The 105,332-nt window shown below is 34.5% G+C and overlaps 4 protein-coding genes and 11 pseudogenes across 4 annotated transcripts; 6 read left to right on the top strand and 9 right to left on the bottom strand.

The window, feature by feature from the left end:
* Positions 1-14,796: 14,796 nt before the first annotated feature.
* Positions 14,797-17,233, top strand: LOC120178015 (protein NUCLEAR FUSION DEFECTIVE 4-like). Its single transcript, XM_039183989.1, has 3 exons — positions 14,797-15,191; positions 15,387-16,201; positions 16,662-17,233. Exons 1-3 carry the CDS (start codon positions 14,862-14,864, stop codon positions 17,140-17,142), a joined length of 1,626 nt encoding a protein of 541 aa, XP_039039920.1. The 5' UTR covers positions 14,797-14,861; the 3' UTR covers positions 17,143-17,233.
* Positions 17,234-17,995: 762 nt separating this feature from the next.
* Positions 17,996-19,761, bottom strand: LOC120178017 (annotated as a pseudogene).
* A 3,534-nt stretch (positions 19,762-23,295) lies between these two features.
* LOC120178018 lies at positions 23,296-24,516 on the top strand (annotated as a pseudogene).
* Positions 24,517-33,570: 9,054 nt separating this feature from the next.
* LOC120177966 lies at positions 33,571-36,090 on the top strand (annotated as a pseudogene).
* Positions 36,091-37,328: 1,238 nt separating this feature from the next.
* On the bottom strand, positions 37,329-38,370 carry LOC120177891 (PI-PLC X-box domain-containing protein DDB_G0293730-like). The gene has a single exon (XM_039183876.1). It carries the CDS (start codon positions 38,301-38,303, stop codon positions 37,344-37,346), a length of 960 nt encoding a protein of 319 aa, XP_039039807.1. The 5' UTR covers positions 38,304-38,370; the 3' UTR covers positions 37,329-37,343.
* Positions 38,371-39,496: 1,126 nt separating this feature from the next.
* Positions 39,497-41,379, bottom strand: LOC120177929 (annotated as a pseudogene).
* Positions 41,380-48,641: 7,262 nt separating this feature from the next.
* LOC120177930 lies at positions 48,642-51,718 on the top strand (annotated as a pseudogene).
* Positions 51,719-53,746: 2,028 nt separating this feature from the next.
* Positions 53,747-56,376, top strand: LOC120177933 (annotated as a pseudogene).
* Positions 56,377-56,622: 246 nt separating this feature from the next.
* Positions 56,623-58,534, bottom strand: LOC120177934 (annotated as a pseudogene).
* Positions 58,535-58,894: 360 nt separating this feature from the next.
* Positions 58,895-61,274, bottom strand: LOC120177932 (annotated as a pseudogene).
* Positions 61,275-64,660: 3,386 nt separating this feature from the next.
* LOC120178040 lies at positions 64,661-65,413 on the bottom strand (annotated as a pseudogene).
* Positions 65,414-73,319: 7,906 nt separating this feature from the next.
* Positions 73,320-73,748, top strand: LOC120177914 (indole-3-acetic acid-induced protein ARG7-like). Its single transcript, XM_039183901.1, has one exon. It carries the CDS (start codon positions 73,364-73,366, stop codon positions 73,664-73,666), a length of 303 nt encoding a protein of 100 aa, XP_039039832.1. The 5' UTR covers positions 73,320-73,363; the 3' UTR covers positions 73,667-73,748.
* Positions 73,749-78,975: 5,227 nt separating this feature from the next.
* LOC120178039 lies at positions 78,976-82,217 on the bottom strand (annotated as a pseudogene).
* A 14,018-nt stretch (positions 82,218-96,235) lies between these two features.
* On the bottom strand, positions 96,236-99,270 carry LOC120178037 (annotated as a pseudogene).
* Positions 99,271-102,737: 3,467 nt separating this feature from the next.
* Positions 102,738-103,090, bottom strand: LOC120177913 (auxin-induced protein 15A-like). Its single transcript, XM_039183900.1, has one exon. The coding sequence runs from the start codon at positions 103,051-103,053 to the stop codon at positions 102,751-102,753; it is 303 nt and encodes a 100-aa protein (XP_039039831.1). The 5' UTR covers positions 103,054-103,090; the 3' UTR covers positions 102,738-102,750.
* Between the last annotated feature and the right edge of the window lie 2,242 nt (positions 103,091-105,332).

Genomic DNA, 105,332 nt, shown 5'->3' with positions numbered 1-105,332 from the left:
TATAATTCACTTTCACTCATTTGATGGAAAGTTGAAGCCATGATGGGTTCCAATTCCCTTGAAAAATTTGAACCAAACATGGGAAAGTGGTGTAATTGGATACCAAATATCTTTAAAATACCTCTTTAAACCACACTCTTATTTACACAAGTTAATATATGTCATCTTAGTTCGAAAATACTTATAGTTACAACCCTCTATTTTTTTAGCGTTTGACAAACAATTTTTTGAAGAGTTTTAAGCTTATTTGAGCATAAATTGTTGGTTGATAATTAAATCTTCTATTTTCGGTGTTTGGTAAACAGCTTTTTGAAAGGGCTTTGTTGAGTTAATCGAATGACGAAATTGGCCAAGAGGGGGGTGAATTGGCAATAAAAAATTTGTGGAAGCTTTTGCAGAAAATTGAAAGTAATTGCACAGCGATTTACAGTGGTTCGACTTTCTCAAACAAAGTCTACGTCCACTACCTTAGCTATCCACACTAAGGATTTTCCAACAAATTCACTAATTTGTTATTTCTTTTGAGGCCAAAGAGATAACCTTACAATTCCCTCAAGAGTATACCCCAACTCTTGAGAACACTCTTTTCTCAAAGAGAAGATTACAAATTTGCAAACTTACAAGAAAACCTCACAAGGTAAGATGTTTGCACAATTCTAGAACAAAGAAAAGAACACTCAAAGATGAATACAATTGAGCACAAAAAGTGTTCTTGAAAGCAAAATGAATATTGAATGAAAATAGGCTTGAAATGCTCAAACTTGAGGTTTGATGCTTTCTCTTTGATTCTCTCTTGATTCTAGTTGCTTGATGTTTCTTGTTACTGATCAATGGCTTCTAAGCTTGCTTAAATACACCTTGGATCACTTCTGAACGTTGGGGATGATTAGAGAAGATATTATAGCCGTTTTAGTGTGAAAACATTTAATAAAACAGCTTGGAGCGTGGGGGGAATCGGTTCATCCTCATAGGGAATCGGTTCCCTAAGTGTAAAATTCAAATATTTCGACCGTTGAACAGGGGGGAATCGGTACCCCCTAGGGGGGAATCGGTTCCCTCCGAGCATACTGGAATTCTCGGAACAAAAATGTTTAGGGGGGATTCGGTTTCTCCTATGGGGGAATCGGTTCCCTCCGAGCATTCTGGAAATCTCGGAGCCAAACCATTCAGGGGGAATCGGTTCCACCTATGGGGGGGAATCGGTTCCCTCTGAGCAATCTGTAATTTTTGGCTTTTGAATTGGTTCGAAATACTTTGTAAAATTATTTTAAAATTGTTTTATGATTAAAACTTAATTTTACACTTAAGTAAGGATTAAAAATGATTTTTGAAATATTTGGAGTAATGTTTTGATATTCGAATAGTTATATCGAATATACTTAGAAAATCATTAGGAAAATCTTAAAATCCATTTAACTTAATTTGTTATATCGAAATATTAAAATGTTTCAACAATCTCCCCCTTTTTGATATAACAAAACATTTTAGTAATTTTAAGATTTTTGAAATCAAGTTTTGAAATTACTCCCCCTTACTTTAACACTTCTTCAATTTATCATGTAAAATATTTAACACATATTCTTCTCCCCTTTTTGTTAAATCAAAAAGACATTGTAAAACAAGGTTTTGAAATTATTTAGCCAATTGATTTATTAATTATAAGCTTAAGCTGCTAAGATCACAATCAAAAGAGAGGTTAGCCATTAGTTTAATAAATCAATATTCATAAATAATGTGATATGGCAAAATTGGTCATATTGCTAATGATGATGTAAATGATGCAAAAACGAATAAAACACACCAAACATATAAGTTCACACTATCCATAAATCCAAAATCCAACAATCCACAAAATCAAACAATTCAAAATGTTGAAACAATATTCATTTTGTTCAAAGTTTTTAAAGCTAAACATAAAATCAAGCATCCGGATCGGTAGGAGGAAAACGGGCTCGCATAGCAGCCATTTCATGAGTTAGTTCATTGATACGAGCGTTGGTTGATTCATTGTTTGCACGCATCTCCCGAAGAATCTCTAATTGTTGAGCTCCCATTGTGGATAAATGAGACTCTATAGAGGAAAAGCGCGAGTCCATGGTAGCGTATCGGAAATCGAATGTCTCCATAAAGGATTGAAAATATGGAGGCATTTGATGCGTTTGTTGTGCTTGCTCCTCGGGCTGCTCTTCGGGCTGATCAGGCTCATCTTCGGCTTCATCGATATCTTGCATTAATTGCTCAAGCTCGGGATCTTCGTCAGCTTCGGGTGGAGCTTGTGAAGAACTAGCTCTCGGAGTAGAAGATCGAACCCATTCACCAGTTTCTTTGTTCTTTACCCATCCCGCTCTCGTTAAGGAAAGAAGATTTATTTGTTTCTTAATAGGAAAAACGGCATCTAGACCGACTCTAAGCCCAGCTTTGGAAAACAGATTACTCAAAAAGTAACCGTAAACTAGAGATGAACAAAGTTTCTTGTTAGGAACAAGATTTACGGTTTCAACAATTTCAGCAAAAATAATCTGAGGTAGGTTAATTTTAATACGGTTTTCGAAACAATGTAACCACCAAAGATCCAAAGCTCTAAGAGTAGAATAACGACCTCCGGATGGTCGAAACCACCAAGAAATCATTAGATGAAGAAAACGCTCATGTAGGTCTAAGACACTCGCACTATCTCTTCTTTTATAACGAGAACCTAAAATTTATTTTTCATTCGAAATACCATCATTATCTAATCCAAATGTATTGGCTATATATGTCGGGTCAATATATAAGAATTGTCCTAGGAGGTAGGAACGAATTCCTATGGTTTCAGTTTCATCTTGATTTTTAATACAAACGGCATTAGAGTAGAATATACGAACAAGTTGATGGTAAACGATGGGTTCAAGATCAAATAGTTTATCAAATTTCCATTCTTGTAAAATGGGAAGATATTTAAAATCGATAGCTATCATAGCTTGATGAGAAGGAATACGTTATTCCCAGATTTTGTAAGAATCGAAATATTGATAATACCAATATCGGTGATTTCTAGACCCATGATGATTAAAACACGAATTTTGAATAGTCAAGTTAGGATCAGTGGGATTGGGATTAGGAATAGGATTTTGAGGAATAGAAGGAGGATTTGGTTGACGACTAGAACGACTAGATGAAGACCTAGGACGTTTAGGATTTGACATGGTGAAGGAAATCGGAATAGATAGAATAACCTGCAATTTTAAAACAGATGTATGCAATTCAATTAATCCCAAAACTCAAATGAGTCCTCAATATTTCAAGATTCTCTAAATCAATCCTAATGGGCAAAGTTTTTGAAAAACTTTTGAAAAATATGGTTTTGAGAAACAATATATGTATAGTTTTTCATAACAACAACATAATTTAATCAAAACACAATAATTTGAAAAATAACATTTTTTTTATTTCGAAAATTTAAAAAATTTTGAAAAATTCTTGTGTTTTTGATGAAATTAGTTGTAACATCTAGTTTCTAATCCCTAAATAAGCAATACCCGATCACTATTTCAACCTAGAACTAATTACAACTAATCCTATGTTCAAAAATAATGAAATAGAGAGTTTAGAAAAATTACCTTGAAAGATGAAGATTGAGGGGATTTAGATGTTGTTTGCACGACTTTAATGATTTCAACAGGTTTAGAATATGATATTTGAAGTAAATTCCGATTAATATCGTCGATTTGAGACAAAAATGGAGATTTGAGGGTGTAGGAGGTGAAAAACGGCGGAAGAGAGGGAGAGAAGAGGGTTTTGGGATTTTGGGGGTGTTCTGCCCGATTTTAACAGAACCCCATGGGGGTATCGATTCCCCTGTGGGGGGAATCGATTCCTCTTCAAAGGGGGAATCGGTTCCCTCAGGGGGGGATCGATTCCCTCTGCACCAAAATGCTAAAATCCGATTTTTTTAAGCACAAAATGCTAAATTAATCTTTTCTAGTGGTATTGGCAACTCATATATCAAACATTAATTATGTTCAAACAATTAAATTAATCTTTAATTGATTTTTGAACATAAAATTAATTTTCACTAAGAATCACAAACTCCCCCTAACTAATAGCAAGAATGCAATCAAAAATTATTATTATAAGCATTTTTCAAGATTTATTAAAAGTGCTAAAATTATTTTAAACACTAAGTGAAGATAGGTTGGTCAAACCTAATTCTCTCCTAAGTGTCCAAAATCTTTCCTTGTCTAAGGGTTTTGTAAAGATATCCGCTAATTGGTGCAAAGTATCAACAAATTCTAGAACTACATCTTCCTTAGTGACATGGTCTCTAATGAAGTGATGTCTTATTTCAATGTGTTTAGTTCTAGAGTGTTGGATGGGATTTTTAGTGAGACAAATAGCACTAGTATTGTCACACTTGATAGGAATGGTACCTACTTCAATTCCATAATCAAAAAGTTGTTGTTTCATCCATAAAACTTGTGCACAGCAACTACCAGCTGAAATGTATTCGGCTTCAGTGGTAGATAATGCAACACAATTTTGTTTCTTTGAAAACCAAGAAATCAGCATATTTCCAAGGAATTGGCAAGTACCGGAGGTGCTTTTCCTATCTAATTTGCATCCTCCATAATCCGCATCAGAAAAAGCATGCAAGCTAAAGCTAGAGTCTCTAGGATACCAAAGTCCTAAACTAGGAGTGTCCTTAAGGTATCTAAAGATTCTCTTAACAGCTAGTAAATGTGATTCCTTAGGACATGATTGAAATCTAGCACATAAGCAAACACTAAACATAATGTCCGGTCTACTTGCAGTTAGATAAAGCAAAGAGCCAATCATTGACCTATATAATTTAACATCTACACATTTACCTCCTTCATCTAAGTCAAGCTTTGTTGAAGAGCTCATTGGAGTGTTATGAGGTTTCCCATTTTACAGTCCAAACTTCTTGAGCATATCTTTGACGTACTTAGCTTGATTGATGAAGATACCATCTTTTCTTTGCTTGATTTGGAGCCCCAAGAAATATGAGAGCTCCCCCATCATGCTCATCTCAAACTCACTTTGCATTAGCTTAGAAAATTCTTGACAAAGAACATCATTAGTAGAACCAAATATTATATCATCAACATAAATTTGAACTACTAATAAATCTTTACCTTTTCTCTTTAAAAATAATGTAGTGTCAACCTTTCCTTTTAAAAAACCTTTTTCAATTAAAAAATTTGACAATCTTTCATACCAAGCTCTAGGAGCTTGTTTTAAACCATAAAGATCTTTTGTCAATTTTAAAACATGATCCGGAAAATTTGAATCTTCAAAACCTGGAGGTTGTTCCACGTACACTTCTTCTTTTATAAAACCATTTAAAAATGCACTTTTAACATCCATTTGATATAATTTAAATTCATTGAAACATGCAAATGCCAATAACATTCTAATTGCTTCCATCCTAGCTATGGGAGCGTATGTTTCATCGTAGTCTATGCCCTCTTCTTGAGTATACCCTTGAGCAACAAGTCTAGCCTTGTTTCTCACTATATTACCACTTTCATCAAGTTTATTTCTAAAAACTCATCTAGTACCTACAGTAGATTTATTACTAGGCCTTTCAACTAATGTCCATACTTTACTTCTCTCAAATTGATTTAATTCTTCTTGCATAGCCATAATCCAATGTTCATCTTTAATGCTTCTTTGATGTTCTTAGGCTCTATGCATGAAATAAATGCAACATAATTACAGATATTTCTAAGAGAAGATCGAGTAGTACCCCTTTTGATGGATCACCTATAATTTCACCATCCTTGACATAGTTGTACTCTCTTGGAAAAGATACTTCCCTTTCTTCAATGGTTGGATTCTCGAGGGGATCATGAGTTTCCTCATCTTTTGTTTCTTCCTTTGATGATGATTCTCCAACGTCATTTCTAACGTCATTGCTTTACAATACCTACATCATCATTAACAGAAGAATCCTTCCTCGGAAGGGGATTATCATCTAAAACAACATGTATAGACTCTTCTACAACTAAAGTTCTTTTATTAAATACACGATAAGCTTTAGAATTTAAGGAATAACCCAGAAAAATTCCTTCATCACTTTTAGCATCAAATTTACCAAGATTTTCTTTACCGTTGTTTAAAACAAAACATTTACATCCAAAAGGATGAAAATAGCTAATGTTAGGCTTTTATTTTGAGAATTTCATATGGAGTTTTCTTTAAAATTGGCCTAATCATTACTCGATTCACAACATAACAAGCGGTATTTGTGGCTTCCGCCCAAAATATTTTGGCAAATTATTTTCACAAAGCATGGTTCTAGCCATTTCTTCTAAAGTTCGATTTTCCTCTCAACAACTCCATTTTGTTGAGGGGTTCTAGGTGCTGAAAAATTGTGGCTAATACCATTAGAATTACAAAACTCAATAAATCCAAGATTTTCAAATTCAGTTCCATGATCACTTCTAACACTAGTGATAGAGTAACCTTTTTCATTTTGGATTATTTTGAAATGTGATGAAATTTTCTAATGCTTCATCTTTAGTACTTAAGAATAGAACCCAAGTGTATCTAGAATAGTCATCTACCAAGACAAATGCATATTGTTTTCCTCCCAAGCTAGTAGTTCTAGTTGGCCCAAAAAGATCTAAATGGATCAATTGTAATACTCTACTAGTTGATACATCATTAATAGATTTAAAAGAAACTCGTTTTTGTTTTCCTTTAGCACAAGCATCACAGATTTTATCATTATCAAATTTAAGCTTAGGCAACCCTCTTACTAAGTCTCCTTGAATTAGCCATTGCAAAACACTCATACTAGCATGACCTAGTCTCCTATGCCATAACCAACTATCATGCTCATCCTTAGCAACTAGGCATAAATTAGTCATATCAATAGAATCTAAATGCACCATGTAAATGTTTCCTATTCTATGACCAATAAGCATAATCCGATTAGATGCAATGTCAATAACTTTACAACAATTAATTTCAAATAAGACATTGAATCCTTTATCGCATAATTGACTAATACTCAATAGATTATGCTTTAATCCATTCACATATAAAACATTTTTAATTTGTATGGAAGAGGTATTACCTATTGTACCAATACCTTCAATGTGACCTTTTGAATTATCACCAAAAGTCACTTCTCCTCCATTTTTGACGTTAAGCTCTATGAACCGGCTTTTGTCTCCGGTCATGTGTCTTGAGCATCCACTATCAAGGTACCATGAATTTGAATTTGTTTCCGTGCCTTGTAGCAATGCTCATTTCCCTACAAACATAGATTAATTTTTGATTTTTGGTACCCAATTCTTTTGGGTCCATATTCATTAGTTTCCAAAATCCTAGTTCCCTTAGGTATCCATTGTGTAGGATATCTTTATCTTTAGTAGTAATGAGTCCTTTAGGAACCCATATACTTCTAAAGATTTTACCATTTAAGGTTCGTTGAGGATATCTATGATTGTAGTTTCTAAAATCTTTTCTAACAAAGTTGGATTTTGAATTTTCTCCTTTTTCAAAACGTTTAGTTCCAACTTTATCAAAAGAAGTTTTAAGATCATCAATTTTCTTTTGATGATCATCATTGACCTTTGAAAGTAAATTTTGCAAATCTAAATTTTTCTTTTCAAACTCTTCTAGTTTGATTTGCAAATCTTTGATTTACTTTCAAGATCATTGTGGTTTTGGATATGAGTTATTTTCATTTTTCAACTTTGAAACATCATTTTTATATTTTAAAAATAATTTCTCATAATCCGAAGCCAACCCATTATATTCCTCTAATAGCTCATCATAAGATAAATCATCAAAATCAGATGAGTTAGAGGTTACCTTAGAATCTTCCCCAAATGCCATTAAGCACAAGTTTGCTACTTCTTGTTCTTCTTCATCGGAACATTCTTCATCGCTCCATGTAGCCACATGAGCCTTGTGCTTATTCTTTGATTGACCCTTCTTCTTCAATTGTGGGCAATCATATTTGACATGCCCTGGCTTTTTGCATTTATAGCAAATGATCGGGTCCTTCTCTTTTGGTTCATCTTTGAGGCCTTCATTTCGTTTGAATTTTCTTCCTCGGTAAAGTCTCATCATTTTTCTGAACCGTTTGGCAAATAATGCCATTTCCTCGTCATCATCATCATCATTAGAATCACTCTCATCTTTTGTGGATTTGAGAGCAACTCCAATGTTTTTCTTCTTCTCCTTCTCCTTTGGTGTCTCTTCAACTTTATCAAGGTCCACCTCATCTTCAAGCATCATCTCATGAGTGAGGAGTGAACCGATAAGTTCTTCAAGAGTTAAGGACGATAGGTCCTTAGACTCGATGATTGTCGTCTTTGATTGCCATGATTTTGAGAGGGAGTAGACTAACTTCCTCACAAGCTTTTCATTTGAGATGATCTCTCCATATGATTTGAGACCATTGACAATCGTTGAAAATCTATCCGTCATAGCTTTGATGTCTTTATTTGGTTTCATCCTGAAATTTTCATAGCTATGCGTTATAATACTAATTTTTGATTTCTTTACCTCATCGGTACCTTCATGTGTGACTTGAAGCTTGTCCCATATTTCTTTGGCGGTTGTACACGATGAAACTCTTCCGTATTCATCTGGTCCAAGAGCACAAAAAATAATATGGATGGCTTTGGAGTTGAGCTGGAACATTTTTGTATCTCCTTCACTCCACAACCTTGGATGAGTGATAGGCTTAATGTATCCTTCTTCTACGGCATTCCATGCTCCCATGTCACTTGCTTGAATGAAGTACATCATTCTATTCTTCCAATAGGCGTAGTTAGCTCCATTGAAGAAAGGAGGCTTGTTGACGGGCATCGAATCGAGACCGGAGTCGAAGTTTGAAGCGGAGGCCATTGATGACTTTAATAATCGATATAACTCTTCCCGAATCGACTCAAGAGGTGATAAAACCTTCAAATGAGTTAGGCTCTGATACCAATTGTTGAGTTAATCGAATGACGAAATTGGCCAAGAGGGGGGTGAATTGGCAATAAAAAATTTGTGGAAGCTTTTGCAGAAAATTGAAAGTAATTGCACAGCGATTTACAGTGGTTCGACTTTCTCAAACAAAGTCTACGTCCACTACCTTAGCTATCCACACTAAGGATTTTCCAACAAATTCACTAATTTGTTCTTTCTTTTGAGGCCAAAGAGATAACCTTACAATTCCCTCAAGAGTATACCCCAACTCTTGAGAACACTCTTTTCTCAAAGAGAAGATTACAAATTTGCAAACTTACAAGAAAACCTCACAAGGTAAGATGTTTGCACAATTCTAGAACAAAGAAAAGAACACTCAAAGATGAATACAATTGAGCACAAAAAGTGTTCTTGAAAGCAAAATGAATATTGAATGAAAATAGGCTTGAAATGCTCAAACTTGAGGTTTGATGCTTTCTCTTTGATTCTCTCTTGATTCTAGTTGCTTGATGTTTCTTGTTACTGATCAATGGCTTCTAAGCTTGCTTAAATACACCTTGGATCACTTCTGAACGTTGGGGATGATTAGAGAAGATATTATATCCGTTTTAGTGTGAAAACATTTAATAAAACAGCTTGGAGCGTGGGGGGAATCGGTTCATCCTCATAGGGAATCGGTTCCCTAAGTGTAAAATTCAAATATTTCGACTGTTGAACAGGGGGGAATCGGTACCCCTGGGGGGGAATCGATTCCCTCCGAGCATACTGGAATTCTCGGAACAAAAATGTTTAGGGGGGAATCGGTTCCTCCTATGGGGGAATCGGTTCCCTCCGAGCATTCTGGAAATCTCGGAGCCAAACCATTCAGAGGGGAATCGGTTCCTCCTATGGGGGGGAATCGGTTCCCTCTGAGCAATCTGTAATTTTTGGCTTTTGAATTGGTTCGAAATACTTTGTAAAATTATTTTAAAATTGTTTTATGATTAAAACTTAATTTTACACTTAAGTAAGGATTAAAAATGATTTTTGAAATATTTGGAGTAATGTTTTGATATTCGAATAGTTATATCGAATATACTTAGAAAATCATTAGGAAAATCTTAAAATCCATTTAACTTAATTTGTTATATCGAAATATTAAAATGTTTCAACAGGCTTATTGTGCAAAATAAGCTGAAAATAAAAACACTAGAAAATCCAACGATTTGGAATAGCTGATTGCAAAACAAGATGTTAAATGACATATTTGACCTTATTTTTTTCCCCATAATTACATCCTTACCATAAAACCTAATATAATGAAATAGCCTTCATCATAATATATTTAAGCTGAGATTTTATTTTCTTATTCTATTTTTTGGTTGTATATTCTCAAATGCATTTTAGTTAAGAAAATGTAACAAAACATGAAAGTAAAAAAAATGTAGTGTTGATATTTTATACAAAGTTAATAGTATGTATCAATCTCACAAGGTTAATATTTGTAAATATTAAATTTAAAAAATATTCACTAATTTTCTTAAGGAATTTTTAATTCTCTGTCAAAAGCATTTTATCCGAATAATTTTACCCCAATAATGACTAAAGTATTATAAAACATATATGTACTTAACAACTAAATGTATCATACATTTATTTGTCATTTTACCCATATCAGCTATCAGCTAAATTTTACCAATCACTTCTATATAAACATATAATCAAATCAGCTAATCAAATCGGTTGGTCAAACCAACTACTGAAATCAGCTATCAGCTATCATCTGTTTGTCAAACACTCCCAATAACAATATATCTTGAACACTTTATATGATTAATTTTGCTCTTGTTGAGAGTTGAACTCAACAAGAGCAAAAGACCTAAATTTATTAATTAATTATTACAAACAATGATGGATTTAGCCAGACAATAGCCTCTTGAAAATTTTAAATTATCATATATTTTAGATTTTTTATATATTTTCTGTTGAAAATATATTTCCGCCTCCTAGAATTTTATAAGTTCATGTTTGTCCCCCGAAAATTTACAAGTTCATGTTTGTCAACATAAAATCATGCGTCCGTCCGTGATTACAAGTACAAATTTATCATAAAAAAGAGAAAAGAGCACATGTTGGAGAGATCAAAATGAAAGAGTAAGAAAGTAAGAGGGAGATAAACATGATTTACACAGCTATAATTAGTCTACTAATAAGCTTTATGCTTAATCACATCCATCCCCATCTCGGTGGGGTCGGTTGCATGAACTTCATAGTGGATGCCATCAAGCACTCTCCTCAGCCCATCTTTTGATGTTGCGTACAGCATTTTTGCCCTTACTCTCGATGCAGTTGGGGACCTAAATAAATAAATACCCATCATTTTTATTATATTTAATTTAAGGGTAAATTATGCATTCAATATCTAAACTATCAGTTTTGATATATTTTAGTACCTTAACTTTCAATTATTTCAAAACCATACCTAAACTATCAAAGTTTTGGAATTGTTGCTCTTTCTTGAGGACCCAGATTCGAGCATCGAGACGTTCAATGTTAAGATGTTGAAAGTTATCTTTGAACAAATAATGTCTTATACTTACCCCAAATAAATAAATAAATAAATATGGATTGAATGGGATTGTTGAGAACTATCACCCTTAGAAATTTAAATTCTAGTGTAAATTATTTGGTTAATTACCTTCCTAGTAAATGCAGGTTCCAAATTGGCCTTTCTGACCTAGGTAAGCCATGGCATCGGCTACACTGTTAGCTTCCCTATGAATATGGGATAGGTTAACTTTCCGGTGACGCAGGATTAAGCTTCGAATTCCTCGGAAAAGCGTCGGTTCGTGCGATGTTTGGTCCTAATTCTGCACGTCGACCGCCTCCTTGTCGTCGACTTCAACTTTAGTGTCTTTAAAGCCATGATTCCATGCAATGGTCAGACCGTCCAGCAGCGCCCAAAGCTCAGCGCGGTCCTCGGTCGATCCTGCATCACAATCGGAATACGACTTTTGGTTTCAATAAACCAATAACTTAAAAGTTAGAGTCCAAGTATGTGTGGGCAGAAACCAAAGCAGCAGGGCAAATTTAATTTATAAGAATGTGTGGGGAACACCAAGCAAATGGAGCGGTTGGGTACAAAGCTTTAAACTGCATGATGCTGAGAAATCTGCATCACATGCTGTAGTAATAGTTGCACCCCCACCCATGTGATGTGGCCATGCCTCCCTTCCTTTTAGCATTACTAATTACTTCCAACCGTAAAATACACCTTAGGCTTATTTATTTATGTAGGTTCCATAGTAAATGAATTATTATTTTTAAATATATAACGACTCGAATTTTAGCTAGAAACTATGTTGAATCTATGTTATAATTCTACTCATCAAATATTATTTTCATATAAATACAAGGTAAGTCACAAATTTTAAAATAACTTGTCGCGAATAAGGATTTGAAGCGTCTTTAGGCGTGCCAACTGTTTGTGTAGTTGTCGTCTTCATCATTAAGCCATTTCAATCACGTTTTTGAATCTATATATGATTGTTTGGACCCGAGCCTTAAGGCCACTCGCTCTGCTGTACATTTTCTCTGGTGACCCACACGTAAGAAAAATAATAATAATATGACTAACCACGTGATAACATCCATATGGTCCCAAAAATTGCCGGCTACCTACTGTTTTTATATTAAGACAAGCTACCTACTACTGTCATATTAAGACATTATGTGTTATATTATCATATGGTACAAATGTATGTGTAACCCTTACCAGAACGTTAAGATCGAATTTTGAAGATTACAATAATCTGAATTAACAGAAATCATGAAATTTTTAGAGTATAGCATGCATCGTCAGAATACCAGTGTAAATCCGAAAACATAAATAAGAATTCATAAAATATAACATAATTCGATATTAAAGTTCAAAATAAGTAAAAATATAATATCCCAAACCCCAATATAAATATATATAATGGAAAATGGAAAAAGAAATATAATATACTTTGAAAGCTTCCCTACAATGTCTAGATAAATAAATTTCGCTACTAGTCGATCCTCTAAGTACTAGTCAAAATCTAAGTACTAGTCATAATCAAATTAATAATTGAGTGATCTAGGATGTATTTTACCCTAAAAAGTGCTTCAATGGTTTTTATATTAAGGTTTTTTTTAATAGTCTGAAATAATTAGAGGTGCGTGAAACTCGACTTGAAAAACTGATTTTTTTTACTTGATTTGACTCGAGAAAACTCGACTCGAATTAACTTCGAGTTGTAATTTCATAAACTCGACCCGAAAATTTTTTTAAGTTCAAATCGAGTTGTAAAATTCAGCTCAAATAACTTGAATAGTAACTCAATTTTTTAGTAATTAGTATATTAGTTTTCAAACTTGAGTCGAGTTCCTCAACGTTGTATGATAAATATATATCACATATGAAAAGAATATGAATAAATGTATATTTGTTGTATTTAGTTAACAAAAAACTTTTTAAATTTGAAAAAAAAAATCAAAATATCATACATATTTACAATTAAATTTAAACATAAAATTAAAAATTTGACTCCAAAAGAAAAACTTCAAGTCAACTTTGAGTTATAAAATATGAATAGTTAATTCAAATAACTTAAATTTTTTTAGCTCGACTCGATTGAACTCTCACGCCCTAAAGAGTAAATGCAAGATAACATATGCTTATAATTTTTCTTAACTATTGACGACACCTATACATCTTACAGATATAATTACTTAAATCGAGAATTTCAAAATTGAACAACATTTCATTTAGGGTGTCATATATCAATAGAAAAGTACATGTGCTTATAAGTCTTAAAAGTGACCCTATCTTTAACAGTGCACCTATCATATATTCTTATCATTTCATCACACATTTGTTTTCTTCTTCTCCATACATTTCTCCAATCTTATCTAATCCCTTTACGTTACTTATTTTAGAAGGTTTAATATAACATTATTTATTGTATCACGGTTTAATTTTCATTTTATTCTTTATACAATCTTTTTCAATTAGTTTTTATATTATTATTTTTAATATTTTATTATTCTAATGATATTTTTATGTAGAACAAACACATTAAGTTTAAAAGATTATATTTAAAAATTATATTTGCATTTAAAAGAATTCATACACAAACAATATAAGATTTAAAAATATCATGATCAAACTTGTGGATTTTAACATGATAAAGTCAGCACAATAGTCAAAGACAATAGTTATTTTCTTTAACACTCGGGATCCAATGTCTAATAATGTCTTTGATTGTCGCATTAATACGAGTTTAATTAAGTTTAATACATATTTTTTATAATTCAAAATCAACAAGTTTTGAACATGATATTCTCACACTTCATATTGTTAATGCATGGTTTTTTTTCAAGTGTTTAAACGTATAATTTTAAACATGAACTTATCACTCGTTATACATATGCTTCATCGTCCAATTGATTCGTGTTTATAGAGTAATTGGTTTTAGTGGTAAACAACTTGATATCGTTTAAGTAATATATCGAGTTCGAGTCATTATATACAAAAAAATCTTTACCGAGGATTCACGTACTAAAACTAGATTTGCAGACAGATTAGTCAAGGCGTTTGGAATCCAGGGAGGGGGGGAAAACAGTACGGTAAGAAAACTGGACCCATCCGAAAGCATTCCCCGACTCGTCAATACAAAGATCGCAATTTGGCAACTTGCAACGAAGCAAAAAACAACTGGGACAATAAATGTCGACATTGTTGAGCCGATGCAGTTATTCAACATTGTTATCACTTTAAATACCCATCCACGGCCTCAAATTCAACACCTAAACCGCTGCAGATTAGTTATAAATTCCCCAAATTTCCACAATCAAGCCCACCGTTCAAATTCTTCTCAACATCCTTTTTCTTTTTAGCAAAGCTTTAAGCTAAATTGTTAATGGGGTATCGTGAAGCTTACACTTTGAGTGCCTGGAAATGGCTAGGCTTTGTTTCTGCAGTATGGGTCCAAGCCATTGCAGGCAATAACTATACATTTTCCAACTACTCCGGGGCTATCAAGACGATTATGAACCTTACTCAACTCCAGCTCAACAATTTGTCTGTGGCTAAAGACGTCGGTAAAGCTTTTGGTCTCATTTCCGGCCTCGCCTCCGATCGTTTGCCCACCTCCGTAATTCTCCTTATTGGCTCCATTGAAGGGTTGGTCGGCTACGGTACTCAATGGCTAGTCGTCAGCCGGAAAATTCAACCACTTCCTTATTGGCAGGTAGAAGAACTGTTCTGTGGAGCATTTTATCGAATACTTATGTTGCTACTCTGTGCCGGTTTATTTGATTAAAAAATTCGTTGTTTCACTATTGGGATCCGATTCCCTACAAAATGGGTCCTCTTCACTTTTAGAAATCTACTTGATTTTCCGCATAAGTTTTATTTTTTGTTTTTTGGAATTCGGTTTCTACAGATGTGCATTTTCATGTGCATGGGTGGCAACAGCACGACATGGATGAACACGGCGGTTTTAGTGACTTGCATGCGCAACTTCCGCCGCAACCGTGGCCCTGTTTCCGGCATCTTGAAAGGGTACGTCGGCCTCAGCACCGCCATTTTCACAGACCTCAGCGCCGCCCTTTTCGACAAAGATCCCTCCAAAATCCTCGTCCTGCTCGCCTTCGTCCCTTTCGCCGTTTGCCTCACCGCCGTCTTCTTCCTCCGTGAAATCCCGCAATCCGCTCACGTCGCCACGGAAAACGAAGAAAATCGCTATTTTACGATATTCAACGTAGTCGCCGTCGTGATTGCCGTTTATCTTTTAACGTACGACCTCATCGGCTCGACCAATCAAGTTTTACCACTCGTTTTTGCCATCGTTCTTCTTATCTTACTAGCTAGTCCGTTGGCTGTTCCGGTTTATTCTTTTATAAAGAGTTGGCGCTCGGTCGGGTTCGAACCCGACATGGAGCAACAAGAACCGTTGCTGGAACAAGAAGCTACCACAACGACGTCGGCGGTTGAGGAAGTGATGACGGCGGTGGAAAAGATCAGGCCGGTCATCGGAGAAGAACACACGGTAGTCGAGATGATGCAAACGTGGGACTTTTGGCTTCTTTTCGTGTCGTTTTTGTGTGGTGTGGGGACCGGTATGGCGGTGATAAACAACATGGCGCAGATCGGTCTGGCCCTCGGCCACGCCGATGTTTCGATTTTCGTGTCGTTCATCAGTATCTGGGGTTTCTTCGGTCGGATCATTTCGGGTTCGGTTTCGGAATATTTTCTCAAGTCAGCTCCATTTCTTTACCTTCTTCTACATAATCCAATTTTTTTCATATTTACGCCATTTCTCATTGATTTTTTTTAAATACAGTGAAAGATTTTTATGTATTTAATGGTTAAATTCAAATTTTAGGCTTTAATCGAGTTAAATTTAATTTTTTTGAGTTTTTACTAGCTTCAATTTATAAATTAAAATTCGAGCTTAAAATTTTTAGATTTGCAGGTTTTGAAGTCGAATTCTATTTCATAATTTTTAAATCGAACTTAATCATACTCGAATTCGACTCGATTTGTTTACATCCTTACCGTACAATTTTGTAAGGTTATCTCTACCTAGAAATTTAGAAATTTACTCGAAGTAAAATTTTGTGTCAGTCCTTTATTTTTGATATGGTTGTTCGAGTTTAACATGCATTTTTTAAAGGCCAGCCTGAGCTTTGAGCTTTGAGCTTTGAACTACCTGCAGGAGAGCTGGAACACCTAGGCATGTTTGGAACGCAGCATCTCAGATCCTGATGGCCGTTGGGTTCCTTCTAATGGCATTGGCAATGCCCGGTTCCCTTTACATCGGTTCGATCGTTGTCGGTATCTGTTACGGAGTCCGTCTAGCCGTGTCGGTCCCTATCGCCTCGGAACTATTCGGTCTCAAATATTTCGGTTTGCTCTACAATATCTTAATCCTCAACCTCCCCATTGGTTCTTTCCTCTTCTCTGGCCTGCTCGCCGGTTACCTATACGACGCACAGGCGACTCCAATACCAGGAGGTGGTAACACCTGTGTGGGAGCACATTGTTATAGGCTGGTGTTCATCGTAATGGCTATAGCCTCGGTTATTGGATTCGGTCTGGACGTTTTGCTGGCAATAAGAACCAAGAATGTTTACACCAAGATATTCACCAGCCAGAAATCGAAGAAATCGTCGACGACATCGAATGGCCGACGGTGAACAACGCAGCAAAAGAGTAAGTTGCAAGATTGCTGAGCTTTTATCTTATCAGCAACCTTATTCAATTATACGATATGTTTTGGATATATATTGCCGGCAACATAATTCACCGTTGGACATCGGAAAAATCCTCAACGGCGTCTTACGGTTGTTCTCCATTTTATACGGCGATTGGTGATTCTGGAAGAACATTGGATGAATTGTTTTTGTTTGAATTGTTAGGACGTTCTTCCAATTCTCCAACCGGAAGGCATCCCTTTGTTGTATTTTCTTAGCTGATAGCATCTCTTCTGTTTGTCAGTTTGTATGTTATGCAAAGCCTTGAGCTTTTACCGTTGGATAAATACATATAAAAATGTATTTAATTTTATTAAATAAATTCAATTATCAAATAATATTATTTTATAATATTAAATAAGATCACATTTTTTTTTGTTTGTCATCCCGGTTTAAGGCTTCACCTCTATTAATTCGTATCGATTCACGTCGCACATTTAGTCTTAATGGATGAGTCTCTTAGTATGAATATTTTGTATATACAAAAACTTGAACTCAAAACCTTATTTAAACGATATCAATCTGCTTACCACTTAAACCAACCTCTGTTAGTTAAAGGTGCCATTTAGGCATTTAGTCACATTCTCTTTAGTATTTCAACCGGCCCTTTTAAATATATTATTTTACCACTATTGAGTATTGATTCCTTTTTTCCGAACAAAGCGCACCGCCAATGCCATAGCAAAAGCTGAGCGGGTGCATGCCGAGAAGGAAAGAAAAGTTCAATTTTAGGGAACACAACACCCTCTAGTGTTATATTATACATTGAAACCCTAAGGGGCATAATACAAGTAGAAATTGATGTCATGAAGCCAAAAGACAGACAGCAGTTAATAGTGTCTTTAGTGCAAGTTGTAGAATACAAGGAGCTGCTGTTGCTGCTGAATCTCCCATCGCCAACCCAGTTAACCATGACCCATCTGTCAACATTGTCTCACCAGACCCTCCTGGTTCCGTGCTCGAACCCGAACCGGAGTATCCATTTCCGGAGTATGTGTAACTCGAACTCAAATATCCCGTACCCGAATATTCGTAACCGTTATCGGAGTAAGTTATCGGAGGTTCTGATCCCGATCCTTGTGATGTTGACCCTGTCACTGGGGGAGTTCCGGTAACTGGTGTAGATTTTTGACTGCAACATGATATCAGTAACCCATTTGTTAAATGCTATTGCTGTAAATATACAATCTTATGTTAGATTCACCTATAGATAATTAAATAAGGGTAAATTATACGTTAAATAAATTATACATTTAATATCTAAACTATCAATTTTCGTCATTTTAGTATCTAAACTTTTAATTTTTTTAAAATTATACATAAAATTTAGTTTTTATTTTATTTTAATATCACTGTTTAAAGTTTAACATTAAATTTAAAAAAAATTAAAAGTTTAAGTACTAAATAGGACCAAAATTAATAGTTTAGGAACTAAATGTATTAAGTTTTTAACAGTAAGATACTAAAATGAAACAAAAACTAAATGATAAGTATGATTTTAAAAAAAATAAAAGTTTAGATATTAAAACAGATCAAAACTAATAAGAGTTAAATTTTTAACGGTGTGGTACTAAAATGAAAAAAAAATACTAAAACAAAACAAAATCGATAATTTAAGTAATAAATTTATACTTTACAAACTAAATAAATGAATATCTATTATATTACTTTTAAATGAAAGCAACAATAATTTTACATTGAGCGAAATGATAGTGAATTACTACCTGGGAGAAGAGGGACAAAACGTCACCGTATAGTCAGCTCCGGTACAGGTGAAAGTGCTCGTAGCATCATCGTACGCGTAGCTGTAAGATCTGGGACAAGCGGCCTTAAACATCTCGGAATAAACCGATGGCTTGCACGTGGCGGGTGTGCTTTACGCGCCGCTACAACAATATTCCAGCCTTCCAAACGCCTCGCACGCGCTCTTGCAAGATTCGCCGTCGCCGACGCGGAGTTCCGACGGGCATTGCCGGTTCAAGTTGGTCGTACATCCGGTAGTAGAACAAAGACCCGACCCGCCGCTTCCTTCGACGATCATCGGCATGTTGTAGCCGTCAACGAGACTGACGTCGTAAAAATCCTGCCCTCCCGTCCCGAGAGTGAGCTCAGCCAGAGTTACGGGCGGAGCAGCGCCAAGTCCGTCGCATTCTACCCGACCCGACCCGCAATCGCCTGTCGAGCAGTTCCCGGAACCGGATCCATCGAATTTACAGCCCGTTCGACCCCAGAAACGACCCGACCAACCCGTCGGGGCTTGAAACGAACGGGACGAGTCTTTGGGAAGCTCGAATCCGGTGCTGTCGAGCCCAGGACTCCCTGCATTTGCTAAAATCCCAGGCCAAACAGTGTAATCACACCGGTTGACAAACGTGAAAGAAGCACCATAAACACCTGATAAAAAACACAAAAAATAATGGATTTTCTAAAATCTGTAAATGTGAGAGAAACCCAGAACAGAATGAACTAGACTTCAACCTTTCGGGGTCACGACCAAGACAATGAGAGCTATGGAGCTAATAATATGAAGATCCATGAGGCTTACAGTGCTTATTTTTTGACCTTTCTCGGTTATGTAGCTGAAGCTTAAAAGATATAAAAATGGAGCTGTGTGAGAACGTGAAGTGTTAGTGTTTTGGGGTTCTTTTTTTTGGAAAAATTAATATGAGGTCCTTATTTGACCCTTTTAAGACATTGGAAAATTGTATTTGTTTCCCTACAATTGTTTAACTTTTACATTAATATATACTTCTAAATTATCATAAGGTTGAAAACCATATGACTAAAGGCAGAGTAACCAAATTAATTGCTAATCCCTAAAACTATTTTTTTGTTGCTATGTGGTTAAAGGCTTTATCTTAACTAATTCGAATCAATTCGCGCCGTATACCTGATTTTGGTGGGTGAATCTCCCAGAAGAGATTTTTTGTATACATAAGGACTCGATCTTGAGACCTTACTTAAACGATATCAAGTTACTTACCACTTGAACCAATTCCTGTTGGTTAATCCCTAAAACTAAGGGTTGTTAATACTTCCGGTTTCCTATTGTCGACAGTTTCATCTGGTAAGAACAAGAGAGTGAAAAAGGGGGTATAAAGTGAACTTTTCAAAGAACATATGAGACGCAGGTAAAATTTGAAGGGACCGATTATGGATTTTCCGGACACATGGGGTCGATTACTCCTTCACGCATGTGATGATACAGTTTAATACTTGTGCTTGAATTGATTGGATGGACTTTAATTGAACAAGATGGTGCTTGAAAATCCAACAAGAATATCTCATCCATATCTAAATTATAGCTTAATATAAATAAACAAATATTTAGTACTTTTAAAAATAAATAAACAATTATAAATATGATACTATTAAACAAATAGAAATCAAACATGAGTATCTTCAAAAAAAAAAATAATAATAAATAAACACGAACATAATTTTTTTTATTGAAACTCGGTTCATTTACACCCGTATATACTATGATTTAATTCATCAATTTTTGCATGATTTCTTTTTAATTATCTCATGTATTATTATCTAGGATAAATTATGTATTTAGTACCTAAACTATCAGTTTTAGTCCGTTTTAATATCTAAGCTTTTAATTTTTTCAAAATCATACCTAACACTTAGTTTTTGCTTTATTTTAGTAACCCAATGTTAAAAACTTAACGCATTTAGTACCAAATTATCAATTTTGGTCTGTTTTAGTGCCTAAACTTTCGATATTTTTTCAAAACTTAATGTTAAATTTTGAACAATGGTACTAAAATGAAACAAAAACTAAACTTTATGTATAATTTTAAAAAATTTAAAAGTTTAAGTATTAAAACAGACCAAAATTGATAATTTATATACCAAACACGTAATTTACTCTATTATCTATCTGGGTTTAAGTTCAAACCTGAGAACGAAGCATTGGATGAGTCAAAATGCATGCCTCCATTGTATTACATCACACTATGTAATTTTAACATCTCAGTATAAAGGCATCATTATTGATAAACTACTAATACGAGAATGTCTTCTAAAAATACTAAAATCGACCTAATTTACTCGTATCGATCTAATGTCCCTCGAACAAAAAAGAATCTACATTTATTTTGTCGGATTAAACATATTGTAGATTAACTTTAGTATCACAGTAGCTTCGTTTGGAAATACTTCTCAAAACGAGATTTTTCAATGAGCTTTTCGAATACAAAAACATCATTTTTCTTGATTTTTAGTTTGAGTCGATAATAACTTTTCAAATGTGAATTTTTGGTTGAAAATGAGGTGTTTGCGCTTTCTTTTACGCTTCAAATGGATTTTTGAGTTAAAAAACACTTATATAAGCATTCACAAACAGTATTTAAGAATTACAAAACTAAAAAACATATCACCTATCACCCTTTGGTTTCCTCATGTAATCTCCAATACTAAAATTAGCTATAACGTATTTGCAGTGCCCTGATACCCATCACATATACAAACAAATTCACATCTTTTGACATGACCTCATACATGTTTACGTGACATGTCAGTGTTGGATTAAAATCCATAATTATGAGCACATATTTATAATATATATTGTTATCATAAATATGACATAAATTAAGTGATCAATTATGTTATATAGTCATAAGGTATTAGAAGTGTTATGGAAATAAAAGTGTAGATATTATTAAAGTTGTATTTATAATTCTACGAGGGACAGAGTTATAAGTACAGACTATAACTGATTCTTAAATCAACTATATAAAGTGGTTATGGTCCACAATAAATAAATAATCCTGTATTTACTTTTATCCCTGTCAGATAGTTTATACTTAAAGGAACTCTATCTTCTTAGAAGATCATAATCAAAAAAAAGATTCAATGATTTCAACCTATCAATTAACTTAGGTATGCTTCGGCATCTAGTATTTTTTATTATTAATGATTTAGCATGATTAGATCTTAGTTTGATTAATTATCATTTATAGTTTGGTTCTAACAAGTGGTATCCACTTAGTTTATCAACTTATTGGTAGTCATTGTGACACTACGTCTAGAAACTCTTGATTAAGATCCTGAGAATGGATGAAACCCTCTTGCCTCCATTCACCTTTCTTTTGCCTCTAAATGGAGACAGAAGATCTTAATGTCAATCAACAATCGTTCTTTCACTCGCTCAACTCTTCATCTAACAAAAGATGAATCACTTATAAATATCGTGATTTATTTGTTTCTATCAACAAATTTGAAGAATATATAACAACCCCATACGATCACTTAGATTAAATAAGAGCACAATGAAAAAGCCTATGATATATTATTTTACAGGGGAACTATTTCCTTCCAAAGATACATGATATAACGAATATAAACAATTTTCATCATTTCCAAAAGGAAAATAAAAGGGTAAATTATACGGTTCCTTACTCAACTTTACTCTCTCTCATATTTTACTCACACAATTTTCGATTTTTTCTATTTTACTTACTGAACTTTGCAGATTGCATTATTTTTCTTACTCCACCGTTAAGTGTATAACGTCGTTATGACGCGTCTTATAAGACGGGGTTTTAAATCATTAAAAACATGGGTTAGAAAATACGTCAGAAAAAATATAACTAAAATAATAAAACAAATTAGGGTAAATAAAATTACCCAAATCACGATTTACCCTTAGGCCTCGTTTGGTTAACGGATTAAAACATTTATGGGAGAAATCTTTTTTTCCCGTTTAACTTACCCACGTTTGGATGGTTATTATTCCCAAGTGAGGGTAAACATTGAATACCAAGAGTAATTTTTTTCCCTGTTTTACTGGGAATGTTAGTCCCGTAGCTTCCTTAGGTATTTGAACATTCCTGGTCCCCGTTGTCTAAAATACCCTTCTCCCCTCTCGGTTCTGGCCAAAGCTTCTTCGATTTCCCTCTTTTAGCTTCAGCGTTCTGTTGTTATTAATATATCAGGCTTTGTTCTTACAATTTGATTGTGGTTTTGTTCTATTATGCTCAGGATTCTATCTATTCAAAATTTTCTTTATTTCATTTGGCTCGGAAGTTATTAGCTGTATTTGGATCAATATGAAGAAAATGGAATTATTTGATACTCTTTTTTGGTTTTATTTATGGTTGCAGTTTCACCAGTACCAAGTTGTTGGAAGGGCTCACCCAACGGAGAGCGATGAACATCCCAAGATTTACAGGATGAAGCTTTGGGCCACCAATGAGGTTCGAGCCAAATCCAAGTTCTGGTTAATGATTATTTTCATGGACATATGTGTTTTTTATTTGATTTGGTATCCCATTTGAATGAAGCTTTGAAGTTTTCTGACTTTTGGGTGTTGTTGAATATATTCATCAAGTACTTCCTGAGGAAGCTGAAGAAGGCTAAGAAGAGCAACAGTCAAGTCCTCACCATCAATGAGGTATATTTTCCTTTTATAATTCACTATGTATTAATTGATTTATTGTTGGGATGTTGTGTTGAAAATTGAAATTTCATTAGGTAAATTACCCTTTTCATTTCGATTAATGTTCGAAACTATTTGCTGGAATTGCTGATGTTTAGCTCGTGTTTGCGCAATTTACTATGTAATTTTTGTTTGATAGGAGGGAACTTGTATAGCAAAGAAACATATGATCTTCAAGGTTTTCATGCCAAATTTATTTACACTTTAAAAAGTTCATACATCTTTTTTTGGTCGATTGAGATTTCTTTGAATGATTTATTTGGTCACTTAACTTTTGGGAGCTTCATATGTAAGATCGAATTTAAAAAAACAGTCATCAAAATCAGTTTGAAACTTTTTATAACTAGATGCTTGCAACTAGTTCTCAATATTTTACTTTGTTGTGATCTCCTAGCTTTGTACTGTGGAAACTTCATCAGAAAAAGAGAAGTTATTGTTAATGCTTGACACACAAGGGAACATGATTTCATATTCATTCTTTGATTTTCACTTGCAATGCCTGATATTTAAGTTAAATTCCTCTGCAGATTTTTTAGAAGAACCCGACCAAGATCAAGAACTACGGTATCTGGCTCCGCTATCAAAGCTGTATCGGTTATCACAATATGTACAAGGGATACCGCGACACTACTTTGAATGGAGTTGTCAAACAGATGTACACCAAGATGGCTTCTCGTCACAGGGTCAGGTTCCCCTGCATCCAGATTATCAAGATCGTAACCATCCCGGCTAAGCTATGCAAAAGAGACAACAGCAAACAGTTCCACAACTCAAAAATCAAGTTCCCATTGGTGGTCAAGAAGGTGAGGCCACCTACCAGGAAGCTAAAGACAACCTACAAGGCATCAAGGCCCAACTTGTTTATGTAGTGGAGTAAAGGTAATTGTAGTTCTACGATTTTTCTTAGTGAAGGTCTTATTGGTTTGTTGACCAGTTATTGTTTTCGTTTGAGAAGCCTATGCTATCAAGAATATTGATCTTTGATCTTTGGGTTTCAATATCTTGTTTTGTTTAGTTATAACAGCTAGTTTGCTATGTGATTGTCGTTTTCTTTCCTTGGAATCACCTCCGAATGACTATCAATCAAACTTTTAGATAACATGGAGCAAATCTTCGATAACATCTTCTTTTTATAAGAAATGCTGGTTGAATTAAAATAGTTACTACTAGGACTTCGCAAAAAGATTTAATGTCATTATCTAGTTGAGGAATTGTCGAAAAGATGTTTTACTACATAGGTTTAACCATAATATTTAACAAAGATTTTGTAAGGTTGAGGGATTAACTTTCAGTGTTTGGGAAGTCGAGGGATGAAATTCACAACTTAGCTATAAGTTGAGGGATGAAATTCACAACTAAGCCATAAGCAAGAGGGATTAATCATCTTGTTGTTAAAGATTAAAAACAACTCATATTTATTTCTATGCAACGATTGAGTGTCCCATTTAAACCACCTTGAATTTATTTTTTTATAATTTGAATTTAATATTATGAATTAAAAATATTAAAATAACCACAAAAGGATTTTAGTAGAATTATAAACATTGAGGTATGAGTGTTTAAGTATATACATATGTTTGAGTTATTTTTTTAATAATATGATGTGATTATCATGTAATATTTATTTAAAATCTTTTTTAGTTATTGATAATGTGCATGCACTTCAAAGACGTATTTAGAATTTCACTTGTTAAAAAATATAGAATAAGGACAATTTGGTAAAATATACATTCCAGTAATCTTTTATTCCTTCAACCAAACACTGTAATCTTACATTCCTATCAAACCAACCAAACACAATAATGTAACATTCCCAGTAATCCTATTCTCTGGTAATCTTTTATTCCCACTGGTAATCTTACGTTCCGTGAGCTAAATGCACCCCTATTTCTCAAAAGCACGAGAGATTGTTTCTCAAAATTTCTCCTAAATCTGAGTTAGGGTTTTAACAAATTAAGGTATTTAGGGTTATATAGGTTTAGGGTTATAGGTTTTAGGCTTTTTGTGTACTTTTGAAATCAATCGAGGGGTTCTGAGATCAAATGAAGGCGTGTATGGGTTTGATAGCAGAATCATGGGGAGTTCTGTTTTGCGTTCGAAGGGTATGCGAAGCATGTCATACGGTGAGTTTTCTAAATCCTACTTACATGTTTCGATTGCAATTGGCATTATGGGTTTTTCAAACTGCTATAAAATTAGGGTTTATTGTTATTCCATTTAGGGTTATTCTTAAATTTTGTGTTAAAATGAAATGTATGGTTGATTGTATAGGTCTCGAGTTTAGTTTTCTGTTACTTCATTTATGGGTATGGCAAGCTTTGTTGTTATTGTTGCAACTGTTTTAGTTAATACTGAAGAAATGTATGTACATTGATTTGTTTGATTGTATGAGAAACATAGAAAGTGTAATGAATAAAGTTAATAAGACAATACACATAAAGTTAAGGAACACCACATTATTGTGACAATTATTTTAATGCCTTTTTGTTGGGACCACAAGCGCATATATTGTTTAATGATTTCATATTAAAAACTATTTGTGAGGACCATATGCATTATGTTTGATATTGTCTGTTGGGTCTCAATAGAATTAGATATAAGGAATAGCATATAAAATATAAACTTTGAAAACATGTGCATGTATTATTGGTTTACACATGTTCTTTTTAGTTTATAGGTGCATCCTCAGAATACTGCACAGTGGTGGTTCACCATGGTGGATATATTGTAAATCATCCCACAATAGCATATACTAGTAAAAAAGTTAACTTTTTTATATGTGTGAAGTTGACTGTATGTCAATGCTAGATTTACATGACATGGTTAAAGAGTTAGGATATGTTGGGTAACATGTCATTTATTGGCAACGACCAGGGGTATGTTAACTGTGAATGCACTAAAAATTGATAGTGATGTTAGGAGACCACTAAGGGAGACCAATGCAACAGGTTCAACTCAAAACCAGCAAGGCAGCTGAGGCTCAATTAACGTAGTAAAATGGATGATGCATTCTCATTATAATCATGTCACCCAACCCCCACCCTAACCTCAACTTCAACCTCAAACACAAGTTGCTACAAGCATACATGCACCAACAAACAGAAAACCCAAACTCATAGTAAGTCTTGCCAAATTAGTTTTCTCATATGTATGAAAAAAATTAACATGTATGACTTTTTCTCACTTGTAGATTAAGAGACCAATAAGCTCCAATCCTGAAGATCCTATCCATCAAAATCAAGGGAGTCAAAACATACACGGAAGCCACAATACACAGAGCTCAGTCATCATAGTGAAGTGAATGATGCCTTCATAGCAAAGCTCTAACACTGCCCACCAACCTCCAATACAAGATCCTACTTCAAAGAGACTTAGGAGGAAATGAAGATCAACAATGGATATTGACTACTGTTGTGACAATCATATTTTGTGAATTGTATATTATGTTGTAATTTTTTTTGGAATATCTGGGAAATGCCTTGCCACTGATGAATATGCATTTTCAGTCAAACTTAGGGTTGCTCACTTTTTGAGATGGTTGTAGATGATGATGTTTGAACATATGTATGAAAATATGAGCAATTTTAATCAATATAAGCATAACTTTATAAATATTTGTTCTTTTCATATGATTTCAATGTATAAACAACTACCTTAACATTTTATTCATAATAGTTAATATCCTTAACAAAATATCAATGGATTAACAAATACAATTGACAAAATCTTTAACATTTTATAAGTTATCCTTCAAAAATCCAAAAACCAAAGTATCATCTTCTCCTTCAACACCAAAATCAACTTCAAATTATACCCACTTCACTACTAGAATCATCTTCAATCTTCAATACCCATATTCAATCTTCATCCACATAAAATGTAGGTTAGCAAAATAGAAGAGATCAAAGTAACAACCCAAATAATTTTCTCATTTCTTCTTTTCTTTTAAATCATTATGATACTTCTGAGAAGATCACCCACAACAATCTTCGCACGAGGATTCATCGCTGGCTCGTACCATTGAAAAAATTGCAAGATTTTCGCCACATATTGTCGTAATTATTACAGTCGAAAAATTGTCTTCTAGGGTTGTTGTCCGACCATGTTGTCTTCAACATCGTTGGAATTTCACACTTGCAAATTGGAACAGAATTTGAGGCAGACATTTCTTCTATCTCCTTGCTCAGCCTATTTTCCTTCATTTCCCTCTTTCCTCTCTTTTCCCTTTTCAGTGTGAATGTTTATGGTTAGGGATATCAAGTTTGTGTTTAAATAAATGAAAAAAATAACGCAATCTAATGTTATAAGATGTTCCACATAGGGATGAGCATGGGTCGGGTTTTTGGTCCACCCGACCCGACTCGAGAACAAGAGAACCTCCACTCGAGACCTGATCCGACCCGACCAGACCAAAATAAGAGTTTACCCGACCCGACCCCGACCCGATATATAACTTAGAAACCCAACGCGACCCGATCTGACCCGAAATAATAATAAAATATTATTTTTATTCAATAAAAACAGTGACTGAATTGAAAAAAAATTATATATAGAGTGGTATTATTTTAATTATTCCTAAATATATAAGGTAAAATTATATATATTTTCGGGTTGGGTATTTTTCACCCTAAACCCGAACCCAACACGACTCTGAATTTTTTTTAAAGAAAACCCAACCCGATCGGGTCGAAACTCGTCAGGTTCGGGTCCCATGCTCATCCCAATTCCACATCATCGAGGTGTTTATTATGAAACTATTCCATGTCATCGAGCTGAAAATTTTAAACTATTCCACGTCATAACGACGTTATACGTGTAATGGTGGAGTGAGGAAAATAATGCAATCTGCAAAGTTCAATAAGTAAAATAGAAAAATTGAAAGTTAGATGAGCAAAATAAGAGATAGAGTAAAGTTGAGTGCGAAACCGTGTAATTTACCCAAAAAAAAACAATTCTAAACAATAATTGTATGTGAATTATTGATCATCATAGTTTGACCATATTTTTGTAATTAAAGTTTTTGTCAATCTCATTTTCTGAATCACTTCTCATGTTGGCATTATTAATGGTATTTTGTCTTTGTGTTCACAATTAGGATGACATGAAATTAACATCTTTTTGAAGATACATCTTTTCTTTCTAAAGAAGAAACAAACACAATTATCACTCTAGAATCAAATGCTTTTATCTTTTGTCTAATGTCTAAATTACTAAGGTTGATACTTTGATTTGAATCCAATAGGTTTTTACTATGATAATATTTTATATGAAAAAATCGGCTCGGGTCGAGTTTTGTAAAGAGTGATCAAGTTGAGTTTGGGTTTAGAATAAAAATACATCTGATCCGACCCAATTCAAGATAATAATATAAATTTTTTCCTATATATTTATGGATAATTACTATAATATCAAACCTCTCAATATTTTAAATTAGTTTCATACTATACGAATAGAAACAAGAATTTTAAATATACATTTGTGTAGACTTAAGTCTAGATTTTATCTTAAAATTCAGGTTGAGTTTTGAGTTGGATATGACCTTCCTAAGCTCGAATAGAATTGAATTCAGATGAGGAGAATATGTATATACTTCTCAATTTAGATTAAATTAACAGTAAATTTGATAAAACCCAACTCGTTACCATCCCTAATCTAAACTCTGATGACTTCATATATATATATATATATATATATATACACCCGTAACACACAATTTAACACAGCTTGGCTTGCTGAGTCTCATCAACATAGGCCACAATTAATAATTGAATGCCTATTTCAATTTAGCTCCAATGAATATCGGAACACATGTTCATATTTTCCTTATAAATAAATGGATAAACATATTAAACTTGATTATTATGTTAATGAACTTAGTAGAACAAGCCAACAACGATTTGATACAAGGATGGATCGAGTGGCGGGTGGGATAGTTGTCCTGAAATTTAATAAGTTCAAGTTTATTCCTAATATCAAATTTTGTGTCCGTCCCAGATTGATCGATAACCACTTGTGCATGAAATAAAGGTAACGGTCAAAGTCAAAGAGACAATGTTTCCAGAAGGAATGTTCCTGTTCCCAACACCACCCTCCCATGAATATGTTGCACTGCACAGTCTGCACCAAAACATTTTAGAAAAACGAATCTTTCTTTTAAAGGTTCTGTAAAACTCATGCTTTTGCTTAATCATATCAAACACAACAGCACAAGCTTGATGTTTTTTTTTACTGATTTGTAGAAAGACAAACTCATTATGTTCTGGTTTTTTACCAGCATGGGTTCAGTAATTCCTCTGGGTAAGTTGTTTGGATCAGAAAACAAGAGGGAATGTGGGTGATTGTAGTGTGGGGAGATATCCCTCTTACACCTTCGATTTTTTTTCTTTTATTAATTTGGGATAAATATCAGGAAATATTTATTCGAAGATAACTCTCAACTATTTAACATTAAACGCTCACACCTCTGATATTTCTGACGCTCGAACTCGAGATTTAAATGAATAATAACAATCCATTTACTATCGAAATCGTTTGGTTCGTGGGACACCTTCAAGTTTGATGTATTATCTAGTTATACATGTAATGGCAATTGACACACTTTGTTATTCTTAGGGTAAATTATTCTTTTCCTTCACCCAATTTTGATTGTATTCTTCTTTTGGTCATTCAAAATTAAATATTTTCAATTTCAACTATTATTGAATTGCTCTTGTTTGACTCGCTCGAGCGTTAAATAAAATCAACAGGGTGACATGGACTATTTTATTTTCATTTATAATATTCCCAATAAAAAGAATATTTTAGGGTTTCATCTTCATTTCATGTTGTCAATGAAACTGTCATTCTGTAACATTTTTTCTGTCCACTTTAGATATCGACGAATTTGTATCATCATCCCTCACTATTTTATCATTTATATTTTCTCGAAGTCTATTTAAAATTTGTGAAACTCAACCTAAAATTCAGAGGAAAACCACACCAATCTAAAATCTCCATCGTCCAATTAACGTGAAGTCTTGATATATTGTTTGCCTTCTCTTTTTCTGTCTTTGCACCGTTGAGATTTAGAAGAGAATACTTCGACACTAGAAATTTAAAGGGAATTCAAAAAATATGTTTAAACTTGGGGAATGAAGATTTCAAGGGTACTTTCACATAACAGAAAGAACATTTTGGGGGCTTTTAGGGTATTTTTCACATAATAGAAAGAACATTTTGGGGCTTTTCATAAAAGTTTTAAATATGTGTTGTCATAACGCCATTAAATAATAACGCTAAAATGACCAAAATATAAACAGTTTAAAACTTTATTAATAGATAAAGTTGAGTGACAAAAATGAGAACACAAACAAATTTAATGATGAAAACCGTAATTTACTCTTAGTAGACACTTATATATATTTTTCATATAAGTGGGCGGGGAAATGTTACAAGTATTCGGTGTGTACCTTGAAATTTAATTTTTTTTTTGGTTAATTACATATTTTACTGATGGTGTCTATCTTAAAATTTTTCGTGTCGATCCTGAAATATGAGTTTTATTCGATTAGTTACTTATTTTACGGACGGTGCCTATTCTAAAATTTTACTTGTGATAAATTTTATGCCGTCAACAATGTGTATCCACCCTAAAAAATACTTCTAGATCTATCATTGCATATGAAGATTGGTCATGTGATAAAATCATAAATTAAAAGGTTCATTATGCTTCATGTTGTTGTTTCACAGCTAACGGACCACGCCCCTTTGGCTGCAATCATGCGGTCTTCTTTGTTATTATATTTCCCTTCACTCCTTCCTCCACGTTCCACCCTCAAAATATCTCCGAATTTAACACCAAACATATTTTAAACACAATGATTAAATTTTAAGGATTAATATAGAATTTAAGTATACTTTTGGGACGTCTACGTAATTAACCATTTTCTTCATATCAATTGCCCTTTTCGAGATCTATTCAAACCTGTGGCCCCATGATATATGATTTAAAGAAATTATGGTATTAAGCACTTAGAATTGTCCGTCTAGCTTAGTTGGTAGAGCTCAAAGCTCTTAATCTTGTGGTCGTGGGAATCGAGTCTCATTGAGAACAATTCATAACGGAGGTCTTCCACGGAAGCTGCTCTCAACCTGACGTTGAGGGCAGCCTACTACCCTACTTTCCCCTTACCCCATTACATATGGGAATAGGGTCAGCTTATGGTATTAAGCATTTACTCGTGAAATTTTATGAGATATAAATATAAATTTGTCATATTATTTGATGTAGGGTCAATGAATTTTAGATTTATATTTTATTATTACACTTCAAATTGATTCAATTTTAGTACTAATTTTTAGTTTCGAATTCAAGTATTTTGTCATTAAACCGTTAGCAGTGGAACAGGGACGGAGCCACCACCCCCACCCAAATTTTTTTACCATTAAAAATTATAGGGATAATTATCTATTTAGACTTTTAAATTTTGATTTCTTTTGATTTTGTCCCCTTGAACTAAAATATTGGCTCCATCCCTGCAATCGAATGACATGATAATTTGATGCTGATGGGGGTGCTAACGTGTGTCGATGTGTATGCTAGAAAATATTTTTTTTATTTTATTTCATCATATTTTTCATTAAAGTTAGAGTTTTTTTATCCCATTTTTAGTCACCATAGGAAATTATTATTTTCCATTGTCTTTTACTATCATACACCTTTAAGCTCGTCTCATTATCTCATGTCACTTTATCGGTTTAGAATTTCTCAAAGTCTATTTAAAATTCGTGAAATTAAACACACAAAAATCTATTAGGTTTGGATTTGGTGTTTTCTTAGATTTAAGGAGTTTGAAGTGTTTATTTGAAAATCCAAGCGATGATAAGCATTCTTTCAAGAAACTAACAAGTACCTCGAAACTAGTTTCGTTAGACGACCTTTGAAGGGGATCAAAGGATTAGTTTAGAACGTCGAACCTTTAAATAAATTTTCGTCAATTTTGAGTTACTTTTACGATAAACCAATGAGTAAACTAAGAATAGTTTGGTTTCATTCTTGCTGCGAATTGCGACCGGTGATAGTCAACGATTGGCAAACAATGATGGCCGAAATAGTTGACAATTTTATACAGGGACCAAATTGATATACAAACTAGAGATATTGCCTAAAACTAAAACATTTCAAAATTTAGTAACAAAATCAATACATAAACTAAAATTTATGGGGGAAGAAACAGTCATAATATTATGTTGTTAACAACTCTTTGTTCTAATTGAATTCAAGATTAGAATTTAATGTTAAGATTTAAACATTTTAAAATTTAATGACAAAATCAATACACAATTTAATGATAACTCAATGTTCATAGTTTACGCATTCAATACTTAAACTATCAGTTTTGGTCCATTTTAGTGCTTAATCAATTTTTTAAAATCATACCTAACGATTAGTTTTTATTTTATTTTATTACCCGACGTTAAAAAGTTAACGCGTTTAATATCCAAACTATCAATTTTGATCCGTTTTAATATTCAAACTTTCATTTTTTTTTCAAAACTTAATGTTTAAATACTAAAATGGATCAAAATTACAAGCGCTTAATTTACCCTAATTTAATTAAGGTTTAGATTAGGCTGAGAGACAAATGTAATAATAAGCTTCGTTGCTCTGGAAGCGAGGAGACCCGCTCGTGCAGACAAGCCACTCACGCTCTCTCTGAATCAATTAATTTGATGTTTAGGGTTCATAAACTGAACTTGATCAACTAAATTACAAATTTTTTTAATCACTTCAAGCCCCCCTGAGACCAAGAAATGTCGTCAAAGAAGAAGAAAAACCTCAATTTAACCTCTAAAAAAGTGAATTCTTCACATTTCCCAAAACCCCATAAGACCCCACAAATGCTTCATTTGTTGTATATATATACCCTCCATAACCGTGCTTCATTTTCACCATTGAAACACCACTACACAGTTTATAGTTTCTACCATGGGAAGTGAAAAGGTAGGGGAGACCGTGATTGTTGGGAGTTACGTTGAGATGAAACCAGAAGGGAAGTCTAATGGCATGAAGAGCAAATTCTCTAAGCTCTTCTGGCATGGCGGTTCGGTGTATGACGCCTGGTTCAGCTGTGCTTCTAATCAGGTGTTCTTTTCACATCTACTCCTTTCTTTTCTTGTTTCAGTTCTGATATAGATTCTACTAGAAAAATGCGATAAATCAGAAACTTTGAGCGATATTTTCTATAGGTAAAGGTGGATATTCGAACGATGAATTTAACGGATTCAGTAATTTCTTGTTGCAGGTGGCTCAAGTGTTGCTTACATTGCCCTACTCGTTTTCTCAGCTCGGAATGCTTTCCGGGATTCTCCTTCAGCTCTTCTATGGATTGTTGGCAGCTGGACGGCTTATATCATCAGCATACTCTATGTGGAATATAGAACAAGGAAGAGAGAGAGAAAGTTGATTTCAGAAACCATGTCATTCAGGTATATTCAGAAAAACAAAAATCAAATCTTGGTTGGTTTGATCTTAAGTTTCAACCTTTCTTGTCAGTGGTTTGAGGTGCTGGATGGTCTCCTTGGGAAGCACTGGAGAAACGTGGGTTTAGCATTTAACTGCACTTTCCTCCTCTTTGGATCCGTCATTCAACTCATAGCTTGTGCAAGGTATGAACTCGGCTCTGTGTAGATTTTTGGAATAGTATTGAAGCATGCAAAGCCGACAATGAAATTCCCCTTGTTTTGTTGCAGCAATATTTATTACATAATGACAATCTGGACAAGAGGACATGGACTTACATCTTTGGGGCATGTTGTGCCACCACTGTCTTTATTCCTTCATTTCACAATTACAGAGTCTGGTCTTTCTTGGCCTCCTGATGACCACTTACACTGCTTGGTATCTCACCGTTGCCTCACTCCTCCATGGCCAGGTAACAACAAAAAGAGACTCATTTTCTCCGGTCAAATCCACGCCAAGTTCCTTAATTTATGGGGTTAAAATGTATTATAGATTGAAGGGGTTCGACATTCTGGTCCGACCAAGCTGGTTCTGTATTTCACTGGGGCCACAAAATTCTCTATACATTTGGGGGACATGCTGTCACTGTGTAAGACAACATTTATGTGTCGTTTACGTTATCTACAAATCTGCAATTCAATATTATATTGTGTTGATGCATATGAACACATTTCTGAAAAGGACCAGAGCTTGGCCCTTTCTAAACATGATCTGATCATTGGTGACCAATCAATGGGGTTGAAGGATGTTTTTTAAGGATGAAAACCCAGAATTAATCAGCTTAGGACAGAGCTTTTTACAGGCTTTAATCTAGGCTTTAATTGGTATTCAATGATGAATTATGCAGAGAGATTATGCATGCGATGTGGAAGCCACAGAAGTTTAAAGCTATATACATGATGGCCACAGTTTATGTGACGACATTGACACTTCCTTCGGCGGCGGCCGTTTATTGGGCTTTCGGAGACATGCTTCTCGATCACTCAAACGCTTTCTCGCTTCTCCCGAGATCTCCCTTCAGAGACATGGCTGTCATTTTAATGCTCATCCACCAGGCATGCTATGAATCCCTTCTATGATGTCTCATCGCCCTGATCGGTCTGTCGGACCGTGTCGTGGTCGGGCGGGTTGAATCGGTTCACTGCTTTATATGTTGATGTGTTCGTTTTTGTGATGTGTTGCAGTTTATAACGTTTGGATTTGCATGCACTCCACTGTACTTTGTATGGGAGAAAGCAATTGGGATGCATGAGTGCAAGAGCTTATGCAAGAGAGCTGCGGCGAGGTTGCCGGTGGTGATTCCGATTTGGTTTTTGGCTATCATTTTCCCGTTCTTCGGACCGATCAACTCCACTGTCGGATCCCTCCTCGTTAGCTTCACTGTCTACATCATCCCTGCACTTGCCCACATTTTCACCTTTAGATCAGCCGCTGCCCGCGAGGTACTAAAACATCCCATGTCGATCACGTTTGAGTCTTGTTGAATGAAAAAAAAAACAGTACTAATGTGTACCCTTGTGATTTCGAGTTAATGGTACCTGGTTCCCTATGTACTCTAACATTGATGTCTGATGAACGGCTGTGATGCAGAATGCGGTGGACCAACCGCCCAAGTACTTCGGAAGATGGGTGGGGACTTTCACGATAAACGCTTTCATCGTGGTGTGGGTCCTGATCGTCGGATTCGGATTCGGTGGATGGGCGAGCATGATCAATTTCATAGACCAGATCGACACGTTCGGGTTCTTCACAAAGTGTTACCAATGTCCAGCACCAGCACCAGCATGGCAGCGTCTTCACCACCACCGTCTCGCGGCCTCAATGCCACACCGCCTGCTCCTCTACACCACCACCCATTCAACCACACTCGTCACCCCTGATTTACGCCACGGCCGGATCGAATACATCGTTTGTCACGGTTGCACCTTTGTTTAATCTCTGTTACTTTAGGAGTGCCACAGGAGACTAAATTAGTTGGCTAGTAAAATTAAATTGTTGTAAACACACAATGCCATCCAATTTGAGTATTTCCCAAATTTAGCTTAAAGAGTTTGTAATGCATTTCCCAAGATAGCAAAAAAATTAATTTAAGGACCAATTTTAAATAAAAGTTGTAGTGTAAGGATCTCTTAGTAATTAAATCGATTAAAAAATTAGGGTAAATTATGTATTTGGTAACTCGCTGTTCTGTTTCGATTAATCAACTAACATTTATTTATTTATTTATTTTTAAACAAATATTAGTATGTACTTCCCTCATATTATTAAAAAAATATTTATTTTTTAAATCATACTTAACGTTTAAATTTGTAGAATTAGGCCTATTTTTTAGAATCGGTATCTTTGAATTTTGCATCAATTGGACACATTTCAAGCCCTCCTCCAAAGTTTAAAAATCAGTCCAATCGAATTAAAAAAATTGAATTAATCGAATATTTGTATTCTTATTATTTAAAATTTATTTTTTCTTTAAAATTGAATTAAGTTTAAAAATTTGAGTCAAGATAAAATTAAATATATTTATAAGAATTAAATTATAAAAATTAAACTAAAATTTTATTGGTAATCTAAATATATTTTATATTTTATTCACACTATCTCAAATTAAGATTTTATTTATTTATGATCTTTGTCGAGTTTATTAAATGATTTAAAGAATTTCCTAAAATGTACGAAATACCAAGTTTCCGATTGAAAAATTCTACAACGTTTGACGAGTAATATGAACATTTAGTTTATAAAAATTTAAATTTTTAAAATAATCAACGTATAATTATAAATTAGTTAAAAGTTTAAAGATAAATTATTTAAAATAAATATTAATTATATTTTTATAATATTTTTAAATAATAAAAATATTTTTATAAATATTTAATAACATAAATATTTTTAAATATATTTAAAATTAAAAAAAATTCTCTGAATATTTTTAAAAAAAGAATTCTCTTTCAGTTGATAAAATTTATTAGATGTTCAATTGATCATTTACATTTAGAAAGATTATTTAAAATAATACTGATGATGTCTCTTTCAATTTTGGATAAAATTTATACTTAGTACTTAAAGTATCAGATTTGATCTATTTTGATACCTAAACTTTTAATCTATAACTTTTTGTTTGGAGATGTGAGAATAGATTGTAAAATTCCATGGACGAAGAGAGTAGTTTGCAAGAAGAAGATATCATCAAATTCATCATAAACATAACCCTTCAACCCTGGCGTGTGTGAGGCCGACGCAGGCATCGACGAAATCTGCGTCGATGAAATCCGTGGAGAAAACCTGCAACCGATCGGCGCAACCCTTCGCAAAGCACTGAGTAATGAACATCCTAGCATATCCATGTATCCGTGTGGTCACCGGTCTGACGCATACCACGGGGTTATCCGGCTGCGGCGTCACCGTGTTCTCCACCCTGTAAAAGAATTTCCTCGATGTCACCGGCTGTTGCTCGCTCAAGTGCTTCAGGTTGCTGTCGAACTTGGTCGACGGCAAGTCCGTGTCGATCCAGTTGTCTTTGAGATGAGTGGCGTTCCAGAACGCCGACCCCGGGTCCGGACGAGGGGCCTTTCGTGGTTTCCACACACAGATGATCCTCTTCGGCAATAATTCGGCTATCGTTTTCTCGAACACGTGATCGTCCTGGTGAATCAAGAACTCGCCGAGGTTTTCCTGTAAGTACCGTTCGAAATCCGGCGGATCCTGGTGGCCGAACTCGGTCCTGATCTCGAGGATAATGATCTCAGACTCGGTCTCGGACAAGAACTTCTTGATGTCGTTGATGACGACATCGACGTTGTACGTTGTCAGGATCCCATGGCAGACCAGACGGTTCTCGTTGACACGAATGTCCAGCACCCTGTTCCCCATAACAAGCTGTTCGTAGATGGATAAGGATTGACATTGAGCGAATGGCCGTGTGATGAACGGGATCCCGATCTTGTTGGTGGCGGAATCGTGAGTTCCCGGCCATACAATCTTGTTTACGTGAACTTTTTCAGGTCCAAGACCGGCCATCCATTTCTTCCGATTGGCCGGACAATACTCGCTTCCGGGGAACGTCTCGCCGGAACTAGCGTGAAGCTCGCAAAGGGTCTTCTTCTCCGTCTTGATTGCCTTTCTCCTTTGCACCTGTTTAGACAACATAGACCCCATTTTATTTTATCAAACAAACAAAGTAGAATAAGAAGGAAGAAGAAGAAGAAGAAGGAAGCTTCTTCTTCTTCTGTTTCGACCTGTGAATTAAAAAGGGTTCCTTTATGGGGTCGAATATATAGCATTATAACGTCTCAGTAATGCTTTATGCTCTACGTGACAGAATCAAACTTGGCCTAGTGGGATTTGCTTTGATTTTGATTGAATTACCGGATTTGGTTTTCTTATTTTACTTTAATCGATTACATCCCTACGATTCTTACAAGTGTCTGGTTCTCCAACATTGTATACAATTTTGGTTGTGTTTTGGACTTTTATGATAAATCCATGAGTTAAATTCGGGTTCTGTTGGACAAAAAAAGTACACTTGGCAACACAAAATTCCGATTCCTTCTGTCCAATAATTATTTGGAAAGGGCGGTTTTAAGAAAATGAATGTAATTGAGGGACTGAAACCACAATTAAACCTTGTTAATGGTTTGATATTTACACAAAATGCTTGCTAAGCTTAAGCTTTAGCAATTCAGTATCTTGTTGAGTTCTCAAATATATAAGGTTTTCAAGTTATGGCATCTAATTTAGAATTTAGTTATATTACAAAGTTTTAATTTGAGCTATTTATTTTTTAAAATTTAACACATTATTCGTTCCGAAAGATTTGACTTGAAATAATAAAATATAATTTGTCAAATTCGGGTAACTCAAAATTTATTCACTCGATTCGACCAAACGATCATCCCTAATCCTACAATGATAAGAAACCAATTCAGCTTGTTTGATACAATGTCAGGGAATGTGAGCAAGAAATGACCCAAAAAAAAACAGATACATACAAAGATCTAAAAGGCAGAATGGAAGAGCTTGATCCAGTTAGTCTCGGCATTTCATAAAGATTTAACTTTGCCTGAACATACTTGGTTGATCAGAGCTCATCCTGAAATAGAATTGGGTAAACTATGGACACATCAAACGAAATCAGTTGTGTGCGTGCTATAATGGAGCATGAAGAAAGATGATTACACATCAAAAATCACCAATTTTTATTCAATGAACACTTGGATGAAAAAATTGCCTACAAGGAAGCATGAAAAATCCATCATTTTGAACGAAAACTCAGATTATAAATGAAATTTGGAAGATTCAACTCCACGGAATCGACTTGCCTTGAGAAGAAAAAATGGTACAACACTAGATGCAGGCCTCCAACAGAATAACTCAGCAAAGATGGAACTAGCTAACTTCTACTTTCAAACTCGTCCAACGAGACAGCTTCATCCATCTGACCGGCTAACTGATCCAGGGTCGAGTATATTGCTCCTTTCAAAGGGTGCAAGCTATCTGATACGGTGAAAGAATGTACTTTACTTTCATGTTCTATCCAGCTAAGAGCTACCTCTTTCTGGACTTGTCTCTTATTCATAAGGTGTCTCACTTTCTCGACCGATTCCCACTTCCTTAGCGCACTGTATATACTTGAAAGCAATACATATGCTGCAGAAGACTGAGGCTGTAACTCAATAAGTTGTTCGGCTGCTTTTCGCCCCAGTTCTATATTCCCATGGATTCTAGAAACACCAAGTAATGCGTTCCAAACATGGCAATCAGGCTTACAAGGCATCTTCTCTAGATGGTTCATCAATAAGTCAAAACGACCGGCTCGACCCAAGAGATCAATCAAGCATGCATAATGCTGTTGATCTGGAATTATGCCATGGTCAGAAAACATGGATTCAAAAAACCTAAGTCCTTCCTCAACAAGACCAGAGTGGCTACATGCATTGACAATGACAACAAAAGTGGTCCTATCTGGCTTCATCCCTTGTTTTATCATGTCACCAAACATTCTAATTGCCTCTTCACCTTGTCCGTGCTGTGCCAACGCGGAAATCATTGTGTTCCACAATACGGGATCCTGCTTGTCACTTGTAAGATAAAAAATATGTTTGCCAACTTTAAGATTGCCGCATTTTGAATACATGTCGATGAGGGAACTGATGACTATCATGTTTGGCCTGAAACTAGTTCGTATCAAACAGGCGTGTATTTGTTTACCATGTGTAAGCGAAGCTACACTAGCACAAGCGCAAAGGCAACTACTAAAGGTAAACTGATCAGGTCTAACTCGAGATACCATCATCCTTGTAAACAATTCAAGTGCCTCATTCCCCATATCATTTCGAACATAACCCGAGATCAAAGCTGTCCAAGAAACCGGGTTTTTCTCAGGCATTCGATCAAACAAATCATTAGCTGATTCCATATCTCCCCATTGAGCATACCCCGACACCAAACTAGTCCAAGCAAGAACATCTCTCACTTTCATCTCATCGAACACCTTCTTAGCCTCCCCTAACATCCCACATTTCACATAACCATCAACGAGAGAGCTCGAAATCACCAAATTTGACAAAAAACCAGCAACAAAAACCTGGCCATGAACCTGCCTGGTAAGTTGCAATTCCCTCGACTTAACACAAACAGTCAAAACACCAGCAAAACTGAATTCATTGTATCCGATACACAAATTCCTCAACTCCTTATAAAATCTCAGCGCCTCCTCAAATGCCCGCCTTTTGCATAAGCAATAACCATCGTGTTCCACGAAACGACGTCTCTCGTGCATTTGATCGAACAACTGCCTAGCAGGCTTTATCATGCCCAATTTAGCATACCCGGATAGCATATTGTTAAAAGAATATAAATTTCTAGTACCCATTTTATCGAACACTTTGCGAGCACCAATATAATCGCCGCAACTAGAATACATATAGATAAAATGATTGGATAAAAAGTGCCGGGCTTTCTGAGTCCGGTTAGTTTCAAATGAAGGTGTAGGAATTTGCCTTCTCTGAGACTTGGTTTCCGCGCATTTTCGCAAGAGAGAAGCAAGAGTTTTCAAAGGTAAGCGAACGCCCTTTCTTGTTAAGAGCTCGAGATAAAAGATTGCTTGAGACAGGTGGGCTCTTGAAGTGATATTGAGAAAGGGTTTCACAAGACAAGGGTTCTTTTTGAAGAAGCGGCCACTGCGATTAGAACGAAGTGGGGGAGAAAGTGAGGGCATTTGAAAAGGGGGAAAATGGGTCTTTCGTTCTTCATGTCAGCTTTAGCTCCGACGACCCATTGCATTGCCGGCTGCGGTGAGTGGCTTTGGTTGCTAGTTTGATGGGCCATATTTGAGGGGTCTGGGTCCATTTCGAGATCCTGTTTCTTAGCAAGAAAAGATATTGTCTAACCAAACCCAAATTTATATAAGGGTTGCTGGTTTGATGGGCCATATTTCGAGACCCTGTTTCTTAGCGAGAAAAGATATTGTCGGGTTTTTTTCTCAATAGAGCAAACGGTTTTATTAATTAATCCAATAGTGTAATAGAAGTTTATTTTGAGATCTACGGTATTATTATAGTATTAAAAACTCGTTACATCGAGGTGATGAATTTTCTTAAATAATATTTTTTTATTCAAACTCGTAATGTTAACGTGACGAGTTTCAATAAATATATTTTTTAATTAAATTTTATCACCTCGAAGAAATTTAAAAAAATATTTTTATTAAAATTTATCACATCGATGTTACAAGTTTTAAATCACTATAATAAATATCGTAGATCTCAAAATAAATTTTTATATATCCTGTTAAACTAATTAATAAAATTGTTTGTCCTATTGGAAAAAAACCCCGATATTGTCTAACCAAACCCAAATTCATCTAACGGTTAACTGAAGTTCATTTTAAATTTTTGGAAGGTTTAAATATGATTTTATTATGGTTTAAACTTATGATTATTAAATTTTTATAGTGTATTTACTGATAGGTATGTGATTAAAATTTGACGGATTTTGATTCGATTCATTTTTATAAGAACGATTTTTTTTAAAAAGGTTTGTGTTTAGATTTTTTTTGAAGATAAGATCGAACTAATTTCGAGTTTAGCAAAAATATTTGATTCAACTCATAATAGTATAATTATTTTTATATATTTAAAAAATATATAATATATCTTTTTTATTTGTAAAATTAGATCCATATTTTACCTAAAATTTAAAATTTATATATATTTATATCGAGTCAAATTAAATATAAAATTTTAATTAAAAAATAAATTTTAATTAATTAATCTGACATTAGTGATTGATGGATTTTTTTTTTATCTTTTAAATTATTGTGTTTAAATATTTCATTAAAAGTATGAGTTTATTGTGAAATGTTTGAGAATAAATTTTTACCGATACATATCCTTGAGCCAGGCGGAAAAATCTTGTTCTGCCGCCGACCGATATTTCCCGAACTGGATTCGAAGCCAATTTCTCCCCCAAAATGTTCATGGAGCTGCTACCATTGTACATCCCATCAATGAAGCAAAAGCTTATGGCCATCACCAGGCCAACTCAGCCTTTCCTGTCGAGTCGTAAACTTCCTGTGCTCGCCGAGCAGCTTCGATTTAGGGCCTGGGGTCTCGGTCAACGGAACATTCGCCATTAACAAGGCTCCGTGGCGGGTTGGAGACATTTTGTGTCGGCGGATTGAGCCACCTTGATGTCGCTTGGGTTTTGGCCGCTGATTATGTCGTGGAAATAGAATTGGAGTTTGGTTTTTGTCTATTGTAGGAATTTAAATATTTACAAAGTGGTAATGGTGTCTTTCGAGACCATTATTAAATGATTACAAATATAACGAATGATATTACGGTGATTGTGAGTATCGTAATCATTTAATAATGATCCCAAAAGACACCATTACCACTGTATAAGAGACACTATCACAATCACAAATCGCTATTTACATTCTTTGTTGTTGCCCTAGTCACCTAATTCTTTGCTATGGTCAATTGGTCATCCACAGTGCTAAAAAACTATAATATTAAACACGTAAATCTTTAATTGATTCAAATATATTTTTTAAAACACTTCGGCCAACACTTTCTAAAATAATATTAAATTAAGTTTTAATCTTTTTCTATGCATTTGTGAATTGAATTTGAATAGTGTTGATGAAACAAAATAATCTCAACTCTTAATGATTTATTTATTTTTAATTTGAACAAATAATTATTGTTGATGATGAAACAACCGTCAAATGATAGCACGAATCAACTTATCTCAGTGGTTAAAAGAACCATGATTATTCTTAAAGGTCACGAGTTCAAACCCTCAGTGGTTAAAAGAATCATTGTTATTCTTAAAGGTCACATGTTCAAACATTAATGACTACAGCAGGGTGATTGAGTGTTTATTATCAAATAAGTGAGAGTATTTATAACAAATACTACTTTGAATCACCGTAACTTAATAAAAAAACATCAAATGATCAATCAATAGTCTTTTACGAAAGAGAACATAGTCACAACGAAAAAGATGGATGTGTATAGAGATTATGGAGGCCAATGTCCCCTTTTATGTAATTATTGTTTGATATTTATAGTGTTTCGAGTTGGTGGTGTGATATTTATTTGTAGATCAATAGATTAAAATGATCTAATTATCAAATCTTAGATTTTATTCTGACAAATTGTATATACATGTTGGGGATCTAATTCGAAGACCTATGTCCATGAGATATAGACTCCTTAAAAGCTTCACTAAGCGAAGAGATTAGCCTGAAAACCTGATCGATGGAGTAATAACAATTCTCGAAAATCATTTATGAAGACGTAACATATAGCAATTTAAGGGTCATCCAAAATTTGATCCACATTTGAAGCTGGAAGGTGTTTTTTTTGATCAATTTACAATGTGTTGCAGCTCATGAACCATTACCAGCATTTCAGTGCATTTTACAAACAAGTGGATGGAGGAGGCAATGTGAGGGCTAAAAACAACAGGGCCGGGCGGAGGAGCCTAATGTTATAACTAGGAATGGTAAATGGGTTGACGGGTGCGGATGCTCCTTTTATCTTTATATTTACCTTAATATATTTGTACATATTATCCACCCACGACCCACGAAAGATAAAATTTTTAAATCTACATACACCCATACATATGCATTCTCAAATTTATCTCTACACCTACTATCCAATTAGATACTCGCCACCCATCATGTACCTGTATGTATCCACCTAAACTCGTCAATTTGAGATAGAACAAACGACAGTTTTTAATTCTAAAAATATTTTTACCCTAATATTTGATTAAATTACAAGTCATGTCTAATAAAATATTAAAATTTATAGAATTATGTCTAAAATTATACCTAAATTTAATGCGGGTGAGTAGAATCTTAAACTCATTACCTACCTAATACTCACGACGGGTATAACTTTTTATATATGCACCCATTCACTACCTATTAAACCTATACCCACCCTCATCTCAATTAGTGAGAATACGGTCAGGGACGGACATATGATTTTATATTAGGGTGACGAACCTAAACTTAAGAGAGATAAACTGGAGGCGAACTAAAATTCTAGGGGGAAAATAGATATTTAATAAGATATACATAAATTTTTTTTTAAAATATATGATAATTTTAAAAATTTAAGAAATAATTACACCTACTCACCCTTCGATCCATCCCGACTAAAATCGATTTTCATGAAATTGTACCCGTTTATTATATGTAGTTATGAAGACGAACATGCTGTCGCCTCTTGCAATGGCGCTCGTCTAAAGAGAGGAAACCAACAAAGGGTCACCGAATCACCAGGCTCCGTTGGATTTGCTGACCGTACACGTGGAATCATAAAAAAAATAAAACAAACAAGCAAACTTTCCCTGCAAATAAAGCTGACAGATCCATTACAAAACGCTTAGGTGGCATTTAGTTCACTGAAATATTTATGAGGGAATTAGAATCTGTGAATGAATTAGAATCTGTAAGAATTGGAATCCGTAAGAATTGGAATCCAATTTCATATTCTCTTTGGTTGGCAGGAAATGAAATTGGAATCCAATTCCATATTCTGTTTGGTTCGCAGACATGTTAGATGAATTTGATTTCAGTAATGTAAAATGACAGAATTGCCCTTCTTATTTTTTTACTTTATTTTAATTTATTTTACAACTTACATATAGTAATATATTATAAAAAATTATAAAAAATATTAAATTTTCATTTTATTGATTGATTATTCATTTCAATAAATTATAAAAATCAAGCTAATAAACATTATAAGTTAAAATCATCGCAATCAAAATATGTTAATAAGTTACCAAAAGATAGAGCAATATTTTGATACATTCCAATCAGAATATGTTAATTAGTTACCAAAAAATATACCAAAAACTATTTTTATTTAATATATGAATTAGAAACTCGACCCGACACGACTCAAAATAATAAAAAAATATTTTTATTCAATAAAAACATTGACTTAATTGAAAAAAAATTATATATAGAGGGGTATTATTGTAATTATTCCTAAATATATAAGGTAAAATTATATATTTTTACGGGTCGGTCCAGTTTTTTTCACCCTAAACCCAAACCCGACCCGACCTGACCCGAATATCACACTTAAAAAAACTCGACCCGAATATCACACTTAAAAACCCGACTCGAACAAAATAAAGTTTCATCCGACCCGACCCGAATATATGAATTAGAAATCTGACCCGACCCAAAATAATAAAAAATTATTTTTATTTAATAAAAACAGTGACTTAATCCGACCCGACCCGAATTATATATATTTTCGGATCGGTCTGATTTTTTTACCATAAACCCGACCCGACCCGAATACCACACTTAAAAAAACGACCCGACTCGACTCGAATATCACACTTAAAAAAATCCGACCCGAATATATGAATTAGAAATCCAACCCGACCCGAAATAATAAAAAAATATTTTTTATTTAATAAAAACAGTGACTTAATCTGACCCGACCTGAATTATATATATTTTCGGGTCGGTCCAATTTTTTTCACCCTAAACCCGAACCCAACCAAACTCAAATATCACACTTAAAAAAACCCGTTTCGACCCGACCAAAATAAAGTTTCACCGACCCGACCCGACCTGAATATATGAATTAGAAACTCGACACAACCCGAAATAATATAAAAAAAATATTTTTATTCAATATATGAATAAGTTACTAAATGATTGATGAGGATAATATGGTCAAATTTCAATTCCCTCCAACAAGGGAATTGAATTCCATCAGAGATTCCAATTCCATTAAAAAATTTGAACCAAATATGAGAAAGTGATGATATTAGATTCTAATTCCAACTAATTCCAAATGATTACATCTAACTAAACACCACCTTAGTCTTGAGTCTTCTTAGCTGTCCACTAATTCACGCAACCATCGTCCACGTCACTGCGGCATTCTTTCTGGACCCCAGTCGCCTTTTCTGCTCCGTACATCTAATCACGCCCGCCATATCCACACCATTCAATACTTAATATCATATCATTTTCGATTTAAAAATTAAAAGTATAAATAATTTCTAAATATAATGATAAAAATTATTATTCTCGCATAACTATTGAGATAATAGTAAGTACGTAAATATTAATAATATAATTTTTTATATTTAAATGATATTATAAAATTTTAAGAAAGACATAACATAAAATTAAAAAAAATAAAGATATTAATATCGTATCAAATGTAACATCAAAATTAATGTAGGGTGACTACCATAATAATATTATTATTTTTTAAATTAAATTTGAATATCCTAGAATTTCAATATCAACTTGCAATCATTGTTATACCTTAAATAAATATTAAATACAAACAACCTAAATTATTATTAAATTCAATAAATGGGAATTAAGTTGCACTTGTTCCAATTTGATTTAATCACGCTATTAAAAGAAAACATGGTGAAGTGATTGTTTGGGCAATCGAATTACTTGTAACTGGAAATAAAATATCATTTTCAACCTCACCTACTATTAGGGATGGCAATGGGTCGGGTTAGGTCGAGTTTTTGGGCCACCCGATCCGATCAGAGAAGAAAGAGTCTTTCACCTGTGACCCGACCCGACCTGATAAAAGTAAGGTTTCACCCGATCCGATCCGACCCGAATATATGACTTAAAAATCTGACCCGACCTGAAATAATAAAAAAATATATTTTTATTCAATAAAAACAGTGACTTAATTGAAAAAAAATTATATATAAAGGGGTATTATTATAATTATTCCTAAATATATATGATAAAATTATATATATTTTTCGGGTCGGGTCAAATTTTTTTCACCATAAATCCGACCCGACCCGAACAGTGTATTTAAAAAAAACCGATCCAACCCAGTCAAAACCTGATTTTTTTATTTATAAAAAACCGATCCGATCGAGTCGAAACCTTCAGGTTTGGGTTGAGTTGCCATCCCTACCTACCATAACCGGATGCATGCATAATTCATACATGTGCTTGTTTTCAGGCCCTTCGGCTTCTTTTTCCACTTACCCAGCTGCCGGTCACCCTAAGCCAATTCCGTAAACAAGGTTTACCGGTTAAGCCGGTTGAGCTACTAGCCTCATCAAGTGGGATATTTCCCTATTTTTTAAAATTAAAATATACAATACTTTATACTCTCTAGTAGTATATATTTCCATTTGTCACTCTCCAAGCCGAGCTTGTTTTTCTTTTTTTTTGCCCTATAGTTTGCTGAATTCTTGAAACCGTAGGAAGCTTGTGTTCTGAGCAGCTTCCGTTAAAAGGTTAGTTTTCGTTTTTTTTTTTTTTAATATAATTTTGCGATGAAATATTGACATATCTGAGTCATGCAGAACTTTTTTATGATCTTAAAAGCTTATTATTCCGGCCTTTCGTTAATCCTAATGTGTAGTGAGATATGGATTTTTTATAGATTTTTTGTTAGTTGTTGCGCAGAATGATGTGTTTGATATATACTCTAATTTTCTGTTTCTACGAGAAATTTTCTGACGTTGTTAGTTTTTATCTCTTAATCTAATTGTTAGGTAATGAGCTGCAATTTTGACATGCAATCAAGTGTTTAAGATTTGAATCCTGTTTTACTTCGAATTGTAGGCTGTTTAGAAGATTTTAATCAGTCTTCGCCTATTCGGTTACTTCAATTTGGGTTTAGAATTTAAAATATATTCTCCGCTTGCATTAATCTTGAATGTGTATAAGTAATAAGATTTGAATTTTGAGATTTTCTGTCTGTTTGTTGTTGCAGAAATGATATATGTGATATATGAGCGGATATTCTGTTAACATCAAGGAAATTTCTGTCATTGTTAGTGATCTCTTAATCATTGTTGGTTAATGAGCTGCTTCCGTTAATTTTGAGCTGCAATTTAACATCAATTTAGTGTTTGATGACCTGAATCATGTTTTACTTTGAATTATAGGTCATTGAAGATTTGAATCGGAATTCAGTTAATTCAGTTTGTCTTTATCATTTAGAATATATAGTCTCAGAAATGTCGACACTGGATGTTGATGTGAATCATAATAAAATATAAAAACGGAGGATATACTGTGCCCATTGGTTGAATATGAAGCATGTGATTTTTCGAAGTTTTTAGAGAAGCCTAGACTTTTGAATATAGACAGACAGAGATCACTTGATGAAAGGTCGCTCAGTGAATTATCGATTGGGATGTCTCCGCGACATTATACTAAAGGTGTTGATATTAATTCATCCCGCTTTTTTGAGCAACTGGATTCTATTTGTTCGCCGGTGGGTAGGTCAGGTTTTAGCACACCAAGGTCACAAACTGGTTTTGACCCGCATCCAATGGTTGCCAACGCTTGGGAAGCCTTGAGAAGGTCATTGGTGTATTTTCGTGGTCAACCTGTTGGAACTATTGCAGCATTGGATAATACTGAGGAAAACCTCAACTATGATCAGGTGAGAACCCTGTTTTCTGGCAACTCCATCTCAGTTAAGAGTAATATTAAGTTGATTAGTCTGTATCCCATATGTTCTCTCCGCCAGAAGGCTTGATAAATGATAGTTACATTTACAGTGGTGATGAAATGTGAAAATCTTTAGTCCTTGAGCTGAGTTTATTGTCTATTTTTCATCTTTTGCTGTTCTATGGCTCTTTTTTTTTAGCAAAGAGCTACCAAGTAGTGCGTAATTAAAAAGTAAAAGATACTATTAGTATATTTTTCACTACCAGACTGTTTCTTTTGCTCATACTAGAGTTAAAATGCGCCTCTTGGAGGTGACCTTTATTATTGACTGCTAGGTGCTAGTTGTTGAGGTATTTTAGTTTTTCCTGTTTGTATGATTTGGAATAAACTTTTACTGTTACTGTAATATTGTTTTAATATTTGAATTTATCCAGTTCCTTTTATCCCTTTCCTTGCATTCAATGTCGCCATAATAATATATTGTGTTTTCCTTTTTAGATTTATGTGATGATTTTACCCATTTAATTTGTGTTTCTTTATTAAGCCTTCTATTTCTAGAACCTCATATGAGATTGACTTTGCGAATCTCCAATGAATCCTCTGGCTTATAACGAGTTTGTAAATTTGATTGCTTATTTTTCCGCAAAGGTCTTTGTGAGAGACTTTGTCCCCAGTGCATTGGCTTTCTTGATGAACGGGGAACCAGAAATAGTAAGGAATTTCATTTTGAAGACCCTTCGCCTTCAATCATGGGAGAAAAGATCGATAGGTTTCAGTTGGGAGAAGGAGTAATGCCAGCTAGTTTCAAAGTGCTGCATGACCCAGTTAGGAACAGTGAGACGTTAATTGCAGATTTTGGGGAGAGTGCAATAGGAAGAGTTGCTCCTGTTGATTCTGGATTTTGGTGGATTATTTTGCTTCGAGCATACACAAAGTCTACCGGAGACGCTTCATTGGCCGAGTTGCCTGAATGCCAGAAGGGCATGCGCCTAATTCTGAGCTTATGCCTGTCAGAGGGATTCGACACATTTCCAACCCTTCTCTGTGCTGATGGTTGCTGCATGATTGATCGTAGAATGGTGAGTTTTCACAGCATATATTCAGTTACACATAGAACCAGCATCAACAGGGTTTGTCTAATTCTATTACTGAGTATAATTTACTTGCTCGACATTCCTTTCTTATATCTTCTTGCAATTATATAACGAACATTAAAGAAATCTAGTCGAGATTACTGGCAATGGCCTCGGACTAGTGGTACTGGAGCCTTAAAAAAGTAGCAGCCGTAAGATACCAAAACTCCTTTGGCACAAATTTTTTCTTAGATAAATTATATTTGACTTTTGTTTTTTCTTGTTATAGTTTACTCAATTACAGTTTACTATATGGTTGAGGCCGATAACATCTTCTAGGGATTATACCGGCTTTTTCTCCAAAAAGTACATTAGATCGTGAATTTATCATGGATAAATTAGTTTCCTAACTGTTTTGAAATTTTACCTTTCAATTTTGCTTGGCTGAGCTTTAATACTTGTCATCCTTTCTACAGGGTGTATATGGCTATCCTATTGAAATCCAAGCACTTTTTTCATGGCTTTAAGGTGTGCTTGCTTCTACTCAAGCAAGATGATGAAGGAAAGGAGTTCATAGAACGTATAGTTAAACGCCTGCATGCCTTAAGCTATCACATGAGAAGTTATTTTTGGCTAGACTTGAAGCAGCTCAATGATATATCGCTATAAGACAGAAGAGTATTCCCACACCGCGGTCAACAAGTTTAATGTAATGCCCGACTCTCTTCCCGAGTGGGTTTTCGATTTCATGCCGCTTCGTGGTGGCTACTTCATCGGTAATGTAAGCCCTGCGAGAATGGATTTCCGATGGTTCTGCTTGGGTAATTGCATTGCGATTCTATCATCGTTGGCTACTCCCGAACAATCGACTGCAATTATGGATCTTATAGAATCACGCTGGGAAGAGTTGGTAGGAGAAATGCCACTAAAAGTTTGTCATCCAGCTATGGAAACTCACGAATGGCGTATTATAACGGGAGACCCCCAAAAACCCCGATGGAGTTATCACAATGGAGGATCATGGCCGGGTACGTTCTCGAGTTATCGACCTTCCTCCTATCACCTTCTGAAGGGTTTTCACGACACTACAACTTAGGCAGTCGGAGTTATTACTGAAGTTGACATTTCTAGTTATTGAGATTTTTCTTCCCTTTGAAATTCATTTTGCTTCCTGCATTGTGTCCAGTGCTACTATGGCTGCTAACGGCTGCGTGCGTGAAGACCGGACGCCCCCAAATCGCGAGGCGTGCCATCGAAATAGCCGAAGCCAGGTTGCTGAAAGACCACTGGCCAGAGTATTACGACGGAAAGCTGGGCCGATACATCGGTAAGCAATCACGAAAGCTCAAACCTGGTCCGTCGCGGTTATTTGGTGGCAAAGATGATGTTGGAGGACCCTTCTCACTTAGGTATGATAGCAATCGAGGAAGACAAACAAATGAAGCCCCTCTTGAGAAGATCAAATTCATGGACTTTATAATTTTCTAGCTTTGACCTACTGACGTGTTTAAGTAGAAGGAAAAAGGTAGAAACGAAATAATGAAGTTGAAGAACACCTCGGTATGTTTCATCATTGTAGAATGCTTTTGTTTGATTTGCACAGTTCTTCCCTTTTTATTATTATTATTATGCCGACACAATTGTTCGAATTCATATCAATAAATTTAGAATAAATTAAAGTTATATTTACGTTTTTCAATTTAGATCACCTTTAATTTTTATTTAATTAAGATATGATTACTGATTTAGAATAATTGAATTTATATTTAATTATATCATCTTTAGAAGGAAAAAAGTTTACTACATAGTCACTTATTTTTGTGTTTTGTTCACTTATTTTAAAAATATAAGATATGATCAATTTGTTTCTATTTAATTAAGATATGGTTAATTTTGTTTTTATTTAATTAAGTTGTGGTCACCCCAGAGTTAACTGTCGTTAACAACAGTTAAATATTGTGATATAATCATACATTTGGTCAATGTTAATTACATATCCTCTCAATTTAGTCATGCTTTTAATAAATTAAAATAAATTTAATCATCCAATCGAATAATGCCACATGTCATGTCACGTAGGGTTGTTGAAAAATACCCGACTCGTTAACCCCCCGACCCAGTTAAAAGATATCAAGTATTTATAATAAAAAATACCCGATTTCCCCCGCTATTTTTTCGATTTCTAGGCCAGGCATGAGTCACAAAATGTTGGTTAATTGGGTACCCGCTGACCTGGTACCCAATTTATGATATATTTTTATTTTATATTAAATTTTTATTCATAATTCTCAAATTATTTCACTATAACATTATGAAATTCTAATTTCTTAAATTTTAGCATCATATTATTCTAAATTCTTAATTTCTTAAATTATTCCACATTAACGTTTTACATTTTTTTAAAATATTTATTTTAACTTCAAACATTTGAAATTTACATTTATTTATTTATTTTAATTTTTAATAAAATTTATTTTAATTATGTAATTTGAATTTTTAAAATTTATGTGGATATATATTATAGAATTTAAATTTTAAATTTTTCTTTAAATTTTTTTAAAAATAATATAATTTAAAGAAAAAAATAAAAAATTATGAACCGGGTACCCGTGACCCGAATTATATATAAATATATATTAATTTAAAATATTTTATTTTTATTTTCATTTAAAAATATATAATTTATTTTAATTATTAAAAGTATGACTAAATTGAGAGAATATATAAATAATAGGGACCAAATGTATGATATCAAATATTTAACTGCTATTAACGACAGTTAACTTGGGGTGACCACATCTTTATTAAATAAACATAAAAGTGATCATATCTTATGTTTTTTTGAAATCAGTGACAAAAAAGAACAAAACATAAAGATAAGTGATCATCTGTGTAGTTAACCCTAATAAAAAATTCTATATTTTACATTTTTTTTATAAAATGTATTATTTTATCTGAAATACTTTCATTCACCAACGACGTTAGTATTAAAAGTAATTAATATGTTGTTAATGAAAATTATAATTCCACAATAGTCAATTGATGAAACAATCATGAGATAAAAATTCGTACGATAATCACCCATCAAAATCATGTGTGCGATGTAAGTTGGTCTGTATTAATTAAAACGGCACCTTAAAATCGGAAGGACAATAAAAAATAATCATTGATTTTACCAACAGGGACCAGTTCAAGTGATAAATAACTTGATATTATTTAAGCAACGTCTCGAGTTTGAATCATTATGTATGCATAAAATATTTGTTAATAAATTTACCCACTAAAATTAGAAATACCACTCGAGTCGATTCACAATAAAGGAAAAATCAAAGGGTCTAAAGCAATGGATAGAATAACAAATAAAGAATAAGGAAATTAATCCACTAAGCGTAGTTTTAAATTTAGATACTAATTTTATATTCCTTAAAAAGAGAGGGGAGGAAATGAAACCCAAAACCAAATAAAGGATTTTCCTTAATTAAACACAAACTATAAAATCAAATCCCAGAGCACATAGGATTTCCATTAATGTAATACCCAATTTTCCCACACTTTCTCTTTCTTTCCCGGGAAAAAAGAACAAACAAGGCGACATGAGGGCAGAGAAGCTGATCCACGCCGTTACCATGTGGTGAGGCGACAACCGCCCAAGGTGAAGGCTTTGATGGCGATGGTATCGGGGGTGGCGGCGCTCATGTTCCTCCGGTTCATCGTACACGACCACGACAATCTCTTTGTCGCCGCCGAGTCCGTCCACTCCCTCGGAATTTCCGTCCTCATCTTTAAACTCACGAAAGAGAAGACTTGTGCTGGTAATCCCCTCAAAATAACAAGAAAGCTTTGATTTTCCTCGTTTGATAATCAGATTTTGATTTTGCAGATTTCTTGTTTGATTGCTTTGTGCCGATCGGTGTTGGGATTTTGCTTCATCGCCGTTTCTAGAATTTCTGGATTGCTTTTTTTCTCTTGTTTTGTGACTTGAATTCAATTCTTGATATATAAAGTCCAGTTCTTCTATCTATCGTTTTGGGAGCGTTGCTCAAATTTGATTGATTTTGTTGGCGATTTTTATAGTTAACTTTGATGTCATATATATGTATGTTTGAATGCATGCATGTATATATATATCAAATACTATGATGCTCAAACTCTTCAGTATCATTGAAATTGAAAAATGGATCATATCTATGTCGAATACATACCGGTATCAAACAGGCCCGAGTCTGATTAACATAGATTAATTGTCCTTCCTGTGGTATCCTATCAAATTACACTGAAGGATCGCATTTTTATGCAAAGGGAAGCCCTTTATTGATTGTCTGCCATGATGATTTTATGAGTTGGTCTATTTTTATGTCTATACTTTGCTAATTCCTTTGCACTAGCCTTTTTTGTTTGCGTAATCAGTTTGATAGAGTTTCCTCTGTTTTTTTTGCAAACTATAGTACTTCTTGGCTAATATATGAGATGTGCAATATGTATTTTAATCTTTGTCATGTGATTAATTTACTTGATGATACATTCTTGATTATTTTCTTATATTTTAACTGAAGTGTAGAGATTCTTTATCCGGAAAATACCGGACTTGTTTTGGAAATGATTTTGAATGTTGTCAGGACTATCACTGAAATCCCAAGAACTAACAGCTATATTTTTAGCTGTTAGGCTGTACTGTAGCTTTGTCATGGAATATGATATACACACCGTGCTCGATTTAGCCACATTGGCTACGACCTTGTGGGTTATTTACATGATCCGTTTCAAACTGAAGTCCAGCTACATGGAAGACAAGGACAACTTTGCCATTTACTATGTTGTATGTCTCGATCGGTCATATTAACTTCTTTCTTTTCTTTATTTACTTTTTCATGTGCTCTTTGAATTATTGCTACACATCTATCTATCTTATGCTGTTTGTTTCATATAACCAATTGACCGCGCACAATTAAAGGTGTTTCCGTTTGTGTTGTTACATGTGGACTCATGTCAACTGCATGATTACCAACTTTGTTGGTAAAATGGATTATGGTTTTGAACACTTTCTAGAAGTCATATCCAGGAATTTGGATGCAGGTTATCCCTTGTGCAGTACTAGCTCTGTTTATTCATCCATCAACTTCTCATAATCTTATGAACCGGATTTTCTGGGCGTTCTGTGTATATCTGGAAGCTGTTTCAGTTTTACCTCAGTTGCAAGTGATGCAAAATACTAAGGTATGAATTACTTAAGTAATGGATACAGTTACCAGTTTTTATATACGAGTTCCTACGAAATTCATCTTGTTTGCTTGCAGATTGTTGAGCCTTTCACTGCTCATTATGTATTTGCACTGGTGTTGCAAGGTTCCTCAGCTGTGCTCACTGGGTTCTCCAGGTTAGAGATCTTTCAATGAGAAGTCGAACGTGATTGGTTTTGGTTAATTTTTATTCATGTTTAGCAATGCTGAAATTGAAACCCACTTTGATTATGCTTTTGTTCAATTTATCGACTTTGGAAATAATAGACAGCTTGAGCATACACTAAGAATGGTGCTGAAGTTCGAACTAAATGTTATTTTGCCTGTCAGCTTATTGCTTCTGCATGTCAATCAATGTCAGGTTGATAAGCTTACATAAGCTATGTTACTCGGACTCTGGTGTGAGTTTCGGATACGGTTATGCATCTGACACGAGTGAAACATAGAACATAAGTATTCTTGTGTAGGGGTGTAACCTTTGTACGATACCAGTGGTTGTGGGAGCTGATATTTTGATTTATTATAGCGGTGTTTGATCGCATTACGATACTAATTCATTCTCTGCCCACTTCCAACAGGTTTTAGACAGTCGAGGACACTTGCTGGTGGCCCTAGGTTACGGTTTGTGGCCTTCAATGGTTCTTATATCCGAAATCGTTCAAACTTTCATTTTAGCAGACTTCTGTTACTATTACATCAAGAGGTCTATTACAAACTTTGTAGTATGTGGTACAAGCTAAACATATCATTAATGTTCACTTATACCTTCGTTTGTGTTTGCAGTGTATTCGGAGGGCAGCTTGTTCTCCGTCTTCCCTCCGGAGTGGTATAAGTGAATATGCCGATTCCTGGTTGTCGATGAGCTTGCTGACAAAAGTATAACTGGGTTACAAAAGCGTGACGAGTTGTCCTTGTTTAAGTTCTTGTTTTTCGCTCTCGACACAGTTCTTTCGACTTGACATGAGGATTGTATATTTGAGGAGGCTGAAACTTTTTTTTATGTTATTTATATGTAAAAGATTTGATAGATGCATTAACATTTTGCCAAATGCATAAATTATTAGAATAAGCTGATACAGATTCAGACCACTGATGTTATACTTAAAAGCATTTTACCTCAGGGATTAAATTGTAAAAATTTAAATTTTTTTATGTGAACAAAATTGTAAAAATTTATTAATGGATTAACTATAATTGTTGTTGTCTTGATCTCAAATAACTCATTTCATCTCTATTGTTTGCATCTCCCGTGTGTAAGAATTGCAGGTTTTATTGTCGCATAAATTTCAGAATGAAACAAGTGATAACATAACAAAATCAAAGTTCAGACAGACGCTTTCCGCCGATGAAATTGATGATCCGATCGACGGCTTCATCGAGGGCAGCAGTCACTGCAGCCAAATTCTGCAAGAATTCCTCTGCAGTTGGTTTATCACCGTCTACTATATCCGTCACCGCTTTAACGGATATTACAGGTACTTTCAAAGATCAGCCACATAGGCTACAGCTGCTCCCTGCAACAAAAGAATAGGGAATTTATGGCAGTAAATTTCAAAGTTTCAAGGTACGACAAGTCTCGTTCGAGTAGCATGTGTAGTTACCTCCATGTCTTTGACCATAGCATCAATCGCCGTGATCGATGCTTCATCCTGAGGGGTCATATCCAAAGAATCGCCCGTGGATAATTTTCCAGACTGGCAAAGAGAATGGAGGTGCAAACATTTATATGCTCAACGATGCATCAAAGTTATCGAACAATGATAAACGAGTCTTAACCGAACGATAAGAAATGTAGATTGAAAGAGATGAGAATGGATTTTAGAAGTTCAATGTTAGCAGAAAACACAGAACTTCAAAACATGGTCAACAAACCAATTCTACTGCCAGACAGAGTAAAACAAGCAAAATAATTTACCTTCAACTTAAGTTTTCAAGAGATTCGGTGTTGGGAAGGTCTGCCGCGAACCAACACCGTATAAATCGAAAACCTATAGAAGAAACAAAAATTAGTTCCAATATATCACTAAAGATTACATACAAGAGCTGGAAATAAATTTCTAAGCAACGCACAGACTAGGTTCAAGGTTCACAATGATATTAACAGTTTTTTACGAACATAAATTGTGATCGACGCATCCTCGCCCTTCACGAAATGAGAAGTGATTGAAGACCAAGGGCCAATATTACTCACCGGGATTGGTATTCTTCTATCATGGAATGCAACATGATACGAGAAAAATATCACCAATCCCTGCTCGCTTTGCCTGGAAGAATCCAAGAGTAGATACACAAAATGTTTAGCATAAAGTTATAAAAGATTAGTATAAGCGGCGTGTAAACCTAATAGAAATATAGCCAAGAATCATTGCAATACGTCCTTTTTTTTTCCTTAATTCTAAAGAAGGATCAAAATACCAGTGGTTGGAATTACCTTAAGCCACCAGCAGTGCCTGCATTTATGATCAGATCAGGCTGCAATGCCTGGATGGATGCATAGGTCACGAGAGAGGCAGAAACAGTGCAGATACTATCAACCCCTGCAAAGAACCAATCAGACAATTTAACAAATCGGAACAGTGAATGGAAGAAGCTTCCTGTTGTCGACATCTCCACTACCAACATGTAACATGCCTCGCGTAACTGACTCGGGTGCTTATCAATACAGTATAGGACTTAAACAGAGCTCCTAAGTTTCTACAAGAACACTATAACTTGCAGCTAACTAAGGTCTAAAAGTGTCTAGATCACTACTAAACGAAGATTAACACGAGCAGATCGATGAAAGATCGTAGTTACCCAACGTCAAATCTTTCCCTGGCCAAACTAGATGTATCATAATGTGCTTGTATGTACCATGATAATGGACCCAAGGGACCCCTTCTGGAAACCTGCAACGTTGCCAATGGGCATAAACAAAAAGAAAACCAAATAAGCAAACACACTGAAATATTGATGATTAAAATCAACCCAATATCAAATTCATCGACTTCAAGGAATTAAACCTTTTAAGACACAAACTTCAACCAAAAATCAATGGGAATAGCAAATGGGAAAAAAGGAACGCACGGAGAGTGAGGGTTCTCAACCACTCAAACCTATTCACCACTGGCAAAGCTTCTGTTTGCATAGCTGTTTTAAACAAACACAATAAGCATGAATCTGGGAAAGTAAAGAGAGATGGAAAGTGGGTATTTTTACCGATGACGAAAAGGATGGATGAAATCGGGTGTCTTTCGACTTTAGCAACCGTGGGAACCGCCGGAGCAGCCGATCCCCGCCGTGAAGAGCCATTGTTGTTGCTTTGAAACTTTATCTATCTTGCTGTAGCCTTTGCAGCTGCCGCTGTTTTACTTTATCTATCAACCTGGGATTTTAGTCGACGATGCAACGCCATTGAATTTTTTTTCAAAAGTTGGTCGAATAGGTCCGCAAGTGTTTTCTTAAGAGTAAAATACACAAATAGTTATTAAATTATGAGTAATTTTTTTTAAGCCAACTATTAAAGTTTAAAAAATAATATATTAATCATTAATGTTATCGATTTGCTCTACAATTTACAATCGTTATCCCATTCACGGAAGACTGATGTACTGTTTGGACGGCTGAGTTTGCACAGTTTAACACCCTTAACCCTTATCCAATTCATGCTCAGGTATTTTAGTTTCATTCGTGATTAGGAGGTACCTTCATTGGTGTTTACAGATGTCGAGGAAGCAATAAAGAAGAGGGGGGGAAGAAAGGGATGGCCTTTGGTTAAGAAGTGAAGCGAAAGTACAAGAGATATCTATACAAAGTGTGATCATCATGGACAACTTGAAGGGGGTTGTCCCTCCTTATTTTGTCACCCCTGATATCTATACAAGATATCTTTGATATGCAACTACGATGTCGGCTGCAGCAGCGTCGATGACGATGCAAGGGGCTCGTGGACAACGGAATTCGAAGAAATCGAGATGGGATCGCCCTAACTGCAGCATGACGCTCCCCAGTATCTCTGCCAATAGTTTATTGAACTCATCTTCTTTAACCATCTTCCCATCGTTTGCGTTTATCATGTCAAAAGCATCAGCAACAACCTTGTCAATCTGGAAAAATTTCGACACTCTGGTTTGAGTGGAATGAAATAGGCTTATAGTTGCAGTTTGCAAGTTTGTCTAATACATATGTAGCTGCATTACCTGTTTGACTGCACCGGTTGGAGGTAAACCGGCCGATGGAGCCACTACGTCTAGCACCGGACGTAAAAATCCTTTGATACTTTACCATTGCGATCTTTCGGGACGCTTTCTAAGGCTATATTAAGCGCCTGAAATTGCAAAAAATGCATTCCTTAAGTCCAACATACAGGTATAGGGCGAGCAGACAAGAAGAGCATATATACCTTGTCTAGTTCAAACTTGTTGGATAGTAGTCTCTTAATGCCGCTTCCGTCGAAGGTGTTTTCGCTATGGGCGACGATTACCGGTTGCTCCTTGAGATTCCGAGCCACACTCTCCGCAACTGTCTTGAATTCTTCAAGGAACGTTTCTGAGAGACACGTTTCTGTTGATCATTGCCATCCCATGAATGCAAAGCCGGTTCTATTATGTTGCTGTTAACCTACGCAAGCAAACACAAGCCAGAACAGAGTGGGAAACTAATTTACTCAACACCAGATGCCGAAGATCGAAATATAAATCCATCCGGAAGTAAATTACCCAAGAATCCGAACAAGGCGGCACTCCGTGGTCGACCGTAAGTTTCTCCAGAGCCTTAACAATGCAATCCCGCAGCGATACCGAATCATCCGACGCAATCTGTTGAAATAGGGGCACCATCTCGGCTTCATACTCGGACCGTCGACGAACTCCGACAGGTCTTCGCCGTCGATGCGGAGGATCACGATAGGGTCACGCTTCAAACCCGCGCCATACCTAGTAAAATATCCGAATGAACCTGTTTGAACTTTGTCTTGCTCACTTTTCCTTGCTTCCCTTGGGTGAATTCATTCAAAACCTGAAAAGAAACATGTCTGAAAGTCAGCCTTTACCCCCAATGAACCTATCCAATACCGAACACATACAAGAACAGCTTGTGCTTGTGCACGTATGGTTTTTTATCCCAAGTGTGTAATGGAGAAAATGATGACAAATTATGCCAGACCCTGGGCTGGACCTGGTCCCGAGCTCACCTAATCAACTGACCCTCAAAAATAACTATGGAACAACTTGACTTTCGTCACTTGAATCGTTTTGTGACTTTTGTGCACAGCAAAGTTCAAAAACGACAGCTAAAGTCCCACAACATTCGTCACTAGATTCCCTCCTTTGTATGAAGATAACGAAACAATTAAAGCATAAAGTCCGCCCCATAACGACGACTGTATTGAAAAACCATGGCTAGAAATGGGTGGCAAGAGAGACAGACCTCGGAGTATATATGGTCAGATTCAGGAGAAGAACTCTGAGCGGCAAGCCGAGAGCAGCGCCGATATCAGCGACGGCAGGCTGTGACCATCGCTGTCCTTCTCGAGTTCCTTCAACTTATGATCCCGAAGCTGGTGAACACCTCCTCCTCCTCAACAACTCCATTATGTTCGAACCATCTGGAACCTGTCCGCTTTTCTTCTTTACTAGGGACCCTGTTCTCGATGTGCTCGTCTCCATTCAATTAATTTGGCCTTTTTGGATCAAAAGCCCCGTGGTTTCCTTGTGAGTCTTGTGATGTAGAAGGTGACTGAGTTAACAAGGGAGCCCACCTTTGGTTCTTTGTGTGAGTTCCGTGAGTGAACACGAGTTAAAAGTGATGAGAAAGGTTTTGGCTTTGGCCTTTGAAGGGTGAGTTGGCCTTTGAAAGGGTGAGTTTGGCCTTTGATTGTTTTTATGCGTTTAAGTGTATGTCTTTGCGTTAGGGCAGTTTTATACGACACAGGATCAAGGGGCTTTGGTTTGTTTCGTGTCCGATAATGTCTCTTTCTTTTTGTTTAATGAAAGTGAAGATGAAAGATAAATCTTAATTTAAGTAGTAAATAATTTGATAATATTTAAGTAAGATTTTGAATTTGAATATTTGTATGTAAAAAATCTCAGTTAATACTTACCCACAAAAAACATACGACGTAAGTCGATATGGATTATCAAAAAAACCTTAAAATCAAAAAATAAAAATAAAGATGACGGATTGCATGTTCGGTTTCATTTCATGGAAACAACTCCTTAGCTTACTATATGACTCGTACTTTTACTAAATGATTTGTGCCATAGACAATGGTACATCTTATAAATAATTGCTCTCGAATTTAAGATTTTAAAAGACAATACTCTCTTTAACCACTAAAATTACTTGATGAATTTCTCTATCAATGAATTTTAAAATTAAGGGTAAATTATAAATTTATTATTCAGTTTTTTTATTTTATTTTATAGAAATCCTTCTAATCAGAATTTAATAAATATTATAAGTATACGTAAACGTAAATGAAATTATAATTAGGATATTTCCTATAATTATTGACACAAAAACTAATTACATATATCACACAAGGATCAAATAAGTAAAATATTAAAAAATCTAACCAAAACTCCAACAAAATAAAGATACAACAAATGACTACATCGGTAAACAAACCACAAAAAGAGTATGAAGCTGTTGAAGGCCATCGAAAAATCTCAAATCAGAGCCAAGTGAGGTGAAAAACTATTCACGAACGTAAACGTGTATCCAAATCAATTTGAGGGTTCAAAGCAGGGAATATCATCATGATAACAAATAAGTGTAATCTTGATCAGCCGTGGCGATGTCAAATCCAACCCTAAGAAAAAATACAACGACAAAAAGCCGTAAGCTACCAAAAGACAGAGAAAAAACATATCACAAAGACAGAGATAACATGTCACAAAGATATATTTCTTATTAAAAAAGAAAAAAAAGATAACTGACGGGCGTCATTAGCATCAAAATCAATGCCGCCGATGGTTAAACAAAATAAAGAAAAAAATTAGATTATCAATAAAATTAACAGAAACTGTATATGAAAAAAAGAATGAGAGAGTATAAGGAAGAAAGCGACTATAGATAAAAACTTACTTTTATTTAATTTTAAAGTTTACAAATTTTTAATATATTCATTGAATTTTTATTTACTCTTATTTAGGTAATCTCAAGTTTTCAATTTTATAAATATATCTAATCTCAAATTTCTTTAATTTCTCTTTGATAAAACATCTTCTTTTGAGTTTTAATGCCGAAGAGGAAGTGAACTTTAATTCCACGCTGATTAGATGATGAATATTATAGATCAAATCGTTAGGAGTTTCATAAGTTTTAATTTTAAAATTGAGTTTTGTAATTTTAAAGTGACGTAGGTAAAATCTAAACAATACATGGATACGAGACAACGACATGAGTTCATTTATATATTGAGTGGTCGAATAAAACGTCGAAAAATGATAATTTTAACATTAACATGACAAATATGAAACTGTACAACTCACATTTATACGGATAAAATTGTATAACTTTCATCTATATCAGCATAAGTAACTTTTATGTTACTTTTTTAATTATAATTTAACATTCGAATTATTAGAACAGAAAATGGAATCTAGAATTTACCCTAAAATTAAAGCCAAACATAACCCAAGCAGAGCAAAAGGGGAAGGTGGCCTCAATATTTATGGACAGGGCACGTGGGACGGTAGGTAGGTGGGAGATTACATAACATAATCATTAACCGGCGACCAAACGGTCCACACCGCACATACCTCACATTTTCGGCTTCAGAGTTCTGCCGGCCCTAACTAAGGCGGTGACGCGTGCACTTGTGGGCTCTTCGATGATGCAAACCTTTGACTGTTTCTGGTCGCCGTCAATGCTACGTGGCAACAATCTGGTGGAAGTCGTTCATGCATTTTATCTTTAGGTATAATGCAAACGGAACAAACATTGATGATAGAGTACGAAAAATTCGTCATTTAACATTTTAAAAGTATTATATATTTTAAATTATATATATATTCAATAAAAATTATTTCACCTCTTAAAATTTTAATTCACTCTATTTAAAATTTTCTAACATAAAACAAACTATATGTCAAGCGTAGGTTTTTCTTGTGATCACACATTTGTCCACTACGTGCAGTGAATAAGGGTAGAGGTGGTCATGAATAGAGTAGTTGATCCATTTTTTAATTTATTCAAAATTGATTTGGATAGAATATATTTTTGGGTAAATTAAATTTCATCATTGAATTTTACTCTCTCTTATTTTGATCACCCTATCATTAAATAGTTAATGACGTTAAAAATGGTCATTTTAAAAAATAAAATTTTCACCAAAACAACGTATTTTTACATCTAATATAGCCCAATTTAACGCCGTTAACTATGTAATGGTCGAGTGACCAAAAAGAAAAAAATGAAAAGATTTAAAATAAAAAGAGTGAAATAGAAGAGAGTAAAATTCAATTACCATTTTATAATATACCCTATACTTTTATTGATCACTTGAATTGAATTTAGAAAGTAAAATTCATATTTACTCTTTTTAAATTTAGTCGAGACTTACGTTTATGTCTATATATAGATTTTTATGCAGTAATTTATTTACAGGGATTATTTCCTAGTACAGACGCGCATATGAAGACTGTTCAACTGCATTATTTATTTATTTATATATGAATTGTATTTTATCTTTATTTTAATTTTTTTACTGCTAGAGGTCTTACATGGAACTACTCTCAACCTGACGTGGGGACAGTCTACCTAGGCTTTTGTTGTTTTGTTGTTTCAAATGAGAGAGAAAAGAAAAAAACTATTTATTTTTGGTCGGTAGTAATGTAATCAATGTCATGCAGCCTGTACAAGCTTTTCTACCCAATAATTTAACACCAACAAAAAGGAGAAGCTAACTATTTTTATGGGTTTAGTTGTTTCGAAATCCTCAAATGCGACGACGTTAGTAATTCCGGTTCCCTCGTAAGATGCTTGAAGTTGCTGGGAGTTGGCATTAGCGAGAGATGGTGTTGAATATGTGGGAAAATTGTGTTGAGAAGCATTTGTTGTCGATTGCTCCTTGGACAGAGACAAGATGGAAGAAACCGGAAGATGATGTTGTTCCAGCCGCTGCTTTGTTTCGGTAAGATCAGATGCCTTACTTGAACCAACCATTTCTGCTCTTCTCAGATTCTCTTGTTCATACCTCAATTTGCAGATAACTCATCAATGTCTGATAGCTAGCGCGCTCGCACACACACACATATATGTATATACACCTGATCAGATAGGCACCGATGGTTCTGGAGAAGAAACTCCCTGCAACATCTGGTGAAACCTTGTGTCGCCATACTTTACCGCCTTATGCCATAAAGAAACCAAACCTCCCTTGCTTTCACCTTCAACTCGAACAAGCTTTGATCGATTTCGGTCTCGTGTTTCGCGACATATGGCCGGAGTCCTTCCCTGAGACGGTGACGAATCGACAGCTTCAGAAACAGGTTCGATTATCTAGAAGATAATACGCAATTATCAAAGCTTATCTTCCATTTAGGGTACCAAAGATAACAACGAATGCCAGTTTCACTTCGCTGTACAATGGCAACCTTCATCAAAATAAGATGGTACCTAACGTCATATACGTCAATGCATCAAATATTATAGACGATACGTAAAAGGACATGATCATACCATGAGATGAAACATCTCCATTTTTCAAACTGTTAGGATAGCAACCAAGACCCTATACATAAAATAATTATGAGATCAGTGAAAAATGATGAACAGAACTGCAGAATTTGAATTGATTTATACCAGTACTGGCACCAGAACCTAAGTCGATGAATTTTCTGGGTTATTGTTGTTTTCCACTGCCTTGAAGCATTCATACGCAGGATTAGCATAACCAAAAGCCAGTCTAAGAAACACACATAAAGCATTAGATAGACAATGGGATACATGCATGCATGGTGGCAAAAGAGACGACTACCGTTTACACTTTACGTACGGCAGAGTTCTTGAAAGATATGATCCCATCTTCTTCTTTGATCTTTTCTGGGTAAGAAAGACGATCAAATTGAGGAACAATGTGGGTAAGAAGATTAAAGTTACTATTAGGGACGTGAAAGGAACCGTTCATGCAAGTGGTCTTTTGTGGCGTCCCACGAAGCGACACTTGAAGGGTATACGGTTTAAACTCTTTCAAGGGTGGTAGTCCTTAGAGGCCCCCAACTAATTGTCCATAGATTAGGGATGGACAAATGAGTTTTCATTCAAAATTTGTATTTAGATAGGGTCAATTTTTTTAGGATAAGGTCTGATTAGGTTTAGAATGAAAAATATGAGACTCGATCCGAAAATAATAATATATTTAGAGATAATGATATATTTCTTTTTTATATATGGTTTTTTTCTTTTAGTGAGATCTTCATATTATCTAATAAAAATGACTTTTTTACATATATTTGTATCAGGTTAAATGTGAGTGTAGGTACGAGTTTTTATCTTAGAAAACAATGTCAGTTTCGGGTGGAGTGAAGCTTCCTTAAATTTAGGCCGAGTGACAATGGAAGTGTATTATATTTAGATCCAATTCAGTGACCAGATCTTATCTACGATAATCTCTATAAGATTAAATCAACCATATGAATTTAGGGTTAAATTATTTGAGTTTAGATTATTTAAAAGTTTTAGTTTATTTGAATTTGACAGTCGAATTTTGATTATTTATTCGATCATATTAGAATTAAATCATTTTAAGTATATATGATTCAGAAACTAATTTCAATTATCATTAGACAACGTCTACTCTAATCCACCTTTAGATTTCTTACATTTTACAAGGGAACAAAAGAATAGTATCACATTTTCAGCAGCCATGCAACCGAGAAGTGAGATCGACGAAAACATCTTCGTCACATGGAATCGTAAGACCGCCCATCGGATGGTTGAACCCGAACTCTTCCTCGTCCCGATCGAGCAAGTCCAGGAAACAAGAGTTGTTCAAGTACGAAATCGGAACGACGAATCTCGTCTTCCGGAGTTTCCCGACATAACCGCGATGTGGCCTTTGGGCACATCAGTATGGTGCCTGGACTGCAACTTGAAAACTTGCTTGGCATGAAGAATGACAGAGTGCAAATGGATACCCATATTCGAACCCGAATCGAATGGAGAAGAAAACCGAGTTGATCTAAAGGGGTATTGTTAATTTTGGTGGTTGATGAAGGTGCCTTGTAGTTGGAGGGCTTATTTATAGGCAGTTCAAAGACTCGCATGGGATTTGCCCTATTGGATACACAATCTCCTTCTCTTTTAAGGTGGTCAATTTGCAGCATGTTCATGTGATGAGGTGTTTTTGAATGAAAATAAAAATCAATGTTCATGTGAGTCCCCCGTTGCTATCTCCGTAATCTCATCAAATACGTCATGGAAGGTTGGCTAGCATTATATGATTAATGGTCTAATTATGTTATCAATACATGACTCGTAAATTTATATTGAATCAGATCATATCAGATTGAGGATGAATTTTTACTCCAAAGTTGGATCGGGTAAAACTTCCCTAAATCTTGATCAAATCAGGTGTCATGTAGAGGTATTATATTCGAATTGAATTTGAATTAATAAGAAATTCAACTTTACCCTACTCGTGACCATCCATAAAATCATGATATATGTATGATTGGAGTAGGTATTGGGCCAACTCTAAGGGGGAGCACCTTGAGCAACCGCTTGGGGCTCCAAATTTTTTTATTTTTAGTTAGGGCTCCTAATTATTATAATTTCATAAAATTTTAGTTTTTGATCCTCTTTTTCCATTTATGTTATTAATTCATCTAATTTTGAATTAAAATTAACCATTTTTTATATTTTAATTAGATTCCTAATTTTATAATTTCATAAAACGTTTAGTTTTTGACCCTCTTTTTCCATTTCTCTTATTTATTCATTCAATCTTAAATTAAATTTAATCACTTTTTTCAAATATTACTCATAAATTTATTAAATATTCTTAAATTTTAGTCTTCTTCATTCCCAATCTAACAATAAATAATACACAATTCTTTTAATTTGTTTATTTATTATTCAAAGTCAAACTATATATCATAAATGCATTCATTTTTTTATATTTATTCTCTTTTAGTTGTATTTAAGGTGTTTTCTTAATAAAATAAAATAATATTTTTTTACAAAATTTAATCATTTTCTATGATTTATTTATGTATATTGAATTAATTGTTCGAAGTAATGAAATATACTTTCATTTTATAAAATCATAATGTATTTAAGGTATTGGAAGCTTGTGCATGCCATGATACATGGTCTGATTCGAAGCTTGTGCAATCATTTAGCACGGGACTAGAGTTTTGACTAATTAATTTATGCAGATTCAGATGTTTTTTCTGTTATTTGTGCGTTTGAGTAAGCTTTCACTACGTCCTTGTAATACCCCAAAATTTCAGTAAATGACCAAAGATAAATTTTAAAAGTTTGGTAACCAAAGTATAAATTTGAAAAAGTTTATGGATATAAAGGTAATTTTTAAAAATTTATATATTTTGGTCCCGTAGATGAAAAGTTCTCCTTATAAGAAGTATTTTCATATCGCTCATATTTTTAATCCGAAATTTGTATAAAAGTGTATTAAAAGATAAAATTTGATATAATATTCAGATAATCCGATCAAATCGGAAGCTTATAAAAATTTGAAGGAATGTAGTTTTGGGTTAGAAATATTATTTTTATATTTTTAATCAGAGGAATTTGACGTGGACCTGTGAAATTTAGAGGAATTTTCATATTAAAGTAAGAAAGTTGAATTTCCATATTTTTTATATTTTTTCCATTTTTGAGCTATTTTAATTAGATTTTAGATTAAAGTGTGAAATAGTCTTTCGTCCAATTAATTAGTAGTAAAAGTATAAACTTAATTAATTTACACACATAACAACTGCGCTGACATGTTGTCCTTTGATAGTCGTTTGATTAAGTTATTTTTGAAGTATGTTGTTCGTCTTCTCGAAATAATATTTTTTACCGTTCAGGTTTTTGAACAAACATTCAAAATTCCTTGAATACAAAAAAGCCCTCAACCCTAAAAATGATGGATTTTTTGTTTAATTTTGTCAATTTTAAGTGGGTTTTATGAAAATCAATCATAAGACAATATAGGGAATAAAATATGAACATTTTGATATTGATCTTATTGTGAAGACAACCAATGATGGGCGACGATTCACTAACAGCGGCAACCGAAAATGTATAATGCTTAAAAGTGATCCATTTAAAAGTTTAGTGACAAAATTGATACACCATTAAAGTTTAAAGTCTAAAACAATATCATTTTGGACATCAATAATCGCATTAAAGGTATAATTGGACATCAATAAAACGATGTCGTTTTATTCATATTGTCTCGTCGTTTAGATTTTAACGAATTAATTATATAATTGAAGCTAAAATCAAAGTTCAATACTATAATTGAAGCAGTTCAATGTTCAATGGTATAAAGGACAATGAAATAAATGATACATCATCTAAAATTCATAGTATAAGATATATAGTTTACCATAAATATTGAAATGTACAACCTTTTAGATAAATAAAAAGTAAAAAGGTATTAGAGGTTCCTATATTTAAAAAAAAAATAATATGACTCTCGTATTATTTTTTTTCTTTTAATGCGACATTTCAACTCAGAAAATAAATCTAATGTGACCCTTTGACAAATATTTTTTGTCGTTAATCGTTATGATGCCCACGTGGTAGTTTATGGTACTGAAGAGGTGGTCTACAATGTTGAACGTGACAATCCACTGTGGTTGATAACGTAGCAGATAACAAGTCAGATTGGCTAAATTAGTAACTCAAACATGGCAAATAGACCGTCACGTCAGTACTGTGGACAATCATGTCAGCACTGTGAACAATCATGTCAGCACCGTGAACTATCACATCAACACTGTAGCAATCAAAAGACGAAAAATATTGGTTAAAAGGTCACATTGAATTTATTTTCTGAGTTGAAGAATAACATTAAGATAAAAAAAATAATACGAAAGCCACGTTAATTTTTTTAAGTACAATAACCTTGATGCCTTTTTTTCCTAAATAAAAGTACGAGAGAGTGATAAGCCATTTACGACAAACAGTATATAACATCAGAACATGTAGAATTGTCAATGTTCTTAGTATCAAAGAGCTGACGGACAGCTAATAACCTTCATTCACAAAGCTGGAATCCTTGTACGAGTTACCCATCAGATATGAATGTTTTTCATTTCCTTTAACCGAATCAATCCACAAAGGATTCAACTTCGGATAAAACAGCTGTTTTTTTCCTTACAAGAAACAGTCTCAGTGGCCCTTATATGGACCGGAGCCGGAGAATTCTTGTTCCAGACAACGAGCTTCCTTGTCCGAAAGAAGTCGGTTCTCGTTCAATGTATGGATGGTAGGGCAATTAGGCCAGTTTGAACAAAATCATGTGCGAATCCCCCAAATTTTGTATTGCAAATTCAAGAGTACGACGGTGATGTAACCTGTGACGGATGCAAGATTTTATCTTAGGAGACGAACTTGAACTTATAAAATTTTAGGGGTTGAAAACAGATTTTTTACTGATAAAGTAAAAAAATATAAAATACATAATAATTTTAAATTTTTAAAGAAACGACTGACCCTCTTATCCCGTCCCATCTAGATCCATCAATGGATGTAACCTTAGATAAACCGTTTCGTAGGAAAAAAAGACAAAAAATTACTGTCAAAGTCCTTACATGCCATTTTGTAACCATAATTTTCTTCCTTCTCTTGTCTCTTTGAGAACTCTAATAGTCTAATTACTATGTGGTCAGCACATCTTTTTGTAAACAATTTAGCTTATATGAACTTTTCTATTTTTTTAGTTGTCCTTAGGTTTTGTCTTGATTAATCTGAACCGACCTGGCGCACATCTAATTTTAGTGGGTGAGTCTCCCAACGGAGATTTTTTGTATACACAATGACTTGAACCTGAGACCTTATTTAAGCGATATCAATATGCTTACCACTTGAACCAACCCTGTGGGTGAACTTTTCATTTTTTATGTATTCATGTATGAGATGTGTCTTTATAAGAACGATTCATCTAATTCGATTTATTTCATTCATAATATCAAGATTCGAGCCATCAACCATATATATTATTTAATGAATATTATACATGATTTAATTAAATCAACTAAAAATTACTGACCTTTTATTTAAATGTTCATCTGTACACTTATATTCTATCAAACGTGAGAAATGAACAGTCAAATTAGGCATTGATGAGTTTTCATGAATGAATCATTGCCTCATTTTGGCATCTTTTTAGGGGCGGCGCAAGGAGAAACCCAAAATGGTAAATTTATCGTTCAATCCTCATTGTAAACTTTGAACTAATATAATGGGAAATTTTCTGTTTGCCCCCTAAAGATTTTCATTTCAATTTTATCCGTCCAAAAGTTTTGCTGTTTGGTAAAAAAAATAGCTTTTGAAGGTCAGTCAACAATGGAGAAACAAAGTCTACAGTCGCCAAGGCAAGGCACAGAAGAATATATAAACATATATTGAATTGAAGAGGAAACGACGCGTTTTCACTATTTATAAAATGGGAAATTCTGTATTTAAGTGTTTCTGCAATAAATTCTTTCCCAACTGTCCCAAAAATATCGATGCAATCTAGTTAAGAATAGGGATAACAACGGGTAGAGTTAGGTCGGATTTTTTGTCAATTCGATTCGATTTTAAAAATATATACCCTCCACCCGAATATGACCCGATCTGAAAAATATATATCCTTCACCCGACTCGAGCTGTTCTAAAAAATATATATCCCACCCGAATCTAATCCAAGCCAAACTTTTAGAGTATAAATCCAATTCGATCCGATCATGTATAAAATAAAGACTTAATTAGAAAAAATAGATAGAGTGAGAATTATAGCAATTATCCATAAATTTATTTGAATAGATTACACTATTACCCCCAAGTCGGAAAGACATTTTTATAATAAAGATCCATCTTTGGAAAACAGTATAATGTCAAAACTCATCTTTAATATTTGATTTAATATTTAATTTAACTCCTTTTATTTTTTAAAGTATTTTAACCTTTAACATTTTATTTTGAATTAAAATAACTCCTAACAAGATGAAAATTGATAGTTAAATAACGATTAATGTTTATCGCAAACAATGTGAAATACGGTACATCAACACTTTAAATACATAATATTGTTATATTATCATTTTAAACACATAATAGTATAACATTATCATTTACTATAATAATGTAACGACAACAATATTTTGACTGGCCGTGACATAAAATGTGAATGATTATGCTTCCACGACTCCACCTTCATGCATGCAATTTAATTAATTAGTTGACATGTCTGAAAGATTGTATTAAAAAGAGAATAATCAGATTCAGACCAGGAAGGACTATCAGACACTCATACATTAATCCTTGCGATGTGTTTATTTTAGTTTTTTTTTCTTTTCGATTTCAAAGTTTTGACTTGATTAATCTGGATCGATCTACGTCGCATACCTAGTTTTGATGAGTGAGTCTCTCAACAATGATTTTCTGTATACACAATGACTCGAACTCGAGATCTTAATTAAGTAATATCAAGCTGATTATCACTTGATCAACTTATTGATCTGTTTATTTTAGTTTTAATATATAGTACTAAACTAACTTATTTGTCAACGATGCGTGCAGTCTAAAATGGATAATGTAATGAAGCCGAATAAGAAAATTATATAAATTGCAATGTTAGAAGATTTGATCTGAGAAACTGATTAATGACGTGTTTATTCAAAGTTGACCAAATCATCTTGGCTCTAAAACCGGCACTTTCGGACAAGCTATGGGACAAAGGGAAGGGGTCTTAGACATTGCAATAACACTCGAATAAACATGTTGGATGGTTGGTACAAACTACAAAAGATGAGCTGAATGATGTATTTGAGCACCATAAAGTCATTACTTAAAGATTTAGGTCAAGAAACAAGACAAAATCCCACAAGTTGCACACTTTTTCTTAGCTCCTAAGTAGGGTCATGTAATGGCAGAGGATGTCTTCCAAAAGACAAAGCAAAACCATGTGAGATTTAATCAATTTGCTTCTTGTACATGTTATTAAACATTGATCGATTAAATTCTTGCACTATACCGAGACAATGGCAATAGAAATTAAGGATGAAAATGGGTCGGGTTTGATCGGATTTTTGACCAATCTAACTTGAGAAATGTATCCCTTTCATTTAAAATCCGACCTGACCTTAATTAGGAAAAACTCCATATGGTCGAAAACTTGAATTCTCTCTCTCTCTCTATATATATATATATATATATATATTCTTATTTTTATTTGGTAAAATGAGGATCTAATTAAAAATATAGAGATATATTATTGTAATATCTCTAAATATATATAAAGAATAATTATATTTTATCTCGAATCGGATCATATATTTTCGCCTTAAATCTGGACCCGATCCAGCCTGATCGTATCCTATAAAAAAATCTTGACTCAAACCTGTAATTTAGAAAAAATTGACCCTTCAGTGATCGGTCGAAACCTATCACCTGTCACATGTCATGCCCAAGTTTCATGCACATCCCTAATAGAAACGATCACAAAACAAAAGAAGAGATACAAATTTTATAAAAATAACCCTAAACAAAAAAGAAAATCAGAGACAAATGAGGATAAATTTCATCGATGTTGAAAATAAGAATACGTTTAGTTATGTGCGATTTTTTTATTCAATAAGTGAGTTATATCATAAATTTTTCGGATCGGATCAAATAAAATTCAGATTACAAAACTTTTACAACATAGTGATTTGTGTATATATATGTGTGTGGTTAGGACTTGTCATTTCAAACCCACTATAGCTTTCTATCATTGAAGCCAACCTTTAAATTTCCTCCATTTCATACTCAAAGATGGGCATCGGATTAGTTCATGCAAAGCAAAAGCTCCAACAAACCCTATCGGCGAGAATCGGGGACGCATCGGCGACGACACCGAATGTCCCGAAAGGCCATGTCGCTGTTTACGTCGGAGAAGGCAACAAGAAAAGATTCACGATCCCGATATCTTTCTTGAACAATCCTCTGTTCCGGGACCTATTGGATCGAGCCGAGGAAGAGTTCGGGTTCAACCATCCGATGGGAGGCCTCACCATTCCATGTAGCGAAGTGTATTTCATCAGAATTACTGCAATCTTAAACACTTCAAATAGATGAAGCAGTAGTAGGAGCAGCAAAACCACAACAACCTATGAAGCAGTGTCTTGTTCTCTGGCTCAGACAAATCCAATCCCATTTAATCAACTGTAATTTTTTGTACATTAAACGGTTTGCAAAAACATGTCCCATATCATTGAAGCCGTTGGTGCAGATTCACAGAGTACTAAATGCGGTTGCGGATACAGTCAATTAGTCATAAGGCTACGGTATCACGATTACAGATACTACAGATGTTATGATATGTTTAAAAGAAAACAATTATGATTTTAAATTACGAATGTAATGTTACGATGACGTTAAAAATCATTATGATATAATTGTCGGTCGTAATTTAATATTGGGTAAAGTACACAAATTGTCACTCGGTTATAGGATACTGCTTTTTTAAGTCCGTCGATTATTAAAAAAAATATAAATTGATCCTTTGACTATATAATATTGTTTTATTAAGTCCCTCGACTATTAAAAGTTACAAAATTATCACTCGACTATTAAAAGTTACAAAAGTTAGCAATTTAATGTTAAATCCATAATACCATCATTTTTTAAATATAAAAGGATGATTTTAGAACATATTAAATAGTCGAGTGATCATTTTGTAACTTTTAATAGTTGAGGGACTCAACAAAGCAACACTCTATAGTCGAATGACTATTTTATAACTTTTAATAGTCGAATGACTTATTAAAGCTATATCCTATAGTAAGAGGACCATTTGTGTACTTTACTCTTTAATATTGTAGTACAAAATATAGATGATTTTCTCTATATTCATGGAAATTATGATGCAAAAGCAAAACACGTGTTTTGTTTAATAGTAACGACGCGGGAGGAGTGAATTATTGTAAGATTTTTAGGTTATATATGGTTTTACCCTAGTTTGGAGAAGTCTATGAAAGTCCATTTTTATTGCAAACTTTTTAGGATAATTACGTTAAACGTCCCCAAAGTATAACTTAAATTCTAAAATAGTACCAAACTTCAAATAGTTTTTTGCTCAAATCCTCAAAGTATTATATCTAACAAGAGACCATGGCATGGTAAAATTATTATTAAGTCCCTCCAAAATAAGTTAAAGCATGATAAAGTTGCATTTTGCTACCTTATATAATAAAATTATGGTGTAATCTTTCTAAAACTTGTAAAGTTATAAGCTAATACGTGATAAAGTTGAATTTCACATCTCATAAAATGGTAAATTACGTATTTAGTACTTAAACTATCATTTTTGAAATGTTTTAGTACCTAAACTTTAATTTTTTCCAAAAAATTCCTAAAGTTTAGTTTTTGTTTCATTTTAGTACCCCCATTCAAAATTTAACGTTAAATTTTGAATTTTTTTGAAAGTTTAGGTATTAAAATAGACCAAAACTGATAGTTTAGGTACTAAACGCGTTAAGTTTTTAACGGTGTGGTACTAAAATGAAACAAAAACTAAACGTTAGGTATGATTTTGAAAAATATTAAAAGTTTAGGTACTAAAACCGACAAAATCTAATAGTTTAAGTACTAATTGCATAGTTTACCCTATAAAAATTGTAATTTAATTTTATGTTCTGTAAATTTTATCATATTTGCCCATGAATCTAACGTGAAACATATTTAAATCCCGCTGGGATCCAAGGGTCTTTACGCCAAAATTTTGTAAAACTCCTATTAGGGACCCTTTAGAAATGATAAAATTATAAGTTAATAAAATAGTAAAAATTTCATTTTGGCCCCAAGAAAATCATGATTCAATTATGACCCCTAACTTCTTTTTTGACTTCACCTTGGCCTCTCAAATGCCAATGATATCATTTTTTAACGATTCGGATTTAATTACAAAAATAGTCCCTTGAATATAAGATATTGCTTTATTAAGTCCTTTGACTATTAAAAATTAAAAATTAATCCTTCAACTATAGAAGGTTGCTTTGTTAAGTCCCTCAACTATTAAAAGTTATGAAATGATCACTGACTATTCATTATGTTCCAAACTCATTCTTTTTCGTTAAAAAAATTTACAATTTTTTAAGTTGGACGTTAACATGATGACTAGGATATGATAGTCATTTGAGATACTAGGATCGAGTTTTATCGTATCACAGTCAACAAATTAACATTCAGCTCAGAATATTGTTCATTTTTAGTGAAAAATGACAAGTTTGGAACATATTTCATAGTCGGGTGACTATTTTGTAACTTTTAATAGTAAAGGGACTCAATAAAACAACATTCTATAGTCAGAGGACTATTTTATAACTTTTAATAGTCGGAGGACTTAATAAAATAATATACTATAGTCGAGGGACAATGTGTGTATTGTACCCTATATTTTAATATAATTTACGTCAGATTCAAACAAGTATTTAACACCCAATTTAACGTTAAACTAATAGAAAACTTAGTGGATATTAGTTTGAATAGTACTCCATTAATACAATTTGAAGTTTAAAGCCTAATTTTGAATAAAGTCATAAATTTGAAATATGTGATACAATTAATCCATGGGAAATTACCAAAATTTGGATAAACATGGTGTTTCCTTTACGAGTAACAGTTTCATTTTGGCCCTGGTGGGGACCGGACAATTTGAAGTACGATGATGGACAGTGACGGTTTTGTCTTGTAAGTGAGTAAAGGTTGGCCATTTAGAACCCACAGTTAATCATCCACGTGGCAACATATGGGATACTAGAAAAAGACCACTCCTAAGTTAACAATCATTTTCTGTAATAATTTGCTTCATCATCGTGGTCTTCACCAACACACAATCAAATTTGTAGTAACAACTGTTGAAAGGAAATTAGTTGCAGAGAGGAAATGATTAAAACTAGAGGGACTAAATTCCAAGCTAACCCAAACTAGAGGGAGTAAAAACACAATTAGACCAAAACGATCAAGTAGATTTACATTTACTGCTTTTGCAATAATATCCTCTTTGATGTCTGTCCCTAGTGTTGGAAAAACATCTATATAGTTGGTGACTTAGAGTTATCAAGAGATGTCCCTGCAATATTAGTATAATGGACCAACACCGAGGACCTTGAAGAATGAAGACCCTTCACTAAAATTCACCATTCAAATGCACCCAAAGCTTTGATTCGAATCAATGAATCAATTTGATTGCAGAAGTTTGAAACTTTTCGGTTTATCTAAGCTCGAATCACGGAACTCGTCGTCGGTAATCTCGACTCCTAACGAAGCGAAAATGACTACACGGCGAAGAACTATTGCGGAAGTTAAGCGAATCTTAAAAAGTCTACGAGAAATGTGCATTGAAGATGAGACCTAGAGACATTGCAAGCTGGCAATGACCAAGCCTAGTTTGGTACGTAGGGGAAACGACTCTGCTAAGCTTTTAAGGCTAAGTTCAATGCTTCAAGTACATGATGAAAACGAATCATCAATGTTAACTTGAGCCCTGTGATGTCTTTGATGTCGAAAGTGCATCGTAATTCAAAACAAAGGCGTCGAAAAATACGTATTTCGTACACGATTTCGCAACTTCTACATTGCACTTTTTCGAGTTTATTTGTAAAGGTCGGGCAGAATGCTTCGTATCAGACAAAACAGAACCACGTGGAACTTTAACTATGCTGCACAACTATATATAGGTTTAGGTACCAAAGGTGTCATTTTAACACTATTTTGATTGCAGTCTAAGTCTAATACGTGTATACAATCAGTGGGGTTAGCTCGGACCAAGAAAATGCTCTGCGGATGCCTTTTGTCGAGAATTTGGGATCCGTCTGAGACGAAGATTGTTGCGAAAGGCCACATTGCAGTATACGTAGGGGAAACCAGCAAGAGGAGGTTCATGATTCCTATTGCTTACTTGAACCATCCTCTATTCAAAGGCCTGTTGAATATGGCCGAGGAAGAATTCGGATTCGACCATCCGATGGGCGGTCTCACGATTCCGTGCAGCGAAGAGTATTTCATCGGTATTTCGAAAATGTTGAAATTTTCATAGACGGTGACCATAGGTCATGTAACTGTGCTATGTTGTTTTAGCACACTTGCAGATACTGCCCCATGCTGAAATATTCATTGGCTATCTGTAAATAAACACTTCTAGGTAAAATTGTGCTAATTAACCCTTTGCTGACAACAAAACATGTTACTTAGCACAATAAAGAATACATACATACATGCATGTGGTGTTTCAATATTTTCAAGTAACAGAACAAAGAGGGAGACAGATTACATATATCGTTTTTTGTCTCTTTGCAATTTGCATGCATGAAGACATCGACATGTACTTCTGATTTTTCCAGTAGGATATTGTAATATCATCGAAACTTGTGCCTAAAGGGGACCCGCAAAGCTACTAATTTTAGTATATCAGCCCACTGGTTTTCCAGTTCATCTCTGATGTTTTCTTCGTCGCATGGTATTCCTACGGTAGAGTGTTGTTTTGTTGATACCTTTGACTATTAAAAGTTACAAATGATCATCCGATTATTCATTATGTTCTAAACTCGTCTTTTTTTTATTAAAAATTGAAGGTATTCTGAGCTGAACATTAACATGTTGACTGTGATATGATAAAATATGATCACAGAATCTCATATGACTATCATATCTAGTTATCATGTTAACATCCATCTTAGACAACCGACAATGTTTTTTAATGAAAAAAGATGAGTTTGGAATATAATGAATAGTCAGATGACCATTTTATAGCTTTTAATAATTGAAGGACTTAACAAAGTAACATTTTATAGTTGAAGGACTATTTTATAACTTTTAATGATCGAGAGACTTAATAGTATCCTATAGTCGAGAGACCATTTGTGTACTTTACCCAATTAAAAATTAATAGATTGATTCTTATTTGATTAGTGTGATTGTTATTATAAAATTTAAGAAGACATGAGTTTTAAGCACATTTAACTTTATAATATTTTTTTTATTAAAATATCATTTTATTTGAACATATAATGTATTGTATTTATCTTAGATTATAAAAAAATTATAATATTTTTATTAAAATATTTTTTAAAACAATGATAATTGAATTTTACTAACAAAATAAATGAAATAATCAGAATTACAACGCATCTAAGTATAAAAAGAAGAACAAGGACAATAAACACAAAAAAAACTTATAACAAAACATTAAACTCAAAGATGCAAAGAAAAAGGAAACTTTCATTTGAGAATAAAGACCAACATCAAAAGAATCTAATAACCTTCATAAAAACTCATTGTCTCTGTCGAAGGAAACACTTTATGAAGTGAAGAAGGAGTGGTGAGCGAATCAAACTATATTGTAGACAACTTTTTACACAATTATTATTCTACCGGCAAACAACCTTTTATCGTAGAGGAGATCTAACAATAATGGACCATCGATAAACCAATCAGAAAAGAAATGTAGTGAGAGTCTTTGAGTGAGAATCAAAATGACCGTAAAAGTATGCGTAAACGAACTAAGTCGTAAGGATCGTGCCACGAGAACAGAAAAAATGTGCCACAAAGTTAAAAAAACATAAATCACCGGTAAAAAAACTAATAATCACCGATAATCGACATCCAACGTTATGATTGATGTTGTTGTCGACTAAACAAAAATCTAATAGAAAGAGAAAGACAACATAAAATATTATAAGATATTATATACTACGTGACGTTATTTCTGATTAATGCAATTACGTTTTTTCCCCCAAGTAAAACATGCACTTGACCATTTGGTCCGTTAGCAGTGCATTTTCCAAGATATTATATACTCCGTGACGTTATTTCTGATTAATGCAATTACGTTTTCCTTTTGAAAATATCAATTATTTAATTGATTTGTTGAGTAATTAAACTTTTTCTTGAATAGATTGGGGTGATTATAAGATAATATCTGTTCAAAATCATTTTTAATCATTGATAATATACACCTTGCAGATTCAGTTCCATCAGTTACTTGTTCCTCAAGGTACGTTGACTTTACACTTTCTTTGATGTCACTCAACATCTCCTCATCAAGCATTCGATCAATCTCAGCCCGAAAGGTGTCTAATCTGTTGCTGGATTTGAGATGAATTACAGTAAGGCTAACACTTTCATCTCGAGAAATTCGTTTAGCTAAGGCTAGAGCCTCTCTATCATCTTGTCCCCCCATGAGGATCACAGCAATGTTGTAGGACGAGGAGTTATGTGATGATGATGATTTATCTGTGAAATTGAAGCTATTAAGATTGTGGCGTACGTCGACAAGGATACCTACCGAGCAAGGTGCCATTTCAAGGATGTGGAAATTCAGATTTCTGATGGTTTGATCTTCAGATTCGGTGCTCCCGTCGATGCACCACCGGTGAAACGGAAGTAGTATAAACGATGTTAGTCGGTCCATGGCGAGCTTACATATATCCTCGTACATAGAATTCGGTGGTGAGACTGCAGTGAAAACTTTCACCGATACAGCCTCCAAATAATTTCGCTGGAACTCACTGAAAGCGACGATTGCGTTCTCAGAGTACGAACAGTTCGACTTGGTTTTCGGTAGCGCGTCATGAGCAATGAAAATTGGTGTGGCTCGTCCACGGAGCTTGAGTAGGTGTAGAACATCCAGAGCAATAAAGCTGTCTCTGGTTAGACAGCAGGCATGCAGTAGGCTGATAATAGAGTTAACATTGTCCGGTACGTGAATGCAACTGATCATCCGCAGCTCCTGGTTGAGTTTGGTATTCATGATGGTCCTTTTCTGAAAGCATAAATACTTCCTAGATGGATCATAAAGCCTTTTCACAAGTATTGGCACAATGCTTGACACTAGAATGATCATAATCGTCAAGTAACAAAAACATTTCATCCGACATAATCTGCGATTGTTCAAAGAGAGAACAAAAACAATATAGCGTTAGGCATATTTTTTAGACCTATGTTGCTGATGTAAAACCCATTTTGTTGATGTAGTATTTTCGTATATGCTAAATAGTTGGCATAATATGTGTCACGTAATCAATTTAGCACAAGTAAAACTGTTAAATCAGCAACATATATTAATCGTTAGTGAATTAAAAATATTCATCCAACATGAGTTATTTTGTCCAAAAATTGAAACGTGATCATAAGCATATAAAGAAGAAGACACATACTGTCATGTCTTTCATGTTGCTGTAGGAAGCAATCTCAACGATGCCTTTGGATATCATGATAAGAGAAAATGCTAAAGAATCCTTTATGGGCATCTTGCAGAACATGGTCAGCACCAAAGAGACCCCAAATTTGACAAAAAAGTGTGACAGCGGCTCCAACCACATGGTCCTTGGTGTACTGGGAAGGGTCTCTAATGTCAGATAGATTGAACCTCATGCCGGATGTTGCAAGGAACACAGACAAAAATAGTTCCGAACTAACAGGGTCTAGCTTCTCGACTAGAGAAGAACCCAAAGGTGGTCCCTCCGGTACAGCCAAACCAAGAATGATCGGACCATATTTGGTTTGTAAACCAATCGTTCCGGCAAGCAAAGGCGCCACCATGAAGGCCAAAACGATGACATAGAACCATACATCTTTTATACGGCCAGTCTCGGTCGTGTGGTTCGCCATCCATTTCATCGCAGGTCGTAGCACAAACGCTGCAATTACAGTAACAAACATTGTAACTCCCATATGAAATAGAACCCCTTCTGTTCGTTGTTCAAACAACTTGTTCAACCAGATGCCAAACAGCGTAATAACTATTGTCACCTATAAGCGCAGCCGCTAATCCTAGCCTACCGAGTTCCGAATTCAGGATTCTCAACTCCATGAGAAGGTCATGTATGACGGGGAACGAAATCCCGGCATACGTCGTCGCAAGAAAGTAAGTTATGTGAATGATATAGACACCAGTTTGACGAGTCGTAACCGTTATCAAACAAGATATGTGTAAGATATTTTCTAGCGCCGTTTAGGCACCGAGGGCGTAAGCACATTGTCGAACCTCGTTAAAATTCTTGTGTTCTTTCGTTTACTTTGCCCTATTTATCAACAATATGATAGGCACAATGACGGTAAGGATACCGATATACATGGCCTTCATCCCAGAACGGAATGTCAAGCTGAGATCCGTCTTCACACCACACAAAAACAAATAGAACAGTAATCGGAAACCTCCCACCGTCCCCAAAATCGCAACACTATCCTCCGATTTGCTACCGAAAGAGAATTTATCACCGAAAAACGTAGGACCAAGTATTATCCCTGCCTGCATTAACAAAACATGCATGCCGATCGCCGACGACCCTTCCATTAAAACTTCATCAAAATCAGAAAGAATAAAACAAAAACAAAATCTTTTACTATATGAGAGCTTTGCACTTACAAGGATCTGGGAAATGAACAATGAAAGTCCCAGTTTTTTTAACAGACTGTGAAGTATCTGCGTGAGAACGAAGATCACAATCACCTGGAGTTGAAGTCTGGGCCCAGAATAATCCCAGAGCTCTCCATTTCTATATTTATCAAGAAGCAACGCAGGCAAGCCCGGAGAGGTTACCTTGGGAGGAAATACAAGACAAACATGTACCGGTTTTTTAATTTGATCCGTTCCATTACTAAAGAATGATTTATTAAAACGTGACATGGTTTCCTGCATGCTGCAAAGATATTGATGGGAACGATGAATGATTCTGTGTCGCCGCGATTGAAGAATCCATGCGAATTTGAATTACTTATATAGCATCAGGTTCTCCCATGTTTTTTTTCAGTTTTATTGTTCTTGATTTCATGCGTAAACAAGTTGTCTTTTGTTCCAAACGTAAACCGTTGATACATAGCCTGATTATTGTTGCAGACAACTTCGTCCAAGCTTTTGGTTGCCGATTGAATGTGCCTAATAGAAAATCTGTTCAACAATAATTGATAATACAAAGGCTGATAGTTATTAACCAAAACGAAGTAAACCCAACAATAATTATATACGAGTTACGACTTTTTTTTATCATTTTTATTTAATGATAATAATATATTTTCTATTTTATTATTAGATTTTTTAATATAATTTTGTAGATTTATTCGACTATTTATTCAGATCAAGTACGGTTCAAGTTTATAATTGTAACGATTCTCTCAATACTTGATCTTACTTAAATGATGTAAAATCTCATTGGAGTAGTTAACCGATGATGGCTGATTCAACCATATACAAATAACATTTAAAGGATTTTCTTGAAGTTTTTGAATTTTGTGTTTAATCTAGCAGGTTTTACATGATATTCTCAAAAGAGATTTACTTAAAATAAATGCTTAAATATACAAAAGGTGTACAACGTGTGCTTTTGGTTCCAGTTTAGTACCTAGCGTTTCATTCCGTTACTCAAAACGGGTTAAGCCGTGATGGACCGTTAAATCGTGACGGACCGTTAAGTGACACATTTTACAACCTGGTAATTTTAAAATTTTTATTTAAAATTAAAAAATTAAAGTTATATATATATATATATATATATATTAAAAAGAAAATAAATTTTGAATAAACCCAAAATTTTGAAAACTTTCATTTCAATCCATAAACCCACATCGATCGTCGACGAAGCTCCACCCAACTTCTTCTCCCCTCGAAGACCAAAACCCCCATGCAATCGTGACCGATCGATGGTCTATCGGCTGTTGGAATCTTGTGGGATCACAATTTTTATCATAGGGTTCGCGAGGTATATAACGTTGATTCGCCATCGATCGACCATGATTCATGCGAGTTTTGGTCGTCGAGGGGAGGGGAGGCCAGGAGGAGCTTTATCGACGGCAAGAGGAGGCGATCAGCTTGGATTTAGGGGTTGGAACGAAGGTTTTCAAAGTTTTGAATTTATTTCAAAATTTGTGTTTTCTTTTTAAAATATATATATAATTTTCATTTTTTAATTTTAAATAAAAATTTTAAAATTATCAGGATGTGGCATGTGTCATTTAACGGGAAAATTAACGATGTTCCTAAACGAGTAATGGAATGAAACGTTAGATACTAAACTGAAACGAAATAAACATTAGACACTAAACTGAAACCAAAGACATACGTTGGACACATTTTATATATTTAAGCCTAAAATAAATATATTTTAATATTCAAGTTTAAATAGATAAATAATATTTATTAATTTAAAATATTCAAAATTTCCTCCCAAATTCAAAACCCTAAAAATTGGGAAATTTTCTTCAAATCCCTAAATCAAACTCATTGATCAAATTATAAAAGGGTCAGAGTTGTGACGATTCAAAAACCCTATGAAGTTTAGAGATCAATCCTACCATTAGACCAAAATTTATTAATGTCCAACTCTAATTCTTTTTCTCCCGCGCGACCGCTTCCATATTTTTCTTATTTTATTTCTTTTCCAGTTGCGCGACCGTCGGCTATTCTTTTCCCTTTTTCATTTTTTTGCTTTCAACGATCGCCGTTTGTTCGCCTCTCCCTGCCGTCGTTGTTTCTTATTTAGGTAGGTCGTCGTTCGTGTTCGTCTGGTCGTACTATCATCTTTGTGTGCTGGTTTGATCGTTTCAACGCACCTCTTGAATAAGGAGATTCAAACTGAGAACCCCTTCACGCCGTGATTGCGCCACCGTTTCTTCGAACCGGAAATAATTACAAACGACGTTTAATTATTTCGTTAATTAGAAAAATGATGGATTGAGAATTAAATCGGATGTTGAATTTTGCGGGAGAAATTAAACTAGGAATCGAGTTGCCTCCTCCGCCGTTACTCATGAAATTCAAACCGACCCGAATTACTCGTGTTGAGCGTGAGTGATAGTTGATATTTTTAGTCGTCTGAATTTATCGGTTATTTAGATTATTTATTTATTTATTAAATTATTTTGTAGTTTCCGATTCGGGTCAATATACTGTTCGGATTGACCGTGGAGAAAGTTGTTATCGTCTTTAGTTGTTTGTTGTGATGTGTCTCTATTCGATGCTACATTATTTTATTTGGTTTTTATTTGCTTGATTGGTTGAAAGTTGATTGAAAGCATGTCTAATTATGAAATTGATTGTGATAAATATAATTCGAAAAAATGACTGTCAGAATCAGAATATTGTTATGCATACGAAACATTTGAATGTGTTAAATTATCGGAATATATGTTTCAGAATATTTGATTATGAAATACTTTTATTCGGATTGGATTACACATCGAATATGTATGCCATTTTGCATGTTCTATTGAGTTGGATTTTGAAAGGGGAAGTTTAGTGCATTCATTAAGAGTAAATGTCATTTTCGGATTCTGTAGCATGTCTTTGTGGTAGACCCCATTTCGAATGGTGTGATTGTAGATAGTGTGGTTCTGTGGATCCCACTCTTCGAATGGTGCGACAGGTGTATGGGTGCATAATCATTTGCATGACATTCAAATTATGTTTATCTTCGATTGATTCATAATTGTGATTATTATTGGTTGATTCAAACTTTATTATGTTTTGTAAATTGTTGCACTTTAGAGAGACACTAAGTTTAATAGCTTACATCATTCTAGTTTTTCTTTCAGATACTTGAGTTAGGTATATCGGTAACTGGAGGGTTTCAACTTCTTTTCTAGATTTTATTTTATTATATGGAAATTATTACTCAAATTTCGTATTCGGGTTTTGTAACACCCTAAACCAGTACAACACACGGTCGATCAATTAGGATGCTACACGAAACCACCGAAGTGGTTGACCAACACTTTTCTCATTTCTCATACTTTAAAACGATCATTTTCATAATAAATCAATCATAAAAATATAATTAAAACTTTACACTAGGGAGCTCCCAAAATAAATATGTACATACAACATAATACATACCACTTTTAAAATAAATTACGACTCAACTTTACAACAGGATTTATAAATATACATGCCCTTTTTAAAAACGCTGAGACGTACTCTGATCTGCACTGGGTCTGGACCTCGGTCTAAGGCTCCTCAATTGCTCCACCTAATCTACATAAGGAAACAAATCCCAAACACTAAACTAACTAGCTTAGTTCCACAATAACAACTAAATCATACTAAAAGTGTATCATTGAAAGGCTCAAGCTATCAAGTCTACTGCCTTTCTTTAGTGAGTATACTTGTACACTCACTCTTTACTCTATAACAAACATCATGTTGTGGCTTAGGGTTCTGCATCTCAGAGCTCGCACACCCTTCTAGTCTACCGAGGCTGGTTACATAGAATCTCTGCATCAGTTAACCCCATGAACTAGCTCACTCCTTGAGTGTCGGACCTTGCACCCAAGCTAGTCTGCTTAAAGTGCCTTGTGCACTCCCTAAGGATATATTCGGATTCAAAACCTACTGTAGCGTTCTAGGTAGGGGGTTTCGAAACCTACTGTAGAGGTTTCGAAACCTTTGTCTAAAATTACATTCTGGACAAAAGGTTTCGAAACCAGTCATAGGGGGTTTCAAAACCTCTTCTATAACTTCAAATTTTTACCCATTTAAACACTTTCAAACCCTCACAAAACCATTCCAACATTTCCAATTGACCAACATAAGTTTATACATGATAAATGGATTATAAAGGGGCTTTAAACAAGTTAAATAACACCATAAACTAGAAACCATGGATGATCATACATGCTTCAATCTCAACTTTCTAGCTATCATGCATTTTCTAGTGACCCACAAATGGTATGAGGGAGTTGTAAATGTGTTACCTTGCTTTGGTGGCTAGAACTCTCCCAACTCACCCAATGTTCAACTTTTTTTACCTCTTGCTCTTGATCTTTCTCCCACCTCTTTCACTATACAAAAGTGAGCAAAGAGGTTAATTTATCTAGGGGTTGGATACAATCTAAATAAATTCTCTATAACTCAAATCCACTCAAAAATGAGCTAAACACCATAGATAATCATAAACCTCTCAATACCCATTTTTGAAAACTAATACTAAAACTTGCAAGATGGAGTTTAATGTGAAGCTTGAAGGGTGGGGAGAAATATTCTTACCTTGGTTTAAAGTAACCTAGCATGAATCCTTAAATTTTATCTTAGGAGAGGAAGAAGAAAGAAAAATGATGAAGAAGAAGAGGATGAGTGTTTGGTGAGAAAATAGAGGTGGTTCACGTAAATAATAAATGAAGGGGTTTTTAGCTTTTTATTTGAGCTATGGGTAAACTACACTTTTAATCCCTCTACTTTTTATTTTATAAAATTCTCATCACCATATATAAAAACTCTTGAGCCCAACCCAAGCCCACTAATACTAAACTTGGTCCAACAATTATATAAGGTATTTTGGGCTCAAACTTTGGGTCTCGAGGGCGTTACAAGATTCATTATTATTTTGTTTGGAATTTTTTACTATTTATATTTATTTATTTATCTTAGACTTTGGTTGTAACACCTTTAACCCGCATTTGAGCCCTGATACAAGTTAAGGATGTCACAAATATTCTGTATAACGTTTCTTGTTTGAACCTGATAAAATTTTGTTTCTTTTCAAATCTCCTAATTTAACATATATTATCAGACTATTTAACAACATAAAATCATAATGTAATATTTTAATATCCGATTTACATTCGATCTTGCACACTATCTGGGCAGTTTTATATTATTTAATATCATAATTTAAAATTGTCTAATTTAAAATTTAATCGATTAATCTTTATAACATAATGTTTTACTACACTCATACATAACCACTTAGTATCTTATCATATTTTCACCTTTCTTTATTACATTTCCTATACTATATTATTTTCCATTTAAGCACAGTTTCTAAAATTTTCTTTTTACAACTTTATATATAAAATAATTGTAACATCAATAATCAAGATTATTTCAAAATAGGTTTCTTTTGTTGTTGTCTACCACCACACAACCACCCGGTAACAAAAACATTTATTATATTATCTTCGTTACACAAATATACATATCATTCAAATGTAAATTCAAACAAATATAATTCACTATCTATAAATCATTCAGTGTAATTTACACTATGTTTATAAAATTATACTGTAAAATATAATTAAACTTGTATAATTCATTTTTCCTATAATGTTCATTTTTTATATCGTTTCTCTTTTCTATCTTGTTCATTTATCTTATACCGTTATATATCTTGTACTATATTATTTAATATATTATACCGTTTATTGTACTATTTCTTTAATTTCATTTTATAGCTCGATACATAATCAATATTCTAAAAATAAATTCCAGCATAGTTCTTCAACTATTAAACAATTACACTTAACTTCTAAATTTTCCCATAAATTCGATTAGATTCTTATAATTTTACAAGTTTCTAATTTAATCTAAATCATCATCCAAATATCAAATTTAGCACTCTAACATTCAATTTAATCATAATACATCAACTAATAAACTATTGCACATTAATCACCCATCTTTCTCAATTTATGCGATTAAATCCCTATATTTTAACAATTTTCAATCACATTCCAAGCATGTAGAATCACTCGTACATCATTTCTAAACCTTGTATACTTTTTCCACTATTTTTCTTTATTTTCTTCCCGTAGGCCGAATTGAACAAAGTGTATTAAACTTAATTTTCAACTTGATGCAAGCATGATTTCATCTTCTTAACAACATAAAAGATAATGTTAAAGTATGAAATCTAATCGTTTGAATTTTTTAAATAAATTTTAAAAAGTAATTATTTGAATTTTTTTTTAAAAAAAACCAACCTTACCTAGTTGTTTAATTCTTCAGCAAAAGTCGACCTCCAATTTTATATATAGTAACTGGCAAGTTGATGGAATGTTCGTAATGCAAAACAATTAAATAATATGCAAAATTAAACAAAAAGGAAAGTAAATTTGCAGAGGCTACTTACCTTCTTTTCTCATATGGGGTTCACGGTCTTATTTATAAAGGTGGAGGAATTCTAGATAATTCTCATGAATTATCTTATTTACACTTGTAAAAATTTAGTTAAATAAATATAAAATTCATTTAATGCAAAATTACAATTTTATCCTTTAAAATCTTAATATATACCATTTTTTTCATGTATGACATCATCCCTTACCCCATCATAATCATTAAAAAAATCATATTTATTAATTTTTCATGTTTGCCCTTGCACTTTTTTCAAAGTCTGAATTTAGTCACTTTAATTCAACAATTACACTTTAACATGAAAAATCTACTTAAATCTACCAATCCGTGCTAAATTTTACTGATTAAAAATATAAATATAATATTACTAACCTCATACTATCATCCTTCGATTTTTATAAACTTTCAATTCTGTCAAATTATCCGAATATTTTACTAATCTTTAATACTTAATAGACTTTTATGGAAACTCCAAATCAAAAATCTAAAAGCCACTAAAATATTATTCTTGAGCTAAGCTACTCATTTACAAACCCAAAATATAACTTCTAAAAATTTATATTTTTAGTTCATGTACTTTTATAAATTTACACTTTGATCCCTAAATTTTGAAACTTACATTTTCATCACTAGTCCAAAATATGGGATATTACATTGGTATTTTGAAATTTTATTTCGAACATTGGATTTAGAATTTTGGATGACATGAGATTGTCTTCAATTTAATTTATAAACTGAATTAATTTTTTCCTTAATTTTTTGAAATCAATAACGTGAAGGATAAATTCGATGTTTTGTTAAATTACTTTTGGGCTAATTTTTGGGAAAGTGAGTTAATGAGCCGTTGGGTTTTTTCTAGGTCAGGTAAAGAGGGTTATATTTAGTAGTATCAGAGACAAATTTAACTCTCAGGCTGTGGGGCATGACCACAAAATTTATAACTCAAAATTATTTTTACATGATAAAAATATTTTTGGGTTAAAATAAGAATTTTCGGAATAAAAAAATTATTACTTTTCCTTTTCTTATTATTCTTTTTATTATGAAAATAGTAAATAAATATTTAAATTCGGAAACCTCGAGTATCAATTATGGCATTAGGACTCTGTATAATGACAAGTCAAGGTTGGGGTCATACTACTACGGCTAGAGTTAACCCTTCACCCCCAACGAGTCAAATCCAACATACGAATGAGGTTAATGACATTGAGAGAGATTCGCAACCTGCAAATTAGACTGGAGTTCAACAGGTCGGGAATGAAAACTCACTTGCACAACAGACTCAGGGTGATGGTTTACATGAATCTGAGGACGGTGAGACAGTTGGTGATAATAATGCTGCAGTGAACCGTGAATTATTTCATTATCTCCGTCAGACTGAGGGTGCTAGAGAACTTATCTTGACTGAGTTATTAGTTATTGGGATGATTATGTTTGTGAGTAAGACTGGATTTGACCCCGCTGATGCTGAGTATTGGTTAAAGAAGATGTAACGATTGTTTGAAGAGATGAAATATCCCGTCGATCGTAGGTTGAGAGCTGTTGTATCACTGTTAGACGGTATGGCTCAAGACTGGTGGGAATTTGAGCAGGATACTGTTTCGACTGGGCAGGTTACATGGGAGTACTTCCGACAGATTTTTCGAGATCATTATGTGGGGGTTGAGTCTTTTGCAAAGTGTCGAAAGGATTTTCTTAAAGTTTCAGGAGGCTTTTCGACACCTTTTGCTGCTGTTGTTGAACAATAAACAAGACACAATTGCCAAAAAAAATCTGAAGATGAAAGCAAGTCCTCAATAGTCCCAACTTCTTGAAATTCACACCATTCTCCCAACATTATAAAAATGCAGGATATGGGTGAGATCAATATGTTTGGTTATGAAAACTCTAAGGAAGTTCGATTTCTCATTTTATATTATGGATGGATGGAGTAGTAAGGTTTAATATATATAAGCATCCACGAATGTATAATTTTATGTTAGGGGATGAACTTGAACTTATAAAATTATAGGGGACGAAAATAGATTTTCAATAGAAAATACATAGAAAAAATCTAAAATATAAGATAATTTTAAATTTTCAGGGACCAACTACTCCACCCGTCCCCTTCGATCCATCCCTGTATACAAGCATGGGAGTGTGACATCTGGCGAGATGTGGGCGAGATTTGATGGCATCGACTACATTTCACGTTTTGTTTTATGTCGGGCATATATAAGTTTGCTTCCTCTTTAGGATGGATGGAGTTTTTCTATGTCATTCATTTGTGTTTGTTCAAGTTTTGATTGTATTATTTTGTAGGTTTCAGATTGTGAGGTGTTATGTAGAAAGATTATGGAGGCATAGGTAATATTCTTGTATAAAGATATTGTTAAAAGTTTCAAAGTTTGGCAACCAACTTTGGAAAACATTTTTCAAAGAAACATTTACCAAACTTTGAAAAAAATATTTTCCAAAGTTGGTTGCCAAACTTTGAAACTTTTAACAATCTCCCACTTGAAGACTGATTTTAATATGTCTTCACACCTTGATCAATGCAGCAACATGTCTGGTCTTGTTATTCTAGCATGCCAACTGAAGCTGAACACAACTTCAGTTTGTCCGTAGTCACCGTCTTTGTCAACATGTCTGCCGGATTTTGAGCTCCACTAATCTTTTTATGTTTTAAAATCCCATCTTCCAGAAGAGACCGGATAAAATGATATCTCAATTGTATGTGTTTCGTCCTGGAATGAAAAGACGGATTCTTTGCTAGATGGATAGCACTTTGACTGTCGCAATACAAGACATTGTTTTCTTGTTTCTTGCCTAACTCTTCCAAGAAACTTTGGAGCCAAATCATCTCCTTGCTGGCTTTCGTAACAACGACATATTCTGCTTCAGTTGTGGAGAGAGCAACTATCTTCTGTAGTTGAGAAACCCAACTCACTGCGGTTCCTCCTAGAGTATAGACATACCCTGTAGTGATTCTTCTGATGTCGACATTTCCGGCTAAGTCAGCATCTACATAGCCTGTCAATATCGTATCTCCACCTTTGAAACAAAGTGCTTTGTTTGTGGTACCCCGCAGATATCTGAGGATCCATTTGACTTCTTCCCAGTGTACCTTGCTCGGATTATTCATGTACCTGCTAACAGCTCCCACTGCTTGAGCAATATCTGGTCTGGTACAAACCATGGCATACATTAGACTTCCAATTGCTGAGGCATACGGCACCTTCACCATGTGTGTACGTTCTTCCTCCGTATTTGGTGGCTGTTCTTTGGAGAGTCTAAAATGAACACCTAAAGGTGTACTTACTGGTTTAGCATCTTGCATGTTGAACCTGGAGAGTACTTTGTTGATGTATTCAGCATGTGATAACATCAAAGTCCCCGACTTTGTGTCTCTCTTGATCCTCATCCCAAGAATCTGCTTTGCAGTGCCCAGATCCTTCATAGCAAACTGCTTCGACAATTTTTGCTTCAAGTTTATAATCTCTTGCATATCTGAGCCTGCAACGAGCATGTCATCAACGTACAATAATAAAATAATAAAGCTGTTGTCGAACCTCTTGATGTAGCAACAATGATCTGCTTGGCATCTTGTAAAACCACTGCTACTCATGAAACTATCAAACTTCTTGTACCACTGTCTAGGAGCTTGTTTTAAACCATACAAGCTCTTCTTCAACCTGCATACCAGGTTTTTCTTGCTTGCCTCTATGAAACCTTCTGGCTGCCTCATATAGATTTCTTCCTCCAAATCACTATGAAGGAAAGCTGTCTTTACATCTAACTGCTCAAGATGTAAATTCTCTGCAGCTACAATTTTCAACACCAGTCTGATTGTAGACAGTTTTACGACTGGAGAGAAAATTTCATTGTAGTCAATACCTTGTTTTTGCTGAAAGCCTTTGACAACCAATCTTGCTTTGTAGCGTTTTCTCCCATCGTGCTCTTCTTTGATCCTGTAAATCCACTTGTTATGGAGCGCTTTCTTTCCTGGTGGTAATTCAGCTAATTCCCACGTCTGATTTGACATAAGCGAGTCCATCTCATCTTTCATGGAAGACTCCCACTTGACTGAATCATCCACCTGCATCGCTTCATCATAGCACTCTGTTTCACCATTGTCAGTCAGCAACAAGTAGTGCAAAGAAGGCGAATACCGTTGGGTTGGTTTAGGAATTCTGGAGGAGCGTCTCAGTTCTGGTGTGCCTGGTTCTTCCTCTTGAACTGCTTCATGACTGATCTAAACATCATTTCTAGAAATCTCCTCGAACTCAGCAAATTCCTTTGTTTCAGCTTCGGTATTACTTGATTCTACGGTTGACATGTCTTAGTACATCACATTTTCATTGAAAATAACGTCTCTGCTTCTGATGATCTTTCGATTTTCGTAGTCCCAAAATCGGTAACCGAACTCATCACCACCGTAACCAACAAAGACGTATTTGTTGGACTTGGCATCAAGTTTACTTCTTTCAGCAGAGTTTATGTGTACATAAGAAATACAACCAAACACTCTTAAGTGTGAAAGGTTTATTTCTTTCTTGCTCCAAGCTTCCTCTGGTATTCCGCCATCCAAAGGAACAGAGGGCCCACGGTTGATCAGGTAAGCTGCAGTGTTGATAGCTTCAGCCCATAGAAATTTGGGCAATCCGGCATGTATCCTCATGCTTCTGGCACGTTCATTTAGAGTTCTGTTCATGCGCTCTGCTACACCATTCTGTTGTGGTGTTATGGGAACTGTTGTCTCCATCTTGATCCCATTGTTTGCGCAAAAATCTCTGAATCTACTGTCTCTGTACTCTCCTCCATTGTCAGACCTCAACCGCTTGACTTTCAAACCAGTCTCATTTTCCACCATGGCCTTCCATTTTCTGAAGGTATCAAAGACTTCTGATTTCTTCTTCAGAAAATAAACCCACACCTTCCTTGTTGAATCATCGATGAAGGTGACATAATATAGTGAGCCTGCAAGAGATGGAACTGGGGATGGTCCCCATACATCAGTATGAACCAATTCTAACCTTTCTGCCTTGGGTGTCTTGCCAATCTTTGCAAAACTGACTTTTTTTGTTTGCCAAAGATGTAATCCTCGCATAGTCCGACATCTACATTCTTTAGATCCGGCAGCTTCCCTTTTGACAAAAGTGTCTTCATCCCTTTCTCGCTCATATGGCCAAGCCTTTGGTGCCATAGGTTTGATTTTCCATCAGCATCTGCTACTGCAATGATATTCTCTAAATTTGAGGTTACATAGAGAGTACCAGTCTTCTTACCACGAGCAATGACGAGTGCTTCTTTGGTAATCTTCCATTCACAGCCTGAAAAGGTTGTACTATATCCTTCTCCATCAAGCTGTCCAACAGAAATCAGATTTCTTTTGAGGCCAGGAATATGTCTCACTCCTGTCAGCTTCCAGGTGGTCTGGTTTGGCAGCTTTAGTCGGATGTCTCCTTTTCCGACGATCTTCAAGGTTTCATCATCAGCTAGATGAACCTTCCCAAAATCACCACTGACATAGTTCTCCATGATTTCTCGGCATGGGGTGGAGTGGAAAGATGCCCCTGAATCCAAAATCCATGATTCAATCGAACTATTGACGCTTAAAATCATGGCATCACCTGTCTCCTCCGTCATGTTGGCAGATTCTTGTGCGCCGGTATTTTTCTTCGGTGCTCGGCAATCTCTTTTGAAGTGACCCTTCTTGCCGCAATTATAACAGGTAAAATCTTTATTTCCTGTTCTTGATTTTCCCCTTCTGGATTTCGATCTGCCACGATTTGAATTTCTTTCTGAAGTTCTCCCTCTAGACTCCGTGTGCAAGGCTGAGGAGGTTGATGCTTCACCCGATTCTCTCCGTCGAATTTCTTCGCTCAGTACCAGATCCCGAACATCGTCGAATTTTAATTTACTGTTTCCCGACGAACTGCTGACTGCTGTAACAGTAGCATTCCAATTGTCTGGTAGAGATGATAAGAGAATTAAAGCTCGAACTTCATCATCGAATTCAATTTCCACTGAACTCAACTGGGTTGTGATTGTGTTGAGTTCATTTAGGTGTTGTGCCACCGATGCTCCTTCCGTCATCCGCAAATTGAATAATCACCTCATCAAATGAACTTTGTTTGAGGCCGATGGCTTCTCATACATACTGGAGAGAGCCGCCATAAGACCCGTCGTGGTCTTTTCCTTTGCTATGTTGAAAGCAACATTGCGGGATAACGTCAATCGGATAACTCCGAGGGCTTGTCGGTCGAGAAGAGCCCAGTCTTCATTCTTCATGCCTTCTGGTTGCTTTCCTGAGAGAGGTTGATAAAGATTTTTCTGGTACAGAAAATCTTCAATCTGCATCTTCCAGAAGCCAAAGTCAGCACCATCGAACTTTTCAATTTTAACTTTCCCTTCGTCTACAACCATCGCTTCCACTCGAATCTGGCTTCTTTCGGATCGTTTCTGACAATTCTTGCGAACCACCGTGTATTAGAACACCACCGTCGACAAACTCGTATCGTCGACCGAATTTCACTATTCACGAAATTCACTATTCATGTGAATAGTAATGAATAGTAACCTCGCAGAAAAATTGACAAAATTCACAACCAAAAGCTCTGATTACCAGTTGTTAGGGAAAAATAAACCGAGTACAAGTAATTTCCCTATAACCAGATTAGTGAGAATGCGAAATAAAAGCGGAAAAATAATACCCGAAAATTGATAACGGAGTTCAGCCAATTGTGCTTACGTCTCCGGGTTGTTGTAGATCTTTTACTAAGAGAGAAAATTTACAGGTGTTTATAAAACACTCACTACTCACAAGAAAGCTCTCTAGTATAGGAAGAAAAGAAATGTTTTGGGATGATTTTGAAGCTAAATGGGTAAGGGTATTTATAGTAGAAACTTAAGGACTAATCTTTGAAAATACCCTAAAGTTCAATGACTAAAGTGAATTTACACATTCCTATTTTCAACAAGCATCTACCAAAATTTTACCAAAACATTTCTTTTCTTCCTATACTAGAGAGCTTTCTTGTGAGTAGTGAGTGTTTTGTAAACACCTGTAAATTTTCTTTCTTAGTAAAAGATATGCAGCAGCCCGGAGACGTAAGCACAATTGGCTGAACTCCGTTATCAATTTTCGGGTATTATTTTTCCGCTTTTATTTCGCATTCTCACTAATATGGTTATAGGGAAATTACTTGTACTCGGTTTATTTTTCCCTAACAGATATTTTCTTAAATTTTTTGTCATATTCTTTGTTTTAGGATTGGTCCTTCTATGGATCCTTTTGAGGATCATTTTGCATTCACTTTATGTGGATTTTTCAATAAATAAAATATTTTGTTGTGTGAGAAAAATAAAAATGCAAAAAAATTTAAAGAGGAACTCGAACAACTTGATTTGGTTTGAATTTCATAAACTTCATTCGATTCAAAAAAATTTTGGATCATATAATCAGACTCGTCAACTTGAAATTTTTTTACTTGAATCGACTTGATCGAATACTCACCCCCTAAGCTAGATATCCCCAAATTCCTCTAGAAACCTTCCAGATTAGATCATCTGCAATTGTTGCACAATCAACAGAGAGTAATTGCCAATAAAATCTACATATGAAAGTAAGTCTCCAGTAAGTACAATTTCTTGAAATTCACACTGTTTCCTGGAGACCCAAGATTTGGGGATCTTTCACACTTATATCGTCTCCCGACAATGATAAGCTGATAGTCTTCCACATTGGATCGAAGAAAATTTGAGGTTTCAGTTCCATCATTTACTTGTTCCTCAAGGTACCTTATCATCTGCATCGGGTCTTAAGCAGACCTTCGCTGCTGCTGTTGTTGAACAATCAACAAGAAATAATTGCCAACAAAACCTGAAGACTGAAGTAAGTCCCCAATAATCCCAATTTCTTGAAACTCACACCATTCTCCCAGCCCCAAGGTTTGTGGATCTTCACACTTGTATCGTCTCCCAGCAATGATAAGCTGGTAGTCTTCCACAATGGATCGAAGAAAATTTGAAGTTTCAATTCCATCATTTACGTGTTCCTCGAGGTACGTTAATTTTACACTTTCTTTGATATCATTCAACATCTCCTCATCAAGCACTCGATCATTCTCAGCCCGGAAGGTGTCTAAGCTGTTGCTGGCTTTGATATGAATTACGGTAAGGCCAACACTTTCGTCTTGGGAAATTCGTTTAGCTAGGGCTAGAGCTTCCCTGTCATCTTGTCCCCCCATGAAGATCACAGCAATGTTGTAGTATGAGGAGTTATGTGATGATGATGATTTATCTTTGACTGTGAAGCTTTTTAGATTGCGGCGTACGTCAAGAAGGATCCCTACCGAGCAAGGTGCCCTTTCAAGGATGTAGAAATTCATATTTCTGATGGAATGATCTTCCGATTCGATGCTCCCGTCAATACACCACCTCCGGTGAAATGGAAGTATTATAAACGATGTGAACCGGTCCACGGCCAGCTTACATATATCCCCGTACATCAAATCCGGTGGTGAGACGGCGGTGAAAACTTTCACCGATACAGCTTTCCAAAAGCTCCGTTGAAACTCATTGAAAGCGATGATGACATTCTCGGAGTACGATCGGTTCAACATGATTTCCGTTGGCTTGTCATGAGCAATGAAAAGAGGTGTGGCTTAGGCTGATAATAGAATTAACATTGCCTGGTACGTGAATGCAACCGATCATCCGCAGCTCCTGGTTCAGTTTGGTATTCATGATGCTCCTTTTCTTAAAGCATAGATACTTAGATGGATCGTAAAGCTTTTTCACAAGGATTGGCACGATACTTGACACGAGAATGACCATAATCGTCAAGAAACAAAACATATCATTCGGTATAATCTGCGATTGTTTCAAAGAGAGAACAAAAACAATATAGCATTAAGCATAATTTTTAGCCTCAACGTTCCCTTTAACCCTTATCTTTTGGAGTATTTTAATTCTTAACATTTTAAGCTTTTTGTCATAATAATTCAATAGGATGAAAACCGTTAATTAACTTACAATCAACGTATGTTGTTGATTACTATTTTTACATGTTATAAATTATTGATGTGTAACAACATATCATGTCATCACATTGAATGACATGACACATGTCATATCCACATTAGATGATATAACATATATCATGTCATCACCTTGGAGTAATATGGCACATACCATGTATCACCTTGGATTGATATGTATAGGTCATTTCATCATCCTAGGTGATTTGGTATATGCCAAAACCTCAAGAAACTCGATGCGTTATATCATCATCTTAAGTAACGTTACACATGTCATGTTATCATTTAAGATGATATGACATGTGTCACGTTAATAATTTAATACATATGAAAATATCCTACCAATAAAATGTAAATGTTTTCCTCTATTAATGACTATTTTTACGTGCGTGAGGGTTAACTTTAATATTAAGCCTATCTCTTTACGTGCGTGATCTTAACATATAAAGAAGAAGACACTTACGGTCATGTCGTTCATGGTGCTGTAGGAAGCAATCTCAACGATGCCTTTAGATATCATGATAAGAGAAAACGCTAAAGAATCCCTTATGGACATCTCGCAGAACATGGCCAGCACCCAAGAGACCCCAAATTTTATAGCAAGTGTGACGGTGGCTCCAACCGCATGGTCCTTGGTGAACTGGGAAGGTTCTTTAATGTTAGATAGATTGAACCTCATGCCGCATGTTGTAAGGAACAGAGGCAAAAGTAACTCCGTGGTAATAGGGTCTAGCTTCTCCACCAGAGCAGAACCCAAAGGAGGTCCATCCGGTACAGCCAAACCAAGAATGATCGGACCATATTTAGCTTGTAAATGAAACTGCACGACAAGCCAAGGCGACAACATGAAGGCCACAACGATGACATAGATGTGTACATCTTTTATATGGCCAGTCTCATGCGCCTTTTTCACCATCCATTTCATCGCAGGTCGCAACACAAACGCTGCAATTACAACAGCAAGCATAGCCAATCCAATATCAAGTAGAACCTGTTCTGTTCCCTGTTGAATCCATATTTTCAACCACATGCCAATCATCGTAACAACTAGTGTCACCATGTCACCTACAAGCGCAGCCGCTAATCCTAGCCTGCCGAGTTCCGAATTCAGGATTCTTAACTCCGTCAGAAGGTAGTGTATGACCGGGAACGAAGTCCCGGCATACGTCGTTGCCAGAAAGAAAGTTTTGCCCAATATCAAGTCGACACCACCTTGACGGATCGAAATCGTTATCAAACAAGATATGATAGGCACAATGACGGTGAGGATGCCGATATACATGGCCTTCATCCCGGAATGGAATGTCAGGCTGAGATCCGTCTTCACACCACATAAAAACAAATAGAACAGTATGCCGAAACCTCCCACCGTCCCCAAAACCGCAACACTTTCCTCCGATATGTTAAACAAATATAATTCATCACCGAAAAACGTAGGACCAAGTATTATCCCCGCCTGCATCAACAAAATATGCCGATTGCCGACGACCCTTTCATTAGAACTTCATTAGAATCAGAAGAAGAAGAAAACAAAATCTTTTACCATATGAGAGCTTTGCACTTACAAGAATCTGGGAAATGAACAATGGAAGTCCCACGTTTTTTAACAGACTGTGAAGTATCTGGGTGAGAACGTAGATCACAACCATCTGGAGTTGAAGTCTGGGAACAGAATAGTCCAAGACATCAATTCCATGTCTATATGCAAGCAAGCCTCGAGTGGTGACTTTGGGAGGATATGCAAGACAGATCTCTATCTCTACTTCCCTTTGATCCATTCGAGTTCCGTAGATTGTTTCATTAATAAGTGACATTGTTTCCTGCAAGCTGCAATGATATTGATGGGGATGATGAATGATTTTGTGTTGCTGCGATTGAAGAATCCATGCCAATTTGAATTGCTTATATAACATGCATCAGGTTTTCCCATGATTTTCCAGTTTAATTGTGCGTGATTTCAAGCGCAAACAAGTGTTTTTGTTTCGAACGTAAACCATATATGCATAGCCGATTATTGTTGCAGACAACTTCGTCGAAGCTTTTGGTTGCCCTATTAGTAAATCTATTCAACAATAACTGGTAATGTGAAGGCCGGTAGTTATTAACTAAAACAAAGTAAACCTAACACTAATATATACAACTTTTTTTTTTTATAATTTTTAATAACAATAACATATTACTATTATATTATTAGATTATTTCGGTAAAATGATAAGAGTCGTCCCATATATTTTCGAGGTCTCGAGTGAAAACTAAAAAATGTGCATTTATAAAATGAAAGTATATTTCATTACTTTGAACAATTATTCAATATTACATACATAAATCATAGAAAAATTACTAAATTTTAAAAAATATTATTTTTTTATTTTATTAAGAAAACATCTTAAATACAACTAAAAGAGAATAAATATAAAAAAAATTAAATGATGTATGATACATAGCTTGATTTTGAATAATAAATAAATAAAAAGAATTATATATTATTTTATTGTTAGATAGAGAATAAAGACGACTAAAAATTAAATAATATTTAATAAATTGAAGAGTAAGATCTGAAAAAGAGAAAAATATGATTAAATTTAATTCAAAATTGAATGAATAAATAAGAAAAATGGAAAAAGGGGTAAAAAAACTAAACATTTTATGAACTTATAAAAATTAGGGGCCACAATTATAAATATAAAAAATTGATTAAATTTAATTCAAAATTAGATGAATTAACAAGATAAATGAAAAAAAGATGGTCAAAAGCTAATTTTTTTTAAAATTATAAAACAATTGGGTGCCCTGAGCGATTGCTCGTGGTGCTCCCCCTTAGAGCCAACCCTGATAATGATCGATAGTATAGATCCATTAATTAAGATTTGGTATTGCATAGGTTGATTATAAAGATGAACCTCTCAACTCTTAATCTTACTTAAAGATCCAGAATCTCATTAAATTAGACCGGTGAAGGTTGATTCTTATTGTACTACATAATATATCTCATAAGTTAAAAAAATATTCATAATATCAAAAAAATGTCCCTAAAGTTTGATTAAATAATTACATTGACTCATAATTTTTTTAGCATTTTAGCTTCTAAAATTTTATTGTGGGATAAAAATACTTGTCCGTTAATAGAAATCGCTAATCAAATTCGAGCTATGTTTTCTGGTCTTGTGTCATCAATGAGGTCGAATTTTATGGAGGTAATGGCTAATTAGGGATTGTTCTATTTTATAATCAATTAGGGTTTAATAGAAGATATTTCAAGTATTGCATGTTGGATTAGTTATAGGAATGGACCGAGGGGGGCGGGTGAGGCACTCGCCCCTTGAAAATTTAAAATCGTTACCTTTTCGTCTTTTTAGAATTTTAATTCGTCCCTTAAGTTTAAATTCATCTCTCCTAATATAAAATAATGTGTTCATCCATGATTATCTATATGTTCCCTTCAACATATCATACATTCAAAGTTTACATATAGTGTTCTTTAACCCCCAAGAAGGCAAAGTTAAATAATGTTCGTCACCGAACTTGTTAAAATTGTTGGAGCCAAGAATTATATCATCATCACATCCACATGGGGTGACATACATTTGATCCATACATGCATTCATCAATGACCAGTCATAGTCAAGGCATTCGGTAAAGTTTAAGATATTTAAGATTTTGGGTAAAGTATATGAGAGGTCGTTGAACTATATTCAAATCATTATTTTAGTCATTGGATTTTCAAAAGTTATAAAATAATCATTAAATTTTATCAAATAGTTACAAAATAATCACTACGACGCTATAATAAGTGTAAAAGTTATATAATTTAATGATCATCTTGTAGCAGTTAGATAAAGTTTATTAACCATTTTGTAACGATTCCATAAAATTTAATGATTGTTTTATAACTTTTGAAAAAGTTTGATAATCAAAACGATCATTTGAACATAATTTAACAACCTATAGTGTACTTCACCCTAATAATTTTTGATAAAATTTTCATATAATTAGGTACTAAACTAGTTTCAAATATTAGGAGGGAACTGACTCGAAAAAAAGATAAATAATTTTAAATTTAAAGAGAACATATACTTAATTTTGCAAAAATAAAGTAGGTCGTTTTTGGTTTTAATACTCAAAATTAAGTCTCGTTCCCATAAATTTTAAATTTAAATACTCATTAGGTCCCTCATACGATAAAAGTTAAAAAAATTTGATTCTTCTTTATATTAAATCTTAATTCTGTCCTTTGTAAAAACTAAATTTTATATTTTAAAATAATGTACAAAACCACTCACATATTTAAACCTCTTAGTTATTAAATTATTCATTTTTTTTATATAGTAGTATCTGTTCTAGATATTTTCAACCAATAAACAATAAACGTTCAATCATTTTACTGCAATTAGGAATGGACATGAGATATGAACCTGATGGATTCCGACCCGACCCGACTCAAATGGTGAGATTTTTTAAAAAAAATTGGGTTCTGGTTGGGTTGGACTTTTTTAGAAGTTATGTTTCGGTCGGGTCGGTTTTAGGTTTAGGGTGAAAAAAATACTCGACCTAATCTGACCCAAAAAAATTGTAATTTTACTTTGTTTATTTATGGATAATTGCAATAATGTCCTTCTATATATTACCTTCTTTCAATTAAATCCATATTTTTATTTAGTAAAAGTAATATATTTTAATGAATATATTATTTTAGGTCGGATTCGAATTTTATCTTTAAAAAGTGGGTCGGGTTCAAGTGGAATATATATATATATTTTGGGTTAAGTCAGATGGACCGAAAATCCAACCCGATCCAACCCAACTCATCTCCATCCCTAACTGCAATCATTGGTATTTTAACCCGTAATTTTTGGAAATAACAATGATTTCTTTATAGGCTAAGGTAAGTATCTTCGTGCCAATGATTTTGGTGTTAAAACAAAGAGAAATGCAAAGGACAAAAGTGCTGCAACCACTCGTGATAATATAAGGTATGTAATATTTGAATGCTTTATCTGATTTTTGTTCTAAATGTTACTTTTTCTGATGTTCAAAGCTCTCTACTTTAGGCATATTTTGTGAATCTTCTATGAAAATATAAGAAAAATGATTCACCATTAACCAAACTTTCTCTTTGAAGAACATGTTTTGTTGTCAGCAAACAATAACAATAATTCTTGACCTTTACGGAACAGTGTTTACATAGGATTGAATTAGCCAGACCTACTAAAAAAAATTGAAAAAGACTGCTCTTTTCTTGGCTTTCACTGCAACAACTTTATGTTTTCTGCAGCCATTTTTAGTGCAGGAAGCTTCTATGAACAGTTCAATGATGTTGTTAAACTGATGAAGTACTCTTCACTACATGGGATTGTAATACCACCCATTGGATGGTTAAATCCAAATTCCTCCTCGGCTCTATTCAAAAGGTCTTGAAACAATGGATGGTTCAAGTAAGATATAGGAATCACAAATCTTTTCCTATTGCCTTCCCCAACATAAACTGCAACATGGCCTTTCGGAACATTCGATGTTACCATCGCGTTCCCGATTCGTCCCAAGAGCGTTCGCTGCAGCTTTTGTTTCGCTTGAGCTAGACCGGTTAGTTGAATACCCATCTTAGAGAAGAAGAAGAAGAAGAAGATCAAAGGTTTGGTTTTTAAGTGATGGGCTGTTTTTTTGGAGAGTGAAAAGACTTGGTTTGAAATTTCCATCTTTACTGGCTAAATATATCTATAGTGAGAGGGGGTGATTGTTTATTGGAGAATGTTTCGGAAAACATATCAGGTGAAGCAATTGGTTATGTTTCACATGGTTCGGCATTGTCTGTTGCTAGGCATTGCTGGCCTACGACCTTGAGAAACCAATAAAAAAGGAGACTACAACTTCTGATATATATATACATATGTTTTCCCTGTGTTTTGAATATATTCAAACACTCTTGTTGATCTTAGTGCATGCTTAATTCTCTGAAGCATTGAACTTAGACTTTTGTTCCACAAGTTGCTTTTCTTGTACCTACTGCCCAACATACTTTTGAGGGTCATTTCTGTGCATTTATACCCCCACCACATGTTTGAAACAATATCTAAAGACCATTTAAGATCATCTAACTTTTGTGACACCAATAATTTTCTCCTTAACCATTCATAATGGATTAAATTTTAACATTTTGGCAAAATATTTTATGATTTTACCAAGTTCGATTTGCAAAACATGAGGGGATGATTTCATGCACATATTAGATCTTTGAATGCTCCATGAATGGTCATGTCAAAGTTATGCATAAAGGTCAAGAGTAAGGATCAATGTTCTTGTACTTTTAATTTGGATGAATGGTCTATGTCAAATGTATGCTTCAATGTTTATCATCTGGGTATACCAGGGGATTCCCAACAATGGGTTGTTTTCAGAAGTTCCTAAATTGTGCTTTATCTTTATAATTGGTTTTGGTTTCTTTTGTAAAACTCTTTTGAGGCATGTAGTTAAAGGGCCAAGGTCGACGGTGAGCTCGTTTTTGTAACTGGGAAGGGCAACGCGGCAGTAAAGTCCTCACCGGATCTCAGCAGGAACTGTTCTTGGTTCATGTATGAGATAATACTAGATTACCTTATCTGTTTCTGTCAAACATAACTAGAGATTATCATGCTTAAGAAAAATCCTCAAGGTACAAGAAAACATTAAGAGGCCAGTAGTTATGCTTTGTTTCTAACATAATGTCCTACAATTTGTGCATACACAGTTGAATTTCATTCATTCAGTGAATCTGCACTTTTTTCTAAAATTATTTCAGTAATTCTCTTTTTGAAACCACATGCAGTCATCAAAACTGCCAACATGACGGCCACATCCGTCTATGAATCTAAATAATAGACTGTATAGGAACCGGCCACTGAAATAAGCAGCCACATATAAAAGAGTCTCTATACCAAAGCCATATATTGTAATGTTTGGCAGTTCTCATCAATTTGGGACTAGAAAAAACATCATAAGCTTGGTTGGCTCTATGTTTTCCTTCAACCTGTCACCCCTTCAAAGTAAAAGTCCCCAGAGGCTATAATGTTCATCACCAACTCATCACTTGTACAAGTCAAGAAACAACTTCACATGAGCTCATAATAATTCGTTTACGGGTCTAATCGGTAAGGCCATTGAATACTACATTATATATATGTGTGTGTGTGGGCGTGAATGTTTGTTTGATTAGTAGTACTGATGAAAAATAAGCAATTTGATCTGAATGTTGATGCCTAGAAGTTAGTCTTTCACCCAACTGATGTGTCGGACGTGCATTGGAATCATAAAGTCCATGATAATCCATAAGAATTTTCTGGGCCACCATAATTGTTTTCTTATTGATTGGTAGGCCATGATAAATCCATGATTGAAATTTTTGTTTGTTTGTGAATCTATCAAAGTATTTCTTGGCCATTAAAGCGACCTATGTCCTTGAACAGATCCCCCCATTAAAGCGAGTCATTTCTTGGCCACTTAATCCACTTCCATTTACTGGTCAAAGTACACAGACACCAGTTTTTCCATGAATATTGCTTTCCAGCTGAAAATAAATCAAGTCATGGCCTTTTGTCCTTGAAGACCACAAACGTGCCGAGTGGCTATTTTTCTAATGTCTACGTCGGAGAAGAGTTTAGTACTAGAAATTCTTGAGGAGTTCAAAAATGAGTTTTAAGGTCAAATAGAATGAAATAATTTTTGTCTAATCCATGGATGGATCTCTTGAAGTCTAGATTTGGTGATTCTTCCATAAAATCAAAAATTACAAGAGTGGCTAGTATAGTACGTTGTGTTTGATGGTTAGACCTTAACCGTTTAATCCCTTAAATATGGAGGCTTAACCAACCAAGTTCCGAAACTTCAGTTCAACTCTTGTCGAAGA

Source organism: Hibiscus syriacus, unplaced genomic scaffold, assembly GCF_006381635.1.
Source record: "Hibiscus syriacus cultivar Baekdansim isolate YM2019G1 unplaced genomic scaffold, ASM638163v2 tig00112343_pilon, whole genome shotgun sequence".
NCBI lineage: Eukaryota > Viridiplantae > Streptophyta > Magnoliopsida > Malvales > Malvaceae > Hibiscus > Hibiscus syriacus.
Note: the sequence above shows the minus strand (reverse complement) of the source record. Positions and strands in the feature narration are given on the sequence as shown.

What these genes read in the sequence shown, in the direction of transcription:
- LOC120178015 (XM_039183989.1), top strand. Translation starts at nt 14,862, where the DNA reads ATGGGGTATCGTGAAGCTTACACTTTGAGTGCCTGGAAATGGCTAGGC. An exon ending in AACCACTTCCTTATTGGCAG is followed by an intron (nt 15,192 to 15,386) that starts GTAGAAGAACTG and finishes CGGTTTCTACAG; the next exon opens with ATGTGCATTTTCATGTGCAT. An exon ending in GTTTCGGAATATTTTCTCAA is followed by an intron (nt 16,202 to 16,661) that starts GTCAGCTCCATT and finishes AACTACCTGCAG; the next exon opens with GAGAGCTGGAACACCTAGGC.
- LOC120177913 (XM_039183900.1), bottom strand. Translation starts at nt 103,053, where the DNA reads ATGGGTATTCAACTAACCGGTCTAGCTCAAGCGAAACAAAAGCTGCAG.
- LOC120177914 (XM_039183901.1), top strand. Translation starts at nt 73,364, where the DNA reads ATGGGCATCGGATTAGTTCATGCAAAGCAAAAGCTCCAACAAACCCTA.
- LOC120177891 (XM_039183876.1), bottom strand. Translation starts at nt 38,303, where the DNA reads ATGGGGTCTATGTTGTCTAAACAGGTGCAAAGGAGAAAGGCAATCAAG.